Genomic DNA, 144,179 nt, shown 5'->3' with positions numbered 1-144,179 from the left:
GTCAGCTAAATAAGCCTAGATAGCATGTTCCTTAACAATGTAAATGTTACTTTAGAGTTTGGACTTGAGATTCAGATTCTACTGTTAAGGTCATGGTTTCTCTCAAAAGAATTCTTCTCTCACAAGCATTTTCAAAACAGTGCTAATGCTTTGTGTCTGGCAGGAGATGTAGTGAACAGCCAGCTAGGCTGTATTTGAAATTTTCTCCTCCAAATGTGAACAAAACAAAGGAAATACAGTCAAACGGAAATGAATTTTTAAAAACTTTTTTCTAGTTCTGTTAGTGCAATCTCAAAGTCTGAGAGAATACAAACATGTTTCATCTCCAGCTTCAATCTGTTTTCACTTTTTGACAATTCAGTACGGGTGTATTTGAGAACTTAACGTCAGTTCTTTCTTTTTTAACTTTCCTTTTCTTTCCAACTGTGCTCACTTATTTTATATATATGTCATTTCACACTTGTATTTTTCATCGACTCCACTGGGAAAAGGAGGCTGGTAAGATGATGTTCACTTTCTGAAACTAGGTTTTTATTTTCAGTTCCGTTTCCCTAAGGGTGCTTAAAAGAAGGGAAATGTAAAATGCTGAGTGGTAAAATTTAGAATTTTTACTGCTATTACATAACAAAATGCTTGGAAGGGATGGAGGAAATCCAGGTTCCATTTTCCTGAAAAAAGCAAGCTGTCACCAAATCTCTGTTTTGGAAAAGAAAAAATCAATTGTTGTTCTTAGAAGAGAATGATTAATGATACAACCTGTTTGTCTCCATGATGTCAGTGTGTAAAAAGTGGATGGATTTGTGATTCTTTTAGTGTGACAAATCAGCTCTTAAAACTCAATTTATACCTCTGCATTGAAACTACGTCGTTATGATTCTCTACTGCAACCTTTGAGGTAAAATGGGCTGCAGCTCCTAGTTTATATTGAATTAATCCTCACACTGTTAGTCTCATTGTTTGCTCTGAAAAGGAAGATCCAAACGAATTCTTGGAGCTCGGAGGCTGAGCAGGTGTTTCCATGAGTTGTGTGCTCAATGCTGCTGTAGAGGGTTGGCTTTGAGGAAACCCTTGTACAGCAAATTTCAGCCTTTTTGGTTCATTGTTGGGGACGCACAGCAGCCATGAGCGACTCACTGAGCTGTCCCCCAGGGACAAACACTCCTCTGCAGCAGCACCTGATCCAGTGCCCGTGCTGGCACCAAGACAAGGCACAAGATGCCATTTCAGGGGTCCAAGGTCACAGTTTGGATGGTGGGGGAGCAGCAAAGCACCGTGCCCTGCCTCCCTCCTTGGCCAGCTCACCATCTCCCACCTTCTCTCTGACATCTATTAATGCCAGCATGGGACCATTTCCATGCCATTTCCCTGCCCTTTGGCTTATTCCCTCTAAGCAGCTTGCTCCCCCAACACACTGAATTTCCCTAGACAATGTGTTACCTCCTCGAGGCTGCCTTACTTTCTGTCTGGTTGCACTTCTCCTGCACACAGGTGTTGCTGCTCCTCAGCACCCACAGCACATTGTCACCAGAGATACCCTGCACAATTCAAACTGCAACCTTCAAGGCTCCACGCTTGCTCTTGTAAATATTGGGATGGAAAGAGTGATTATATTTCAGATCAGGGCTTCAACAAGAATATTAGTTTAAGACTTTTGATTAAGAGAAGTGAAAGTATGTGCTCAGCAGTGTGCATGCAGAAGAGTACAGGATGAATTTCCATCTGAAATTCAAAACTTTTGCCTGTTAGCATAAAGTGCTACAGAAAGGTACTTTATTTTCATATTAGAGATCTCTCAAGGCTTGATCCTAAGTCACTTGCAATGAAGAGAAGAGTTTCTATTGATTTTAATTTGCTTTTGAAAATAGATATTTTATCGTTTTTAATGAATAGCTTCAAATTGTGTATTGCACACTTTGTAAAGTGCTCATGAGTTCAAATGTAAAATATTATTATTATTATATTCCATTCTAGTCCTAAGCAGCATCACATCAGCTACTTTGAAAGTACTCAACTGGAGAAATGTTTGAACTGGTTTTTTGAAGGGAGGAAAGAAATCCCATACTTATTATGACAATATTTTTGATTTAATGTTGTCCTTAACCTCATTAGGGAAGTTTTTTTATAACCATTTTTTTAAAAAAGCAGAATTTCTGTCTTTGTATATGGCTATTAAAATCATTATACATTTTTAGGAGTAAATAAATTTAGGAGAACAGAAATGCATAATGCAGCACCCTTTTATCAAGGGCATGTACCACGCACCAGATGGAAAACAAACTGTGTTTACAACATTACCACTATCGCCACTGACACCACGAGATCTACAATATGTTACAGCAGCAGCTCCATTAACCTTGCTAGTTCTGTTAGAGTTGTCTGGTACTTTGCCCAAGCTGTGTTTGTTGTCAGCAAATGGATCAAATTAGGAGATTTTCATTCTGTTTATTGACCTTTTTCCTCCTTTCTCAATTTAGGCCATAGTTCATTAAAAATTGTTCTACTATTGCTCTGTAAAATACTGCAAATAGATGGCTCTGGATCTGTCAGCTGCTCCACATGTAAATTATACCATCTTACCTCAGAGGTGAAACTTCAGAGCAGCCATTGATAGCAAATGTGCTGTGAAAACACCAATCCTACCTGGTGGTGTGGCCTTTAGGAGCAGCATCAGGACACGCTGATGTCCTTCAGTGCAGCCTTGCCCACAGGACCTTTCCCTTTTCAAATCAGAGCAATCCTCACCACTCCAATTTATGTTTTTAATGTAGTCATACTTACTTGTTTGACGACTTGGGAAGCGGGTGGGAATGTTTTATGTTGTTAAAATGAGTAGTGGTGTAGTAGAGAATTGCTTGCAGAGTGATTCTGTTGCCCTTGCCTCAATGCCTTCGCTCCAGCCCACTGAAAGGATGCTCAGTTTCCAACCTGTGCCTGTCTCAGGAGAGTACCTCACACCATTCCATTATCAGCTCAGTTCAGCAGCATCCACTGCAGGCCATATGTTCCCACCCTGTGTTTGTGCTACAGAAATTCACACGCAGCCACATGACAACCCAAGTCTGTGAACTGATCCAGCCCAAACAGAACTGCTTGCTGCTGCTGGGATTTTTGGCTGGATGCATTTCCTACCTCACTGTGTGACTACAAGAGCACTTCCACCTCAAGGGAGAGCAGAACCATGTGGCTTTGTGTGAGGAGAAGAGCAGTCACTCCCCTCCCTAATGATGCTTACCAGATTAACCTGATTGTGAACTAAGATGTGTTAGCTAGAAAATCAGGATGCCCCAGGATGTTCAATTAGACTCTTCTTTGGAATAAGGTGATGTCCTCCATACACCTACTAAGCCTTCCTTAGCATTCTTTATTTCTTTCTTCCCTTGGCAGTTCAGTTCATTAAAACCATAAAGGAAACAAAGCTGTAGGGGTAGGAAAATTATTTCAAAGACTGAGGCAGAAGTAACCTGATGCTGGCTTTGTGCAACCTCCCTTCCACTTCTTCCTGTTGTGTGAGCAGTGCTGAGCAGGCAGTTGTGATTTAGATCAACCTGCCACAGCAGGCTGAATAACCTCCTGACCTTCAGTTCTATTGTGATACACAGGGTTCGTTTTCTCTCAGCTAAAAGCAACTTCTACTGAGGGAAAATAAGGCCTGCTTCTCACTTTGGACAAGATTTAAGGCATTGCATCAACAGTCAGGCTGATGGTAGGGGTTTTTCTACTGCATAAAATGTGGCAAATTTAAAAGTTGGGGGACCCTTATATTGATCTACATCTTACATGGAGGAAAAAAAATCTTGTTATATGAGAAATAATGAAGGAAAGAAAAAAAAATTAAGTTTTCTGCGTTCATCTTTGCTGCATCCCCACTCTGCTTAAAGCCTGTGTCAACAAAGCATGGTCTGTGTGTGGACAGCCAGAGCAACACTTCTGATTCTGAACATTTACACCCAATTCCTTCAAATTTAAATAATATATAAAACAGTTTTAGAATCCATCAGTGACTACAGCAATGATAGGCAGGAGTTATTTTCTGTCCCTGAGTGCTACATTTCCACCCTAATGCAAAGCTTATCTTGCATTGGATCTGGAGTGTTGTTGCCTAGGCTGAAGCCATTTGGTGAAAGCCTTTTCAGCTTCAGACTGGTTTATGTTAGTCTGAGTGTGCTTGGCAAAGCAGCCTGATGCTTTCAGATAAGGGGTGATCTAATCAGGTGGGAAAAAAACCTCCATTATTATCAGCACTGTTGGTAGGAGCAGGATGAAAATATATTGATTTACAAACTCCAGAATTTATCATTGCAATTGCAGTTATTTAGGTTATCAGGATTGGTACTGCCATGGCACAAGTTGAGTCTGTGTGCTTCCCTGGTTTTAGCAAGAGAGAGCATTTTGGGATGCAGCTTATTCCAGCAGGAACAGAGGCACAGTTTGTGGGCATATATAAACTTGGCTAGAGTGATAGGGTGTCCTCTTCTGTGGGGCACAGAAAACAGCCCCCTAAACTGACTTGTATGCATCCTTTGTAGAGCCTGCAGGCCACACTTGGCTTCTGTACAATATCTGCCTACACAAGAAAGCAAAAGCATCCTCTGTTTCTAGTCAGGTTTAGTTCATAGGTGTACTACTAGTAGTGTAATGTAGGTGCACCAATAAACAGGTAGTAAGAACAGCTTATGCAAATAAAGAACAATAATGCAGTAAGAACAGCTTATGCAAATTCTCTTTGAGGTTAAACTTGGGGTCAGAAATAAAATCATTGCAATTTTGCATTTTTTTTGGCATTTGCTGGAAAGACTTCTAAAGAATGCACCATGTTGGGAGAAAAGTTATCTTTCCATATCTGCACTAAATTCATCACTAAACTGTGCATTCCTAATGAAGGAAGGTGTATACTATTCCAAGGGAAGGTGGCTGCCTCACTTTGATCTGCTCTTGAAGACAAAGGGCTGAGCAGGGCTTTTATTCAAGACTGCCTTAAATAAAATATGTAATAACAACAACAGAGTATGCACCTTCCTTCTTCATGGTTATTATAAAAATATTTACAATAATTTATTTACCATAGCAAGTAGCATTCATTTTCCTGTATTAGGCACATTGTCTCCCATGTTTGCTTTCAAGATGAGAAGTAATATTTCTGCCCATTATTGTTCCTTCTGAATTTATCACAACTCTTTTCAAAAATATTTTTCTACCTGAAAATATTATGCATAGGCACAGCACATCCTCTGTCTGAGATTTCTTTTGTGGTTACTGCTGGAGTTGGCTTCTCTGTCAGAGCACATGAAGCCAGTCATGGAGCAGTTCTGGAAGCCTCCATGTGATCTGTCATGCTTACCTTTAACAGACTGCAGCATGAGACTGAAACACTGTCCTGGCAGAGTAGAAATAGGGCTTTTCTGTGTGCCTGATAATAGGAGAGGTCACTTTTTAGAACACTTACCTTGCAGTAAAGGGTTCAGGAGAAGCACTGGTGAGCCATCGTTCATCTGAGCCTGCTATAGACAGCTCCTTGTCTGTCACAAGAGAAGAGGGAAGCCCAAATTGATAACTGAGTTGTACCCATATCACCTGTGCCTTCATTCCTTCGTGTGCTTTGCCTGCAGTGTTTCTGAAAGATAAAATAGTGCTTAGGCTGATGAGAAGGAGCGGATAGGAAGAACTGTTTGGACATAATGAGAAATAAGATATCTTAAAGTAGAATCTATTTGTTTCTCTTTTTCACTAACACTCCTGACATGATATTCTTTTAGAAGCTTTGTTATGAGCATGGTTTTATCTATAATGCATGTGGGCAGATATGTAAAGGAGCAAGGGAAGGGAAGGAATAAAAAAGGAGAAGGAAACTAACAGCCTCGGAGCAGATACCAGGCTTCTGTGAAAGCATCAGTCAAGATAGGAAATTATAATCTTTTGTAACAAAGAGTACAGTCTGAGCACAAATGCCCATAGACAAATAAAGAGTGACCCTGGTTGCTCCAGCACAGTTTGGTGTTGTGTCTTTGTGTGGCTCCTGCTCTTTGGTTGTTCATTAGAGCAGAGAGTTTCTGTGCAGAGTGTTTGGTTTTACTCAGATGTTACTGCAGTTATGTTTGTGGGCACAGATCCAGAATCATGCAAAAAGGGCAGCAGTGTATGGACTTCATTGTTGTCCTTTCCTGGACTGCAGCATGGTAGAAGTTGGAATATCAAATAAGCAGGGAAATGGATTGTGTATTGTCACCTAATACCTGCAGCCATTTTTCTTTACCATGCCCTTTTTGCTTTTATAACATCTTCATTCCACTGTTGGAATCCTCTCTTTGTAGACATGCAACTTCAGTCTATTCACTGCTTAGTAGCTTAAAGAGTAAGTTCAAGCTGTTCTTCCAAAGATTTTTGGTTCCCAGAGTGTTAGGTAGGCAGTACTGCTTCACAGTTCAGGTGATTTGGGCCTCAGGTGACACTAATTTCTGCCAGATTTGTTACAACTTCTTATTCAATATCTTAACCAATCTTCTGAGTGTTCCAATGCTAATCAAGGTTGTAGCTGGCAGGGGTGAACAGCAACAGGGATGAATAAAGACATGGACACGGGGCTGCAGTGTGATTTAACTCATCCAAATGTTCATCTCTCTCACTGAAGTCTGTAATAATCAGGAATCCTCCTAAACCATAGAGCAAATGTATTTTAAAGGGTAAATTCTGTAGGGCTGTCTCATTTTTATTAGATTTTGCTGGTTTGGAGCTGAAAGTCTATAGAAGTTCTTGCCAGGCATTAACTGACTGAAACACAGAGTCTCACACACATGCAGAGGAATGTAACCTGTTGCTAGTGTTTCTAGGCACTTCCTCAAAAGAAATAATATTAATGAGAAAAAAAAAATCTGTACTGCTTCTTCTGATTGTTTTGGTTTTAACAGTTCAATCTTAAAATTTATCTATTTAGTCTCACTGAAATACAGCTGGGGAGGTGCAGCAGTACTTACAGGACCTGCCTAATGACAGCAGTGGCTTTCCATGACATCTGTTTGGTAGGCTTCAGCATGACCTTGTCAAAGTTAAAAGCTCATAACATTCATATTTTTTTATAGCATTATGATTCTGCATAACAGTGCTAAAAACAAAACCACAGTATAATTATCCTGTCAATCAAGCTGCCAGAAAAGGCATTTTCCACTAGCTTTGCACCCACTAAACTGTAAATAATTTATAAAATTAGAAGTCAAGACTAAGTGGAAGCATTTTGGGTCTAGTTAAGTACTTGTCAGAGCTCTGTGGTTTAAGTGACCTCACACACTGAGCTCTGGGTGCTTACTTCTATCCTGTGAGTGTGAAAATGGTCATTTGTCCTTGTATTGCTGTGCATGCACCTAATAAAAATATCAAGCTGTTAATAGAGCTGTGAACAGGTGTACAGTGGATGTTGTAATGATGTTTTATTCATTTGAATTTCCAGCCCATTTAGTCTCATCCAATGAACAACAAAAAATATTTTCTTCATTATCTCCAATTAATGTAAATGTCAAATATTTGAATATATTATCACTCTGATAATTCAGTACACTGGTTGATTTGTGGAGTATTTGCATTAAAGTGACAATTAAAACAAGGGGAAAAGTAATCCAGAGTGCATCTTCTTATCTCTTGTCATGTTCTTCCAGAGATGTTGGACTTGCTTTCTGAGATCTTTTGACTGTGGTGACCAAGTTGCTTAAAGCCTTTGGGCTTAGCATTGTTTGTGTCTGGTTGTTTAAAAAATGACAGTATTGATCTGTAATTATTTCAAAACAAGGTTTGTTGGCTATTGCTTGTGCTGTTCAGCCTGGGTAGGGTTAATTTCCTTGCTGGTAGCTGGGGCAGTGCTCTGTATTGTGCAGTGCTGAGCTCTGTCTGTGAGAATCACTGATAACCCAGGGCTGTTGGAGCTGCTGCTGGGCACTGGCAGGGACTCCTCTGCCTCTCCTGCTGCCCAGGGGGCTGGGAGGGGACACAGCTGGGACAGCTGGCCTCAGGGATGCTCCAGACATCTTCCACAGTGTCCTGCTGAGCAGCAAAACCGGGGAGAGCTGGCCTGGGGTGGTGACCCACTGATCAGGGCATGCTCAGAGGGTGCTGAGCAATTCCACTGTGCATCATTTGGTTTGGGTTTCCTTCTGTCACTATTACTGCTTTCCCTTCCTCTTCTGTCTATTCAACTGTCTTTATCTTGACCCCCAAGTTTTGCCTTTTTTTCTGGTTCTCTCTCCCTTCTCCCTGCAGGGAGGGAGTGAATGGCTCTGTGGTGCTCTGTCTGCCTGCCAGCTTAAGCCACAGCCCTCTTTAAAATTTAGTTGACAGATACAAATCTCTCACAACAGAGCTGTTCTGAGGGCAGAAGCCTGCTTTATGGGTATATAAAACCAAATGTGTTCTGACAGGATGGAGGCAGTAAAATAATTATCACATGTTTATCTTTTGATAGCTCTCCCTCCTTTAACTTCTCTTGTGCTGGTTTGTGACTCGGTCTGTGCCTGCCCCCTGGGCTCTGGTGGGGCAGTGCATGTCCCACTGCAGCCCTGGGCACCTGCAACTGCCTGCAGGGGTGGGGCACTGCTGCTTTCAGGAGAGCACTGCTGGAATGTTCTACAGGCACCCAGAGGGCACACCTGGGACGTGAGAAACAATAAATAATTATTGCCCTCTCATGGGTAATTACTGAGCACCCCTAACTCTTCTGTTACTTGGTTTGATTAGTAGATTGCTTATTGAGATCCCTGCCTGTTGTCTTAGATAGCAAAGGTTCTGTCATCATCACAGCACAAGGATTTCATATTATCAGAGCTTCATACCTTCTTGATACAGGCAGCTCCTCTACACACTGACTGTTCCAGGTCCTGGCAGCAATCTGACTCTCCTCACTCCTCTTTCCTTACTCTTATCTAGCACTAGTTCTTATTGATTGCAGGTGTGGCCTGTTAAGATCAGGCCCACCTCCAATCTTCAGCAACTGACCCAGCTGCAACTCATTGGGGGACAAGATCACCCTCTACACCTACCAATAAACCTAATTTTACCAACAGACCATAACTGGGGCCTAATTTCTTTCTACTTTTAATTTTTTTTTCCTGTTGTAAGAGCTAAATTTTATATGAACTCCTCCATACATGCAGATAGTAATTTCAAAGAGCCCTTTCTCACATGGAGAAAATGAAGCAAAAATAACCCAGGAATCCACACAAACCACAGCTCATCATCACACACTTTACATGGAAGGAGTCCTGTGGTCATAACATATTTTCCTCCAAGTTTTGCATATGATCAAAATCTGCTCTGCTGAGAATATTGGACATACTTAGTCTATTATTACTAACACATGTGCAAGTTGCTGGGATAAGTTTTTAATTGTTGAAGAACCACAGAAACACTCAATAGCATTTCCTATCCCTCCTTCCTTCCCTCCACTTATAAGAAATAAATATTTGTGGTGTTTCACCAAAAAAGAAGTTGGTGCCATTTGTTGGTGCTCATTTGTGTTTTTAGTAGCAAGTGTGAAGTGCAGCCTACCAAGACTGTGGTGTGCAATCCCATCCACTTCTGTTTCTTGTCTAAGGATTTAATTAGGGGAGTAGGAGGCAGATGATTGTGGAGCAGGAGGCTGGCTGTACAAAAAGCAGGACTTTGCTGTTTTGTAGTCTTACATTTATGCCCACACCACATGCTGACATTCTGCACCTTTTCAGACTGGTGAGGCTGAAAGAGCTGCAGGTAGGATATGCTGCTTGTATTTTTTTTTTCTCTTACAAACCAGAATTAGATATTATTTTACAGTAAGTGGAGTTCCAGGTTTTTGCCAAAAAATGTCTTTTTTTTTTTTTTTTTCTCTAATGCTGGGCTGTATCCTCTGAGAAAATTATTCTAGAGTTTGAGAAGCAACAAAATTTTACCTTCCTTCAGCAAAATAATTAGGGAAGATGGGAGAGTTCCAAGAGAACTGGATGTCTGGAGCACAGTGGGAGTTGCAAGAGAATTGAGACCATATTTAGTTTAGCTTGTAATAAATGAAATGAGAAGGTATGCTCTACATTCTAGGTCTGGAATTCAGAAGATGGAAAAGTGGCTTAGTGCCTCTTATTTGAAAGATAAAATAAAACTGAAATGCTAGGTACGGAGAAATAGTGATAGAAATGTAGAAGAGAAAATATTTAGACTTTTTTCTTTACTTTTTGTATGAGTTGAGTGGTGTGAGAAATAATTAAAGGTTAATGTTCCTCTTTTTCTAAAGAAACTGCTCCTCACTGTGATTTGAATTTAAAGCTGCTTTTGTTATGCTTACAGTGGTTCCAATCCAATTCTGAATTTTTAGGGTTGCTTTGATTTTTCTTCTGTTACCTTTGCAACTTCATCAACATTCAGAGAACCAAATAATGATCCAGCAAGGCGTAAAGTAGTTGGCATTATTAATAAAACTGAAAGAGAAGGGACCTGAAAGGGAACAGAGAGAGGATTCTTGGGAAGAGCCTGCTGAAAGTTATTCCATTTCTGTAGCTGAGGTCGCAGGGGACTGTCTTGTGTGGTAAAGCTTTCATGCCTGATGATCACACAGAAAATTTAATCCCACTCTGGTTAAAAATGCCAGCTTCATGCCACTGCAGAGGGAAACATGCAGCTTATGAATTTGCAGAATAAATACAAGAAGGAAATATTGCAAAATGTGTTCAAGGAGTTTAACAGGTTTTTATTGTAAGTTCATAGTAAAAATATTGATAACAGCTGAGATTTACTGCGTAAAACTATGCAAATAAAGAAATGGGTAAAAACTGTGAGAAGATCAAGTCATCTGCTGTGTTGTTTATGGACCAGTTCTCATCCAAAGAGCTTTATAGAGCCCTACCCATGGGTGTAATGTATGGAATACCATACTCTAGTAGAATAGAAAAGAAATTTAGATGCAGTAGACAAAATAAGAGGTAGCACAAACTGGAAATAATAAAGGAATCTCTACAGGTGAACAAAGCTTTCTGGGACAATGTATTTTAAGTTGAAGTGAAGCTTTCTCTAACAGCTTCCTTACAGTTTGTATAATGGTAAATGCAAAGTGTAATGAACATTAGTTTTGTATCTGCAGACTACCCCGAATAACAGAGCAGGGAAGGAAGGCAGGAAAAACCTCAACACTTTAATTCTACAGGAACCTGATGAGGGAGGTCCAGGCTGTTTTTTTTTTTTTTAACCTGGAAGTTCCCCTTAATTGCTTTCACTTTGGTTTTGCTGAAGTGTTGGCATTGATAACTGCCCAAGTTGTAGCTGCTGTGTGGGGCAGTGGCACTGCCTGTGCTTCTCCTCACTGCTGGGGAGCTGGGGGCACAAATCCATGTCAGCTGCTGCCCTGCTTCCCTTCCCTGTCACCATCTCCTCAGGTGCTCTATGAAATAAGAGTTATTTTATGACAGTAAAAGCAAAAATGCTTCCATTCCATGGTTGTTTTGAGTCAGTCTTTTCATGTTCAATCCCTTTTATCCACGCAGTTCTGTGTCACTGTCTTGGCAGTTGTTCAGCTTTGGGTCAGGCAAGTGTCTCGAGAGACTGCAGTTCAAGTGTGCCCAAAAAAGGAAAGAAAGTGGGTTTTATAATAGGAGTGAAAACCTTATTTTCTTTTTTTTTTTTTTTTTTTTTGCCTGAATTAATGTCCTGGATTCAAAGTTTATATTACATGATTCAATTTCAAATTTCTGTGGGATGTTAGTTTTTTTTTTTCCCTCAAAACAAATTAATTGACCTATCCCTAGCTGAAAGTTGTTATTCCCAGACTCTGTATTGGTTCTAATGGCCAAATTATTTTTTCAGATTTCTTGGCAGTTAGAGATTTGTGTAAATAATTGGTAATAAAATGCAAAGATTGAAGTGGGTAAAGGGAATTAAATATCTTCCCATTTCATTCAGAGAATATATCATAAAGAAGATACTTAACCAGAGTTTTTAGAGTACACTTATACACATCCAACAAGTTAATCTCATTTCCCTGCAGTCATTATAACCAACTTCTGTCAATGAATTCAGTGATTAGTGACTGCATCATAGCTGACAAGCCTTCCCATGCACAATAATGTAAATTTTTGGAATTCATGGCTCAGAATTCACCTGGTGCAATTCAACTATGATGCGTGTCAGAACTTCAACACATAGTCCATAATTACAAAAATTACTATCATTTAAATGCTATTTTTACATCTAAAATATGAATAAGCTTGGTTATTTCTGATCATTTGTAGTGCAACACAGAGATACAGATAAAGGAAAAGCCAATAATGTGTTTGAAAATAATCTAAAAAAATGTCAGTGTTCAAATTGTAATTTACCAAAGAGTATCCAAAAAAACCCCAAACCCTGAACAAGAGCAGGAAAAAGCAAAGATGCTTTACAAATATCTTTCCCTTTGTAGTTTCCCTGGAAGAAGTAGCAAGGACTGTTCAACTCCAATGTATTTTAAGTAATTGATGAAGAACAATTTTCCTGGCAATTACTTTTAATGTCTGTATCTCAGAGGATAATAATATTTGAGCCTCAGGCCGTGCAATTGTATCTTCTGCTGTCTGCATTAGAAATAATGCTTAGATTCACGTGCTTAATTCTCCAGTCCTTGCTCTCTTTGTAGCATTCTGCATCATAGCAAAAATATATTTGAATAAGTATTTTCTCTTTTTTCTGAAGTTATTTTAGAGTAACTATGCTGTAGTATGTGTAGAGAGATAAACTAATCATAACATTGTGTGTGGTGCTAAAGGGCAACAGAAGTGTGCCTGAGTGGAGACAGATAAGCTTGTGCAGCTTGGAGAATTTTTAAAGCCACCATGTTTTGGACTTTTTTTGAAAAATAGTTAGAAAATTATTTCTGGCTTGCCCCTGAAAATGCTGCATTAAGGAGATCACATGCAGCAGGAAGCTCAGATCCGAGCTGAGAAGCAAAAAGATTGTATGATTTGCTCAAAATTCTTTAACATCTTTTTTGTGTTAATGATTGAATGACTTGTGAGAGAAGGGAGCCTCAGTGGTGAATTTCTGCAGCTCTGTGCTCAATAGCAAGGCCAGCTCAGAGTCTATTCAGTGATCCTTGCAAATTAGGGCTGCTTCAGGGATGGGACGTGTCCCCGAGGGCTCCCCAGCAGATGAGAGCAGTTGGGAAGTAATAAGGCTCAGCCATTCAGGATCAGTGATTTGTGACCCTAGAATAATGCAAGGAGTAACTGGAATAAGCCCTGCTAGATGCCATAATAACAACACAGTGCTTAATAGCAGTAGGTGTGCTCCTGGTTTGTGCCACAGCTTCCAGGAGATGCAAGGCCAGGTTTACAGATGGACAATCAGAAGCTCCTTGGGTTCTGAGGGGTTTTTCTGAAGGAGAATTTCCTTTTTCAGTTTGCACAATGAGGCAGCTGCAGGCACACGTGGCATGGATGATATCAAAGGGTGGGCATCCTCTGCTTGTTAAAAACTGGCAGCCAGGGCTCTGGTTACAAAACTGACAAAACACTGTGGGGTGAAAAGGTGCACAAAGAACTTGGAACCATAATCTGTTAGAGGAGCTTCCCCTATTGCACTGAGTGCATGCTCCCATCAGAACAAAAATCCAAGTTTTAACAGAACCAGCAGGGTTGATGTTCTTCAGGGAGTTTTTGTGCTTTGGGAAGACTATAAATGAAGAGTTAATTGAACAACAACAAAATAAGTATCAAGACAATCTCACAACCTATTTTTCAATAATTGTTTCTTCTCTTAAGAGAACATTACCTCTCTCACAGATGGTCAGAGTGATGCATTTGGGGAAATCAGCCAAACTTGGCTTTTTTCCTGGTTGCTCTGCTTAGTAACTGCAGCATTTAACCCCAGAAGTATTATTTAACTTTGCTCCAGATACCATTTTAATCAAAAGTACTCGACCTCACAGTTGGAAAACTCTCCTGAAGGTCTCTGAACATTTTTTTTTTCTTTATTTTTTCTTTCTTCTTTTTTTTTTTTTCCTTTGGTGTTTTGGACTTATGGAAACAAACTTTGCCAAAGAAATGTTTACTTCCTTTGAAATCACTTGAAAAGGCATTCTTGAAATTTACTGGTAAAAAGGTTTGATAAATCAGGTTTTTGTCATATTAGTAGTAACTGATTTTCCAACAATCAAATAGGTGGTCTGGGGAAAAAAAAAATTATTTCTACCTCACACATTGACATGCATAGGAAGATTAAATATTTGGGACACTCAGGTGAAGCTGGGTGGTTTGGCTGTTAGATGAGTACATTCACTGAGACTAAGATCCAGGGCTCAGCCTCTCTTTTCTCTGGTACCTTATGCTTATAACATCATTTTCCAGTGATTTTGGTGTAAACTGGAGCGTGCAGAGGGTGAGGCAGCCACGTGGTGGGACCAGGTGAGGCCAGGTGTCCCTGGGGGTGCCTGGGCAGGCAGAGGCTGTTCCTGACCCTGGGGTTGCTCCTCTCTGCTCTCAGGCTCTGGGATCCCCTCAGCCAGGATGGCAGCAGGGGAGCAGGAGGCACAGATCCATCTCCTGAGTCAGGCTGGAGAGAGCAGCAGGTCTCTGCTGTGCTTTTCCCTCTCTCGTTTGGGAAGGCTCAGAGCTCCCACAAAGGTTCTACAAACACCATTTTTAGATGTGGAACTGCAACTGAAACGCTGATGCTTGGCTGTGACAGCTCATTCAGGGCAAGCTGAGCTCCTGTGAGAAGCATGGAAAATCATCCTGTCATTGTTCTTGGGAAGAGCTCCTATGATATTCCAGATGACCTGCAGTTTGGGTTTCTTACCCCGTTCCTGTTCTGTACCTTGAAGGCAGAGTTTCATCACAGGAGTTTGATCTTGTGCCAGTCCCTGCATTTGTGGAGATTATTCCCTTTCTCACTGCTCCTAGGTGAGCTGGGCTCCATGCTGCAGGATGTTTTGGGTTTGGCTCCACGCCCAGGATCTCAGCACATTCCTCTTAATGGACTTATTTTTTTTTTTTTAAATCTTTCTCTACTTTTCTCTTTGCTGTCTTTTAGTCCAAGCAAAATTTTATTTGTGTGATAAGCATGAGTGGGCCAGCCCACCTCTTGCACAGCTCGAAATTTCATTTATTTCCAACTCTGCTTTGCTTCCCCTCCATGGAGCTGAGATTAAGCTGGTTCCCACACTGTCACTGTGCAGCACAGGCAGGGATGGGGAGTCTAGAAAGGCAGAAAATACTTGAGCAATAATTAAGCCAGAAAGTATTTTTAAGAAATACTTTGTTCAGCTAAAACTACATTCACTTTTTAAAACAAGTATGTAAAAATTATTGGTTTTAAAATGCTAAAAACATCTGTTTAAGAAATCCCTTGCCAAGAAAAGGAATTTTAAAAAGAAAAAAAAACTCACATTAACTAACTCCTCATAGCCATCTACCAGGTGCAGTTAGGGCTGCTTGTATTAACTCTTCAAGTACCTTTGTACACATCCATCATTCTTGCAGAAAGTGAAAAATTTCCTCAGAGAACTGTGTTCCATTCTGAGCATTTCACACTGAGGACAGGTCTCCTTCACCAGGCAAGGCTGAAGCAGCCTTTCCCACATGGCACATGTTATCACTCCCTGACAGTTGACAGCAGAGCTTTTCATGTTTGCTCTCCCTAATCTATTTGAGTACAAAGATCTGGTTTAGTGCAAGTGATCTCTTTTTAAACTGCTTAGAATACCCTGTGTGTTACAGATTAAGAGGTTATGGAACACAGAGATGAGCAGCTCTCTGGCAAATGCAAAGGAGTGTTACTCTGATTTGGAGTGGCAAGGCAAGTGTCTGTCCCACTGGAAAAGCCACTTGCATGGCTGCTCATCTGTTAACACCTCTGCTGGCAAAGATCCAGGACTTGCTGGGGGAAGAGATTGGTTTTTTGTTTATTTAGTGTGGTGAAAAAGGATCTTATAGCTGTCCAGCAGCTGAAGAAATTAAATCTATTTAGATATGCTAGAGAGGAAGTTTCTGCAGAATGCAAGTGTAAATATTGCTGAGGTGTACAAAGGAATGGATGGAATAAAATAGGAAAAGGAAATAGCCTGGTTTAATGGATTAAAAAGAAATGATTCATTGTAGAGGTGTTTCTTAATGTTAAGTAGCTTGGTTTGTTTCAGAGTAGCTGTAATATATTAATGCATGATAGTTTGTGATTTGTTCATAATGAACAATTGTGTTAACTTCTAATTTTCATATCTCTAAAAAAAGAACACAGAAACAAATCAATTCTATTAATTGCTTCTATTCAGTTCCAATTATAATAATAGTGTTTAATGCCAGCTTGCTAAAGGCCAGCATGAGTTACTCATTACCTGCTTAGAGGGTTCAGCTTTCTATTTATTGTTTGATGTTAAGCACAAGCGGTGTCTGTTTGAAGAGGAAAGATTTCTTCTGTTCCTTTGCATGTCGACACCGTTCCACAGATGTCTCTAATCCCAAGGAAATGTTTGGAGTGGAGTCAGTGATGTGCTGGAGAGTGAGTGCTGGAAGTAGTCAAACAGTGAGCAAATGGCAGGGTGAGTACCCTGCCCTGAAGTGACATCGGTGTGTCCCCATGGCCTGGCAGGGGCTGGCCAGGGTCTACAGACCAGGGAGGGAGTTGTGGGTAGGGATGGGTGGTGTGTTCTGAGGGAATGGTTGAGTTTCTGGGGAGTTCTTGCAGGAAAGGGGATCATGGAAATGCTGAGTGGCAGCTGGAGGCACCAACAGCATCCCCAAACTTGGAACCAAGGTGTGTGTCCAGGTGGTGCTTGTAGAAGGTGATCTTGTCCCCCAGTGAGTTGCAGCTGGGTCAGTTGCTGAAGATTGGAGGTGGGCCTGATCTCAACAGGCCACACCTGCAATCAATAAGAACTAGTGCTAGATAAGAGTAAGGAAAGAGGAGTGAGGAGAGTCAGATTGCTGCCAGGACCTGGAACAGTCAGTGTGTAGAGGAGCTGCCTGTATCAAGAAGGTTTGAAGCTCTGATAAAATGAAATCCTTGTGCTATGATGATGATAGAACCTTTGCTATCTAAGACAACATGTGCTGGCACCGTGCGTGGTTTGGGGACTCTTTGGTGACTGCTGGGTGCTTGCTGTGGCAAACAGCAAGGAGCAGCAGACTGAGCCAGCCTTGTTATCCAGGCATGGAAACAGAGACCCTTTCCCAGTGTTCTTGTGGGATTTGTGGTGCTGGCTCTCCTCCCTCTCCCATTTTGCCTCTCTACCACTCCAGCTCCCTGAGGTCCTTCCTCTGCCTCGGGCATCTTTCAGGCTCCTGCCACAAGCCACAGTTCCTTCTGCTTCCAGTCTCCAGTGCTTTTAAAAGTCAAGAAGAGCCTTGTCTGGGGTAAGCTGGAAAAACCAGGACTTCCATAATCACAAAAAATTTTGTTTGGTTAAAGGTTTTAACAGAAAACTCAAGGGGCTTAACAAATCCACAGAGAGGCAGCCCTGTAAGAATTCTTTTGTTTATTGTGGGTTTTTTTCTCTTAGTGAAATGGCTTAAATAGCTTCACCACATCAGACTGGCTTGTTGCTTCAAGAAACTTTTAGAAGCTTTTTCATGCCCTCTGATAGCTTTATTGTGGAAAACACACCTTGTTTTGTCCAAGAAAAAAGCCCCTGAACTAATGAAGTAAAAACTACTTATCAATAATGTGTATTCAGCTTCTTTTCAATTAGGGATGTTCGTTTTCAAATAAAGATCAGTTGAGGTCTCTTAAGATTCAAGTCAACATTTTTCAAAGCAACCAAGGCAGTTCTTGTATTGTCTCAATGTTGAACAACCTTGGAGAAGAAAAAACATGAAATGTGAAATTCTCTTACCTTCTTTAAACGTTTTTCTTTTCTACAAAAATAATAGAAAATTCATAAAGAAATTTAAATCTCTGCAAGCTGCATAGCAAAGAAATTTGGCTAGAATATAAAAACAAAAGTGTGGAAAAATACATTTTTTTTTTCTAAACACAGATTTTAATTAGGAAGAAGGTCTGAGCCAGACTGTTATTTTCAGGTCTGCACCAAACCAAGAGTTTTAATTAGTCCAGAAAGAATCAAGAACTTGACATGCTCTATCAGGATTAAGGAGGGACGAGGGAAAGGCAGGGGGAATAGTCAGACACATAGAAAGCCATTTTTTGTCAGCTAGGGGAATACCATTAATCCATTTGTCAGATAGTATACATATACTGCTCTCCAGGGCAGTAACTAATTGTTCCTACATTAAAAATATTTTCTTGTGTAAATGCAATAAAAGAAACTTATTTTATTCTCCTTTGGGTGCCTTTTTAATTTTTTTACTCTCACAGTTTATTCAGTTGTGTTTTTACATGTGTATTTAGCAGGTCACTTGGACTCCAGATGATCTTCAGAGGTCCCTTGCAACCCCAACTGTTCTGTGATCTACTTAGTCAGCTATTTCTGCCAGATTTTGGCAGATTGCCTTCACTAATAACATTAATTTACTATGTTGTCTAACATACTTTGTTTACTATTTCATATCTTAGGAAAAAAATTGTCATGCAGCTCTATTTTCTTCAGTAGCTGTCAGAAAATAGTGACTGAAATGAGTTTGTAATCAGTGCTCATTGGGAGGCTGAGCTGAATACTGGAGTGGTCCATATGTCTTGGAGGTTTAGGGTGCAGTTTTCTTAATTAATTGCTGCTCAGCTTTTAGAGCATGCTTCTCTAATATAGAATAAAAATTAGTGTGGTGCTATACCTTGTGGGTTGGTTTCAGGTTTTTTAAGTCTGTTTTTAAACATGGTAGATTGCCATTTTAAACCAGTGTGGGCACGGAGTGTTTTGCCATGCTTAATTTAGCAAGTGGGAGTTGCCTGCTCATTCCTTAAGAAGAGAATGGAAACCTTTGTTTGCAAACATAACAATTTTTCCTACATCTGCCCAGTGTATTAATTCCCAGCAGCATAATGAGAGCTCCCCTGTAACCCACCTGAGGGCTGCACTGATGGAGGTGCTCCCCAGCCCCTGGCTGTGCAGGTCAGCCCAGGCAGCTGCAGCAGCTTCCTCACCTTTTGGAGCTCAAGTCTGTTGTTGGACGGATGGAGAGCTGTTGCACTCCCCTCTTTGGTTCTGCTGGGTAGCAGCTCTCATGATGGGCAGGAGGGAGACAGCAAGGACAATGTTTGCTGCCACATCCTCAGCCCCTGCTGACCCTGGAAACAGAATGTTTCCTTCCCGTGCTCCAGCTTAGCCAGTGGTGCTTGTGTTGAATGGATGATGTCTGTGTCCTGACACCAACAAAGAGCACCAACTATTGGAGACAAGAAATGTGCCAAATGCAGACCCAATGTCATCTACATCCTCTCATAACCATTGAAAATATCTAAGTTCAAAATGTGATTTTATTCTTTTCCCCAGGTAGGAAATTCCCATGTTCTGTAGGATTTTAAAATTTTATCCTATACCCTCTTACTTTAAAAGGAGCAGACTTTATGTAAAGTGAGAGAATTAACTAACATTGTTGTGACTTTCAGTCAGAGATCAAATAATTTCTTAGCAAATATGAGTAATATTAATTACAGGGTTCAAAGATTCACCCAGTTTAGAGTAGAATGCAGGGTGAAGTATTGAAAATTAACAAAAGTTCTTTGGTTATTGAATGTGTAATGAGAAATGGTAGGAACCATCCTTATAATTTGTATATGCAGGGAGTGGTGAAAAAATATTTGTATGGCTGTGTGTTTGCAGCATGGTAGTTTAGAAATACATCCAGAATGGCAGGTAAATATTTATATGGGCAGATTCAGGGTAAAAGAGGAAGTTTTGTCTCCAGAAAAGGGTGTTTAAATTTATCCCCTTTTGTTTCTTGGAAGGGCCATTAATTGCATATCTGTTGTCTTAGGAATATGTATTTACAACTGCAATCTGAAATACTGCAGCTTTTAAGAATAAAAAAGGTAAAGAAGCAAACTGCACTTTTTTTTTTTCTATAAATAAGCAGGAAAAAAGTTGTCCTGTAAACCACATATCTTACACTGGTTTTTATAGGAATCTTCTATAAATGTCTTATGTGAGAACATTCAAGGGACAGCTCCTCAGTAAAGCCACATAATTTTGCATTTGACCCTGGAAAGGTAGTGAATTATGGCAATAAGATGTAGCATATTTTTGTCCTATGGACTGATGCAGGGAAGATGATTTCAACATGTCACATGAAACTAGCATTTCTCCTTAGTTCTTGCTGTTAAATGGAGTTAGAGCTGTGGGGCAGGCTGGATAATTGGTTTCCAGAAAGGGAGGAAAACTCTCTGTGGTAACAGCAGCACTTTGACCTTCCTTCTTGCTGATCCAAACCTGTGATACCTGAGAACATAGAACTGGTCAGAGGCAGCTTTGTGCCATCTCCCAGCTCAGCTGCAGAGTGCAGCACCTGGAGTGACAGTGCTGAATGTCCTGCTGTACCCAGGGGCGTTCAGGAGTGGAGCAGAAGATGTGCTTACCTTTGCATCCTGCTCCAGGTGCTACAGCCAAGCAAATTCAGCAATTGTATTCTTACTGGGAGCCACTTGATGAATTGTAGTACTCTGCTTGTCTTGTCTCAATTCCTCTGGCAGTGTTTTCCTCTCTACACATCTATCTAGTTGTGTTTAAGAACTAGCTTCTCCTTTATCTCCATTTGGTCCAGGATGACAAACTATTAATTCACTGGGTAAGCTGCTGTTTGGTGCAGAGGAATTGCTGCTAGTTCCTCGTGCACTCTGCACAGGATTCCTGCTCTCTGGAAGGGATCAGAGTTTCCTGTGTGCAGGTACTCTGGGATTGCCAACCATTCCTCCATTGTGCCCAAAATTATTTGAAGAGATTGCCCAGCTCTTCTGTGTCTGAGCAGCTGATTGAGGAAGGCTGTGCTGCTGTGGAAAGGAGCTGCAGCTCCCTGATGGAAGCTGTTGATTTCCTGCTGTCCTGCAGGGAAGTGAGTTTGGATTTGGAGCAAGGCAGCTCTCAGAGGTGACAGAAGCTTTTGGGATGATGATGCCTGGTGTTTTTACTGGTGGTGGACTTCAAATGTGTCTGACCCAGCCAGAATGAGGCCACTGCTGACTGAAATTTATGGAGCCAGTGGGACAGAACCTCTGTAGGCAGATTTTAATGTTGACATTTTGCTGTTAGCCCATCTTGAATTACACCTGTGCAAGGTGTGCATAGAGACAAGAAATTGTGTCATCTTTAGTGCCATAACCAAACCAAGCACAATACAGATGTAGGAGCTGCCTGTAAATACTGTCAGGTACAATTAACTTTCTTTGAAAGGAGCTAACCTAGCTGTTAGTGAGGTTGAAAAGCTCCTCAAAAAGACCCCTGCAGTGGGGAAAGGAAAGACAAGTATTTTCAACAAAAATATCAGTTGGCAGTTCCCTGTGGGAATGTTTTTCCTTCTAAAGATGAAGTATCAGTTTCTTCATCGAGCCAAGTGCCCCTGCCTCATACCAGAGAGGCAGAGTTTGACTTGAGACGTCTCTAATTTGAAGACCCTCTATCCTAAAAGACGAAAACATCCTTAATATCATGTTGCTTCCCAGTTTTCCTAAGAGCTTGTAAAACTCATGCAGCCCAGGCCTTGCTACTTAGAAGTACCTAAACAATTCTCTAGGGTATTTCATAACAAAAAGTCTGTTTGCAAACTCCTCCTATGGCTGTGTTGATATTTTCAACTTGCTTTAATTTTTTTTTTTCTTGTTTTTCCCACTGCTCTTTAAGTGATGTCCCTCTCTGCACCTTCAGATTTAAGTCCGTAAGGTAAAGCAGCCTGGAGTTTACCTGTCCTGCTTCCTGAGTGTACTCTGTTCTGAAGGAGGAGCTCAAGAGATGATGCCAACTGTCTTGGCAGGCCTTGCTCAGCCAGGTGTGATTACAGGGGGATGTACATTTCCTGTCTGGAAGAATGTATCTGCCCAGTATTAAACTGGGCTAGGAGATAAATCATATGGAACATTTCAGCCACTTCTATTATGATACAATCACGTGCAAGAAAAAAATAAAATAACTTTTGAAAGAAACAATAACTACTCTGATTTCAAATTCTGTTACCTTTCCAAATGTATGTAAAATAGAATATACCTATGGGAAACAAAGCTGAAACTAGTATGCTTGATTATCATACCACCAACACCTCCTGGGCCTTTTTATACCTGGCTCCCAAAGCGTAATATTTTGATTTTTAAAAGAGCTAACCAGATAAACTTCTCTGTAAATGATCATATCATATAAATCCTTATCCCATCTGCTGTCCCTACAGCTGCCCTTTGTTTCAGGCTATTCCTGTCATGAACTCCTGGAGAACCTCACCATTCACAGAGTCCCTGCTCATCTAAGCAATCCACTTGAAGACTTAGATATATTTTTGAAGGATTTAGCTTTTTAATATTTACTGCTGGGAAGAACAACTTTTGGGGGTTTGCTTTTTGGCTTTTTGGTTTGGGTTCTTTTGGGATTTTTTTTGGCTTTTTAAAAATTTTTGCCTAATGAGAACACTATTAATAATATTAAGGGCAGTGCATAAAGGGTTGCTCTGCATAATACTTTTTTATTTCAAGCACATTTTCTTTGTGGTGTCTCACATAAGTTATAAGGATTTCCTTTGCTTCTTCTCTTTATATAGCACATGGTGAGATTAAGGACTCAGTACAAATAAAGAGGCTGTGGCATGTTTTAGAATTTATTGCATTTATTAAAGTATTCCAAACTCCAACTTTTAAATATAGTGATATCAATTTCAGATATTTAAGGGGATAAGTACCTATTGAGGATTTAGGGTAAGGTTGATTGAGGAAGTAAATCTACTTTCCAAATGTCTACAAAGAAAAATCAAACGAGAAATTCAGTATCAAAAACATCAAAGACAATAATGCAGTTGCTTTCATCTCCTGTGTGTGCTTGCACTTCAAAGAAAAGCAAAATGCTCACCCTTCCGCCAGTAGCCCCGGAGGAGGATGAGCCTATAGCTGGAGATAAGTCTCCATCACTTCTTTGAGAGAACAGGGGAAATAGAAGCAAAATTCTGCACAGAAAAATAACAGCTTCATAGCATTTCTTTCCCTGCAATGGTTGCATCCTAAGAATTTTCTCATACTCAAGAATCCTCTTGTTTCATTAAGGTATGCAAGTAGTGCTGAATCCTTAAACCCCTGCTCTTCACTGAGAAACTTTCTTTTCTTGATCTCACAAATGTAAGGATAAGGTGGGGTTCTCTGAGGTAATGTTCTTCATCCTAATTATCATTTCTGCAAAATGTGCTGATTTTAGTGAACGTGAATATTTGCTCAATCACATCCTCCCATACTTTTTATCTTGGAATTGATGATGCTAGATTTAATTCTGTCAAGTCACTTTGTATTAACTATTGTGTCAGGCACATGTTCAGTAATTCTGGCAATGTGAGAAGAAGAGAGAGAAGTGAATCAAGCTGCAATGCCTGTCTAAACAGTTTGCTGTGAAACCAGCAAATTTTAGGGCTGGCTATGTTATAGAAAATCATGCATGTAATGATTCCCCAAATTCAGATATGTGATTCAGCACTCTTGATTGTCAGTGAAAATGTGGTCCCAAAACAATCCCCAGAAATTAAAAGGGAAAAAAATCAGGACGTTTTCCTTCTGTACTCACTTTGGAGATTTTTATTTTTCAGGCAGAGGTTATTGCTAAAGACATGCAGTAAACTGAAAGCATGAAAATATCATAACTTTTATTTCTTTGAGTGAGAACAGGTTTAAAATGGTTGTTGAAATGAGACTAAATCCAGTTTTGGCTTTTTCTCCATGCTGCTTTAGCTCAGTTTCAAAGCTATCACTGATCAGGAAGCTTGACAGGCACAGTGTTTGCAAATCCTCACCAATGAGCAGTAACAAGATTTAAAAGTGAAAACTCTGAAGAGGCATTTTGCTCAGTCAGCTTTATAAATTCAGTTACTTAACCATCTGCAAGCTACACTTACTTTATTTTTGTCTATCAGATATAAATCCTACCCAAATAGGAGTGTCAGAGCCTAGTGAATATCATCACGGAAAATAATTGTCCACACATTCACAGTTGTTCCATAACATACCAATCAGCTGAAAAGGAATTCATAGCACAGTAAACTGAACAGGTTTGTTTTTAACTGAGGATCCATAAAAGCAGAAAAATTTGGAAGTCCCTTTAATAGGGAAATGTGGTTTTGACCTTTTCTCCTTGGATTTCTGTGGCAGTGAATGGAAGTTTAGTCACTGGGCACAGCCTTGCAGAATGTTCATGGCCTGAACTGAAACCTTGTGGTCTGGCTGCCAGACCACCGAGTCCAGTGAGCTACAAAAAAGGTGGCAATTTTCAGGACCTAATGACAGCAATAAACAGCCCTTTAAGCACAGTAGGGCTCCTGTGTTGTGCTTAAGTCCCTGGTAGATTTTAGTGTTTTGGCAATGAATTAGGTATTTAATGTTTTTCCCCAGAGAACATTCCTCAGTTAGGGATCCAGGCAATTTCCTAACAGCTCCAAGTATCATCCCCCTAACTGTGGTGCCACTTCTGAGTAAAGGGAGAGTGGAATGCAGGTGAGAATTGATGCAAACTCCTGTGATGGTGCTGCTGTGTTTTGCTGGGCACTCTTGCTGTTGTGTGAATGCATGGATATGTACATGTATTTAATAATAATCAGTATTTCTCACAAGATTAATCATAATGACCAACTGTCATGGTGGCATCATTTCAAGCAGCAGCTTGAAATGTTATTTCTGTGACTGTTTGGACCTGCTCATTTTCCAAGAGAGAAGGAATGAATCTGTTGTTTTCTTTTCCACAAACTTGCTGCTTATGGGCATTTATTCTGTGAATTTTTCTAGTCTCCAGTGCACAGGTGAGATGATGGAATGTCTCAGTTTGAATATTGTAGCTTTATATAATTACAATTAACAATATATTCTAGCTGGGGTAATAAGGGGCTGTGCAGCACCAGTCCATATGGTAAACATGTAATTAGCTGGAGAATTACCATAAGAGTGAGGGATTTGGTAAAAGCAAAGAGGTCATCCAGAATGGCATTGAATGATGAACACTAATCAAAATTTAATGTCACTTGTTAAACTGTTGTAACCAGTTCAAATGTGAACATTTACCAATAGATTTTTTTTCTGCAGCTGTGATACAGATCTGTTAGATTATTTGCCTGGAATTTTCTGGTGTAGAGTTATGGATTTCTGAACGTGTCAAAAGCAAGAGGGAGAATGCAATTTATGTCCTTACATGATGGTCCAAATTTTTTTTCACCTCCTATGATCTAGTAATTATGCATTGCATTATGTTGTTAAGAATCTTGAATTTCTGGGCTTTGAAAATGACCTTTTAAATCAAGATTTGATCTCATTGCTATTCGGGTATTTGTACATGTGTTCATTTTTCTGTGTATTTGTATGAAATATGTATATTAGAGTGCATATCTCCAGGTATTCCATTCATGTGTAATGAAACACCTGATAGTGATATAAAGATATTTTATTTTAGAACAAGTGTGCCTGTGTTGGTTACAGTTTGAGCCTGCTGTGAGGGAGGCAAATAATGAGTTTTTCCTCGTTTCTTCCTCTGTTGCATGAATGCACTTTTTTGGATATGCTTTCAGAAACATAATGACATAGTTATGGCATTCCTCCTTCACGTCTGGAGCAAATTGATGACAGTCTGTCAAGTCTATCCTCAGCACTTTAAACTTCCAAAAACTGAAGGTTTGGGGTTTTTTTTTTTGGTATTTTGTTCTTTGTGACAGGAATACAAAATCGCTCTCATCCATCAGACAGGTTTTATTTTTCAAGAGCAGTCATGATCTGCTGGTTTTCTGTTTGGAAGATGAGTCATTTTGATCCTTGCAGTCGTGTGTGCTCAGTGAATGCACAGGTGTGTTTGAAAACATGTGAGCACCATGCAAAGCTCTGCTCTTTCCTAGAAAGTATCAGATCACTGCTGCATCCTGTCCAGGAGGAAGGACCTGTCAGCCAGTGCTCAAGAGAAAATGAAGGTTCTGTTGGGAAAGGCAGCAGTGGTGGGTGCCCAGTGCCCTCAGAAGTGCCAGGTCCCTGGGCAGGCTGTTCCCAGCCCCTGGCCCTTGCAGAGAGCAGCTCAGCCCTCTGAATATCTAGAAAGAGAAGGAAGCAGATAAACAAACCTCAGTGTCGAGAAACCCTGGCTCCCTTGGAGAAGTGATGAAAGAGATGAAACATAATTCTGTTTTCTGAAAACAGAAAATGTATATCTTGGCTAATTAAAATAAAGCTGTCTCTGTACCAGCCAGGAGACATTTATCTTTCTTTAATATCTGAACAAAATTTAGAAAACATGATAGTAGAGGTAATATTAAAGACATTAGATTTCCCATTTTTATTTGTTGTTAAAGTACTTTAGAGCAACATAATGTTTTGTAGCTTATCAATGTGCAAAAGAAACTACCACAGTCAAATATAAATTTATTGCTTTTCCCTGAGCAGTTTGTGCATGCAGTGAGTTAAAAGAAAAGTCTGGTAGATACTTCAAAGAATGCACAAATCTTGCCATTGTAGTTTCAAAAGCAAATGTGGAATTTAAGTCAGTGTCACAACATCACATTATTTAAACATTTTATTTTTGTCTGTGAATATTGAGTTGCTCTGGCATTTTAGTAGTGCAAAACAGATGAAACCCTTTAAGGAGTTGCTGGCTGACACAAAAGCTTTTATTGTTTAAAAAAAAAGTTAATCTCTTCAAAATGTTATTTTACTGACAAAGTTGCTTGCAATAATTAAGAAATTTAAATGAGTCACTCCCAGGGCTGTAACAATTGGGTATTACAGTTTCAAAATAAATAAGTGTTTCAGATATTAAATGTTCATATTGTGCCATGAAAAAAAGCTTTGAGTCTTAAGAGTAGCTTATCTTGCAGTGGAATTAGCTGAGAACAATGTGCAGTGCCTCTGCTGCCTGGTCCTCACTGCTCTGGGGAGGTGGAAGTGGCTGAGCCAGAGCCTGTGCCAGATCTCTGGGACAATCAGGCCCTGCCTCTGATGAGCTGTTTCTTTCAGCTCTGTGGCAAATTGAGTCTCCAGACTATTTCAGAGACATTGGAGACTTTTCTTTGAAATATTGCGCACTAAGAGCCAAGTCCACGTCTAAACCAAATAAAGATAAAAATGCCTGTTGGTTCCACCTATGCTGGGTCATTCTGCTGCTTCCATTTTAGGGATTTTTCTGTTGCTCTCACAGAGACCAGTGCTAATCCCTTAGCAATGTTGCCCTATGACCAAGTCAAAAGGTTTAAACTATTACAACTTCATTATATGTTTTTTACACAGCTGTTTTTGATTGCTTGAAATAGGAGGGTAAATTCAGAGTAAAACTACAGACTAAAACTCACCTTATTTGGTTTTTTGTTTCTTTTTTAGTAAAGTCCAATTTCATTGAGTAATCTATTTTTTATCTCCTGCATTTGTTGCATGCAACACCTGTTGTATGAGCCATGGTGTCTGCTGCAATAAATGGGCATATAGAGCATGAGATTAAAATAAATTCTTCTTGTGACTATGATTGTTGTGACCAATTTTGTGACTATGATTTTTGAGACCAATTGCAAAGGTCACAATTTTCCTTTGTCAGGGAGCCCCAGCTGAGAATATCTTTGTTCTGAGCCCTCTGAAATGCCCCATACACATCCCTAATTAATACTTTATTAATGTTACCCCAAGCAATGTATTGCCACACAGCAGACAGGCACTGCATGGGAAAATAGCTTGTCATTTGGACTGAAAAGATTGAAAATTAGTTACAAGGAAAGTTTGAGTTTTTAATATTGGCATAAGTTGATCAGGGGTTAAGAAAATACATTAAGGCCCAATATAAGCAGGTTCAGCATTTTATTTTTAATTTTGTACACTTGTATCTCAAAAGAGCAAGTATTTTCTAACTCGTGTCCTACGAGCTAAGGAGGCAAACTAAACAAATGTAATTTAAAATTAACTGTATTAGATTTTCTACAGGAGTTTTAAAGGTGCTCTGCTATGGGCAGATTAAATTTGCAATGTTAAATTGAAAATTATTCACCTTTTGAATATACATATACTATAGCTATAAAAATCTAGTGTGAAAACATATTGCATATGTAACCTTGATTAAGTCAGATTGTCCTCTGCAGGGGCACAGCAAATATTTTTTTGTCTTTAAAACAGTATTCCTTCCTGTTTAAATAATCCCCTGTCTCTGCAGGAATGCCTGCATGTTAATGCTTAAATGTGTTTAAATGTCAGTTATCTGGCATTAGAAAAAACATCATTAATGCCAGATATTAAGCAATTATCATGGCAGGGGGACTAAGGTTTACAAACACATTTCTGCATTCATGTATGATTTACTTGTGATCTCGATTTTGTGCATATTTTATATAAAGCATGAATTGAAATTGTTGACAAATTCTCAGCATCAGTTTGTTAGAGGAGAGAGAAAAGAGACTTATTTTAAAACCACTTATCACTTATTTAAAAAACATGCAATTGCAGTGCCTGACATGGCTGTTGGGGAGCTGTGAGACTGGTCCTGCTCTAGAGCAGCCCTGTCCTGTTGGACCTGGGCTCTGTCTGTGCCCTGCAGCTCCATCGATGTCCTGCTGTCCCCCTGAGACCCAGCCAGCAGAGCTAATGGCTCTGAAGGCATGCACAGAGCTAAGGGGTGGTGCCAGAGCCAAGAGGGGTCCCTGCTGCACACACACCCTGGGACAGGCTCACCCTGGTGCCTCTTCTCCTGAGCTGTGTGCCACTGTTGCTGCTCATGTTTCAGCCTTTTGGAGGATGAACACTCCTTTTGGAGTGAAACATTTCACTGCTTTGGGAACGGTGAAATAGAGAGTGATGTGAATAAACGTGGCCTTAGGAGAATGTAAAATCAATTTATGGTTTGTTTTGTTTTTTTTTACATTAGCCAGAACTTTTTGTTCATATTTGTTCAGTTTGTTGTCATATTGGAAGACAGCAAACCAGGTCTTGGATAAAAGGCAGTGGTGGTGATAACTTCCCTTTCACTTTCAGTTATTCAGCTTTTAGCGTGCCCAGCAAGGTTTCTTCATCTGCTGCTCTATCCCAGGGAGTTCAGCTCCCCCTGAAATGATTTGTTTTGGTGCCTGAGTGAGAACTAAGGGCTTGTGGAAATTGGAACCCGAGCTTTGTGCAGCAAGCAGCTGCACTGTGGCCGTGTCCTGGCGTGGGCAGGCAGAGGCAGAGCTGTGCTTTGATCCTGGAACATCCACCTGGATCCCTCCAAGGAGGGGTCGTGTCCCCATCCCGAGGGAAAAGCAGGACCTCTCATTGTGCAGGCAGCTGAGCAGCCTCCCAGCCCTGCTCCCGGTGCCAGGGCAGCAGCAGGAGCAGGGAATTGCTCTTTTGATATGGGGGTGAAGTGAGTTGGCAGGGCATAAACAGCACTGGGGGCTGAGGGAGGGAAAAGCTGAACTATGAGCACAGAGTTTAACAGCAGGAAAATGTCCAGAGCTTTCCTAACAATGTTAAATTATCTAAAATATCTGGTAGCTATTTTGAGGTTAAAGACTGCACACCCATACAACAGCTAAATATTGTAGTTATTTATTGTCTGGGATTATTTTCATAAGCAAGAATCTTATATAAAAATAATGTATTTCTTTGCAGTTTGTGCCTATCAAAGGAGCTAAAGGCTTGGTAATGTTTGATCATTCTTTATACAGAGGCACTAGAAACAAGTCATACAGGAAAAACTGCTAAGCACAAAAGGCCTCTAATTCTGGCATTCCCAGATACTTTTAGTGAGTTTCCCTTAGCTGAGGTTTTAATTTACCATTAACAAAGGACTTTGTGATGTTTTATATGCTGTAATCTAATATTCAACCTGTGATTTCATTGAGAACTACCATACATTTAAATCTCAGTTTGGAAAGTAGATACCACAGGAGAATAGTCTTGGAAAAATCTAAATTATCAGTTAGGAGCTGATCTAAAACTTACAGTATTGAAACATCTTTTGAAATATGCATTAGAGAATCTTTAAAGAGATCATACAAAATTCATCAAAACCCACTTTCAGAAGCAGCTACTTTTTCATCAGGGTTCTACATGTCACTAGTTGTAGTTCCAAATTTTTTCAGGCATTTACATATAAACAAAATTCTGTATATGCACACACACAGAGCTCATCTCTCACTAAGTTTTATGTTGGAAGGAGAAAGCAGCTGTGCTGCTCTTGAGCTCTGCAGGGCTTGGTAACAGATCTAAACTCCTGGTGCTTGGAGTTTAGGGAATGTGCAGGAACCTCTTTCTGCAATACCTCATCAGTGTTTCAGCAGCAGATGGGGCAAATACAGCAAAGAATTTTGCTAATGGCCATCCATACTTGAGAGGTACAAATGTACTTTTCTACCGTCCATATTGTTAATATTTTTAACTCTTCCCTTGCTGGGACTCCTGTACAAGAGCAGGCTGCTCCTTAAGTCAAACCCTTGGGTAAGTGACAGCATCTGACCTTAGCCCTGGTGTCCACAAGTTTGGGGCACTTGTGCATCTGTTTTGCTCATTTTTGTATTTACTGTGCTGCCTCCATGTTCCCCTAGGTTTCACCAGTCTCTGCCCTGCTGAGCAATTCACATCTGCAGAGACCCTGTTACTCCTGTGCATTGGGCCTGAGTAAAATAAATCCAACATCTGCTTTAAAAGGACCAGAGAGGGAAGTATGGTGCAAAAATAATTTTCTCTTTGCAAATTATGTGCCAGTTATGCATTTTTAGCTAACATAAAATCCAAAAGTTTAACTGCATGGAACTTGACATTTAGGCAATTGTCCAGGAGACAGAGTGCCCAGATAGAAATTAACTGAAACATTTATCAGAACTTAAATATCCTCTGCTAATTCATTATCTCAAAACAACCTGTGCTGCAGCCACACCAAACAGACCTACCTTGCAGCATGCCTTGAAGGTAAACAGGAAAGGAAAATTATCACCAACCTCTTTTTTCCAAATCATTATGTAACTATTTTGATTCCTCTTTTTCCTCCCTAAGGCATTTAAATAACTATCTAGTTGGTAATTACTTGATTTCATGTAATAAATCCCTTTTCCACATGTAGATTTGTGTTTCCTTGCACAGCATATGATTTCTAGGTGAATCTCATTTTGAGAGCACCATGTCTAGCTTGGAACTAAAGGAAGAGTTTCATCTTGGGCCAGTTCTGAACAGAATCAAGCACAGACAGCTGATATTTATAACTAACAACCAGGGAGGTGCCCAAAAGCTCCTGTCTCTTGGTTTGATAAAATCTCAGTGGATTCATTTGTGTTGGCCTTTTCCTGAGGCAATAAAGAGAGAGGGTATTTTCAGACAGGGTCTTATTAGCACAAACATTCCCTGGATGCTGGAGGGAGTTGATTGCCCCTTCCTGACTCGCCTTAGGAAGGATAAGAGATTATTTTAGCACTGGCATCATTCTGAAGGACTGCAACATATTTTACTTTGTTAACCTTTCTTATTCCATTGGATTATTTGGTCAGAGTCAAGAGACTTGAGATGATGGTTGTTACCTCTATGAGTTGCCAACCCTTACAACTGGTGTGGTGCCAGGTTCACTCTGAGCTGTCACTGGGCAAGTGTGTTCCAGCTACATCCACCTGTTTGTGCTCTGCCTGCCAGGAGAGTGATTGCTTGTCAATTTGGCATCTTTGCCAGCACTAAATCCTGGTTCTTTCCTTGTTTTTTCTTTTTTTTTTTTTTTTTTTTTTTTTTTTTTTTTTTTTTAAGGGGAGGAAGATAATTAGTGTTGGTAGCTTCAGAATTGTGCTTTATGGATTTTTACCAATATCAGGGCAGGCAGACTTTATACAATAGCTTGTTGAATTATGTTTTTCTGTGTGTTTTAGTGAACACGTGGATGTTTCAGGTGGTACTTGTAACTGTAAATCAGCACTGAAGGCACTCTGTCTTTTGTTAACTGGCTAAAGCTGTTAAAGGTAATCAATTCCTGCCTTCAGTTTGTCCTAATCTATGCTATTGTTTATCTCACACAATAACCTTTGATCACATGTAGAGGTCTTTTGTTGGTTTGTTTTCCCCAAACAATAATGTTAACAGAAAAAAATAAAATCAGTAGCCAATCAAGACAGGTTTACCTGTCACCTGTGTCATTAATGAATGCATATGAAGAGGGTTTGCTGGATTGTGTGAACCTGACAGGGAATAAACTCAAAGAAATAAAAAAACTTCATCTAAGACATATCAGCCTCCCACTGCCCCTCCTTTAGCACTGTGGTTTGCTGTGTGCCTCAGTACTAGTTTCGTTTGGATTTTCTATTCTAGAAAACTTGATGGCCCTGTCAAGATTGTTGTGGATTATGTCTGTGCCCAGTTTCTGGGGAGTTTTGCTTGTCACAAGTACACTTAGCGCTGGCAAGAAAGGAATTGCACTTTCTGCAGCCTTGCTAATGGGTAGAGCATGAATTTCCCTGGCTCAGTACACCTCTGTGAGCTCCTTCATCGCAGGTGAAGGCAGGCAGCAGACAGGGCAGGGGCCTTTTCTTCTGCCTTGATATTATTAGTGCTGGGAGAGGGAGGAAGAGATGGCACCAAAATGAAGCAATCATCTTAAAGTGAATTTTCAGTGTGTGCAGGTTCTTCAGATGGACAGTTCTTTAACATACAGGTCAGTAGGTCAGAGTTAGCTGACATGGACAGGTGATTTTTTTGTTCTAATTAATATTCTGAAGAGGTTTTCCCTCTGTTTCCTCTCCTTTCTCCCAAGCTTCCCACTGTAGTCCCTTTCTAAGCAAGAGGTTCAGCAAGGAGCCTTGGGACTGAGCAGTGGATGTGTCCCATTCTCAGAGGACACATTTCCCCAGTGAGCAGGAAAATATGTGAGTTACTTGCCAAGCTCTAAACTTTAGCAAGCTTTGTAAGTTGAGACTCTTCTGATTCAAAAAAATTTCCAATTCAGTCTTTAAAATCTTTTTCATGGTGACTGGTACTCTCCAGGTTTGACGCACAGTAAGGAATTCCATCCAATTTTAATCTTTCAAATCCTATTTGTTTTTTTTCATCTAGTAGATAAAACTCTACAAAGTTGCACATTTTTCATAATTGAGTAAAAAAGAGGGCAGAGTTTAGGGCTGTAGTGTTCTACCTAAGAATGGGGCAAATCAATATATTATGGCAACTGGGACCAGTGGCTGCCCCTCCTAGCACCCAATTCTGAATAATTCTCTCCCAGGAAACTTGAGGATTTTACTCTCAAATTCCCTATGAGAAAGGAGGACTTCTAGGACTTCTAGAAGTTGTTCCTCTCAATACCTGACATCTTTTTTAACAGTGAAATAAGACATAATTTGAGTCCCTTCCATCCATCCATTAGCCAATTTCAAGGAATTAGTTCTCTCAGCCTGCCCTGGAGCTGGCTGGGTAATTTGTATTGGGCCAAAGAAAGAATTAGGGAAAGGAATTTCCTGGGATGTTTTTCCACCAAGCTCTCTCTATGTTCATGGTCCCCTCCTGCTTCCCTTACATGGAGCTCATCCCTCACTCAGCTGCCAGGGCTGGGTGGGTCTGTGCCCTGTGCACAGTCCTGGACACAGCAGCCTCCTCCTCCCTCCCAAAAAACAGGGGCAAGGCAAGCCTGGAAAAGGGAAATCACTGCTGCAGTGCATCCATGGAGAGCCTGTGGTGTGAAACCCAGCCCTGTGCTGCTCTGTAGGACACCCAGGGGGAAATGTGCCCCTGGCACCTGAAGCCCCAGTCAGTGTCCTGAGGTGTTTGGCTTGTCTGCTTTCAAGTGCAGGCAATATTAAATTTTCATTGCCATGATGCTGTTTCCAGCTTTCTGAGCACATCAAAAAAGGACAGCCTGCCATGATTCCTGGCCAGAATTGGTAGCTGGGATAGAGAAGGGAGGGCTAGAAATCTTATATCTGCTAAGAACAACGGCATCCACCTTCTTATCTGTCTAAAATAAATACCATGTTCAAGTTGTAATTATTACTACCAAGAATACCAGCTAGTGAGCAAGGGGATAAGTGCCAGAAAGAAGCAGTGCCCTGCCAATGTGACCTTAGAGCACAAGAGGGAGGTACCTGAGTGTGTGCACGTTTGTTCTAGAGAGACACAAAGCCCAGTGAGAACTGGGGGGAACAGCACATGCTACAGATGTGCCCAAATGAGTATCAGGATGCATTAACTTGGTGCACCATTAATTTATTATATTTTGAAATAATAGTATAAAATAAACATAATTTCATCTTGCACATGAACTCTGAATTATGTTGTGTGGGTCATTCCAAAGGACAGGAGTGATCTTAGCCTGAACTACCACCATTAAACATCATAAATATGCCTAATGTCTGCTATAATTACCACACTGCTATTTCTGTCCTGTGCTGAAATCAGATTTGCCCTTCAGCTTTTGCACTGCCAATTATCAAAATAAAATAAGAAGTTGAATAACCTAACAGTGGAATATTGCAAATAAAATAATAGTAAGGATCCAGTCCATGTGGGGTCAATGCATGTACAGTGAACAGTGCAGCATGATCTTGCAGCATAAGCACTGTTATATTGCTTCCTCAAATATTTGGAATTCATGGTGACAACACTTGAAATTAGGAAGGTTAATTACTAAATTGATTAGCAGCAGAGAAGACATTTGCAAATAAGTGAGTTCCAGTCATTGCTATAGAGTAAAACCTCTGAAAAACATTTTAAATCATCACAGACCTCTTTCCTGAAAAAGTATCTTGATTGATCATAACAGGAAGCTCTGTCAGGATTTTTTACCTTATGGAGCCTTTGGAAGTGGATCCAGATGGATGCCCATGAAGGATGTTGATTTGGTCACTCTACACCTGGTAGAGCCACATTTGAGCAAAACTGAAATGTGATTTTGAGTGAGCTCTGGTAGTGCAATTCAAGTCAGATTTGGCTTCCATCTTTGAAAGCTGAATGACCTGCTGCTTTATTTACTTACTCTTGGACACAAAAATGTGAAGTCAAAGTCTGATCCATTAACCTCATGCAAACTACATCCTGGCAGCTGTTCCTTATGAGCAGGGCATGTGGAAACAGAGACAAACTCTGAGGCTGGACTCAACAGGCCTTTTGGAGATGTGAAATATAGTAATTTTTTAGAGAAATATAAACTTCCTGAGGGAAGTTTACCACTGCCCAGAGGGCAGGGATCCTTATCCCTTGTTAGGGATTGTAGCATAAATATATTGCTTTTCCATCTGGATGCATTGGCCTGCTGCAGTTTTTAATTTATTCTTATGTACAAAGCCTGGTAACAATCGTAAGCACTACCAGTGAAAGGAGGAAAAAAGAAAACTCTCCAGAGCTGTCAGCCTTTGAAACATAAAGGAATGAAATTTAAAGGAGTGCAGTCTCGTTATTGCATCTAAAGTTTCTGAATGCCTCCATCTATCCCTTTCTGAGCCAGGATTCTTGTGTGTCTCATGCCTAATGACATTCAGCATTAGTGGCAATATTTTCTGCTTCAGCCCTTGCATTAGCTGTGAGTTTGCTGTTTGTCTCAGGAGGGGCTGCCAGGCTGCTGGGCAGTGTCAGAGCCCTGCAGGAAGCCAGCCAGCACTCACAGCTACCCCACCTGCAAACTTGGATATTTGACTTGGTCCTGCTCACTACTGACCATTTAGTTCAGATACCTCCTGTAAAATCATACCTAGAAGCTGACTGGAAACTTCAGAGGGTATTTCCAAGATCAGTTCCCTCTCTGCATATTTGTCTTTATAATCCATGGAAATAAGGCCAGAGGAGAACTGCAGCACAGCTGCACTGTGTAATGATGGAGTGTGCAGGCTACAATGCAGATGAAGTTGGAATTGGCATCTTCTCTGTCATGTTGGAAAGCAGCTGAGGGAGGATTTGCTTTTGGAGGTTTCTTGTAAAGAAATGGAACTCTCTTTTGAGCCAGTATGTTTTATATCTTCTCTATTTTCTTATGTGGGATCACTGTCACAGGTCTCAAACCCTTTATGTTAATTTATCCTTTGGCATATTAAAAATGCATTCATCCACATGATTTAGTTAGTTCAAAAAGAAAAGGAAAAAAATGTACCTGGATGGAGATATAGAGTAACACTTAAATTGATTCTAGCCTATCAAAGCTCATTGGCTCATCAAGGGTGAAGAAAGTATTTACTACTAAACTACTGCTCCTTCTCCCAGTCCTGATTTATGTTTATAAGCATGAGTACAGATGAATAGAATTAGGAGCAACACTCTTTTCAAAGGATTTTAAATTATTTTCAAGTTGAGACTTCAAGCTTAAATTTACAAAAAAGGTCTTTGGAGCAGCAGTGGTTTGGCTGATACTACAGCAAATATTTTCTTCAGTTTTTTTAAAATCACTTAGCCATTTAGAGACAATGTATTGAAAACTTATTTTTAAAAGGTAATTTCAAAAATGTCCTTTAGAGAATTGTAGTTTCATATAGTTATATTTAATGCTATAAGTTAACTTCTGTGATGCATCTGGAGTTACTTTAGTGCAGTTCAATGTGGAACCAGTAGTTAAAAGAGCAGCCCATTTCACAGCCAGGTGATGAACCCCTGCTCTGTTCTGCTCCCTCACTGCTCTCCTGTCTCCCTGCACCTGTGCTGAGGCTGTCCCCCAATGCCTGCACCTCCTCTGCCAGCTTCTCTTTTATTGATAAACCCACATATATTTCCTGCCTATTTTTAGCTGCTTTTTACTTGGCAGAGAACTTGGATAGAAGTTGTCTTCCTCTTCATCAGTGTTAGTTCAGAGCAGCAGCAGGTTTTGCCCTGACTGCTCTCATTTGTGCCACCTTGACCCCCTCACTGCTCCACATCCAGAAGGTGTTTAGAAGTTTAAAGTAGGGCTTTTTTCAAAGGAAACAAATTATGAAAATTCTTTCTGCAGGGGCACAAAATGCATCCCAGCCCATAAAAAAGTCCAAACAAATATCTGGCCCCTTATGTACTTCTCAGATGTTTATTTAGGGGTGGTGGCAGAGTACATGGCTGGATGCCTCCCAGAATAAGACATGGGAAGGACACAGAGAGCACATGTAGGAGCCTCTGCTGCTGCAGCCATTGATTGCACCAAATGACTTGTTAATAGAGATTAAAGCCTTAGTTGCTCCCCATGGTGGATATTTAAAAATCCATCATCCCAAATGACATTGATGGCTAAGGACCATTTGCCTTGCAGGCCTGGTTAAGGAGGTTAGCACCCAGTTACAGCCCTGGAGAAGGTAGAGCCTGGCTGGCTCTGATGGCTTTTCACTGCTCTGCTGTAGAACAGCTCATGGCTTCCTCAAACAAAATATTCCATACCTGCAATAATTCTAAACTGAAAGCCATAGATATCACTTTTATTATTTATACCATTTTACAATATAGAGGCTTTTGCTCATCCTTGGTCAGTCTGTTGCACAAATACATCAGAGGGTGGCAGTTTTCCTCCCCCAGGGATTAAAGAGCCTGTTCCCCTTTTTTTGATTCCTTGTTCCATCCTTGTATCCTTGGGACAGCTGGACAGAGTACATTGTTTGGATTTTCACTAGAGTGAGGCTGGAGATGGGCTGGACAGCAATGAAGCTTTGCCAGCATCTAAGCTCATTAGCATAAATTCTAGAAAAGAGCTCAGTTCATAGTCTGAGCCTGAGGAAATTGGTGTGCATGAATCCAAGTACTATTTTCACACAGAAATACAAATTTTGAATATGTATGTTTGAGATGTTACTTATTCCAGAAATTTGGCTAAGACATTATTCCCACCAGGACATATGATCATTGAAAGGAAATGGAAAAGCATGGAAGCACCAGCTGTTTGTGAATGAATCAGATTTGGCCTGGTTAACATCTGAGATGAATCAAATATGGTTTTGTTAGAATGATAAAGGCTGATGAATTGAGGAAGGTTTAGAAACCCTCTAAGGATTTCTCTGAAGACAGTGTCTGGCTAGTAAAAGTACCTCTGCAGTTAAATAAATATGGAATCATTATTGGGCTATTTACTTGTTCACCTTCAAGTTAAAGACTCCTTATCAGTTTCCTGCTGGCATCACCCTAACCAAATCAAATACCCTGAGCCTCCCTGCTAGAGACAGGAGGTCTGCAGTCTGTGTGTGAGTGTGATGAGACCATGTGCAATGCCTGTGTGTAGTGCAGGCTGTGTTTACCAAAGTAAATTCTCTGCTGCTTTGCTCAACTTGGTTTGCAAGAGGAACTTGAATATCTTTAGTATGTGTTATATAAACTCAGAAAACATTTTGTGTAGGAGAAGGTTGCTTGACTGACATTACAGCTACTGTGTGAATTGTGTGCAAGCTGATTTGGTTGGATTTTCAAAGTAAATGTTTATTTTGTTTTATTTTGTTTTACAGTGGGGGAAAAGGTCCAGTTTTTAACTACAGTGCCTCTCTAAAATGCTTGTTTGAGCACTGGATATACTGTATGATGCTGGTGAGAGAAATAGGTGGAATATTCTGTGTTTGTACTGTCACCTCCAGCAGGTTCAAGTGAAGAAGGAAGATCCTGTAATGTGGCTTCAAGTTTACAATTAGATGAAAAAAAACCTCTGTTTTGTAAACTGAAATTTTGTCAACCATGAAATGAATGGTTTAGAGTATACTGAGGGCAGATTTTTAGTTTACATGGGTGCATATTAGCATGCAAAGGCAAATATCTGTGTGTAGATTTAGAATATCATGGGAATATGATATATGATATATGTGATGTGCTTTGTAGTACCACTGACACTTGGCATTTGCTGTTTCCAGCAGAAGTATTTCTAGTGTTCCAAACATTTGGAAGAGTCCTGGCAGTGGGGAAATGCTGTCATTCCCAGTGATCTTTATGTCATACATTCAAAAAAGAATAACCCAGAAGCTGAAAAGTAGAGGCTTACAGCTAGCAAAAACCAACCTAATGTGAAACTTCTGAAAGCCTTTCTGAGGGCATCCATTCCACAATATACTTCTGCCTCAAAGTAAAATTGCACTTGGGTTGACTTTCTGCAAATCAAAGATGCCTTCTATTTAATTTCATTCAAATGTTTAGCTATGCTTCATTGTTACCACATTAGACAGCAAACACAAATCCAATAAAATGTAAACCTTGCTTTCATTAAGTTGAAAGCAACTTGCTTGTTCAAAGTCTTTGAGATTGACTCTTTTGGAAAATAGTTTATTCTCAAAGGTAAGCAACCTTGGTCAGCCTGAAGCTCTACTTGATCCCATAGGAGTGATTGATTTGTTTTTGCTTAGTCCACTGTCATGCAAATCATGAATTTAGTAGATTTCAAGTTTATTTACATAGACTAAAAATAAAAGGTTGCTGGTAGCAGTTCTCTGTTTTCAAGGAAAAAGCCCCATCACTATAGCACCTAACATATAAATGCTGTTTTTCTTATGTTAATTGATGCTTTTAAATAGCAGTAACTGATAGACTCTGTTCTTCCCAGTGATACTCACTCTGAGAGCTGCCATTGTCATTTGAGAGGTAAGGTGGTGCAGATGATTGAGGTTACAACATCTAACACCAGTATGTTTAGGTCAACTTGGATTATTTCAAAATAAAAGGGCAAGGTTGAGCAGGACATTAAGTCTAATACAGGCCTGGAAGAGTTGTTTGATCATTACCAGAACTCTTTCCAGTGACAAATTACTGTGATTTATTTAATGAAGGAAGCTGTTAGAAAACTGGGGCTTTGCACCTCTCTGTGCTGCTCTACATCCTCTAGACCTGAGGCTCTCCAAGGTCTGTTGGAGATACAATAAAGCACCCAAGGGATGCTTCTGGACTTGGCTGGCTGTTAATGACTGAGCAGGTCATTAACAGACCTTACCCTGCTGTGAGAGCTGAGGGGGCCAAAGTGTGCCAGGTGTGAGTGTGGGTAAGCCCAGGGTGGTGACTGCAGCCATCAGCTTCCCTGGAACCTTCAATCCTCCCTTGCACAGGTTTGGGCAGTCAGGGATTCTGAGTGTCCTGTCTGTTGAGTCTGTGGGCTGTGTTTAGCATCTAGCTTCATTATCCTTCAGTGGTGACAGGTACAGTAACCTGTCCCTCCTCACTGTGGAATTGTCTGTTCAAAGTCTGGTCACAATGGCAGACCTTTTATTGTCCCCCACTAGTACAGTGGGCTGTATTTTAAAGTCTATTTTACTGATAGCCATGAGAGTTTTGTTTCCATGTTCCTTCAATATTTACACACTTAGCTTTCTTTATACAAAGAAAGTTCAATAGTTTTATTTGCATTTAATAGAAAAAATGAAGCAAGAACATAAAATTCTCTGCTCTGTTGGCCTGGGGGAGTCTTGTGAGCCAAAAGGGAATTTACAGGAGGTGATTGAGGAAGGCAAGCTATTTACATCTCTAACCTCACTCCCTCTTCTCTGAGCCTGTACCTGTGCTGGAAACTTCTTGTTTCCATAAAATGGAAAGATTAATTGATCCAGGCCAAGAATTGCCTATCTCTTACAGGCTGCAGGTGCACAAACCATACCAGAATTCATCAAGAGTCAAGTCTTGGTGGTATTTCCTGTGCTTGTGTTTTGTGTTTGGAGGGAATAAGGAAAAGCTGAATATATTTTATATAATATATATATATAAAAACAAAATGGGTAAAATGTTTTAGTCAGGTGGGCTCTCTCTGATATTTTTAGAATTACATTGTGAAGATGGCCAAGCTTTGCTTTGGCCTCTGAAGAAAGATGGTTTTGCCTTCAGGCTTTTCAGCTGTCCCCACCAAAGGGGCACTTCTTCTGAGGGTCAGAAATAATAGAAAAAATTAGGAACTAAAATCTTTTACTGTCAGGTTAATAATGCCTTTTGACTGTAACATGAAAAACAAGCTTTTTGTTCTACCAGTCATTCATAATGGTCTTTTATTGGGTTTACTAGAAGAGTTCTATCATTTTTTTTCTGAAAAATGGGCAGCCACTCTGACATAAATCAAAATCTTTTTGCTACTGCTTTCCAAATGGATTATTTCAAATGGTTTGCTATAATATGAAGCATTTCAGAAAATGTGACTCATGTTATTTACAATGATAAGCACAAGAAAATAAAAGGGGAATATCATCTGGTGGGGTTTGTATTACTAATTTTTTTGTTATTAATGGAAACTAGGATTACTGATTAATGTTATATAATTAATGCTTACTTAAGTTATTTTCATGAAAGAATACATAGTTCTTTGATTGCTGTATGGAAAAAACACATAGTAATTATTGAATTGAAAGAGGTTTTGATTTTTGTTTGGTCTTTTTTCAAGTGAAAGCCCTGAAAGAATATAATTTTTAGGTTGGCTGAAGTGTTTTAACTGGTATGAACTGGCTTGAGCTGTCCCAAACAATAATAAATGACATTGCCAGAAGGCAACCATGGTAAATTGTTTGCTGCACTGCTATGCAGGTTACTGTTCCTTTTCCCCCCACGATCTCAATACTAATGACAGTAAGTGAATAAATGAAACAATTTCTCCAAAGTATGTCTAATTATGTTGGATTTTATGTCCAGGAAAATTAAGATATAATAGCACTTCAGCAGAACTGAACCTGATACCACAAAGACAGTTTTGTTAGTATTGATCTCAGACTTGTTTGCTGTGGATTGGGGTGAAGGGAGAAATTGAATGAGTAAGTCCAGATTAGCACTGCTTAGCACTTTGTACTTATTAGAGTGGTAAACCACTGGAGTTGTAATTACTGGTCTGCATTACAAATTGCATCATTTTTACTCCTTGGGACTCACAGGTTTCAGTGAGAAGTCTGGGAAATTATTTTTTAATGTGCTTGTTAGCACAGCTGTCTGAATGCTTGGCTGGCATTAGCAGTGACATCAGAGACTGCTCTTACCCAGGAGAGCTGGGCAGGGCAGTTACAAGAGGTAAATTCCCTGCTCTGGGGGACTCCCTGGATGCCTTTGAGAACACAAATGTACTTTTGTATCTGCCTCCCTTGCTTCCTGAATTTTGAGAAAGTTCCAAATATACTCTTAGCCAGCCTTGTACTTCCAGGTAACTAGAAGTCAGTGGGATTCACTGTCCTTCATGCACTGATGACTCCTATTTTAAAAGCATTTATGTAAAACTGGTAGGGATACATTTGAAAACCCAGAACCCAGAGTGCTGCATCAAAAAAGAGGGTGATAACTGACAGCTTTAGAAACTTTCTAAATTTAGGCATCTGAAAATTGTGACATAATACTTTCTTTTCCACGTCTGACAACCCAGTATTAAAGTGCTTACACCTGCAGCCCCATCTACCAGTGAGTTCTCACCTCCAGCAGGCTTCCTGCAAACAGGCTCCTCTAACACAGAGTTTTCAACAACACTGCTTTCCGTTTCTTTTTTCTTAAAACAAATTACTTACTGGTTGTTTTTAAGAGAAGCACTGCCTAGTTTCTTCATGCATTTCTGTGTTTTTTCATCTTTTTATTCTCAATGCTCCTGCTGAAGAATAACTTTTTTCACAGAGGATTTGTTCTTAGCAAAAAAAAAAAAAAAAAAAAAAGTTCTTGAAACAGCAATCTTCTTTCTGTGTATTTCACTTCAGTCTGGGACAGGGTCATACAGTTACATTCTGTGGCTCTGAAGAACAGAAGATTCTCTCTAAAAGAGCACTCTTGTGATGAAGCAGCAGAAATTGTGACTTCAGCACAACAGCTGTATTTCTTTAGCTATTATTTAGAGACAAGAATAGCACAGTCTGCCTGCAGACATGCACACCTCACCAGCAGTCATGGGTTTGATTCCTTTCATTTGAAGCTGAAACCCTGCTCTGTTTTCACCTTATAATGTAGGATGGGTGTTAGTTTCCTGCAGTGTGAGAGCAGTTGACTTCCTTATGTTGGGCTTGTAAGATCTTTGGAACCATATTTTATAAGGTGTGTAGGCATGACAATAAAGTGGTTTTTAGGGTTTTTTTTCTTATAATGAACAGAGCTCAAATGGGGAGAGAAGGGAATAGTGTGTTTCTGTGTACTGTTCCCTTAATTAGGGCTCCAACCACAAGTGGGAGTCAGCAGAGGTCATTCCATTATTTTTACTTTCCCAAGTTTTTTTCCTACAATTAGATGGGTGAAGAATTATTTCTTAAGGAAGAATGAAATCCAAGATGCTCCAAACTAAGGGGTGGGTTCTGACAACAATCAGACAAGCCACTCCATCCATATCTGGTTTTAAGCCTTGCCTCCTTCAGTGTTCAGGACATTTCAAAATATCTGTAGAAACTTTCACATGGCCTGTGTCATGTCAGCTGCTTCTTCATCAGGACAAAGTGACTGCAGGTTTTATAAGTGAAGAAGCAAACCAAAAGCTCTTCATGTTTTGTTTTTCTGAGGTGTGGAGAAGTTCAGTTGTTTCCAGTTACACAGAGCTGACAGAACCATGGATTCCCCCAGGCTGCAAAGTCCTCAGGGGCCTCGAGTCCCATGTTCTGCTCAAAGCAAAGGCAGAGCTGAGTTCAGACCAGGCTGCCTGGGACTCCATCAAGCTGGCAATCCCTTCAGGGACAGGGATTCCACAGCCTTGCCATCAGACCTGCTCCAGGGCTTTCTTACCCTCACATGAGCACTGCTGTTGTGTCCTGCTGCAATCTGCCCTGACTCATCTTCTGGTTTTGTCTCATGCTGCAGCTCTGTTCAGAGCCTGGCTCAGGCTCCCCTGTGCCCTCCCCATGGGGCTGGCAGATGGCTCTTCAGTGCTCCCAAAGCCTTCCCTTTTCCTGGCTATACCAGCCCTCTTCCCTCAGCCTCTTAGTCTAGGTCATGTATTCCTACTCTCTCAAAAAAGTTGAAAGATTATTTTTAGTCTTATTATTGTTTTAGTTTCTAAATTGCAAAAATTCCCATCAGCTCTTTTTGCCAGAAGGCTCCTAATCAGTGCAGTTCAGAAAGAAACTACACAAAATAAAGATGATCTTTTCCTTGTAAGTCACTTGAAATCTCCCAGCTGGGTCACCCTGCCAGAGTGTGATATGAGTTATTAAAATAGCAGAAGTGGAGCAGAAAGCTCAGGCAGTGGTACAGCTGCCTCTCCACTGCTCTGTGTCCCTGCAAGTGCACTGCCAGCTATCTGGGCCTGATGGAAGACCCTGATGGAGTTTTAAAAACCATTTTCCTTTTGCCATTCAGATAAGAGAATGAAAAAAAAAAAAAAAAGAAACAGAGTTCTGGAGTTGGCAACAGAAAAAAGGTTTGAACAGGCAGAGCCAGGTGCTTGCCCTGCTCATCCTGGGCTGTGGAGGTTTGGGTCAGGCCCTGAGCTTGGCCTCTGCACACTCCTGAGTGTCTGGGTCTTTCTTGCTGCACAGAATCAAGACTTCATTTCCATCTGTCTAGGCTAGGAAAGGCATAAGTACAGGACAGAAAAAATATTTAAGAATATTGAAATTTAAAAAAAACCAAAACAAACAACTCTTGGGGGGGAAAAGTATATTTTTAACATTTTAGACATTTGTTTCTATAAAAGAGCATTGTGCCCTTTCAATTTTACTTTATAACAAAATAGTTGAATAATGGTGGAATCAAAAATTGAAAATATGAACCTTCATATTTTTTAAGGTATTAGAAGATTGTTTAGCATTTTTCAAGCCTTTTATGATGAATTGAAATGATCTCACAATATGTCTTTATTTTGATGCAGCCAGATTTTTCAGTGAAAGTTTGTGGTCGTTTTCTGACAGGCTTGATTGAGGAGAACAATTAAAATACAAGTCTATTGTTTTCATTGTATTTCATACAGAATTTCTAATAGTTCCATAATATATTGCAAAATTATTACCATGTAATCTCTGCAGGAATCAGGCAAGCAATATTCCTCCAGGTACAGCAGTTTATAGGCAGGTTGTCAAACGCTGAGAAATAACAAGTTGACAACAGTTTGGAAAAGAATACCAAGCTAATGGAGCAGTGGCAAAAAACTGGAGTTGTTAAAAGCATGATATATGAGAGAGGGAAAGAATGGGCAGAACAGTGTAACATGAAAAATGAATGGGCATTTCATTATAGAAGACTTCCCTCTTGTTTTCAAACAGGTTGCTGCTTGCAGAGCCCTGTGTGAATAGTGGAAGTGGTTTGTTGGCAGCAGCCAGCCGTGTCAGATGCTTACACCTTCTCTTAGCAAGACATTTGTATCGATGTGTCTTCTGTAAATTTTCAAATTGCAGAGCCACGGTAAATAAAATGTCATTTCCTGAATAAATTAGGGGTTTTTTTGCTATCATCTGAATCACTGATGTCATCCTGTGTAATAAAATGTTTCTGCCTCTCCTGAGGCAACCTCTTCAATTTTGCTTACACCTGTGGCTCAGTATAGAACAGAAGGTCTTCCCAAGACCAGTGCTCCCAGTGGAACTCTGCTGATTTTCAAGAAAAGGCTTGAAAATTATTTTAGTGTTTCTAGGTAAACCTCCAGGTCCTCTAGTTTTTAATTTGAACAGGCCTGAACACATTTTGATGTGCAGGTATCAGCTCCCCCTGGGAGCAGCTTTTGTTTTATAGCTCATACTCTTCACCTTGTAACCTCACAGAAGACAACTAAAATTGGTTTAATTTTCTTTGTGCAGCTTGCATGGCTGCTCCAGTGTCCACAAGTGCTTTGAGGCAGAGTTATCTACCCCCTCTCTTACTGGAATGAGATAAGTTCCAAATCACATAGAGATCAATGGAATATTGGAACATTACAATGGATGATTTGGTCAAATAGTTGCAAGAGTTTTTTAAGGGTTGAAGATGTATTGTTCTTTTGATGTATTTCATCTCACCACAGTTAGTATGTTTATATGGAGCTTGTTCAGAACTATTCAGAATTTCTTCTTGAGGCCATATTGATATTTTCTTCTGAACACCATTTCTTTATCCAAACTCTCTATTTATGTCAAAAAAGATATGAAATGCACCAAACAATTGGTGTGCAAAACAGTTTAAGCAAATGAGTAATATTGGTCCTTTATTTACTTTAACACAGTGCAGTCCTATTTTAAAGCAGTAAAAACTGACCAGTGTGACAGAAGCACATTGGATGTGTGCTCAAGAACTTCAGCTTTTCACAGAAACATTCATCTCAGTAAGTTATCAAATACACTAAATAACACAGAGCAATCATGCAGCAGATCAAAGCTTTGCCTTTCATGGAATGAATTTAAAAGTAGATTTTTTTTTGAGAAAAGTAGTAAAAGTAAGATCCCGAGGAATTCTTTGTTAATGTAAAAAAAATTTATTGAAACTGAATTATTTCTTTCAAGGGGTGGGCTACTTGCCCAGAAGGTAAAGTTTTGAGTTTTCCATGACTATAAAAGTTAGGTTTCATATACTGTGTTGCTTTTTTTCCTGGAAATATGAAACACAAGTCTCTCTGCAAAATGAAGCATTTTCTAGATTAAAACTTGCAGGTTTTAATTTCCCCTTTTATCTCCTCCTTAAATTATAAATTTAACCTTTTAAAGAAGGAAAGCCTTAACAACAAAAGCATTTTTATCTGGAATTAAAGTAGCAACTTCTTACCAAGGCAAAATACTTTCATGACAATTTTGCTGAGCAGAAATGTGGGGTAAATAATTTTGGTCTTATCCATGATAAAACACCAACCAAATTAAAAAAAAAAAAAAGAACAACCAACTTTCCTATTACAGAACCCTGAAAAAGTCGTGTTTGCACAGCTCTCAGGGTGATCAGGAGCCTCAGCATTTTGGAGGAACTCAGTGTAATGCAGTGCAGCTGGGCAGGCAATCACTCTGAGAACAGGTTGGATTTTAAAGCTCACAGAGTTAATGCCTACAGCCCAGGGTAAATCCTGTTCATCCTCTCAGGTGACGAGGTAGATCAGACAGATTGTATACAAAGATCTTTCCTGAGTCCTGCATTTAACTGGGTGGCAAAAATTGCCTTCTTGGAAAGACTCCTGGTAATTGTAGGAGTTCTGAAACAAAGCAAAGTGAAGTGATGAGAAAAACACTTCAGAATAAGATGATGATTGAAATTAAGTTCAGTCACACAAATATTCCCAGTAAGATAGCTGTGTGTGTTATTATGTAATCAAATATATTTAAATTAATGTTTTCTGTTACAGCTGACTTCTGTTGGTAGAGTTGTGTCAGTATTACTGGTTGGTTTTTTGTTGTTTTTTTTTTTTTTAGTGGAAATATTGACCTGCCCAGGAACTCCTAAAGAAATGCTGTTGTTTTCAGTGGGTGTATGAAGGAATGAGCTTCATAAACTCATGTACTCCAAGAAATCCATGTACTGCTTTAAGCACATGGAGAATGCTGGCAGTTTTATTGATGGTCAGCATTGTACCCACGATAAACAATGCCATTGGGCTCCTTGCTGTGCCCAGCTCTGGCCCCTCAGGTTGGGAAGGACCTTGGGACACTGAGCACATCCAGAGGGGGTAACGAGGCTGGAGAGGGGCTGGGAACACAAACCTGTGAGGAACCACTGAGGGAGCTGGGGGTGTTCAGCCTGGAGAAAAGGAGACTCAGGCATGGCCTTATCACTCTCTACAACTCCCTGAGAGGTGGCTGTAGTGAGGTGGGGTTGGGATCTTTCTCGAGGCAGCACTGACACAACCAAAGGTCACAGTGTCAAGCTGTACCAAAGGAAACACAGGTTGGGTATTAGGGAAAAGTTATTTATGGAACGAGTGATAAATACTGGAATGACTGGCCCGGGGAGGTGGTGGAGTCACCATCCCTGAATGTGTTTTAAAGACTGGATATGACACTCAGTGCCATGGCTTAGTTGAGGTGTCAGGGCAGGGGTTGGACTCAATGATCTTGAAGGTCTCTTCCAACCTAGTCACCTTGTGAATTCTGTGAATTCTTGCATGTCAGCCTTTGCTGGGAATGCTGTTGGGTGAATCCAGCTGCAGTTCAAGGGTTGGTTGATATCATTGGGCCAAGGCTCTGTACTGGATGAGATACAGGTGAACCTTCAGATCTCTTTGATTTGGTTCCTAACTTTGTTATTTGGGCACCCCCTTCTCCTGGGCTTCCATGTCCTAAGATAGGAATGCTGGAAAATGCTGCCCAGGAGGAAGGTATTCAAAGACAGACAGACTTGATGTGTAGTTTTGGTCTTCACTGCAGAGTTGGACATGGATGGTGGCATCAGAGAAATGAAGGCAAAGTAAAAATATTTGTACCAACATTCTGCTTAGCATAATGTTGCACTGAGGATTTTAGCTGATTTCCAAATTTACAGTGTGTTTATTTCTAAAGGGTTTTGAAAAAATGAGATGTTTATTTCCTTGCATCTTTTTTTACCCACATCTTGATCCAACTCAAATATCAAGAACAAAAAAGCATAAAAATATTGCATGCTGATGCTTCCAGTCACATAATTTTAGGATTTTAAAAAATTTACTAGAAAAAACAGTTTAAAATTTAAAAATGATACCAGTGTGTGTAAACATTTCCTTACTTTTTTTTTAAAAAGCCCTGAAAACTTAGATGTGCAAATGACTTAATTCCTTTGATAAAATAGTCAATAGGAGAAAGGATCCCTCCTTGCAGCTGTCCTAAGTCACAAGGAGCTACTTTGTCCATCAAAGTGTAGATTATGTATGAAAGCCATAGCAAAGCAGTCTGTATCATCTCTCTGAGCCTTTGCCCACTCTTTTTGCTTTTACCTGAAGATTTTCTGTTTCTGTTGATTCTTCATGTTCAGTTTCTTCAAGCATTAAAAAAAAAAAAAAGTGAGATGTCACCACACTTTTTTATAAAAGCTGTTAAAAAGCTTTTTACAGAGTTTCATCTCTTGGAGAGTTTTGATTGAGCATCTTTGAACCTTTACTCTTGCAAAATAGACCTTGAAATCTTGCTGGGATTTTGAGTCATTTGATGGAATTGTTCCACTGGGTTGAAAATATCACTGTTGTTAGGCTCTTGGTCCAAGAGAAAAAAAGCTTTCTCATGATCATCAAAATGAAGACTTCCTTGTAAACTCCACTCAGGGAGTAGTTTCATTACATTTTTGTTGTTTGCTTTTTACAAGAACTGGACTCTTTTCTCCCTTTGATTGGTCTCGGTAGCTGCTGTATTAAAAAAGACTTTCACTTAAATATTAACAAAAACTACTCATTTCACATTTGCAATGTAACTTACATCCATTTTTTATCCCTAAAAATTGTTAGAAGTCATCATAAGGCTCTCAATTTCTCAATCAGTAATGTCCAATTCCATATATTTTGTTTTCTTTCACAGTTCTTTTATTTTTAGCAGCACAACCCTGAGGACTTTTGATTATAAGATCTTCTGACTACAACTTATGAGCTTAATAGCCATCATGCTATATTTATGACCCTATATCACACTTCAGGGAAAGCTTCTGTGGCTTGATTGCTGGCTTTGTTTGCAGTAGTCAAAGCCCCAGAGCTGTCAGCATTTAGCTGTGCTCTGAAATTGCTGAAGTGTGTTGTTCCACCAGACTGGGTGGCCTACACAGCAGCTCTAATAACAAATGGCTCTGGGTTTTTGCTGGGCAAGGAACAGCACGGGCATTGTGCTAAGGTTGCCTCCTGACTATTAGACAGCAATTTCTGAGGGAAAGAGCCTGCTGTTCTCTCACTTCTGAAATGAAACATGAGTGTAACCTGGAATGAACCCGTGTTTTATGTTTTTATTCATTGTTTGTTGACCCTGTGGTCAACCCCCTGTCACTATGATTAATCATTCAGACTCCAGTTGTCCAAATTCCAGCCTTTTCTGCAAGAGAGAATGGGGAGTGGAAGGAAATAAAACAAAGTATTAATGAAAGAAAATGGGTTAATCTTTGACATGATAATTTATACTTGGGCTAGCAAACCAACAGGAGTGCTCTTGTATGTGAGTGATTAATAGCTGCAATGGTCGCATGTGTGACAAGTGATTAATAAAGTTTGTGATTAAAAAAAGTACTTCCTTTTCTTTTCCTTAAGTGTACAAATCTTGGAACTCCACTTCTGTCTGCACAGTGGTTCAATTACAATGCAGACCTGCTTGTAATTCAGATGTCACTCTCCATTACTCATGCAAAAGTCTTCAAAATAGAGTTCACTTGATCAGTTAAGTGCTGAGGAACTGGGAAATCGAGCATGTCCCCAGAAGACTTTCTAGTCTGTGGGGAAAAATGTTTGAGATGCAGCAGTTGCTTCGTGTAACCTATCAATATGGGATTTATTACATATAAACCAGGATCCTCTTACTGTACAAACTAGTTACTAGATGCAAGTTGAAGGTCTTGAATTGAATCTGTATTTCAGAGTTAGAGCAATATCTTGCATTAAATCTCAAATCTATCCAGATACAGCTGTGGTTTTATTTTTTTCTTTCCCAGAAGTTAGATCATGCTATGAAGAGGTTCATAATCTGAATGGAAATAATTCACAGAGCTGTAAAACATGACAGCTTCAGCCAAGTGCTGCTTATTAAATCCACACTTTCCCTTCTCCAAAAGTTAACAGTATTAGATGAAAATTTGCAAAAAATTGTTTATAACACCCCCTGCTAAATGAGGACTTTCAGAGCTCATTGGCAAATACATCACATCCCAGGCCCTAGACTGTTCAAACAGTCCCAGAATAATTAAATGGGTGTGCTGAGATGTAATTATATAGGAAGGTAAGAACGGCAGCAGTGATTCAGACTAAAGGTTCAGGGTGCTCTGTAGCCACTCTCCCAGCAGTGGGTGGATGGGAGCAGATGCCTGGGGAAACAAGATTGAGGAGGAATTGATGCTTTCTGTGTTATACTTCCCTGGTTTCTGGTAATCTGCTGCTTCCAGAGCTGGAATTTGAGTTTACACCATCAAGTTTGATAGCTGTCAATATATCATGAAGTCACATAGGCACTTTTTAAACCCACTTTTATTTTGTCCCCCATGACATTCTGTGGCAGTTCCCTTTACAATTTCAAATATGAATTGCATGTTTTACCATTTTAAGCTTGCTGTGTGAGCATTTCTTTGCTGTTCTCCTAGTTCCTATTTCATGAGGAATGGTGAATAACCTTTTTTTTATGTTCTGTTTACTGTGCATGATTTTGTAGACCTGTTTCATATTTCCCTTAGGTCATCTATTTCAAGATGAAAACTTAGTCACTTCATCTTTTCTCCCATGAAATCTGTGGCACACTTTCTAAATATCTTATTTAAGATGGGGATTGGTATCTGAGCTAGATCCATCATGGATTTACACTGCAGTGTAATGATGCTTTTAGGGTTCATTCCAAATTTGTTCCTTAATAATTCCAGACGTTCTTTTTGGCTGCCCCTGAGCCTAGAACTGGCATTTTCAAAGCATCACGTACAACAACTGCAAATTACTTTCTTTAGCAGTAATAGCTATTAAACAAAATTTGAGAGGATTGCCTTATTGGGTTTTGTGTTTGTTTTTTAATGGTTTATACTTATTTGATAATTTTCAGCATTTTCATCTTCTAGTATTTTACACAAATGTCAGTAAAATGGGGGTTAATAATTTTAGGCATCCTCATTTATGGGTAGCATACTTATTTTCCTTCCCTACAGATATATATACTTTTTATCAGGAAAAAGAAAATTTAATCTAAGGCTCCTCACAGTGCCCCCTTTGGTTTGTGTAATCTGAAGTTTAGAGCTGCAGATTTACAGGCTTTACACTTTTCTAGAAGTCTAATGAGGTTGGACTGATAGATTGGCACAAAAGCAATAAGAAAAGCCCTTCTCTGGAAATGCCACCTCAGCTTATTATAATTTGCTGCAGCGACATGAAGTGAGATTTGTCTTTCATGCTCTTACAGACTAAAGTGCACAGAAAAAACGACACTTGCTCTAAAGTGACAAAGTAAGTGTTGTTGAAAAATTTGTATGAAAGCTACCAAATTTTATTCCTTTATAGGCAATGATGTAATATGGGAGAAAAAAACATTGTGTCCCTGAATGATGGTAATGTAATTGCTAGCTTTAGGTAATGGTTTTGCAACAATATTTGTTTTATCTGTTCACAGCTAGGTTTTGGTTGCCCTGAAACATTTCTTCAAATTATTTTCAACCAGCAAAAATTACCTGTAGTAGGATGATACATTTAGGTTGACAGGAAGACACAACCTTATGTTTAATTTTTTTATAATTTCAGAAGTGTGAAATTATTAACTTGAGGAAGTGAACCCTAGGAGGAGGAGGCTGGCCTTGTTCTCAGTGTTCAGGTCATTGTCTCTCTGGGGAAGTGAATGGCAATCTTTAACTGGAAACATCTATCAGAAAAAAGAGAAGGACATAAGTTTGAGTCAGTATTCCAGTGTGTAGTTTTTAAACTAAATATGAGCTTCAGCAGGAACATTTGAGAGAAGCACATGCTATAACATTTGAGAGTAGTGTGTGCTCACTTGATATTTCATCAATAAATTTCTAATATTTGGCTGTGGGATTTTTTTCTTCTTCAAACAAGTTTCTTTCCTAAACCATGATTCCCAAAACACAGCCTTCGTACTTTGCAGAATGAAGTAGAAGTTTTTGATGCTTTGACCATCAAAATATTTTTTTGATATTTCTTGTTCAATGTCCTATTAAGGCTGGGAGAAAAAGGTCAGTACTCAGAGAATGCAGACTCAAGAGGGCTTTGGCTCGTGAGTTGAAAACTCCACAAAAGTTGATACCATCGTGTCTCTAGATTCAGATTTCTCTTCTGCCAGGAGCAGCCTGGCTCATTATTTTTTCAGAAAGGTATCTCCAAACAAGCTGTGAAATGGTGTTAAACCTGTATGGGTCTGTAAGTCCGTGTGCTCTTTGAGATGTGCAACCACTGACAGTGATTGCTGCAGAAACAGAGAGAGGGGTCTCTTCCTTTCTCTGCAGCAGCATTTTGATTTACAACATTTCTTTAAAACAGCAAATTGCTGGGACTGTTTCTTTCTAAATAAGTAAACCTGTCTCAGTGTACTCGCAGAAACCATAGTGTTTACATTTAGCTGTTGATATTTTAATTAACAATTTAAGCATGTTGTTTGCCCTGCAAGTTCAGTGGGAAAAACTCTACAAATAAACAGCAGCTCCCTCTTGGACAATCACTCTGTAAATTAGCTTGCTTTGTCAATAAAGCACATGCCTATCAGCCCCTCCATGGCAGCAGGGGGCAAGGATGTTCATTTACTTAAGCAGTAGGTTATACTATTAGTGTGTGTGATTGCTGTTAATTAGAATATGTGTAGATGTCTCAGTGCTGCACCGTTGGTAATATAAAACCTTTAAGCGTTCAGGCTATTAATGAAGTCAATAAACTGTTCTATTAGGAGACTTTTTTTTGTTGTTTTGTTTTTATTACTTCCTCTCTGTTTTGCTGTTATTTATTATAATAATAGTGTGGTAGTCAAAATATAGCTAAGGGTTATACAGAAATGGTAAAGCAGGGTTTTTACCTTGGGGATGGGAGTGTATGTACCAATGTTTATGCTGTAAGTCTGAAACAGGAATGCACGGATAGTCCAGCTATGAATTCTGACTTCCATCACTTCCATTTGATATTCAATTCAGTGTTAAAATATGCTTTTCATATCCCTTTGATTTGAAATAATTTAAGCCTTTGCTTATTTTTCTAAATCCATCATAAATGTTCTCACACTTCCTCGTAAACAAGGTTACATTTATATATATATATTTTTTTTTTTTTTTTGAAAGATCAGACTGTATGAATATGCATTTATAATTTTAATTTTAAAACCAAATATCTGTATCAAATCCTGAATTAATATCTTGGCTGTGCTGTGCTGTTAGCTACATATAACCTCTCTCTGACATCAGCAGCAGGGTCAATTCAAACTCTTGTCACTGTGAACAGGTCTTTCAAATGGATCATCTAAAGGCAAGTTTCAGTTGATTGGAAATACTGTTCCACAAAGATAAATAATAGATTTTTATATTAAAATCCATACATTATCTGAGAGCCAAGTCCTAGCATCAGAAGTCTTGCACGATAATCATGACACCATAATGTCAGTAAGCATTTTGTCTGTCTAATGCCCACACAGGAGGAGAGCCAGGCAGTGCAGTTGGTACTGGACCAGCAAAAGGGAGACCTTTTCCTACCCTCATGGTGGTTCTGAATTTCTAAATGAGCTTTGGGTTACCTGCCCACCCTCTGCCTGACTGTGCCTGGAGGGAGAATGGGACATGGCCCAGCTTCCTGAGGCTGCTCTCAGTGCCCTTGCCTATGTCATGGATGAGGACATTAAAGAGCCCTGGTCCCCATACAGACCCCTGAGGGTCACCACTTGTCACTGATCCCCACTGGACACTGAGCCACTGACCAATGGCTCCAGCTGTGCCTTGCCTTTCCTCACCCCATCCCTACACAACCAAACACATCCCTCTACTCTTTGCAGGACACCTCTCCCTGCTTCCACTGCCTGCAAATTTCCTTCTTGCACTTTGGTTTCTTGCTCTCCTCCTACAATTTCTTGTGCTCTCTGGAAAGTATCATTAAAGCTCAGTTCTGCTCCTTCTCCCTGCAGGCAGTCTCCCAAAGCCTCCTCTTGACTTCACTCATCCAAGAGGAGGAATTTTGCTTCCCTGAAATTCAGGGTCCTGGCCTAACTCTTGCTCTGTCCTGTGTCCCTCAGGATTGCAGACTCCAGCAGTGGGGATTGCTGCAGCCCACGATGCCTGGAGTGGATTTTAATGGTCAGCTTGGCAGGGCTGGGTTAAAGGCTGGACACAATGATCTTTTCCAATCTAAATGATGCTGTGGATCTATGAAATGTCTCCTAGAAGCTGCTTTTACCAGAGTCCTTTTGGAATTTTCAGCCAGCGCTGGGCTCAGCACAGATGTGTTTGCAGAGGAAGTTCTCCAGCCACCAGAAGATTTGATGAGCTTGTACTTTGGCTGAGCTGCTGCAAAAAATGCTGGGCAGGGCTTCAAAGCCATATTGTGGAATTTGTAAGATAAACAGGAGCTCAGGAAAGACAGCTAAATTTAAGAAGATGATCATTAAGGATTCCTACAGCTAGAGTTGAAGGTCCCTCCTTCAGATTTTGTTTTGAGACACAGGGCTCAGAAGTTGAAAAACATGACCAATGTGAGAGAAAACAAACAAACAAAAAAGATTAAATACTGTAAGTCCTGGAATGACTTTTTAACTTTTTTATAATCTGTACTCATGGCCATTTTTCATTTCAACAAAAACAAAAAAATGTGTTTCAAGACCTGTATTCTGAAACACTGTACACTGTGATAGACTCTTTTCAAGCATAAAGGTAATTTAGTTACAAACGTCTCATCAAATTGAACTGAGTTGTTGGTGAGATGCAGAATGGCAAAATTTAGGTAGTTTCTGAAAATACTTTTCATTATATATATTTTCCTTGTAACTTTTCAGTCAATAAGATTGAAAAGTCTTTAGATTATGCTTTGTAGCTAGTGCAGCTATACCTGCACATGTCATTATAGAATTGATCATGATCTCTTAAAAAGAGATGGGTTTATACTTTCTAGGATGAGTGGAGAAATGATTTTTGCATGGATCAGTGCAGATCTCAATAAGTGCCATAAGGCTTTTTCTGCTTTATGCAGCAGATGCAGGGACTGTTCTGACAAAAGAAAAAAACTGATTATTTGAAACTCTTCTAGCAAATCTTCTAAGAACAAATTTCTTGTTGGACTTTCTTTGTCAAAAAACCTGAGCACACAGGAGATGACACAGAGACTGCAGAAGTTTGGCACAAGTCTGCTGTACCTGTTAGAGCAAGTGCAGATTCCTTGATTGCCACAGGAAGTGAAATACTGTTTTGTGGGCTTCAGGGTATTATTGATAGCTAAAAATCATAGGAATTTGCACAATAATTTAATTTTGCAGTATGTTTGAGAGGAGTATGATATTCTGTTTGAAAAGAAATTTTTTCTGGTTTCTCTGTGGGCATCCGTGCTCCATGAGCAGTGGTTCCATGGAAACAGTGATGTGCATGGAGAAACCACCAAAACAAAACCAAAAAATGAGAGTGCCCAGGCTGTGAAATACCCCTCCCAATACTTGCACAGCATTAGTAAATGGATGAGAAATGGTCCATTGTCTACTTAATTATTTTCAGCCCAGCAATGTAACTCTATTAGAAATGTTTGTACTAAACACAGATTGCTTGAACTTTGACAGTGTACTAGCAGCTTATAATTTTATCTTTGAAAAACTGCCATCTGTATGCAAATATCAGGAAAATGTGGAAGCTTGCTCCTATTCAGTTTTGCAACTCAGTTCAGGCATTTTCTGAGGAGGTATGCTATACATGAGAGAGCTTTCAAGACCAAATGAGATGTAGCCAAGTTTTCACTCACTTCCTGGTAGGATAATTTAAAAAATACAGAAGACACTTGATTTTATCAATCCTGAATATGTAGGAATGTAGAAGCAAGTTCTCATGGGATGTATATATGTGTATTCTTCAGCTGAAATGCTTGGAATATGTTTTCCTAATGCAGGAAAGGATGTTTCTGACAACTGACCTCTTGCATATTTATTACTTTTTCATGTGAAGCTTTTCTATGTTCCTCTTTATTTATCGTTTTCTTTTTGACTTCCCATCTTTGGAGTAATGTGTAGCACTGCTTTTGCTTCTTGCAAATCAGAGGAAATGTAGAGCTTGAACTGATATCAGCCTGGGACAATAAGACTGACCTGAAGGTTGTGGGAGTTGACTTTGCTGCTATAGACCAGTAGACAGACAGGGATGTCTACTGTTGAATATGCAGTTGAATATTCTTGCAGAACTTCAAGGGCAAAATTTGTCTTTCATTAAACACCAGAAAGTTAAGTAAAAAATCATTCAGAAAAGGCATAAGGGGGTTCTGAATAATTACACAGATGAAAACACAGAACTGTGCTGTTTTCTTATGCAGGATCAGCCTCTCAGATTCCAGAAACTTGGAATCTGTTGTGAGCTCCTAAAGGAGTCTACTTTGTGATTTCATATCCAACAACCTGAGATACAGAAGCAAACTCTGCTCTTGGAAGCTGGTCAGACCCACACCAACTTCACTGACAATAACAACAGAAGAAGTTTTTTTAGGGTTCTGCTGTATTATTCAGACCCTACTTCATACCCTCAAGCCTGTGTGACTCTTATCAACACTTACAATTTTATAACAGTTGTGGCTGCCCCACCCCTGGAGGTGGTCAGGGCCAGGCTGGATGTGGCTCTGATCAGCCTGGCCTAGTGGAAGGTGTCCCTCCCCATGGCAAAGGAGTTGGTGTTAAGATGATCTCTAAGGTCCCTCCCAAGCCATTCTGTGGTGTTAAAATATTTCAGTTTCTTCCAAAGACATCCATGACTTTGGTTTTCAGAGTAATTTTTCCTTTATCATTGCATGCTGTCAAAGCAGAGGAAGTTAACTTTGCATCATCTAAAACATGATTTGTCAAAACAGATCAAGCTAGGAAACCCATTAACTTTATCTGTTTCTCCTTAAATGCACTAGTGGCTGATGATTCAGGTGAATATGACCTATCTGTGATGCTTGGTTTAGCCTCAGGTCAGCAAGTTACCTTTGGTCAGCCTCCAACCTTAGAAGTCTGAGAATTCTGTGCTATACATGACCCTAGCTAGCTGTTCATTTTAATATTTTCTCTAAGATTGAGTCATGCTTTAAAACAATTTTGATTTTCTCTTTCATAATTTGTACCATTGACATGTTTAACCAGAAGGTTAAGCAAAAAGTAATTAAAAAGGTGGAGAAATAAGTGAACTAATGCTACATTAAAAAAATGTATAATGTACAATGATAAAGATATTTTACAGATCTGTTGTTACTGCAAAGGATTGCCATATAGCAGCAGATGTTTGAAATCAGTCAGTACATGGAAATGCTTTACAGAGACTTCTGAAATAGGAGCAGCACCTGCTAATCTTCCAGTGGAAAAAAATCCCATTTTTCATGTCTTCTCTAACATTCATGGTATGGAATTACTGACTTCCCTTTCTGACCTTACATAGGACGTCCTGACACATGGTCCACTTGTGACAGTGATTAATTAGCATTAATGTCCTTGCTTGGTGTCCTGTCAAGAGCAACAGGGTATGGGCTGGTGAACTTGTGATATCCCCACTTCACACAGACCAGTGCTCAGAGGGCAGAGAGGGTCACAGGGAAAAAGATCTGTAGGTTTATTTTGCTGCACCTTAAATGAGCAGCTGGGAAAGGGGTGGCAATTCTTTTAGTTCTATTGGAATTTTGGGTCAGGTCTTCACAGACTATTAATTATATATATATATACACAATATACATTTTATATATATATATATATATATATATATAAAATATATATATATAAAATGTATATGGTTAGTTCTGCTTTGTCAGTACAGTCACCACATTGTAGGAGTTGAAGATCATTCCATAATAATCAGTAAAAGTAAAACGGAATAATATTTATTTGTTGCTTTTTATAGCAACTTTCTTTCAAAGTTAAGATTGCTGATTTTTCACTCTTCTTTCTCCCTGTCTATTTTTGGGGGCTGGGGGTTCCATTGGTAGCAGTATTGAAGGTCATCAGAGGAACAGGATTTGAGGATGTATAGTTTGGTTTTTTTTTGTAAACCTGTTGCAGGGCTTTGCACCAAATATTTTTAACCTTTAGTAAAGAAATGCTGGTGACAAAGAGCTCACAGCCCCAGATATTATCATTTTTTTTTACATTCCATTTTATCTAAATTAGCTGAGTGGGCCTGTCCATGCTATGCCTGTGCATTTCTGTATTTAGGCACTAAGTAGGTTGTTATTATCCTGAGGCACGTAAACGACAATATGGATTTCGTTTCAAGATCATTTGTAAACAAACGTGTGCAAAGTACATAAAAGTCCTTGGAATATAATGTTTCACAAAGTCAACAAAAGAGTTTATAATAGTTTTAATCAGTGTAGTGTATGGCAGCAATACAATGCAATGTTGTGTAGTATTGAAGCATTCTTTTCCCTCTGGTGATTTTGTTACCAAACCCCACTTGTGATGAGTATCAGCTCTCTCTATGGTGGTTGTTGTGCAATGTTAAGTTAACTGCAGGTGGATAAAATCAGTTCTGGAAAACCCATTTTCAGATGAAGCCATTAAGTTGTGCTGATAGTGATCACCGGGCTCTTCTCTAATGTAAAATCTCTCTGGTCTTGCAATGGTAAAAGCATTCTTTGCCTTAAAGGAGCTCAGTGGTGGGGAGGGAGGAGGAAACCTCCTCATTGCATTCCACCAAGTATCAAACCCCAGAGACAGTGAAATTGCAGCAAGGTTGTAGACTGCATAAAGTTTGCATGTGTCACAGTCAGGAGAGGCTGGAGACTTGGGCTTGGCAATTGGAACAGTATGAGGAATTTTCATGAAGTGCTGAATGCTTTTTCTCTCTATGCTTGTTTGAGTTAGTTCAGGATTGGCACACAAAACCTAAAGCAATGTCACTGCTGAAATTCCTGCCCATAACACATGAAAATAGCAGTGCTCAGAAGGACACAACAACCTTGAGGGATAAATTCATTTGTCATTCTCACTAGTACTAAGTTTTAGTGAGTGGATTAGTCACGGATAAACTTCCACCTGTCTGTAGGCCTCTGACTTTGAAGCTTACTGCTGTTTCTTTTGTGATAGCCACAGGAAATTCTAGAGCAGATATCCCTGTACCTTGTAAGCCACTGCTTTTGGGGTGCAACAAACCCAGTCATACTACTCACAATTGCTGCAGTACAATACCAGGCCCTGTTGTTTGTTCCTAATGCACCCTGCAGACCTAAACCCCCCTATTTCAATGCTCCTAAAAGCATCACCCAATCAGAAAAGGCTTAAATACAGTACAGCATGTAATTCTTGGTTGGTTTTGATATGTTTTTTTACATAGAGGAGGAAACAGATACTTCAGAATTGTCAGGCCCATCAGACTAGGGAGAAATTAATTCTGGGGAAAAGGTTTCTTAAAAGCATGGAGCAACTTAGCCATGGGGATTGATTTGTAGAGCTTGCAGGCCTGCTTTACTTCAGCTCCATTGAACTATCTCCAGGTATGACATTTTACTGTTCTTGACAGAGAAAGGAGGGCTGATGGGAATGTAAATATCTTGGAAGAAATAGGAGTTATAACAATTAGCTCGACAGAGTAGACTTGAGAGGTGGAAGTTCCTTCTGTCAGAAAACCCTACTGCAAATGTGGAGCACCCCAGGATTGTTGTTTTCCTGGTGCCTCTCATTTTACTAAGACATATAAATGGAAATGATTAGGCAAGACTTACTGTCAGCATCTCAAATTTAGTTATGAGTAACCACCTCATAATGAAAAATGTCTATTTAGATTTCAGAGCTGGTCTTTATGCTGTTTAATGTCTTTTCACACTGCATGTAATGTGTCATTCAGGTTTTTAGTGTTATGATTTCAGCTAAGGGTAGAGACAGAGTACAGCCACAAAGATTAGGGACTTTGCCATCCCCTAGTAAGAATTATGCTTAATGTGGTCTTGCTCTAAGTGTCTATGTACCACTAAATTCTGACAGGAATAAAATTCTTAAGAGTAACTGAATTCTTCTTGTGGACTACTAATGACAAGAGAAAAAAAAATGATTTGTCATTGGAAATGTCAAGTGGAGAAACTGGGTCGTTTATTGAGCTAGATCTAGTAACCAGACCCAGACTGGTTTTTCAGATGGTATAGAAGATGATTGTGTATCAAAAGAAAAATCATGAAAAAGAGGCAGTGATGGCAGGGGTGCCTGTTACAAAAGTTATCACCTTCTGACTTAGAAGGTTGATTTTATTTTTACATTATTGTTCAGTCTTGTCTATCCGGTCTGTAACATCAGTAGAGAAGTGTGTCTCTTGTTCCTCATTGATCATCCCTGATACATGGTTGAACACCTTATTCCTGTAAATCCTTCTGAAGTGTTCCACACTGGCTTCACCCCATTGTCATAAAGCTGGCGTGGTGCCTTTGAGTTGGGATCTAAAACTGATCAAGAATGTGCTCCCCTCGGATTCTTTAATGTACTTTGTGAGGGGCCCTTTTTCTGGTATCTAATGAGCTGTCCCACAAATGGGCTCAATGCTGTCATCAATCCCTTCAAGGTGCTCCATATTCACTTTCCCTCTAAGAAACAGTTAAATGAGAATATTTGAGTCCAGCCAGAGCAGTGCTCGCTGTGTAAGCAGCCTTTGTCAAAGCTGTGAGGAGGACACCAGTCAGCAGATCCTGCTCATACAAAGCATAGTCTGGGTGGTCACCTTCCCCTTACTGACTGGGAAAGTGTCAGACAGGCACTCCAGCACTGAGACACGGAGCACAGGATTTCATTTCTTGTGTCCCCTGATGTTGTATCTGTGCTATAACCTGTCACAAGCATACAGGAATTTCACAGAAGTCACGGTCTGTAGGAGGTTGTAGCCAACAAATGGTTTTTATTCTTGCAGTTCTGCAAAAGACTTGACATGTTAAATACATCAATAAATAAAACAGAAAAACTCAGAAGTGGACTGCAGCAATACTGTAACAATCCCATGTTCCTCCCAAAATTAAAGACAAGAAAGTATCCACAGTTAATGCAGAGAGAGTTAAAAGTTTCAGTCTTAACTCAGATTTTATTGTTTGAAGTAAAAAATGTCATTTATTCAACTCTAGGATTTTTTCTTTAAAAGGAGGACAATACTTTTTCCTGTAGGGGATTAAATGAACTTCCATAAAGTTTTAAGCTGTTGTACCAAGGGCAGTAGAGGGAATTGCAGGTACCAGCTCTGCACGTAGTTTCTTCTACCTTTTGACTAGAGGAGTCAAAAAAATGGTGCTCAATACTCAGATTATGGTAAAGTTTCTAAATTTTTACAATTCTGTGTTTGAATGAATCCCTGCTTTGCAAACTGGGTACTGACCAGCCATCCAACAAAGAGACCTAAGAGAACAAAACCAACCAACACAGGGGACTGAAATGGCACTGTCCTTTCTGTGCAGGAGCTGTTGGCTTTACTGATGATCTGGGAAATACTGACATATCTTAGGCATTGAATGAAGAAAGGTTTGTCCTACAACAAATCCCTGGGGCTTGCAACTGACATCATTTTAAGCCTTAGCAAATAATTTCAAATTTGGAGTAGAAGAACAGAGTTTTACTGTTCCTGCATTCCTCCAGCCTACCACTGCTGGAGGTCTTCTTTCAGAAAAAGGGCTGCAATTCTCAAATTTAACAGGGGCTGTTGCAACTGCTAAATATTTGTTATGCCCATATACTACCACATATTTGTCCACACATCGGTGATACTACATTTGCATTCAAGCATGGGTTAAATTTGTTAGATTTAAATTGCTGAAAGGACCACACTTCTTCTAACAGCAAAGTAGAACTATGAGTATCTCCCTGATGTAGATTGCTGCAAGGCAGTTTTTATTATTTTGCCTTAGGAGTGGTAACAGCTGAATTGAAGTCAGTGAGTTCAGATGTGAAAATACACCGTTATGAATGTAATTTCTTTCTAAGTGCTGGATACATAAAGGGATTAGCTCACAAAGATGATTAAGTGTGGTTTGGGATGCCAGTCTACATATTGTGATATGCAGCTCAGTCAAAAAAAAAAAAAAGAGATAAAAAAGAGAGGCTTTAGCCCCCTAGGCAAAGCTAATGTTGATGCTAATTAATTCAATGGACCTTGGATGAGGCCTGCTTTCCTCAGGGAGGTATTTGTCCTCATTCTTCACTCCTGGAGTTTGTATTCAAACTACTGTATCCTTCTGTCACTGTGAACAAAGTTACCTTTAAAAAGTCATCTATGAATATCATCATGGTGACTGACTTTTATCTTAACCCTGTAGGTCAACAGTATAAAAAATAGGAGCATTCAGATTCGGGCCTCTTTGACCTTTTCAGACTCCATGAATCTGCTTAATTTTTTTTTTTTTTCAGCAGAAAATCATTTTTTCTGAAGAAGAAAAAATCCAATTATTACAGAATAGGTTTATTAATATAATGTGTTTGTTGAAAACGGGAATATCACCCTTTAATTACCATTGTGAATAGAAGATTATTTAACTACATTGCATTATCTACACATGGGGGTTTTTTCCCCACAATATTATCGACAACTTTGTTATTTGTTAACAAAATACTACAGGGAAACTAACCTGCCAGGAGTTATTCTGGGGGATTAGTGTGTTGCCTGCTGCTGTTGGTTCTGACTGCCTGCACACCCCTGCAGCAGATTCTCAGCTGATGCTGTTTTTCCTGCCTTCACTGTGGCACCTGGAATTGTGCTGTAGCTCAAAGCTGTTTCCTGTTCATTTGAATTTCCATTAGATGATACAATTAGCTGGTTGGTGCACCCTTGTTAGCCAGACAGATTATTTCCATTTGGATTCAATGATTCTGCTGAAAGCTCATGAAAATGCAGATTGAGGAGCTTAGCAGCTGAAATAAATAAATGGCAGTAAAGCCCTGTAGCAGATCCATCACACACCTCAGCCTGGCCCCCCAGCTTCTCCAGACGCTGCTGTCCCAGAGAAGGTTCTCAGTCAGCTGCAGGCACATCTTGTCACAGACACAGCCTGTCCTTGGGCACTCCAGCTCTGCCCTGTGCCTCAGTCAGACGAGAAGCCCTGCAGTACCACAGGGAGCTGGGTGCGTGGTTAGCAGCTGATTTAGTGTCTCTGAATTCTAAAGCTGCTGCACAACACTGTAATTACCTAGCCAGGTATATTTGATAGTATAATCTAATGTTTTCTTAAGGCTCTCACGAAGGATTTTGTTCTGTTAGCTAATTGACTGTGCACATTCAAACCGTGATTATCACAGAAGTAGCTGGTACACATCTCCCACGTTGCATTAGGTTCCAGTAAGCATTGGGGGAGGCTCATTCCTCTTCTGAAAAGAGCTTCACAATATAAATGTCTAAAACTATTTTAATAAGGAACTGTGTGTCCCAAGTGTGCTCACTCCTTCTGCTGCCCCGTGGTTACTCTGCACATTCAGCATCAAATACAGATGATTAATAAAATCATATTCATTAAGAATTAGAATTAAGAAGCTGTGAGTAAGCAAATACTGTAGGATTTGCTTGATTCTGTTTGTTGTTCCCCAACTTCAGCCTGTGGGAGCAAGAGCAGAGTGGGGAAGGTTGCACTACAGCATCCATTTCCCACTGTCAGGGTGCTCCTGTGGCTCTGGGGGATGGTGAGAGCCTGCAGTGAAAGCTGCTCAGCTTGTCATTGTCACCAGCCCCAACCTGCATGCTCAGGGTGTCTCCTCTGGCAGGATTAACTCCTGGCGTGGCTGCTCACAGGGGAGGCAACAGAAGGCTAAGAGCAGCACCAGAGCTGAGGTGCAATGTAGGCATTTCTGTTTTATTCTTATTTCTCTGTGTTTTTGCACAACCCGAGGCCGTTCTGGGGGGGCTCTGCCGTGCCTGTGTCCCAGCACAGAGGTGCCAAAACTTTCACAGCCTCTTCCTCACGTGGGGCCAGGGGCCACCAGGTATAAAAGCTGTTAAAAATCCCTACGTGTGCAGATTCGTGCTCTGACTAATCCAGTCCTTTAGATTTGGTCTCTGAAGCTATTCTAGGAATTGAAACTCCAGTCATCAACACATAGTGCTGATAACACAGTGACTAAATTAATTTGTGAATTTATGTTATGTAAACAAATAAATAGAACAGTAATCCTTTCCAAAGGGAAAAAAACTAATAAAAGCAAAGTCTCCCAATGTATGGGGACTCCTGGCTCAGCCACTTTTCTTCATCATGGTTTTCTCAGGTGTGAAGGAGAGGATCATCCAACTGATTAGATTAATAATAAATTTCCACAATATGTTAATGGAAGGAGAAGGTACATGCTAGGAGCAGACAGAAAAATTTCATTAAGAGTCATTAATACCTCCAAAGATCAGTTTTGAGATAGGATGCTAAATAGTTGTTTTGTACCTAAGGATATGATCATATTTCTTTATGCATTTTAGCAAAATTCTGAATACACAATTCCATGTTTGCTTTGAGCATGTATTACTGATATTGGGGCAGGGAATTTCATTGTATTAGTCTGACTAATTGAGGAAGGCAAAGCTTTTTGGTAATGAAAGATTTTTTTTTTCTTTCAACCACCTTTATCAGAACTTCCAACAAAAGCAGTATTACACTTATAATCCTTGTAGACATTATTTATCTTAAAACCAAACAAAGGAAAAAGAAACTGCACTCAATTTCTGAGACATTTTATGTGTTAAAAGAAAAAATAAAAAAGTCTTCTAGCCATGAAGTGTGACTTAGAGGGTCAGGAGTGAAAGGAGCAGGAGTGACTCTGCAGCCTCTCACCTGCAGAGTCGGGAGGGATGAGGAGAGTCATGAACTGGTTCCAAGGTGTGGGGGTGGCTCTGTGTCTCACTGGCTCTCTCAGCCACACCTGCACCTTGGTGGGCCCCTACTGGTGTGCTCTCCTCACACCTGCCAGTTCCAGAAAGAAAAAAGCCAGAAAGGATTGGTTTTGGTGGCTCCTTCCATGGCTGCACTTTTAGAGGAGAGCCTGTCACGGAGGGGAATTGCAAAGATACTTTCACTCTTATTACATGTGTTTTTACTGAACTTAGAAAGCTGCCAAACCAGCTACTCCACTGAGCCCTGAAACTGTGTGTGAGCATGTGTGCACACAGCTTTTCCCCTTACAGATGCCATTTCCTTATGCCAGAAAGACTGTACAGCTGCTGCGTTGTCACTTTTTTATCACTTCATTCTATACTTTGATTGAATCTTTTTCAAGTGTCTCCTTCCTTCTAAGCACAGGGGGAAAAAAGGCATTTCTAAATATATTCAGTTAAGGATTTATATTTGAATCTAATAGCTATTTATATGTATTCCCAAAAGATGCTATTGTGTGTAAGGCAAAATACCAGAAGTGATGAAGACAGCTATTGATTATCACCCCCAAAAAGGCTGGAAGGAAACAGCAGAAGCTGTCCAGCTGAAATCTTATCAGCTCCTACAGGGCATTCTCATTTTCATCACTGCTGCTGCTCTTTCCTTCACTTTTTTTTCCCTTAAATTTGTGTTTGGCACAGAATAGAATAATGATGCTTGGGAATTAATCTCTGATACATTTTGCAAGCTGTAGAAGGTAGCCCTTCCTGGCTGTAGTATAATTCTAGTCTGAAGATAGAGGTAGAACTGGAAGAGGTGGTTCTGAGATCTTCATCACTCTCATTTTGCTCTTATATTATAATGTCTTTTAAAAAATATTTATAATGATTGCTATGATTTTTTATTATGTTATACTTGGCACAGACTCCAAGGCTTGGTAATGCCACTTCCATGCTCATTGCCTTATCAGCTGAATGTGTTCTGTTCTCTGTCTTTGGGACAAAGGGATTACTTTTGTAGTGTGATTGTTTCCCCTTCTCATGTTAGAGCTGCTGAACATAGAAGACATAGAACAAATCAACCAACAATAAAGGTAGAACTTAAAATTTCATAGTTGTGTAGTTAGAAAAAAAATTGAATATGAGAAATAATTCTGCAGCTGGCTAAAAGAGAGCAGAAAACCAGAGAGTTATGGTCTGTGTGAACTGTTGTAACAAAGGTCCAGAATAGGCTGAGGCTCTTGGGGGAGCCTGGATTTCTCTTTCCCAGTCTGTTTCCTGCTCTTGCCTTTTGCAGTTCATACCAACAGTCTGTGTGCTCCCAAAAATGCAGATATGCACAAACACACACACAAACACATGCTTGGATACACAGATCAGCACAGAGCATTCATTGCCTTTGTTGCCACCTGCAGCACTTACAGGAACACAGAAAAAACACATCCCAGGCCTGCTCCTTGTCTCCAAACTCTCTCTGTCTTGATGCACAGCCTCTCTTGTAGGTGCCAAGCCCTCAAACCTTGCCTATAAATCCACATAGAATGTTGCCCTGATTATTGGCCTCCCTATCTCCAGCCTGGGTTGGTTTTTTTCCCAGTTTCTGGTTTATTCCAGCTTCCCAGTACTGCAGCTTGATTGAAGTTCTCATTTCTCATGCATCTTAAGCCCTGCACTGAACCTTAAGTCCTCACAGAATCCAAACCCAGAACCTAAGCCCTGTTTATCCTGTCTGCAGTCTCACATCTTTCCAGGACTTACTGCTGAGTGAAACCTCGAGTTTGCTTGTGAATCACACATAAGCAGAGAGCAAAGTCACACAGAAAAGAGATGGATGGAGTTTCATGACACTTGAGTTATTAGGGACAGGGTTTTCTAGAGACCTCTCCTGAGCAGCAGCTTGTTTGCTGGCAATCAGCCTTTCTTTTTCTTTTTTCTTTTTATATTAACCCTCCTCTCCTCATCTCGTGCTTGTTTCTCCCCAGTCCACTTGATCCCTCCTCACATTCTCAAGAGCTGCTTAACACACCCCATAAATTGTGCAGGGTCCCACAGCCACCCCTGCACTGAAATCAGCCATTGCTATGACACAGAAATTCAGCCCTTCCTATGGGTTCTTCAGGACCTGGAACGGTTCCTTCAATCTCCCATCGCTCAGGAACCTGAGAGTTCTGTCTTTGGTATTGTCTCCACTATCTCCTCTTTGTGAGAGTTTGTGTTTCTGACTGTGATTTGTTGCTTTTTCTGTCTCTTGTCCTTGCTTTTATGCTGAATAGCCTTTAACCAGTCAAGCCCAGTGTCCTTACTTGCTGGGTTTTCTCACTGTTGCAGCAGCAATTTAGTACAAATTCACCTGTTCTTTAAAAGCCAAAAAAAAACCCAAGGGGAAATCATAAATCTGGGTGTATGATGAGCCCTGGCCAAGGTGACAGAAATGTGTATGCCTGCTTCTGATATGTTATCTTTGTGTAATAATACAGACTCAGTATTAATCTCACCAAGGCACCTTATGTCCCCCTTGCAGGTCATGTGAGCCTGACGTGTACATCTGGTAAGGAAGGAATGATGCAGGATAAATAGTGAAATGCTCAGATTTCAGACAGGTTTGTGTGTATGCCTGGACTGAGGTCAGGAGGAGCATCAGGCAGGAGTGTGGGTTCCTGCTGCTCAGAGCCCAGGGCTGGGAGCTGTCTGTGGGATGGAGAGCTCTCTTCCTTGGATTGTACAGCACAGAATATGGTGCCATGAATAACCCAGTATTCAACTGTAGCTTTTGTATTTTCTGCAGTCCTTGTGGCTCCCTTGCCACAAGGACCAAAATGCAGGATCACAGAGTGATTAAGCTGAAGAGGAAAGGAAATGAGTTTCAGTGCAAGGAGAGTGGCAGGATGGAACAAGTGGCACAAGTGGCTGAGGTGCAGTGGGAAGCTTTTCAGTTCAAGGTCAGAAATATGAATCTTTCCCAAGCTGGCAGTGACCAAAAGCCCAAACTGTCTGAAAGCAGCATCACCCAGTAATGACAGAGATTGGAAGCAAGAGAATAGAAAGGCATGAAAAGCTTTTGAAAGTGCCCTTGTGGGCTAATACTGTTACACCAGTGAATAAGTCTCTTGAAGGCTGTGAGTCTGTGGCCATTTATCTGGTAGGCTTGCTATTCATCTCCTTTGAGTGTAGTGTAAATGCACTGCATTAGGGTCATGATGAGAGCAAACCTAAAACGTTTAAATATTAGAAACAGGTTAGCCAGCTATCCAGCAGGAAGGTACAGACTATTGCAAGCCAAACACAAAGAAAGCAGGGAAACAAAAGATAACATTTGGCAAGAGGTGCCTGCACCGAGACTTGTGATCTTTTGACCAAGTCTGCTAAGGAGGAGGGATTGTTCCATGCCATGTGAGACAGCAAAATGAGGATAGAATATTCAGTACTCTTTTAGAAAATCTTCTCTCTGCTTGCAAAATATTTTATGGACAAAAAAAGCGAGAATGTTCAGAAACAAAATCATGTCTAGATTACTCAAAAGTTTAAAATGTTGATAATAGGGATTTTTCGTAGAAGTAACAAAGGATAATTTGTGCTGCTTCTATTTCTGAAGTCTGAAGAAGTAAATATTGAGAGAACAGAAAGCAGGGGAAAAAAAGAGTTGGAATATAAGACTCAGAGTATATTTTAGTATTGAGCTAGATAAAATTATCAAAATTATCTTGCAATAATATCTCAAAAGAAAAAATGAGATTACGTTGAGGAACTTGCAAGAACTGGCCAATCCCAGATGTTTGTTTATAGTTAACCATTGTAAAAACATCTCTCATTTCTGCCTGTGTCGAGGGTCTGAAATCTGTGTCCAAAGCCAGGCAGCAGTTTGATTTTCAGCATTTGTTTCTTTAGCAGAAACTGGAGGGTCAAGTCTACACCCATCATTTGGAAGTATGAAATCCATGTATAAAAAAGGAGATAGGCCTCCCTGCCCTCCTTCCTGCCTTCTTGCCTTCCACCAGAAAAGGAAAAAAACACCACATTTAATAAAAAGTAAAACCCCCTAATTCACAGCCAGTGTTGAACAGGAACATTTTTGTAATCTTGAAAAGGATGGGAGAATTTCTCAGATGTGAAGTTGTAATCATAAAGGATTGGTAAAGCTTAGCTGTAATCCAGCAGTATATAGCTTGGTTAAAACCCATTTAAATAAGCAAGGTATCACTGCTGATGGGAAAAAGGATGAGAGATTCTCCTCCCAATTGTGTGTTTCAGTATCTTTCAAAAACTTCAAAACAATTTTCAGAATTTTGTTATGTGGATTCCTTGCTGTATTCCTCGGGGTACATCTTCTTTGGAGATGCACAAACCTGTATTTGCTATTCCGTTTTCTGGACAGCAGCTTTACAGAGCTTTGAAAAGAGGATGTTAGCATTTTTTAAAGCCTTTTTTCTCCTTTTTATTATATGAATCAGTGTTCTTGAAGGAGTCAAAGTTCAATCCTCCTGCTGCATTACAATGCCTTTCAGTCTAATATTAGAGAGCGAGTCCCATTTTACTTTGTAATACGGAGCTTCACTTCGGCATTAATTTCATTCGGAAAGCAGCTGCACTTATAATAGATTCCTTTAAAGCAAAATGGAAAATATACATTTATCAAATGACTTTCTTCCAGTAATGCTGCAGCAGTCTTTATTGCATCAGAGTTGTCAGCCATCAGCCCATCTTTCTGAATAAAGATGTGCCAAATCATCGAAGCGGGCTTTCTATTGAATAAGCAATGCATGAATTCTGTGGTAGGAGGACAGACAGACAGGTGCTGTCCCAGCCTGTGCAATATGATGTGGTTATTTATTTATGTCCACATCACACAGCAAATTAGCAAATTTGGGGAATATTTCCTACGTGTACACAGAAAGTGACGTTACATATTTAAAAATGATGCTTTTGAAATTGTTTAGCCTAAGAGACAAATAACATCTTATTACAAATGAAAGACTCTTAAAATCAGCCTTAGCAGCTGTATCTTGCTCTCCTGAGACTGTCTTTTTGTCTTCCAAAGTGCTATTTAATGACTTCCATTTTCATCAGCTTCACAGTCCAGTTCAACACAGTTTTTGCTGTTTGTCTCTGTAATCAAACATTTTAAATGAATTTTTCTTGTAGGCACTTTTTTGTGGGGAAAATGCTAGCTTCAATTGAAATGTTAATTCAATTATAATTTTTTAAGTTTAATTGTAACTATTCTGTGAATCAGAATATCCATTTGTAAGACAAGAACCTACTGATATTATGCAGAGACACTAGAGTTTGTCACCTGAGTCTTCTCTTTTGACATGAAATAAAGGATACTTCAGCATTTATCAGGGTTGGTTCTGTGGTTTTAATCTAATAAACATATTAAATATAAAGGACATGGACTTGCTGGAGTGAGTCCAGAAGAGGCCATGAAGATGCTCAGAGCCCCTCTGCTCTGGGCACAGGCTGAGATTGTGCAGTTTGGAGAAGAGAAGGCTCTGGAGAGACCTCAGAGCCTCTTCCAGAGCTGAAAGGGGATCCAAGAAAGCTGGATAGGGACTTTGTGCAAGGAGTAGTGACAGGAAAATGGGGCTTTAATCTGAAACCAAGGAGGTTTGGGGAAAAAAATCCTTCCCTGTGAGAGTGCTGAGGTCCTGGCACAGGGTGCCCAGAGCAGCTGGGGCTGCCCCTGGATCCCTGGGAGTGTCCAAGGCCAGGCTGGATGGGGCTTGGAACACCCTGGGACAGTGGGAGGTGTCCCTGCCATGGCAGGGGTGGAACTGGATGAGCTTTAAGGTTCCTTCCAATCCAAACAGTTCTAGGATTACAGGAACTTCAGGGACACCTATTCCTGCAGAAATTGTGATGTAGGATTAGCCAGTGGAGATGAAAAGGAGGGAAGATGATTTTAGTTATTTCAGATATTAAGGTTTTAAGGTTTCTAGCCCTGCCTATTGCACAAACACAGATGATCAGACCATTATATGTTTATGGCAAAATCAGATTTGAAGTGTCAAAGTAAATTTGAAATTTGGACAGTATATCACATCTCTGGCATGATTTTTATCCCATTTACTTAAAATAACAATATTACTTTCTTTTATGACATAAAATGATCCCAGGGAAATTGCACACAATAAATAGAAACACATTTGAAAGGGAGAGGGGAGATCTCTGCTCTTCCACACTTTATCTTCCTGCCTTCTTGTCAACCAAGATCAAATCTGAGCTGGAAAATAATTCATATATTAGTGAATATCTTATCCTATGATAAATTAAATGAATCAAAGTAGCTACAAACCTGTTGTAATCATCTGGTTTCAAATTCCAGTGTTCTGAGTAATTCTCTCCTGTGCTCACAGTAGGTATAGATAGCTGTAGGGACAGATACCCCCAGTAAGACAGCACTAAAATCAATGGAATTACACTGCTTGGAAATCTCAACAACTCTATTGCCCTAGGTCTCTTTCATCTCTGTAGAGCTGAGAATCCTGATATCTTCAGTTTAATGTGTGCTGGCTAAGCCTTGCAGCAAAACACTCAGGATTTGCAGCAGCAATCAGAAACCCCACAATTAGGGTAAAGCTCTGTTGCCAGCTGTCTTCTAGGTTGCCACAGACTACAGATGCAGCAAATGCCATACACTGGTTTTTTACTGGGTGGTGTAAATGAGCAGATAGTAAGGAAGGACAGAATTCATTGAAGCTATGGTTATTCTGTTCCCAAACTCACACTTTCCCAAAATTTTTATGCAAAGCTTCAGCTATAGCTTCTTCCTCAGTGAGCTCCAAAACCTTGAAATTAAAAAGGAGAAGAAATATCTCCCCAACCAAAAAAAAAAACCCCGGGTCCTTTGGTCATAGTTGTGTGAGACTGACTGATCTAAATGATCTACCTTCCCTGGGGAAGTATCTCTTTCCTTAACTAAGAGCACAGCCACTTGCCTGATATACTGGTGCCTAGGAATTCTCTTGATGGACATGTCCATCAGCAGGATTAGGGAGACAGTGTGTCTGTATAATTCATTTGGGGTTTGCAAAGAGGAGCAATCACTTCTTAGATAATGCATAAAAAACCCCATATGAATTTCTCTAGAAGCAGCTAAGCAAGGATGCAATCATGACTATTATATAGAATATATAGCACATGTTCTATATTACATATAGAACATGTAATAGAATATAATAAATAATAAAACATATATAGAACACATATGTTTATGTACATACATATATATAGAAAATACACATCTGTATAGAAAGTAGTAGATAGAATCACAAAATATCCTGAGTTGGAAGGGAGCCACAAGGTGGATGTAGGTGTATATATATATATGTGTGTGTGTGCATTTGTATATTTATATGAATGTGTGTGAAATCTTGGGCATTTGCTTTCACCATCAAATTGCTTCAAGCATTCTGCAGGGTTCAGGGAAGCGAGAGTGGCCTGCCAGTTTGTTTCACAGAGAACAGCTGTGTGATGTTGAAATGCCATGGGTGGAGCAGGCTCCAGTCAGGAACAGCCAGGCCAAGTTACCCTGGAGTCAAGGAGTGCAGTTCCCACTGATCCATGTTCATGTCACTGGAGCAGTCAAACAAAGTAGATGCATCCTGGCTCCCTGCATGATATCTGTAAATACATTGAGAGATTCAGGCTGGTTGTTAGCTAGATGCTTGGAGACAGAGAAATGGAAATTAATAATGTAATTAATTTGAACATCTTCAAAATGCAGGTGAATTAAGAACTGATTGCCTCTTGCTTGAAAAATGTGGATCTTCCTCTGTTAAAGCTCCCTAAGGCATGACTATATTAACCTCAGATTTCAGATTTCTAAAAAGCACTCCACAGCAATGATGAGAACAGCTGAAATTTATAACTCCTACTCTTGCAAACCTTGGTCAAGAAAAACCCATGATAACCTTAGACAAGGAATGAGTGATATTTGAGGTGTCTTGTTGCTTTTGTCTGTCTTGCCCATTTCCCCAGCCCCACCCTCTTACCTCACTGAGAGCCAGGCTCAGAGGGATTTTCCTATGTGATGAAGATTGGAGCATCACTTGCAGATCAAATTCCCACCCTTTTTGGATAATGCAGGTGGATTCCCTTCATCCTCCATGGGCAGAAAGATTCCTTAGCCAAGTCTAACACCTTCCCAGCTCCATCTCTGCAGGGCTCACAGACTCCCTGTGCCTGCTCTCTGACAGCAAATCCATGCCAGTAATTTACCTGGAGACAAATGCCATGACACAGCCCTTCCACTCCTCTCTTGTTTGCACAGCTTTTGTGGCTGGACACAGACAGGAAGGATGAGCTGTCCCTGGGGTCAGCTTGGGACAGATGTCCCTGCTGTCCCCTCCCAGCTCCTCCTGCTCACTCTGTGACTGTGTCACTGCAAAAGCTGAAGCCTCCCCGTGTCACCAGCACTGTGTCACCCAGGGGTCCCAAACACAGCCCCACACGAGCTGCCAGGACAAAAGTTAACTCCAGTCCACGATCCCTGGTACTGCATTCTGTGTGAAGAGCAACTCAGATCAAAGGAATATTTCAGCCTGGCTTTATTCTGTACCATAACTCCAACTCCTCACTCTTCAGAGTTAGAGCAGCTTACAAATTCCTGCTTTCTTCTCCAGTGCTGTTAGCAGAAAAGCATAATATCCTACCAAGATTTCTAGTCACGGCAGGTTTTGTGTTCTCTGGTTTAAGGAAGAACTCTGAGGCTTGTTTTACATTCCTGAGAAGTACAAGTAGCTTTTACGTGATGAAATAAAAGTAAGCAAATCAAAGAATGACAGAAACTTTGAGTGCAGCCTTTGCAGAGCCTGTGTTTTACATAACTAATTTTTAGGTGTAATTTTTTGGCGATTCTCTGCAAGTTTTGAGCTTTGTGTGGAATTGGGGGCACATTGCTTTTAGCTGCCAGATCTGTAGGTTGCTAGATGCAGCTGAATACTATTAATTGTTCTAGAATTGGGCACAGCAAAATTGTGCCTATTAAGTTAGAAACTGAAAAGAAAAAATCAGGCACTAACTGTGCCAGCTGATTATTGTGTTAGAAGTACAATCTATGCTTATTAAGTGATTATTCCATAAGATGATGATAATTGAAAAAAAAATATGGGTAATTTTATTTATCTCTTTATTTGACTCTCTTGGCAAAAATTATACAAGTGCAGAGGTTGAAGATTTTGAGTCAAATTTCTAATAAGCCATAACTGCTAGTCACAGTGACATTTTTTTCCTCCACTGGGAATCATGTTATGCATGTTTCCTTTTTTGAAGAAAAAAAGTAGAAGGTTACAACAACTCCTTATGATTTTCTGCTAGTTACTATGCATCTATTATGATTGTGACACTGAAGTCTATACTCTTTTTTGACATGAGAGGAAAAAATGTAAGTAAAATGTTGCTTTCATAAGTTTTAAAACCAGAATTCCCACAGCATTGCACAGTTAGGTCTTACATTAAGCATTTATGGCAGCTACAAATTCACAGCAGGGTTTTTGAGGCAGCAAAAACCCAGAATGAGTCCAATTGACATTTTACAGTCAGAACAAAGGCTGGGAAATGTACAGCTATATACAGCTACTTATGCATTACATATTAGCCCTTTCAAATAGAACTAAACTCAGTATTGCCCCTTCATGCAGTTAATTATTGGTAAATGAAGTCCTTCAATCATTCTGAACAATGAAGAACATTCAGTTATACAGTGCTTGCTAAATGATGGCCAAAATCTGCCTTAATTTACACTCTGGAGTCAGTGATGTTCCAGAGGTTGTGGGCAGAGTAAGAGGGCAGAGTCTGGCCCTCTTAATAATTGATAAAGTAGAACAAAAGTGAAGAGCTCATTTGGAATGTCAGTGTGGATCTGCAAAGCTGTGTGATCCAGGAGTTGCACCTCGGGGAGCTCAGTGCTGAGCAGCCCTGTGACAGAGAGGGGAGCAAAACTCCCTCCACTTCAGGGCCTTTCTTGAATAAAAATGATTTGTATGGATGTTCTGCAGTTTTGCTGTGAGCCTTGGGGAATGCCTTTGATGCACTTGATTAGGGAACAAGATCTCAACCTTGTAGACTCAGTAAGATCTTCACATGTTTAAATACAGATAATTAGTCTCAGTTCTCTCCCTTTTTTTCTATTTTTTTAATCAACTTTCATCCTCATGCTTTTGGTTTGAGTGGGTATTTTTTTCCCTTTCTTACCCTATTCATTGATTATTAATGTTTGTTTAAATGCCAGCACTGTGCCCTGTTCCTAATTTCTGCAATACAAATGACCATGTCTAATTTTTATTTTGGAATATAAGTTGAAGCATATTTTTAGAAGGATTTTAATGGGGAGTAGAAAATTCCTTCCCATCTCTCTATGCAGTGCAGAGGAGTGAGGTGCAGAGATGCCTGGTGGAGCACCAAGCATGCTGACATGGTAGCATCCTGCTGAGATTGTAGCTCAGGAGCAAGGACACGGTGGGAAGAGCTGTGTGCTCACACATCCTGCCCAGAGGAGGGGATTCTGCTGGGCTCCAGGTTGGCTGCATGTTCAGCAGGGTGGATTTGCTGTGCTCAGTTCCAGGGGGGGTGCTCTGAGCAAAGTGGGGAGGAGATCAGGCTGAGCAGTCACCCTGGGCAGGGCCAACAGGCTGGATACCATTATTTCAAATGTCTGAAATGGTGTGATGAGCCCTGGGCCCCAGGATCTGATTATCCAGCATCATGGATAGTTGGCCTATTTTGGAGTTATTTTAGTTTATGATTCTTTGCTGTCTTAAAAGATGGCATATTCTGCTAGATCAGCACATGAGTTTAGCTATGGATAAATATGGGTAAATGTGTGCAGCTGAGCTTTTTTTTTCCTATTATCATGGATGAAAGCTTGATTTTTAGCCTTACTGAACATAGTTTTGCTCTGATTATGCAGCTCTAAAGAGGCATTGGTCCAAGGTAAATGTTGGTCCAAGTGTATTCCACCATATCTGGAAGATATTCTGGTAGTTTTCATTCTCTCTCTGTTGGCAGCATTATTATTGGCTGGTTTAAATTATTTACCCATTTTCCATATCTGTAAATAAATTCCCTTTCTCAGACAGGTGTTGCAAAGACAATTCACTCACTCATCTCATGGGCTTCAAACCTGATGTGGTAGAAGCAGGATATTTCAGTCTGCTGGTTTTCAGAGTGTGCCCATTTTGTGTGAGGAAGGAAGAGGATCACAGGCAGATTCAGAAGTCTGGCACGCTGCTGTTTGAGAAACTTCTCATGAAGCCATTTGAAAATGATTTTGTAGGCATTGTGCACTCTGTTAATTCTATGTCAGATCATCACACAAGGAATGTAACAGGAGTGCACTGCGTGCATTTGTCCAAATTGCTCGTGCTGCTCTAGTGTTGAGGTGCCAAATGCACAGATCAGTGTCTTACCTTTAATCACTCTACTGTGGCACAGGATAAAAGGAAACACACCCTTCCTCCCCCCAAAATCCAAGGAGAGCTGCTGCTGGTGTTCTGCTCTGCTGCACCAGTTCAAAATGGCTTTCTGACTCACTCCACTGGTTTCTTGGAGGTGGGGGTTGATCTGAGAATCTCTTGCATGATATGTTTGAAATATTTATCTGAGCCTGAACTGTCAGGTGGTGTCCAAGTCACTCATTACCAGGCAGCAGGGGGAGGCTGTGCTGTCAGGGAGTTACCATTTTCATACCACACAGCTCTGTGTATTTATGTGCAGCGTGGTCTGTGCTTTAATGAACCTGGCAATGGCAAGAGATCATTGCAAGGTGTTTGATTTAAATGCTGAAATTGCAGTCTGAAGGTAACAGTAGTGATATCCAAACATTATCTATAATATTCAGGGTCGGTGCTTTCTTATTTCTAGATGCACAATTATTCTTGGATTTTTTTTTTCCTTTTTCTTTTCTTTTCTTTTCCTCTTTTTCTCCTGCCTGAAGATTTTTAGTCTCTAAATATGTCAGTGAGTGGCTTGCAACCCAGTATAATTGGTACCTGGTAAATGACCTGTGTTTTGTTTCTTGCTCTGAATCCTGCCTGATCTACCTGAGCTGAGTGAAACATGCCTTCAGGGTGCTACACAGTTTGCCATGATCAAAGGACTGAGGGCTTTTCTCATGGTGCACCCAGGCACCAATAAACACTCGTCTTACCTCCTACAAATTGTAAGTTCAGCTTTGCTGCAGATTATTAGTATGAAATGAACCATTGGGTGAAATCAGACATGTCATTTTTCCTGTGGTGTTCCTTCTCTCGTGCCAACATTATGCCATCATGCAATGCTACAGGGCTATGTACAGCCAGGAATGAAAGGTTTCATTATATTTTAGATTCCAGAAGAGTGACAGACATTTTTACATTATACAAACCACCTAAAATTGTAGTTCTTAAACGTTTTCATTGTCTGAAAGGCACATCTTGTAACTGTGGGATAGGAGTGTTATCTTTAGGTCAAATTACTGTGTGCTGAAGCATGACCCAATTTTCAGTTTAATGTGAATCCTATTTTTGGTTGTGCAAAAAATATATAAGAAATACCCATTGACTGTGAGGTGCTTATTTCAGTTTTATTAAAGAGTTGCTGATTGCAAGTTATGGGATGCTATAAAATTGAAACTGCCTTATTTAAAAGCATTCTCTCTTGTGCAATGGGATAAAGGTTGATTTTGTGGCTGTGTAGATATAGTGTGAGGTTATTTAGATAGTAGTTCTTCATCTGCAGATATTTTCTGTTCTTTCCCTTAAATAAAAGTCCTGACACTTTTACATTTCGACAGTTAATCTTTAATTCTTCACCATACCAATTAACTGCAAACTATTAGAGAAACAATAAGCCATGAATCATCAGCTACAAGTAGGCAGAGTTTAACAGTCAAGAAATTGAACATTTCTTAATCTTATGTACCCTCAACATCAAAGTGAATAAATCTGAGGTTAAAAAGAAAGGCTATCTGATTCCCCACTGCTTTAGGAAACAACTTATTTCTTTCTCTCTTGTTCATCTGCCAATACAACACCAAAAAAGGAAGGACCTGATTCTGTGATCTTTGATTTGTACAAGAAGCTTTTATTTTTATATCAGCCACACTAAGCAGAATATAATATTAATGGACATTATCCACAATACACAAAATTCATGAGAACAAACACCCTACTTCTGTAAACTTCAAGTTCTTTGGAGAGTCCTCTCGAAGAGGAATACTCCCTTTTCAAGGGTACTATGTGAGGCAGTGTAGCCATTCAATTAAGAGCCTTTGAATCCTTTAAAAGCTTGTATTCTGCCTAACCAGGAGCATATAAATATCTTCAGCTTTCACAGACTTACTCTCCTGTCAGAAGTTAAGCTGGGGTTCATGCATGCTGCTGGCTCAGAGCCAGACCCTCCTGCATCTTGCAGAACAAAGTTGTGAGATCAAAAGGCTGAAGATGTGTCTGTGGTCAGAGCTGCACGGGCACTGGGCTGCTTCATCTGAAACCTTGGGAAAATGATTGGTGAGTGCAGGGCTTCTAAATCCTGTTAGCAACTGCAGAAGGGTCTGTAGAGAGAACAGTTCAGGTCATATTCAGAATTAAAACAGTTGTCACCTTCTAAACACAACTGGAGGCTGGACATTTATAGAAAGCCAACTGTTTCCAGAGCAGGAGGCTGCACTTGACATGGGGCAAATGCACCTGGGAGAGTTTCACTGATGGGGTGTCTGTGAGTCAGGGTTTCACCCTAACAGGGCTCCTGCAATGGAGCTGAATTTCAGAGCACTGGGAATGCTCTGCCTGCTTGGAGCTTCCTTAAAATTCAGAGCGAAGCAGGCTGAGATTTGGATTTCTGCACCTGCTCACGAGGTTGGTAAGCAGAGGTAGGCAAGGATATTCTGGAGAATACTTTTCTGTGGAAAAATACTTCCTCATCAAAAGTGACAGTCTGAAGGAGAAAGGAGTAAATGAAAAGGACTGTCTCAAACCTAAACTTGGAAATATTGTCAGTTGCTAGAAGATATTGCACAAATGGTTTGAAGAAGCCTCACATCTGTCAAAATGATCCATTAGTTTAGTCTTAGAATATTTCATGGGAGGTGGCTTAATTCAGAGTAATTTCTTGTTTCATAATCCATTCTTAATTTGCCTAATTGGCATATTTTACAGATGTCTCTGCAAACACTAACAAAATATTCAGTCCAACGTTGAAGTACAAGATTGAATTCAGTAGCTGGCATAGCCAACGAATATCAAGTAACATTCATCTAGATACTTCATGAAGAAATGGTAAAACTTCTAATTTTATGGGGTTTAAATATTTTTAGTTTTGATAGTAAGAGTTTCAGACAATTGTAGTGTTACTGAACCCGAGGCCAGTGCTGGTTCCTAACCATTACCTTTCCTTTCTCTTTTTTTAGCATAATTCTAGGAAATTCTGTTTCCTTGTTCAGGTATTCCAGAAAAAAAACCCACATTTAATCCAAAACCCAAAGGAATCAATAAAATTCTGCTATCATTCTTTTTTTCCATGCAGTTTTGAGCCAGTAGAATTTCCTCTATACCACCAAAGCTTCTAACATGTTTAAATAAATTAAACAGAAGATTTAATCAAATTCTATTCTGTATCAGTAGGATTAATGAATAGCTAAAACTCCCACTCTGTTGGAAATGCAGAGCTGTTTAATTCAAATTTCAGTATCAACAATGCTGATATAAGGGAAAGAAATAAAAACTGTTAAAGGGCAAGCAAACATGTAACAAGTAAACAACAAGTAAAACTGTTAAGAATCATCATGTGATATAGTTGTACAAAGATAAAAGTAAATGTTGAGATACAATTTTATCTGCATTAAATTATTTATTTGCTATCACATTAGACATGAACCAGAATGAAAACATTTTCTTCTGATCAGAGTGATTGCAATCAGTGCACAGGCCTGGAAGGGACCTGAAAAATTCTGCTGGACCATCCACGATCTGAGGGCAGCATGTCCAGCCTGATATTTCCTTTCCGTGAAATTTCCTCATAATTGATATGTTTTCAACAAGTCTATCAATTTGAAAGAACAAAGGCTTTCTTAATCAAGAAACCTCAATGATCTATTTCTTCAGCTTTCTGTGAGAATATCTGTAATCACTTCTACTTCAAAACCAGTCGGCAGATACTGGGAGGGACTTTCTGTGTGTTTGAAAGCTTTGAAAGGAGTTGAAAAGAGGAGTGACAAGGTGGTGTGAAGGGTTTGAAGCAATCTGTATTTACAGGAATTCTTCCTTTGCAATGCAAATCCAGGTTGTTACTTTCATGTTTAGGGTAGAGATTTTCCCAGGCCAGAGGTTTCTATAACCAGGGATTGAGGCAGCTCCTATTGCCCTGATCTCTACTGCAGCTTCTCCAGTTCAGCATCCTGAGAACCTTGAACATGCTCAAGCCCCCTCTGTTCCACGATGAGCAGTCCCACCTATCAGCAACACAAAATTACAGCAGGGCACTATTCCTTTCCTTTTCCTGTCTGAACAGAAAATATAGGCTGTGGTTGGTATCAGGAGACAAAGGAAAAGAGGCAAGAAAAAATCATATAAAGTGGCTGTCAGTGTACTTCTAAATTCTGTAAGGATGATTTCCATAAAACTGGTGGAAAGGGAGGAGGAGTTGGAGAAATGAGTCCTACAGGAAATTGTGCAGTGAGGACATGCTGCTGGAGCACTTAAATCCATTTGGGAACACGTTGAGAACTGAGCTGGAAACTTCCTGCCTTAGGTAAGGGATGCTCCAGCCTCAGGTAAGGGATGCTCCAGCCTCAGGTAAGGGATGCTCCAGCCTCAGGTAAGGGATGCTCCAGCCTTAGGTAAGGGATGCTCCAGCCTTAGGTAAGGGATGCTCCAGCCTCAGGTAAGGGATGCTCCGTTTTGTATCAAAACAGAAAAAACCCCTCCCCTTCTCCATCTCACTTTAGAGGGAGCTGTCATCTAAACTACAAGTGATGGTGCCAGCAGTCTTTTAATGGGGATTTATAGAATAAATGGAAGGGCACATAAAAGAATACTACAGACTAATTTGGAGGTACCAGCAGTTTTTAAAATGTTTATTTGCTCATTTCAGTCCATTGCCTTTCTGAGCAAAGGGCTTTATTCTCTGTTGAACTGTGAAACTGAACTGTTTTTTTAATTTCCAAACTGATATTTTATTTATCTGTGGTTGTACTTTTGTATGGGAAAGTCATAAAACAAACTTGAGTGAAATACTTTCCCCTCCTTACAATGCATAATTATCAGAACTTTGTATTTCATTTCTCCTGGAGGTTGAATGGCAATAACACTCCTCTAAAAACATTTACATTTGAAAGAACAGTCTTGAAATTTTGATGCTCATTTCATATACCTTTACATCTCAAAGAACACTGAATTTTAACTTAAAAGTCAATTTTAATCAGAATATCTTCCACTGTTATTGTTATTTTTCTTTTTATATATTTGAGGACAGTTATATATGTACATACAGTTCTTTCCTGCATGTATAAAACAATTGAAACCTAGATATATTCTTTGGTTTTGCTTTATTTTTTCTGAGTTACAGTTGCATTTCTAAAACTTTTTACCAGATTTTTCAGCTCTCCACTGCTCAAAACAATCTGAAAAATATCTTCAAACTTCTCAAGGGGCAGAAACAGTATCTATCTAGAGCATTACTCTGTGGCTTGGCAGTGGGGAATTGGTTTTTTGGTTTTTTTGTTTGTGGGGTTTTGTTTGTTTCTTTGTTTCTGATTATTTCTTCTTGTTTACTATTTATGAAAAAGTTTTTAAAGTTGCATAGATTTTTTTTTGGTTACTGATTTTTTGCATGGAAAGTCCAGCACTTTATTTAGGGAGAATAATTCCCTAACTCATCTTGTAGCTTGGACCTTAAACTGGACCCTTTTTGTGTGGTGAGGAACATCATTTTAACTCCCTAATTATTGTCATATTTGCACTGGTTTTATAAAGTGGCGACTGCCTTGTATTGACAGAAAATTCTGATTTACTAAATTGGTGACTCTGGGGTCTTACTTTGGTACAGAAGAATTTCTGTTCTTCAGTTGTGGGATTCAACATCTTCTAGTTATGCAGTGAGAAATTACATTTTTAAAATCAAAAGCAATTATATTTTTCATCAAGGCTGATATTACCACTTTTAGGACTTTCTGAGGAGTGGTGTAGGTAGTTGGCCTGAGATGTAGAGCTATTCAAGGAATAAAGACAAAAAGCTTTAGCCCATGTGTTTAGGAAATACACTTTTCTGGTTCAGTTAAAAGCTGTCATTATTATGTAGTAATAATAATGATTCAAAAAAAATTATGTCACCTTCCCTTCTCCTGGAGTTACACAAAGTGGAATTGTGCTTGTCACTAAATAAACCTTTACATATTCCCTACCTTCCAGACTGCCAGGAAATTCAAGTCATGTCATAGTAAGTACAGAAGAGTAATGCAAGGAAGCAAACTGGAAATTGGTCTCATGGGATGTTCTCCTGATCCAGTCTGACCATTCCAAGCTTTCAGCACCTGAAATCCTATTTATGGATAAAACACCAGATGTTTATAGAAAAAAAACCCCAAAAAACAATTAAACCCAACAAAAAATTTTAAAAATCTCACCAAGCAGATGTAAGGAACACAGCTGTATTTTTCATGGCAGTTAGTGCAGCAGTGCATGATTTAGTAAGTCCTATAGAATTAGGATTTAGCAGTATGGCTTGGCAAATACAGTATAATGCCATTTAAATCTCTCCCTTGTCTCCCCAGAATCATTTTGTTATAAAGTATCACCACGAGTGGCATTACAAGGTAAATATCACCACATTCCATCATCAGCTCCCCAAGCCCAAACGCCAATAGATGAACAAAGCTGAAAATGAGGAACTGGTTCTCAGCTCTGTTTAAAAAGCTGTGCTGGTTTTGGCTGGGGTACTTTGTTGCCAGCTGGGGTTAAACCACAACAAAAACAAACAAAATTAAAAAAAAAAACAAACAGGAAGGAATGTAAACGTGCAGTCAGAAGGGATTTTGTTGTTGTCATCCCTGGAACCAGCTGACTCCCACTGTGCCCCAGCATAAATAAATCTTTCTTGTTGCTGTCTTTCATTAAGCACAGTTCAGAACCTTTATTTTTCCTTCTGCCTTCTTCAGTGTTTTCTGTGTTTATTTCTGTTATGCTGTTTCTAAAACAGCCCCTCAGATAGCTGAAGATGAGCAAATTGGCCTAGTTGTGAGAAAAAAGTTGTTGAAAAACATGGGGGTGGAAATTTTTTCTGGTGACTTTCCCAAAAGAAATGTCATATTACTGTTCCCAGAGTGTGTCATTACATCATTGTCATGTGAATTAGCACCTACTGTTCTCAGTGGGGATTTCACATCTTCTGACTCAGGTGGCTTCTTTACAGACAGGCATTGGTTGCACAGGTAACTTTTGACTATTTTGGTTATTTTCTGAGCAGTCATAATGTTTGTAAATTACCTATGCAGCTTCTTCAAAGTGAAGCTGAGATTGAAAGGCAGAGCATTATCCCAAATTATTGCTCTTGCCATATTGGTGAAGGAACATTTCTCAGTCTTTGGGAAATGGTGCTGAGAGAGGAGGGCACCCAATCTGGTGAATGCTCTTAGGATTTCCTAGTCTTTGTTGCTGTCTAACATTTGAAATAGCAAAAGTAATCAGGGAACAAAATAATTTATATATGTGCATAATTCAGGCCTTCCAGAGGGGATCTGGAATTTAAAATGCTCATACTCTGGGGTATGAGAACTCAAGGGCAAAGCCTACCCTTCAGTTTATACAGCTGAAAACTCCAAAATCCATTCCAAACTGCTGAAATGTTTTGTACTCTGCTATCAAAGCCTGAAAACACAACGAAGCACTTGAATTTTGGTCCTTGGGGAATACAGTGATGTCTTCAGCGTGAAACTATTTGCAAGTAGGGACTGGGAGTGGAGAGGAGGGAGGGACTGTGGGTGTGAGCACACAGACAAGAGCACACTGACACAGGAGGTGACAGACTGCTATTTCAGCCCCAGGCCTTGGCTCAGACATTTGGTGGACATGGCTCTTTCCAGCCCCAAAAACTAAATAATTATTTCCAAAGATGAATCCTACAGTCAAGAGCAGGAACTTCCATGTTGCTTTACTTGCATCACACACTAACTGTGAGTCGTGGTCCAGGTGGTCAGGAGTGGAAATCAGTGTAGATCTACCCAGTTCAGCAGAGGGCTTGGATTCCCCTCAGCTCAGCTGTGTGTCATTGAACTGGACAGGCATTTCTAGACTGGCAGCCTTTCTGAAGCAATAGAGTTTGCTCCAGAAAGCAAAAATGGAACCAACACAGAAGTCATATTAAGATTTAATCCTGTGCTCCTCCTTCTTTTCACAAGTGGTTCACTCAGTCTCCTAATCACAGAGTCTTCTGTTGCTGCTTTACAATCACACTCCAAATGCAAATCACTTCTCTGGTTTCTTAGTGACAGCAAGCCCTGACAGCAGTAGGTACTTGGAATATGCCAGGAAGATTTTAACAGCTTTGCAATGGTTGCAAGGGACATTGTTTTGGGAGATTACAATCAGGGCATTCCATCAGAATGCTTTATTTCCACCACCAGCCCATATGCAATGAGCTAATAAGTGATTACTGTCTTTGTATCTTTTTATTTGAGGACTAGGTAGAACATTTCATTCAGTGAACAATGATTGTGTCTTCTCAAGGCATATGTGGCTTATTAATATTAATGAAGCTTGCACGTATTCATCTAAAAAGGACTTATATTCTACATAGTCACTATTTATCTAGGCCAATTTAGCTTCATCATTTTCTATTTACTAAAAATAAGCCTTGTGCAGTTGATTTATAGCATCTTCCTGGTTTGTGTTGGGAATAGTTATCATTGTCTCCATGCCTGAGAGTGTGCAACCTCCTTGTGCTCACCTAAGGGAAGGAAGTTAATGTGAGCTCAGGAAAAGGATGTCCATTTGGCAGCTGTCCATCTGTGGATGAGGAAGGTGAAAACTTGAGATAAACACAGAAGTTCAACAGGTTTCATTATTGTTTTCCTCTGAGTCTCCTTCTGTGTTGAAGGTGTGGTGTAAAATGCCAGGCATGGATTGCTTGGCAGGGATCAGGAGGGAGCAAACACTAATCAGAGCACTTTGCACACAAGGGCTTCTGACAAACCCTTCCTTTCAATCCAGCTGAACTGCTGGCCCAACAAGCTTCCTCTTTAATCACTTAGAAATTATATTTGTAAAGAAGAAGTGAGAAAGGGAACTCTGCCTTTACAACACTGAAATGTGTTCACTGACATCACAATAATTTTTCTAAGTTGTTTTCACCAGTTCCATTAAAAAGTCATGCACTTAAAATATTAACTTTTGGAAATGAAGATGAATATCAGCAAACTTTGAGAGATAACTGTAGTAGAAAATGAAATAGTGATAGAAATTTCTGAAATTTGGTGAGATGGCCATATCTGCAGTTCATGGCCCATGCAGTGTAAGCCATTTCTAAAGGTGAGTATATTTGTAGCAACAGTCCAACATTTTGGAATGGCAGTGTATAATTAGGAGAATCTCAGCTGCCATGCAGTCCTGGGAAAAAGGATACATGTAATTCTTGGGGTGTACACAAAAATTAAGTTCCAGAGGGATAAGATGTTGGCTCTGTATCTTATTTTTCTAACTCTGAATTGATTTCTTCATCATTTAATGCTTCTGCAGCCAACATGTAAAAGGGATATAATATATTGAAATTAACCTACCCTGTTTCTTGAAGTTCTGGAGTTTCTGAGAGTATAGCTCTGGGATATTCTGCTCTTTCTTAGTATATCCTTTTTAAGCAGGTGGCAAAGCTAGTGTAGTCCCTGAGCATGAGAGGCTGCAAACAGAATTTCTCTTTCAAATTTAAAAGAAGACCTCTGATCATCTGCTATTATTTTACTCTTCAAACAAACTTCTTTTATTCCTCACTTATATAATCCTTTGTTACTCTGTGAATAGAGTCTGACAAAAACGTGCACTCTCTTGGATGAGTTGCTTTGCCTCTGGCTTAGTCAGCTTCCAAGACTACCAGGTTTCCCTATCATGGGCTAATTTGCACCATTCCTGATTATCCCAACCTGAGGCCATTCTTTCAGGGACAAAGGCTTTCCCAGCAGCTCAAATAGCACAGTTTTAAATGCCTTCTAGCCTTTTGGAGTATTCTGCTTGTTATAGGCCTCTTGATTGAATTCCAGATATCTTTTAAGTCCAGCTAAACTAGTTTTAGCTGTCTTTCACACAGAGACATTTCTAAGTTCATACAATTTTACCTTTTATTTAGGTGATAGCCCTTTACTATGCCCATCTTTGCTAATCACCAGGTTTTTTTTCTGTGAGTTTATGCCCTTCTAGTTCTGTAAACCAATGTCCCCTTGCACAGGTGTTCTTTTAGATAAACCATTCATTATGCTATGTGCATAAGGACCAAAAATCAACCCTTACATGCTCCCAAATGCCCTTGATATTCAAGTGTTCCCTGCAGTTCTCTCCAGCTTAAGAGCTGGAGACAATTCCCTTGGTCCTGATCTTTGTCTTGGACTGTTCTTTGGGATGCTTCTATAGATTTTATTGTCTGCTTCTCCATTAGCCATCTTTAAAAGCCCTTTTTGGTACTCTGAGAACCAGGCTTGGAACCCCAGAACCTGGTGTTGGGCAGTCCTGGTACTCAGTTTGTACATCTGTACCACCTGGTGTTGGGAACTCCTCATTCTTCCCCCACACTTTTGGAATCACCCTTGGCTTGAGGTAGCTTCAAGTCAAGTTCAAAGAAAACAAGTTTCTCACAGTATCCAAAAGCCCCCAAATGTTTGTGACACGTGCCAAAGTTAAAAAAAAATAAAATAAGCAAAGCAATTGGTTCTTTCACCTAAAACCTGTCCTTTCACAATTTCCTTACCCTAATATTCCACTGGAAAGTTTTACCTGTGTTTATCCAAGGGTTTTCTTCACACTGGTATGGCAGGGACAGAGCAAAAGACAAAACTAACTGTTCTTGTGAGTGACACCTGCCATTGCATTTCAAGCAATATGAAGAGGAGAAGTCTAACCCCCCTTTTGGAGGAGGGTGTTTCCTAGTGAGATAAGGCTTCCTGTCTTTGGTGCTCATTTCACTGTTGTGAAAAGAGAGCTCTCTGCTGAACCACTCCAGCAGAAAATCTCATGTTTTCCCTCAATGGCTCAAACTTGGTTATGGATTTCTTTCTACATTGTTCCCAGCAATCACAGACATTGTCTTTCTCAGATATTTATCCTGTTTGTGCATATTGAACTGGTGTGGACTATGATGATTTTCTCTTGGCTAAACCTCCCTGTACTGTTTCTTTCTTAAATAAATGTTAAAAGAACTGTATCAAGGATGATTTTTAATTACAAAAGTTCTTTGAAAAGATTTTTTTTTCTCACCTGTATAATTAGAAGACACTTTAAAAGAAAATTTTCCAGTCAATTAGTCCCTAGTGAAGCTCAATTTGTTTTACAAATTAACCTTTTCTTAAAATAACAGGATGGTTTAATGCAAGAGTTATTCTGCTTCTTTCAGTCTGTACTAGGAGTTCTCTCTTCCATGGATGTACATCCCTCTGAAGTCAATAGGAGACACAATTTAAGTTAATAGGGTTTTGTTCCCTAAAGCTTAGCTTAAGCTTCTGTTGACTATGCAACACTGGAATACTAAAGCTGTTTCTAGAACTTTGTGTTGAGCTCTGGCTCAAAAAAAAAGAGTGTTTAATCTTTTTACTGATGACTGCCCATGCATATTGGTGGCTGTAACAACTTAGAGGCCACATTTCTCTCTTGGAAGTGAACATGGGATGCTCCTTCTGCATCCCACTGTGCTTGTGTGCTGGTATGCAGGGGGGAAATGGGGAAGGCCAGTGGTGTCCCACCTCTGCTCTGCCAAGGTGGCTGTGTGGCTCACTTCAGCTGGTTTTAGTGCTGGAATACTGCTGGGAAAATCCTGGGGAAAAACCGATTTAGTTGTATATTGTGAAAATATGGCACTATGAAAAGATCCTGGGACTCTGACTGGTTTGCACATCTCTCCTGTCTTTAGGAAAGACTGTAGCTGGACAAACACATTTTTCCTAAAGGCTTGTTATTCTATGCTATGAGCAGAGGTGATGGTTGCAGGCAGCCTGAATTCAGCTGGAGTTCTGCTGCCTGCAGGGAAATTCTGACTGTGCTGGATATTGAAAGCACCTGAGGAGGCTGGGGTAAGAAAACCACTCGGTGTTAACTCCCAAGATATTCTGAAGACAAAACCACACCTGAGGGTTTTGCTTTAAATTATCCCTTTCTGCAGTCAGCAATAATTTTGAAGTGGCTTAGAAGAGGAACTGGCCTTTTATTCTCTTTTTTTTTTTTAATTTGTAATGTTAAGTTGGGCTTAGGCATAGCTATGAGCAAGCTCTATTGAAGTGGGAAGTCTGGGGTGAGTGGGTAGTTAAGTGGACTTAGATGTAGAGAGTTCTGGACAAAATCACTGATTGGAGCATTTTTTTTTCCCTTGATCCAGTCTCCTACTGGCATTAGCTCTTGCCATGAAAGGAAGAAAATGCTGGTTAACAAGATTTTTAAGAGGTGGTTAAACATGGAACCAGCAGAAGTATTGCAAGGCAGCCTGATCACAATTTAAAGTAGGGACCTGCTGCACACAGGGATGCCTGTTGTCTTGGAGCTGTGCACTGCCTCTGCCCTGGGTTCCCCACCATTTCCATCCCAGCTGAGATTTCACCTGGCACAAAAGCCTGATCATGCAGTGCAGCCTGCACATACTGTGCCTGCCTGGTTTAGGATGCAGGGTTTAGAGCTCCCTGGCTTCCCCCAGCCGTGTCACACCAGCAGTGCAGAGTGTGTGTGTGTGCACTGCCCTGCTCTCAGCTGTGAGCATGGATCACACCTGGACACACCTGGCACAGCCTGGGCTCAGGCACCAGCATCACCCCGAGGAGAGGTGCTGGCAGCACTTCAGGGGAGACGGAATAGCTGAGAGTGTGTGTGATACATCTCTTTAATGATCTTATCTCTCCTGGGGCATCTTTTCCAATACCTTTAAAAAGGTTAGACCATTCCCATTCAAGGGGGAAAACAGGAACAAATACAGAGCATCCTCTGTTAAGTGCTCAGACTTCCCCAGCTCAGTTTCTCTCAGAAGCTCCAGGTCTTTCAGCACTGTGTCCATTTGGAATAAGTGCACTTTGAGATTTTCTGCTCAGGGCCAAATAAGCTCTTCTGAGTAAGAGCTGCAGTGAGTGGTACTCCCCTGTTTCCACCCTTGTGGACTGAAGTGACTTCATCTGCTGCACGTGGGCTGCTGTAGCTGGGTCAGTGCAAGGTTAGCTATCTCTCCATGATTACCAACAGTGATCTTCCAAAAAATGAATTCGCCACGGCAGTCAAAAATAAAATAGCATGCAATATTGCAATTTGTCTCTCCAAAGCATGCAGTTCAAATGGGCAAGAAATATGTCATTAATGAAGGATAGTTGATTTAGGTGACACTGGCAAAAATTTGAGAAAACTTTTATTATGTTCTAATTTTTCTACGTTCATTCTTCAGTGCAAGTACTATACTTGGAACTAATTTTCATTTATTACACATTTCATAATACTATTAGTCTGATTAATTAATGCATAATACATCCTGGAGACTAATTTGTTTACTCCTAGAGGGCTCATTAGGAGTTGCTATATGAATGTGAGATTAGATTTTAAAGTGAGCCACCTTCTAAAGATTGAATCATATGTCTGCTTTGCAGTAAACTGGCAAATGAAAAGCTGGTAATCTATATCCCTCATTGAGATGCAGAAGAGTGTTAAAAGTTTACTGAAGCTAGACACGTAGCTGGGCATTTCTCACAGCTAAAAAATACCTATTTCCTTATCACAGGTACAGCTTTACATATTTTGAATCGAAATACTGATTTATTAGGACAATTTGTCACTCCTGTGAATCTGAATGGAGTAGTACATGCATTTTTATTTTGCATTTAAATGCATGCAGTATTCTCATAGGGTTTCAACTTTGTTATTTTACTTTTTAATGGTGTTGTCTAACCAAAATGAATGGGCAACTCTGCGCTGAAGTTCAGCTTTCACCAAATACAGCAAAATTTGGTCCAGTTCCCTTGAGTGCTGTGAGTCAGTCTAGATTTTACTGCCCACTGCTGAATACAAATGGCATATTATTATAAGGTTTTGCCCAAATGACTTAATAGGAACTTTCATTTTTAAACCTTATTTTTTTTGTCTGGTATGAATTGTGAATTTTTTGTAATACTGGAGCAAGCAGTGTGAGGATTGGGTATCATTACAGAGAGAGTCAGTGGTGACTCCTCTGGGAGTGCACATACTTATGTAATTATATATAAGTTCCATCTAAATATGTCTGGGTTTATTTATATTGTGTGCATATATTCATAAAAATGCCTTATTCATTGGTACCCACCTAGTTCTGAACCAGTCATTAAAGCTGTTTTCTCTTCTCTCTGTTTTCTGTTACCCTTTCAAGTAGAACAGATCAATGCTTTTCCAAAAGCTTTGTTTTGAGCCGTGTTCTCCACAGACACTTGATTTACAAATATTCTGCAGTCATTTATGGTCAAAGTTCTGAAAATAAAACTATTATGTCTTTTATTTCCAAAACTTGGATTGGAAAACTTACCAGTCAAGATTGTGTAATGACAGCTCCTGTTTTCTGTTAACTATGCCTTCTTATTGTGAAAAACCTCCCCTTTTCACAATATTGGGAACCTCATGTTTGAGCTCTGCCTTGATTAGGAAAATGTGAATCCACAACATGAAGAGAGTGAGTTACCTGAGCTTTTCTTTCATCCCCCTGCACAAAGAGTTCAAGCTAAAATAGCAATAACCTGCAAGGTCTGAGTTGTGATTTAACTCCCTTTATTCTTCTTTCAGGAAGAATATTTGCATTCCTCTTTATGCTGCTGTGAAATCACAGATGGCCTTAAAGTTTTTAGGTGGTGTCCCATTCTTTCTTTTAATCTTTTTTCTTCTCCTCTCAAAACCTTTGATCTCACTGAATAGAGATGATTTTCAAGTCAGTCTTTAGACTGAAACCTTAGCCCTGCTGAAGGAATTAGGAGATATTTAAATTGATTTTGGAGTCTAGATTCTGAGCGTTAGCCTTCTGTGGGTTATAAAATGTTCCATGGATGATTTTGTGCATGCTTACCAGAAGCATCTATTGTTTATGGCAGTCCATTTTCTGATTCATCCCAGACAGACCAGCACACTGCTTTGTTCTATGCTTCAGTAAATATGATGTTTGGATTTGAATGAGTTTTACCTTGCACACACAAAACAGGACTCCACCTTTGCTAGCTGCTTGCTGTGTTAGTTGCATACACTGTGTAAATCCTTGGCACCAGGGCTTTGTCCTTGCACTTGAAACAAAACAGGTCATGGGGGGGAAAAAATGAAGTGTTTCTTGAATTATGGAAAATGGAATTGCTCACTAATAGTTCTCAGTCTTATTGAGGTGAAGATGAAATACAGTTTCCCATCACAAGGATGAGAGCATGAATGCTTTTTGCTTGCAGGGTTTCTCTTTCTGAGTTCTGAAATAGAAAAGGGTTGAAAAACTAACTGTATCTCTCTAAATTATCACCATCCTCCTAAACCTCATTGTGAGGTAGATTTTCTTCTCCAGCAGAGGTTCTGCAGTCAAGAAACAATCCCTTCTGAATTGAGATGGTCATTATAATATACATAACCTGTGCATACAATCTTGGCAACATTATCTTATTTCAGTAGTTATATCTAAAGTCAGTTATATGTTGATGAAAATACTTGTGTACTTTATTTAAAACCCCTATTTTAAAGTGTATTCACTATTTAAAACTCCCTGAATTACATACTACTTAGAGGCATATATCACTGAAAATTGGGTAGACAATAATCAATGTTTCTGGAATGTCACCGCACTCAAATTGATGGTCAGTTTAAATGGAAAAGACTTCTGGAGAATTGTTCTATGTTTATTCCTCTGAGCCTTCTGGGTCATTCTAGGGGCATTCCAAGAGACACCTGCACTGGAAATAGGAGTATTGTGGCAAGGAGATGTAAAGAATAAGCTCATTGCCTATAATTACTTAATTTGGTTCAAAACCTTCTGCTCACAAAATTCCCTTATTTCTTACCATCTGTAAACTCCAGCTTCACTGACAGGGAAATACAGAGCCACCTCCACTCTGAGGTTTGAATCTCCACTTTGCTGCTGTTGTTGTATTCAAATGATCTTTTTTTATGCTGCAAATGAAGTTTGAGACCAAGTGCATGCCCCTGTGATGCCTTGGCAGCTGCCCAGCCAGTACCTGGAGAGGAGCTTTGGCTCTTGGGGTGTCAGGGTAGGTGTAGTGGAGAGCAGCATTTCCTGGATGCATCTCCTTGACAACACTGTCAGATACACTTAAGAGTTAAACCTTGATCCCTGGAATGCAGCAGAGTTTTGTTTTTTACTTCAGTGGGAAGAGAATGTGCCCCTGAAAGCAGTTAGTGGAGTGCCCAGGACAAGCTCATTTGTTTTGCTAACACAGTTCAGCTATGTTAGAAAACACTTTTCAAAAAGAATTAAACTTTCCTCTGGTATGGACAGGATTAATGAAACTTCCTTCAGAGCCCATCAGCACCACTCATTTATAATCAAGCAGAGCCATTGCTGTCTAGTGACAGGAGACACTGTCCTGTCCTTATGGAAGCCAGGGGGATCTGCTGGGCCCGTGGGTAAGCAAAGCTGACAAGTTGAGATGTCCTGAGAGCTCTTTAGCAGCAGCAGGTATTTCATGTGATTCAAAACAGGGAAGGCAAAGCTTCTCTTGATGAGCTTTCAGCATCTGTCCTTATCTGTTACTCCACAGGGCTGAGTAAAGTGTTTTACCTCAGCAATACTGCTGCCTGGAAGTTCAAGTAGTAAGACTCTGGCAATCTCTCTTGCATGGCAGTTTAAAAGAAATTAATTCTTTATTACTAAGCACTTGTTTCCCAACTGCCTGAAACTATGTACAGGATAAGCAAAGCATCTACCTGTCCTTCAGCTGTGTTGATTAAAGCTGAGATTGTTTCAGCTGGTTAGAACAATTTGTTTTGCCATTGGTATTCCCATGACAGAGACTAGAGCTCATGTGCAGAACTCAACTCCAGCATCATCCAGAAGGTTTTGTGTTCAGCACTCAGCACTCTGTGCTGGGCCCCCTGCAAACCATCAGGAAAGAAGAGGGGAATCAGAAGTTTTCCTTCTATTATTTTACCACTTTACAGTGTTTTCAAAAATTGCATTGTCAGTAATTATCAATCAAGGAATGTCCTGCTGTGGTTTTGGGCAGCAGATATTTGTGGGTCACCTGCCCAGGTTTTGGCAAGCTGCAGGTTTTACAGAGCTGTTTGCCTCTCTTGCCAGGCTGTGGGGAGGGGCAGCCAGCCCCACTGGAGCAAGGAGTGCAGGCAGGAATGTGCCTGTGTGGTCCCTGAGCAATGTGCACCACTTAGCAAAAGAGCAATTTACAGCAGCCTGGGGATCTCTGACCTGCAGAGCTGAAGGATCCAGAAGCAAGGAAGTATTCTGGGATATAAGACATTTCTGGCAATTCCTGACCCATTGTATTGCTCAGAATCATATTTCTACAGATTTTATGTTGCTTAGGTTTGCCATGGAGACATATAGTGAGAATAAGAACAAATTATCTGCTTTTGTTTCACTTTTTAACTCCAATTCACATTCAAACCCTCACCACATATTCCCAGTTTTTCCCAACATCACAGCTAAGAAAAAAGCTTGAGATGTAAATAGAGGCCAGCATTGCAGGATTTTTTTTTCCTTATTAATATTGCTGATGGAAATTTTCCTCCCCAGCTAACTCCTTAGAAGCTTGTCCAGTATTATTTGCAGAGTAGCACAAGCTGGGAAGTTGTATTCATCATTTGAGATGAATAGTGATTAAGTGGAATAAGGAAGGGTTTGAATAATTTTTAATGAAGCATATTTAACAAATTTGGAATTTGGGTTTGATATGATGGCAATGCATGGTATTACATGGTGCTGAAAAGCATCCTTCCCTTATGGGATGAGGTTCAGGAGCATTTATCAGTGAGAAGGGAGTGTGCAGCTACAGCAGTGACCCATGGGATTAACTTAAAGGCACTGGAGTTCTAAATTATACAACTGACTTGGAAAACCACAGTCACTAATCTGCCAGCAATTCCTTTCTACTGAAGGATTCACCACCTGTGCAGCTGATGCAATGTGTTTCCAAAGGAAAAGGAATCCTTTTGTGTTTTAGATACAGGGCACACACTAAGTTGTAATGAGCTTGTGCACAGTAAACATTTAATTTAATTAAGCTTCCATAAACATAATACAGGATGAATTCAAAGATAGCCAGCATTACCTCTGCTGATTTCAGATATGTTGCACCAGAATAAAAAGACTTGATGTTTTCAATAGCAAGGTAACTTGGGTCACATTTTCAGCATTGCTGTGGAAAAGAACCTGTCTGTCCTCTCCATTCATTTCAGCCTCTTGCTCTCTGCCACTGCAAGTGTCTGTGCAGCTGTGCCATGAAAGGGATAAGGGAGTTAATCTAGATAAAAAAAATAATCTAGTATCATCTAATTTCAGAAAGCTTTCTTTTATTCATTTATCCTTTGTAATAGTAGCAAGTCCTTAAAAAAACATTGTCAAATGCAACAATGTTCTTCTCATAAGTGTAGACATAAATGCTCTCAGAGAAAAGGCATTGGATTTTGGCTCTTTATGCACACAAAGCAGATTCCTTTCTGTGTTCTAGGGCACTTGTATGACATTATATTAGAAAACCTATTGTTTAAATCATCACATCTCATCCTGGTTCACTTCACATCATGTTGGTTTGTCAGCAGCTGGCTTTTACCTCCACGATGGTTTCTGAAAGTCTGAACACATCCACCCTGCAAAGTGCTCCAGGGGAGGTTTTGCGCAGCACAGCTCAGGCCCCTCCCTGCAGGGTGGCACTGCCCGTGCTGGGTGCCCAGCCAGGGGCAGGGACTGCCTTCACAGCAGCTGGGCTCTCCTTTACCGTTTGCCTCAAATCTGATAATCCCATGAGATTTCCTATGGAATTATTCTGGGTTTAATTCATAGAATATTCTCAATTCACTCATCTCAATTCACCCAGAACAAGGCAGTGGGATGCCTCTCTGTCCAGTGTCAGAGCCACAGGGGTGAGTGGGCAGTTTCCAAAAGGATGCTGTAAATTTGGGAGGTTTTGTCTGAGCTCCAGGGAGGTCAGACCCAGCAGGCTCAGCCCTGCTGCCCTGCAGGGCACTGCTCTCTCTGCTGGGCACTCCCTGGGCACTGTCACCGTGCCCTGTCCCTGGGGTGGGCACTGCAGACAGGCAGCATCCCTGGGGTGGGCACTGCAGGCAGGCAGCATCCCTGGGGGGGGGCACTGCAGGCAGGCAGCATCCCTGGGGGGGGCACTGCAGGCAGGCAGCATCCCTGGGGTGGGCACTGCAGGCAGGCAGCATCCCTGGGGTGGGCACTGCAGACAGGCAGCATCCCCGGGGTGGGCACTGCAGACAGGCAGCATCCCTGGGGTGGGCACTGCAGAGGGCAGGCAGCATCCCCGGGGTGGGCACTGCAGAAGGCAGGCAGCATCCCTGGGGGGGGCACTGCAGAAGGCAGGCAGCATCCCCGGGGTGGGCACTGCAGAGGGCAGGCAGCATCACTGGGGTGGGCACTGCAGAGGGCAGGCAGCATCCCGGGGGTGGGCACTGCAGGCAGGCAGCGTCCCCGGGGTGGGCACTGCAGAAGGCAGGCAGCATCACTGGGGTGGGCACTGCAGACAGGCAGCATCCCCGGGGTGGGCACTGCAGAAAGCAGGCAGCATCCCTGGGGGGGGGCACTGCAGGCAGGCAGCATCCCTGGGGTGGGCACTGCAGAGGGCAGGCAGCATCCCCGGGGTGGGCACTGCAGAAGGCAGGCAGCATCCCTGGGGTGGGCACTACAGAAGGCAGGCAGCATCCCCGGGGTGGGCACTGCAGAGGGCAGGCAGCATCCCCGGGGTGGGCACTGCAGAGGGCAGGCAGCATCCCCGGGGTGGGCACTGCAGAAGGCAGGCAGCATCCCTGAGCTCCGGGGAGCTGAGTGGGTGTTTCAGTGTCTGCCTGCCTCCCCTCGAAGTGCAGAGCCTCCAACAGGTGAATTGCTATGGCAATGAAGGGAAAATGTGTCTGATGTTATGTAAATCACTGACATGAGGAGTAACCCTGACTGACTAAAGCCACAGAAACAGGGCCATTTCCACCAATAAGGACAAAATCTTGTCTCTAATCTTGCAGTCTATGTACTAAATTAAGATGAACTCTAAGCGGTGTACTAATGAGAAACATGACTTACATGTTTCTTTTAATTTAAAAGCAAAATAATTGGATGGATCTGAGTTATTGCTTGATTTGCATCCTTTAATGTGCATTATAAAATAAAACCATTTTTTAAAATATATTGAAGTTTTTTTCACTCTCTGTACTTAATACTTTCACCCCTCTCCCAGGCTGCCTTCTCTTTGTCATTGTGAGCACAGAACAAGGAGAGCTTCAGACAAGAAATATTCCCAGCTTTAAACAAGACTCTGCTTAAAAGTCCTCTTTGGGGAAAAAACATACATAGAGCATGATCCTTCATAATCACATTAGCAAGAGACTGCAGTCACTTCTCTTCCACCTTGGCAAATTAGAATTTCATTATCACTCTTTTAATTTCTTCCAAAGCTTGTCTAATGAATACTCCAATCTCAGTAGGAGAAAATGGTAGAAATGTTGTCAGAAGATGTTGATTACACTCAGCAGTAAGCATGCATTTGACAACAATATTTTGTTTTAACACAGGTGATGTGTAGATGGTGAGGTACAAGGAAAAGAAAAGAGTAAAAAAAATGCAGTTCTGTAGAGAATGATCTTCCTAAAGATTTTTGCATTTAAGAAATGTGAAGGTAGGCTGTAATTTTGCTTATCAACTGGGTCAATAATCCATTCATGAAATGATTTCCAATTTCTTTTACTTTGATGTTGATTTAGAGGGAAGATGACAGGAGAAAAAGAAGGACAGGGAACAGAAAAAAAGCCATTTTTTCATCACTACAGAACAGTAAAATAGTAATTTTTTCTGCCTGTTAATAGACTAACAATCCTTTAATATTCAATAAAATTTCAAAAATGGAAACATAACAGACAATCTTCACACTTTAATTTTTCTGAAGCAGATGATTTATATAAAACTGTCAAGATTTTTTTTCATGGCAAAATACAAGGCTTGTTCTAATAAAAGAAAACAGAGAGGAAACACATTCACTTAAGAGGGAGCAAAACTAGGTTTGCAATTTTGCAGGCATAACACTTTTTAAAGAGAATTTCCCTCCTTTTTTCCATGTTTCATGTGTGTGCCAGGAAGGCCCCAGTAGGATATGAGAACTTAGCTGAGATTTTCAGAACTAATAATTTTGTTTTCTTCATTTGCCAGACATTGAAAATCACATGCAAAAACACCTTGATGCCCCAAACGCTAATTTTTTAGGTTCTTTTTTCTTCTCCTTCCTCCAGTATGAAAGTTTCTCAGAAAGCTGCCTGTCAGTGTGCACAGCCAGATCTGGTTTCTGAAACGAGGTAAGAGGATTTATCAGCTGACAGCTTTAATTGGTGTAATTCTCCAGAGCAATAACTTTCTCCATGTTCATGTGGATCCAAGTTGGCTGCACTGGCCCTTAACACCACAGAGATATTTTCCAGCTGCCTGAAGTGCAGTGAAAGGGGTGAAAATGGAACATGTGCTGGACATCACCAGGCTCCTCACAAACCTGCTGTGGGTTAAGCCCTGTTCCTAATAACTTCCAGAGTCTGGGGTGATAATTTAGCAGTGATTTTCAGAAAGTGCCTCTTCCCAAATCCCCAGTGTTGCTCCCTGCACTGCAGCTTGTGGAGCTAAATGGGGAGAGCATCCCATTGCTCTGGGAATGCTTTGGGAAAGCTGAGTGTCCTCGGATGCTCTGTAGAAGTGTTTGGGTATCCAGTGCTCAAGGGCTGCTGCTCACATAGCTGTAGAATGTCCCATTTTCTGTTGTTTTGCTTCTCCTGCTCAATCACCCTTCCTACAGACTGAGGTAAAGTTACTCTTCATAAATTGGAAACTAAATCATTGAAAGATCTGCTAGCCAGGACTTGCAGGACATGCAGTTGAACTATGTTTATTCAAAAATGGAATTTAAGAGGCCTCTCTGTCTTTATTGAGTTTGGACCTTAGAAACAAACCCATCCCCCCTCTGGTGAGGCTTTGTCACAGAACACACACACACCTTACACCCCTGGGTGTGTTCAGAGGAGAAAGTCACACCTCAGCCTCGCTGTGCTAACTTCTCATCCTCTGCATTTCTTACATGCCTCTGTTACATTCCACTCTGCTGATAAATCTTTTCTCCTTTCTCCCATTTTTTAATCCTTCAAAGAGTTTCAGAATCTGTATTTCAGCCAAAGAGGTTTGTTCCTTTTCTGTCTGTTTGCCCCCTCCTGGGAGGGCCCAAAGCCCAGGAGCAGGTTCAGTTGCAATATTGCATCTGTAGGCAGATGTGGAACAGGATCAGAGATTAATTGCTGATGGGCTAATGGCTCTGCAGTGGCTTAGCCAGCTGTGCAGCACAGTGCCCTTTACACAGGGATGGGGAGTGCTGAACTGACTCCCTTTATTTGTAATTTCTTTGCTGTGTTTTAGATATTAACATTTGGAATTAGTAGTAAGTTCAGATCTGCTCATAAACATGCCCTGTAGATGCAGAGATACAGACATTTAGCTGCTGTGATATTCTGGAATGAGAGCTGGGAGGGATGTTAGACTGTTAAGAGCTTGTTTGGACACTGCAGCTGGTAAAAACACTTAGTTTTTCACAAAGGGAAAATAAAAATCAGAAGTGCTTTCTTTCTATGAGTGCTTCATTTGCAGCTTACCTCAGAGAAATGTGGAAAGTCAAAATAGAAACACTGCAAAAATAAAAATAAAAACGAATTAAATTTAAATCAGATACTTTTCAAAAACCCTCCCTTTCCAAAAGGGGAGCTTTGCTGAAAACCCAGCCACGAGGTGAAGGACAGACTGAAGCATGCAGCCTGCTGATCCAATGCTTCAGTGAGAACAGATGGTATTCTGAGCAGTCCATTTGTGATCATTCCATAATAAAGATTAAAGTTGCATATTCCCCAGCAGAGGTGCTTTTGGCAGCCTGCCAACTCACGAGCAAGTTCTTGGCCCTCCTCTTCCAGCATTTGACTCCTTTTTGTTTTTTTCCTTTTATCTCAATCATTGGATTTTCCAGTGATAAATCTCTCTATAAAAAGTCAAGCTAATGAAAAGGTTTTATATCCCCATTATTTTCCCATTGTAATAGTCTATTAAGTGCAGGAGGAACTAGTTTAATTGTTGGAGCCCACAATCTCATGGTGGTGTTTGAGTCCTACAGGTGTTGAGCTTTCTGTGTTTCCAAGGTGTGTGAGGTTGATAATTGCACCGTGAATGCAGGCCATTCTCTCACTGAACGTGTCCTTGGGAGCTCAGAAGTGTGGGGCTGTGAGAACAAGGCAGCAGCTGGAACTGACGTCCTAATCACAGCTGGGAGTCAGAGAGAATTTTTTATTTTTTTTTAAGTTGGCTGCAAAATGTTATTTTACTGGTTACAGTGGAGCTGTACCCTGCCAGGCTGTGGAGTAGCAAACAACCATCTGATAACCTGGGATAGCCACACTGAAAAAAATTTACACTGCTCATAACCACCAAGGTATTGCATCACACCTCTTAGCTTGGTGTGGTGGGAATTTTGATCCATTTCTTGTAAAATTGATAAGTACATTTTTAGGGGTCCATCCTTTTTTTATTTTTAAAAAATTTTGTTTATTTTGTTATTTTTCATGTTATTATGCCATGTCAGCTTTAAAACACTGTCCATATATCATCTTAATGGTATTACATTTCAAATATATAGGTGTGCAAAAAGAAAGTTTCAAAAGCAGGGCCAGACCTTTGAATGGCCATCCCAGTGTTTTACAATCCTGCAGGAGCACATGGATATTCAGGCCCTGACTCACTCAGAGTGCCTGCAAAGCACTGAGTTTTTACTGTATTTTGATCAAAGCAGATGCTCATTAAAATTGTGACAAATGCTTTGCTCTCACCCTTCCTCTGCTGCTTGTTGGTCAGTTACCATTCAGATGAGGAAGTTTTCTCTGCACTCTGTAGTTCCTAGAGCATTTGCTGGAATTGTGCCAGTTTGCAGTCTGTGGGATGCAGAATCCTGATCCACACAGCAAGGATGCAGCTGAGGTTACCAGGGATGGATGTGCTTCCTTCTCCCCACAAATCCTGGTTTCCTTTCATGTTACACACTAAATGTTAATGCCTTCATGCTGCAACTGCCATATTTTATCTCTGATGGGATCCTCTGCCTTCCACTACTGTTTTAGAAACCATTAGAGGAACCTTTTTAACATTTAATCCTTGGTTGCACTGCTGTGTCACTCACAGAAATGTTCCCTCTCTGTGAGCCTGGTGGCTGTGACACCCTGTAGGGAATGTAGGGCTTTTGTACATAGACTGAACACTTCTTGGGAACATGGACCAGCAGGAAACCAATACCAAATAAATACATTTGGAGTAATTAGCCAGTAAATAAGAGTTCTGGGCACTGTCTCTACTTGTCCTCGTGTCTTAAAAGAGATAAAAGGGAACTAAAAAGCACTTGGATGCTTCCACAGCTTCTTCACCAGCTGGCTTAAATGCTATTTGGTTACAGTATATGATATTTGCTTATAGTACATGGGTGTGCAGGGCCCATGCAATATTGTATGAGGTTATTGATGACAATTTTGTAGCTTGAATATACCCTGGCATGTTCACATCATCTCTGGGCAGGCAAAGAAGTAATTCCAAGTAGGCCATAGCCTTAGAAAAGCAAGATCACTAAATAAGATTAAAAGATCTCTCAAGACTAGGCTTGGCTGGAATTGTAATATTTTGTTCTGATGAAGTAAAATCTGTTCAGTGCTAATCAGAGAATTGTAACCACGTTAATAAAAATAGGATAGGATAATTTATTAGGTTTCTCTCTGTATGCTGTCATTTTATCATCTAGGAGAAATAGACATTACTTCACTTAAAATGTTTGAAACTGTTCACAACAGGTACCATTCTTTCTTCTTTGTCTGTCACAGTCTGGAGATCCTTTCCAGATCATTCTAGAACTGGTTCTCAACTGATCTTAGGAGGTGAAGAGGTGCAAAGTGTGTCTTTTGAGACCAGGGTCATATAAACTGTGGTGTTAAGCAAACAAGACTTTTATTCCTGATATCAACCTCCTTGCTGTAAGTGGAGCATCCATTACTAGTACTCCCTTTTTATTTTCCAAGAACTGAGGATCCCCACTAAAGTTGCAAGAGGCCACATCAAAAAAGGATTTGATAGGTTTTTCCCAGCAATTACAATTTTCTTCTTTCCCAGTGGTTCCTTGCAGACCTCCTTCCTAAAAACCCTCTGCCACATGAGCCCTGTCATGTATCCTGAAATACATCATGATCACCAGCAGGAATACTCTGGTCTACAGACTTAAACATTTAAATTCCTCGTGGTTATAACCTAGGAGGAACTGGGAAAGTTCCTGACAGCTCTGTTGAGTTGTACTTCTGGAGCAGTCAGAAAAAGTGTCACACCAAGTTTTATAAAGCACATGAGCAGAATTAAAGAAACAGTAGGTATACCTATACTGCAAAATGTAACTGGGCACATCCTTTTTTATTGCACGAAACTAGAATTTATTGCATGAAGCTAGAGTTTTTCTTTTCCAGTGTAAACTTTGGCCTCTTTATGCTTCCTTTCTGCTCTTCTTTCTTGTATTTTTAAACCACTGTTGAATTATAGAAAGGCAGAAGGTATTGTACTGCAGGATCTTCAGTGTTCTGCTAGCAGATAGCAGCATTCCCACTTACTGGGCTTGGCATTCTTCTTTTCTCTCTGTTTCCCTGTCTGAAAACATTTGCTTTTGGACATAAACGTAGTCATGTTGGTATCACATGAAATTTTAAGTATGGCAATGTGGTTTGTGTAATTCCCAGAGGTGTGTGCTATGCCCAAAGCCAGCAGTGATCCAAACAACTGAAACCCGGATAGGAGCGTGCCTTTGGAAATGACAGGTAAAGATAAATCGTTTGACACCAGCTCTTTGGTGAATTTAGAATCAGTTAAAGGGCAGTGGCAGATGTCTAGTAAAGGAGGTCTGAAATGGTTTAGATCTTCTGAGATTTTTTAGTCTTACATGTTTGATTTAGAGAGAAGGGGAGAGAGGGAGTCACTGGTGGCAGCAGCAAATTGACTGAGTGTCCACACCTTCACCTGCTGTTTCCCAGGGGGAAGGTGATGCTGTGACATCTTCCATGCCTCTGTTCTGAAATTCATCCAGGCTTGCTCAGAAGAGAGACTACTTGAGTATCTGTGTTTCACTCTGGGGAGTGGACAGTGGTCCTGTTGTGGGTGGGAGGAAAGAGAACTTCCACTGTCAGAAATAATGGTCTCATAGCCATGCAAAGCAATTTCTTCTGTTCTCAAGCTCAGGGGAAGGCTGTAAGACCATCAGAATACACAAAGTGTCAAGACTAAGGGGCAAGAAAAACATTACATAAATTCTTAAAGTATGCTTGTTTTATTAATTTAATCTTTTTTCCCACTCCCTTATTCAGTACTTCAGTTCTATCTCTCCTTTTTTGGCCGATTCATAATTTATACCCTGGTTTACAACACATTTTGATTTTTTTCTTGCTGTAAACCTTTCAGTTGCTGAGCAGAAGCAGATGCAAAACTGCTACAAAAACCAGAAAAGCTGCTGCTCCTCCCTGGATTTAGCAATCAGTTAGGCAAACGTTTACATAAAGAGTACCTGGATTTCTTCTGAGGTTTGGATCTCTACATAAAATCAAGACTGGAATTTCCCTGTGCCTTGAAGCAGACACTGTTCAGCTCCATTAAACAAAGTGTTTGCTGGGAGCCTGGTGTGTAGCTTTCCCCTGGGTGCTTCTGTTCTTCCTGCAGCAGGGATGTGAGGAGCTTGAAAGCAAAGGGATTGGCCAGGGAGGGGCAGAGCCCAGCTGGCAGTGGGAGCTGTCCTTTGGGCAGCCACTCAGAGCTCTGAGCAGCAGCTACAAACACAAGGGTTTTGTTGCCTTCCTGTTCTACACTCTGAGTGTTAGTTACTGCAAGACAAGTGCCAGTAGGGGCAAGACATTCCCCATTGCCTCTTTCTTGTGAGAGCTATTAAACAGCTTTTCAATGTGCCTGCACCACCCCTGGTTTGTTTTCCTTTACCTTGGGCTTGTTTCTCTCATCCTTGTGATTTCATGACTACTGTGAGATTACTCTGTGCAAAGACTGATTTAATAAATGGAGGAAGGTCTTCAGCTGGTGTAAATCAGCCTTAAATGTTCTGGGGTTTTGGCTGATTCAGTGTTTAACTCCAGGCTTAAAATTTTAAAAGCAAAGAATTCAAGTTAAACCATTTCACACTGGTTTACATAAATATTTTCAATCAGCAGTCTCCTTGGATCCTAATTTTGCAGTAAAGTTTTCAGTTACACCCAGGCCAATGACCACGGTGTTATTGATCATTTGCTTTTCCAGACAGTTTTTAATTGATGAAGTTGCTTTTAACCAGAAGCACTTTCAAGAAACACAGTGTTTGCTGCTTCGTGCCTTTGGCCACTGCAGCTAATTACCAAAATGTGCATTTAAAAAAACATTTCTGTGCTCATCATCCCTTCCTGTCTGTGATTCATTCCAGGTTACCACAATCAAGCATTTGTAGCATCACAGTTGATGCTACAAATATGCATAAGTGGATTTGATATCACAGAATCATTGTTTCCTTCCTGGGCCTGTGGCTGAGAAGGAACAGACTGTGATTAGGAGGGGAGTTGCTTCTATGATGCACAGGCACACGTGAGAACTCAGAAATCAAAAGTGAATAAAGAAGAGAATAGACAAAAAGAAATAATTTTAAATAGAATTGTTCAAAGAGGCAACTTAAAGTAGATGACTGAAAAAAATTATTCAGATGTGGTGTTATATGAAAGATAAAAGGCAGTTTGTGCACCTAGGATATATTTGTCCTAAAGAGATGAAGTAGGATTTGGAGTATTTACACCCAACTTGGATTAGCTGACAGCTTCACTACAGAATGTTTTGTTGACTTATAGATATATTCAAAGAGATTGAATTTCAGAGCTGAGGAAGTGCAAACACAAATCCAAGAGTTAACATGTAAGAAATCATAGCACAAGGCTTAAAATCACATGGTGTTTCCAGAGGTCCCTCCCTGCTAATCCTTGTTGAGTTGCATCGTAACCACTCCATTCCCAGCTATAACATGAATGCAAATACTGTTTTTTCAGAACCCTATGAGAATTATATTATTCTTTTCAGTACTAGATGTCCAGATATTAACTTTGAAAATGTCAGGAGATACATATGGTGACTATGATTTAATGATACTGAGAAGCCATAGCATATTTTGAAGGTTAAAACTTTAAGTTTGTTTCCATTAATGCCAGCTCTTGTTGAATATGCTCTATTTTTTTTAGCAGCATTCCCTGCAATTTTACCAGAATTGTTGCCAAAATGACAGTGTATTTTAATTTTAGATAGTTTCTTTTTACATTCATTATTTTACTTTTCCTTTCAAAAAAGTTGATTTCCATGGAAAACAAAACACAAAACCCCGAGCCAAACCAAAGAGATGGAATCGTACTAAGCCTTTTTTTTTTTTTTTTGGACAGCTTTTAGGGCCATTGGTACCACTAATAAAGAACAGGAGGAAGTTCCCCAGTATTTTGCACAGCAGCTGGAAGTTCATCAAGCTGTTTTCTTTTGATTCCACAACACTAAGGAGATATGTACTGAATCTCACAACCAGTTAATTGGGCTCATGATACCATGTTGAAGCCTTGTCAGCACTCTAAGAACCATCTCTCCAAATGGAATCAGGCCAGATTCCAGACCTGATGTTCCTGTGAAGGTCATCAGATGATTTCCATGGTGCCACAGGCTGGGGCTCACCAGCAGCAAGGCTGTGACTCAGTGGGCCCCTCTGTAGTTCATGTTCCTGCTGTGACTCCTTCATTCCTTGTTTTGATTTCCAGCCCCAGCTCCTGTGACAGGGATGATGAGCTGGTAGTTGTTTGTTCAGGGTAACATCTGTTATGTCCAGAATTACATGGTGAAACCTCAACAAGTAAGAAATGAGAAAATCTCCACGTTCATTTTGTGTGCTACTGTATTATAATATACAAAATAACAAAAAAAAAACCACCACCAATTAGAATGATAATTAGTTTCCCCAGCTGTGCAGGGGGATTGGGCATTTGTTAAGGCATTAGAAAGCAGGGGAACATAGACACAGTCAGTCAAAATCTGCTGTTGATCAGTGTCCCTAGGATGTGCATTTTTATTACTGGATCCAGTCCCAGAATTCTTTGGCTCTGTTTTGCACAACGTAGAGAACTTTTTCCTCTGGTCCTGGCTGCCTTAGAGCATCCCAGCTGCAGCTGGGCTCCCCTGCAGGAGCAGCCAGGGCACAGCCAGGCTCTGTGGCTGGGGCAGAGCTGCTGCAGGGCTCAGAGGTGCTGCCTGCAGCCCTCAGATCTGTTTGTGCCTCTGCTTTATCAGGTGCAGGAGATGATGGAGGCACAGCCAAGTGTGGGGCCTGGCAGCTCCCTGGGGTTTTTCCAGGAGGTTCTAATTTGTAGTGGGTTGTAAGGTGGGAGCCTGCAGAGGGGGAGAGGGAGGGTACAGCAGGTATTGAACAGCAACACAAACTGGCAGGAATACAAATCAGCTCCAAGTTGGACCTGGGTAGAATCTTGAAAGTGGTAGAGATGAACTCTATAAAAATTCACTTTATGTTTCAGTAAGGTTCTTTGAAACTTATTCTTGTGTAGAGGATATATTGTTAACTCTTCAGAGTGAGAGCAAAAGCAGAAATACATAGACTTTCAAATAATTCTTCTGAGGTCAAATTAAAAGGTTTCTCAAGCTCCTCAACTAATCACACACTCATTTATTAAAAATCTGTTTAAAACATTCCATTGTTCTCTATAAATATTAATGTTTATTTTAATAAGTGCTTTACAGGTTTATTTCAATTGTATCTAAAACCCTCCAGTGGCTTGAAAACTTTGTATTCAAGTCCAGGTGTACAGGCAAATCCAGAATGTATTTCTAAGGTCTGGTAGCCCACTTATTAATACTATTATTAATGACAGCAATTTTTGTTGTCATTTTTGATTGCCACAAGAGAACACAGAAGCTTTCAGCTGGGATTCTTTGAAGCAACATTCCATTCCTCAGGGAGCCATTATTTCTATAAAAAACAATGAAATCAGTTAGCATAGGTAATAAAATAATTATACTAATTTATTTTGGCTATTAAGTGTTGAATCCCCTTAGCTAATCATCCACTTGAAGCTGTTACTCAAACTGCCCTGGTTGCTTTTGCCTTAAGGTTAAACATCATAAATTCTTATTCACTGATAAATCTATTTTTAATGAATTCCTGCAGTGCTTTTCTTCTAGTGTTAATTTGAGCATTATCAATAAACTGAGGTATTGCTACCCAACATTAGTCAAGGATTTTTCACACTGTCCCATCCAAGACAACAGTTATTTCTTGACTTGTTTTTACCTGGTTACAAATGTACTTGAGGCTGACCTGCTTTGGTTACTCACAGTGGTGGGACAGACTTTGCCCATGGGGTGTTGGGGAAACCCTCTGTGAGCTGGGCCAACATCCCTCCTTCCACACAAGGGCCCATCTTCCAGCTCAAGGGGAGCCCAACACTTGCTGTATAACCAATATAAATTGTTCTCTTTGATCAGTTTAAACTTTGATTTTGTGTGGTTGTGGTTCCCAATAAGCCCTTCCAATGACCAACTCAAAACAAAGGCCAATTTCTCTCTTAACCCAGAAAATGTTGTTAGTCGTGCTTAAGAGAAGAACTCTAGGTCTGTCTTTATTTTATAAGACAAGAGTTCAGGGAATCTGTAAAACTCTGACTCCAGCTCTGCTTTACACAATGCCTAATAATTGAGAGATAGCAGGATTTGATCCTGCAGAATGGTATTGCTAAAGTAGCATTGAATAAATTGATCATTTTATAAACAGACAGCATTCAAACTTGGTCATCCCTAGAGATCACACATTTTTTTGTGATTTAACCCCCTTTCCCTTGAACTGACTCCACTTTTCCTCAGCAGACACTGATTCTCTTTGGGCTGGATCCTTTCTGTGACATAGGTAAAGAGGTGTATAGAAATGAGATACCATCAACATGCCTATGATCTAAAATAATTTGAAATCAGTCAAAACTCTTCCAAAGACTTCATGAAACGTGGAAGCCCATGTCCAGCAGGAAGCATAAACATGACCAAATCCCAGAGTGGGAATGGTTCCAGCAAAGTTTGCCCTCATGCAAAGCAATCTCCTTCCTTTTCTCTAAGTCAGAGCCCCACAAGCATCTGAAAAAATGAAACATTTCTATCTGTAGCAGCAATCTATATTGAAGCTGGGGCTGCAGTTGTAATTTTAGCTGCTTTACCACTGTGTTTTATCAGCCAGGCCACAAAAAGCAACGGTTTCTGAAGTAGTAAATCCCCTCAAAGAACAAAGTTGAATTTTTATAGAAGTGGAAGAGAGATCCTAGGATTTGGGCAATCCTGAGTGAGGTTTCTCAGGTGTATGTGCTTCATGGTGATCATGGATTCAGGAAAGGTGTTTGGAATGGCAATTGTTGGGCTTTTCTGTTTGTTCCTGTGTTTGTTTGGATTTCGCCTCATTATGTTTAATAGCAGTGGCTGTTTTCAGGCAGTTTCACTGGTTGGTACTCCTGGGAAGAGCTGGGCAATCTTCCCTTTCAGAGGCCTCTGAATTTAAGAAACCATTGTGCATTTTTAATTAATTAAATGTAAATAAGGAAGAGGTAAGATTTATTAGAAAAATAAAAAAAAAACTCTGGTAGTAATTAGTCTGCTTCAAAAAGTGAATAATTAAGGTCTAACCAGATAAATACAGGTGTGATTAAATTACAGCAATGTTAGTAACTTCACTTCATTGGAATCCATGAAAGGTTAAATATGTGTACAGTTGTTCATTGCTTTAAAGTATAAACAAGTGACTTGAATTGTTTACAAAATGCCTTCCATATTCTATTATTTGTAATTTTGTTGGATAGAAGAGCACAGGTTTTTATTTACTCTGCAGCAGCAGCACAACTGGGAAGAGAAAAGTTAATCACACATTATGGCACTGTTTTCTTAAAGTCTCTGCTGTGGAGATGATTTGGTTATTGAGCATCAAAGCTTTCACATGCATGAAGAAAAAAGCTCGAGAATGAACTCAAAATATTGTATGGGGGAAATAAATGAGATTACAAAAAGGGCTTGTTTGGGGGTTGAGCTTTGTAAAGACAGTTTCATGTTGTCAAACAGCTTGCTAATGCTTTTGACTGCTTTTGTTCATCAGTAGATAATTCAAGGTTTTCTTTAAATCTTAGACCTCCTTTATTTTCTATTTTGACAACTGAAGGCAATAGAAAAGTAAGTAGTACAAAAATAAGAGTTTTCAGGTCAGGGAGTGTGTTCATGTGGTGGCTAATTCAGAAATATCACTGTACAAAATCTTCCATTAAATAAAATTAGAACCAAAGCTCTAAGCTCACAGTCAAACAGTATAGTGCCTACAGACTTGTTCAGTCACCATGAAGCTTTTCCTCTCTTAAAATGCAGCAAAATCCATTCATTTAGAAGCATGAAAAAAATTTCTGTAAGTGATGGATTTAACACACTGGATAACCTTTTCATTAGACAATTATGTGTTTCAGTCCATGGGATATGCAGTGTATATTTTTTGTAGTATGTTTTCAGATGTCAATGACCCTATTTCATGGAATATAAGTCACACTGTGAATTTAAAGATCTGAAGAAAATCAATAGATGAGACATTGAAGACTCTTATAGCAACTGATTTTTTTTTTGCCATTTTTTTCTCTCCCTTTTTAATCTTCTTGCCGAAAGCTCAACCCAAACATCAAAAAATCATTGAAAGACTTGGATAATAATTACTAAAGTCTTGGATTTTACTGTAAAGAGCTTTTGTGTCCTCGAAGTATTTGAAGTCCTAATCCACTAGGTACAATACCTTTGGGTAAGACACCAGTAACGTGAGAGAGAGTTAATCCATGGAGCAATAATAACTACCGCTCTACATCAATATGGAAAATCTTCTCCTACCTCCACAATCAATAAAATCCAAACTGTTCAGACACAATCCCCATTAAACCAGTTAAGACAATGACATTTTTAGTAATGTGTTTGCACTTGGTGTTTAAAATAGGGGAGACATTTTCACAGCCATACCTTTGGTTAGAGCTTTAACCAGAGCAGAGGAAATTGGGCCATCCTCCAGTATCCTTCTCCCCATCATCCCCTTATGTGTGTGCCAAACTGCCACCTTGGCCTGGTTCTCACCTTTCCCACGGACTTGAAAGTCCAGTGTTGGACACCCAAAATTTTAAGAGCCAGCTCCATTCCCCAAAGTGTGTGATTAGGCATCTAAACATTTCTCAGAAAAAAAAGCCCTGGATCACCATATGCACAGATCGTATGTAATCCAACAGGTTTAATCCTGAAAAAAGATGCCATTTATGAACACTTTAGTGATTGTAGGGCTGCAGTTTTATATTCTCTTATTAAAGCTGTTGAGGATTTGCACAGAGTCAGAGCTCTCTGGTTAATTCTCTCCAGTGCATGGATATAAACTATGAAAGTCACTTTGATAGTGGAGCATGAGAGGAAGTGAAGAATACAACAAAGTGGAACAACAGCCCCAATCAAACTATCACAGATTTCAAGGACACTTACCCTGCTACTTAGTCAGAATTAATAATCATTTAACCTTTTTGAATGAACAAAACAACAGAAAAAAAATGGCAATTTTTAATGCAGTATAAATTTAAACAGAAAACTAAAAAATTCAAGAGGTGCAGGTTTGCAAAGTAAATATTTATCAAATATTATTTGTTCAATTTGTTTCCAATCAAGTAGAATCGTGCAGAAAAAATTGTGAGATTTCATCTTCAGGCTATATTCAGTTTAATAATGCACATGAGGGTGATTATGCATCTCCAAAAATGCTGACAAGGCAATTAAAAAGGTATAAGATCTGAAATATCAATCCTAAGTTTCAGACTGACTTGGCAAGCATTTTGACTCTAAAATTTTGCCTGGGCTTTTCTTCTTTTCATTCACTTTGAAGAAACAATGCACATTTAACTTTCAGCTTTAATGCAGTACTGGAATTTGGTTTGGTTTACTAAGTGCTATCCTCCTGTTGTCTTGGATAACTCGAGTTCTATCATCATCATAGCACAAGGATTTCATATTATCAGAGCTTCATACCTTCTTGATACAGGCAGCTCCTCTACTCACTGACTTCTCCAGGTCCTGGCAGCAATCTGACTCTCCTCACTCCTCTTTCCTTACTCTTATCTAGCACTAGTTCTTATTGATTGCAGGTGTGGCCTGTTAAGATCAGGCCCACCTCCAATCTTCAGCAACTGACCCAGCTGCAACTCACTGGGGGACAAGATCACCTTCTACAATTCCCCCTTTTTCTTTTAACCACAAAGTTGCAGCATTTCCAGAAGTACATATTCAAATAAATTAACATTATTACATATTTGTATATTTCATTTAGAATTAAGAGTTATACAAATGTTCAAACCAGCATGTTACAGCACAGACAGATATATATTTCTAAATATTAGTTTAGTTCTACAGCTTTTCCCAATTTACAAAAGCACTTATCTTCAAGGTCTTTTACACTCATATTTAGCAAACACCAATAGCTGTAATTGATATATTTTGCCAATAGTTTAGTGTTCAAGGCCTGTTCCCAAATCCCAGGGGTTATTTGGTCAAATCCAGTTCTCCCAAATCCATGGGGCAATACAGTTTAGTCCCGAATCACATCGGGGTCACCATTTGTTGTCTTAGATTGCAAAGGTTCTATCATAATCATAGCACAAGGATTTCATATTATCAGAGCTTCATACCTTCTTGATACAGGCAGCTCCTCTACACACTGACTTCTCCAGGTCCTGGCAGCAATCTGACTCCCCTCACTCCTCTTTCCTTACTCTTATCTAGCACTAGTTCTTATTGATTGCAGGTGTGGCCTGTTAAGATCAGGCCCACCTCCAATCTTCAGCAACTGACCCAGCTGCAACTCATTGGGGGGACAAGATCACCCTCTACAATTCCCTTCAGTCCTTTGAAGTCTCTTGGAGGTTTTCTGGAAGCCCTTGAGAGGCCCAGGCAGGGACTGATGCTGCCTCAGTGGCAGCATGGATGTCATAAAGCAGTTGTTAAATACACCCAGTTTGGTGCTGTGTATTGCTCCAGCTGAGAATTTATAATGCAGAACCTCATTTTGAGCACCCAGTGGGAGAACAGGATGAAAAGTTGCCCTGTATTTGTGACAAGAAGAACAATGTGAGCATCAGAGAGATGTGGATTACACTGAGAGAGTCTCAGACACGGCTGTGGCTGTGAAATCTGTGAGCAAGGAACATGAAGGAATTTCCTTCAGGCCAGAGCAGGACCTGGCTCTCCCATGCTCCTTCTCCACACTTCACCTCTCACACAACACTTCCTAAATTCTATATGCCCAGGTTACCCACTTTTTGCTTCTTTAGTTGATCTAATAAAATCTGGATACTTTTCAGTATTGATTGGTGCAAGTGTGGCTTAGTGGCAGAATCATTACTTTTTTAATCTTGGAACTGCCAGCCCTTACTATTCTAAACCGAAATTCAGTTTCTTCGATTAAGGCCTGCCATTACTAATTGTTTTTCAATGTTGCTTGGATGGTTCCAGCTCAAAAAGTTTAGTTCTTTGGCAATATCCTATAGTTCTACACTCTTAGTAATTCATTAAACCTCTGTGCTCTGAGGCATGACCAAAGCCAGGAAAGGGAAGGTGGTGGAAAATCCTGGAACACAAGCTGGGTCTTGGAAGGTAACTTCCAGAAAATAGTGGTTTAATGACTTCACGTCATTATGATGCACATGAGCTGCATCTTTATGTCTACTCATTCTTTGCCTTGAAGTGATGCATGTCAGGTGGAGAGCAGGGCTGAGCTTGCCTGCCAACCTCACGTCTGCTCATGCAGTTCTGGAGGAAAGGTCAGATTAGGATAATGTGTCAAAAGGGTGTAATTAAGATTCAGAAAGATTAATACCTGTGGTATTTAGTGAAATTGCCTTCTACTGGAATGCTCATCTATTACTTTGATATTTAACATTTCTGCTGTTAAAATGTTAGTGCTTGTGAAAGTACAAAATTGGCGGCAGACGTTTGGTTTATATACTCTTTATTCCAAAAAGGAACACTGCAGGAGAAGCAATCAGCTTGGTGGTTTTTTTAACCTGGAACTTTTCTGTGGAAGTCTTTCGGTGTTTCCACTACAAATTTGCATTTGCTAAGGTTATTTAAATGATGTCAGTCAGTTGGACAGGTGGTGCCAATTTGGGAGGGCAGAGGAGAACGTACCACTAACAGACTCTGAGATATGTGGAATGGTCCCCAGTGAAATGAAAATGATACATCTGTAGGATGAAGAGGAATAAATGTATTTAATTCAACATTAAGAGAAAGATCTTTTTAACATGATTCAGCACATACCTAATACATAATGGAGAGCAGATGAGCAGCCTCACTGGAGTTTGTGGTACGTAGGAGCTGCAGTTCCTCCAACTACTCCAGCTACTGCACAAACACATACAAGATGGCACACTTCCCAAAAAGTTCAATTAAGGTGAGAAGAGCAGTGGACAATGACAACCCAAAGGAGTTAATGCTAAAATAGTAACTAGATAGGTATGAATATAATAAAGGCATAACTTTTTCTTTTCCCTACTCATTATGAACATCAAAAGTAGGGTTTTTTTTCCTTTTACACATTTCCCTTAAGTCTTAAATATATGCACAGTACACTGCTGAAAATTTTGGAATGGCAATGGGCACTATTTTCCTGAATTCTTCTCCATTGTTTAATCTTCAGTTTCTAAAATAAATTGAAATTTTGCTTTACAGAGTAGGTCCTGCAAGATATTTACATGAATCATCCTTCTGCAGATGAAGCTGATAATTAAGTGAGTCATACACAGAGAACTTCTAGATGTAGTCAGTAAAACTTCTACATGACTTTGCTACAAGTCCAACAAGTCAAGGTTTAGGGTACTGGCAGTACTGAATAGCTGCACTTCTTGTTGTGACACAACATGTCCAGACATTAAACTAAAAAATTCCCATTTGTATAAAAATAGGATTTAAATTGCCTCCAAAGCAATGGAATTCAGAGTTGTCACTGACATCACCACTGGAGCAAGTCATGCAAGGATTTGCAAGATGACAGCCCAAAACTTCTGCAGCTCTGAAAAGAGTATGATTACTGTGTCATAGCACTGCTTCATGCATTTAATTGTGGGGGCATTTTATTTACAAAATTACAAATATGTTTAGTTACATTAATGAGCAGTGTGTGTCTATCTGTCTTGGCCTGGACCTGACTGTATTTCAGCTGAGCACAGAAGGATATTCAGCTGTTTCAGGATATTTCTCTTTTAAAGGAACTTTCCATTGATATATTCCAGAGCTTTGGGAAGGTCTTTGTACTCAACAATCATGTAGGAAAATAATTCATCTATTGGTAGAATTTTAATTCTTTCCTTATGCTAGGAAGAAGTGTTCAGCCTTCTAAAACTGAAATGCAATTATTAAATTCTCTTGTGATTCTGAAAGTTGGATAAAACTATGATAATTACTTCCCATAATCACATTATAAGCCACAACAATACATTTTGTAAGCAGCTAGGATGGATGCGGGTTAGACAAGGTGATGTAAGAACTCAGAAGACAGCATCTCTAGGAGTTTTTAAATTAGAGCATTGGTTGGCTTACTGGAGGTTTCACTGTGGTTGAATAGTATGTGATAAATTATTTTTTTTTCTGGTCATTGAAAAGAGATGTGAAATCAGGAACCAAAACAACTACTTTGATATCTTGTAAGATTCTGACAAAACTAATCACTTTGTATTCATATAAAAGACAAGGTTATCCCTCAGGCTGCTTTGAGAAAAGTCTGCCATTTGTTCACAGTTGTGCTGAAAAGACTCAGGGGCCAGAAGGATGGTGTTCTTTGGGGTTCCATGTTAGTGGTTTGGGGTTTTTTCAATGCTTGAACATACAGACCTCCTGACTCTACTCACATGATTCACAGAACAGTTTGTGGGATCACACTGAAGGACTTGGCTGTGCTGTGCAGGTGCTGTGGATGTTCCATTGCAGGCTGCACTTTATTGCTCCCTGTCTGCAGAGCTCTCTTGCTGTGCAGCCTCCTGCACGTGGTGGCAACTGCAGTGACCCAGGAACTGCACTCCCCAGGGCTGGTGTGTGACTGCACTTTAAAAAGTGCAATATATTTACAGTTGCCTGCAGCTGCTGCTTCCACTCAAGTCTTCCTGAGACCACGATTTTATTAGCTTGGCTCACAAAAAGTTTCCATCACTGTTTAGCATCACTAAGTTGTTTGTAACTAGCAGGCACTGCTTTGTTTAAAATGCATGCAAATTACATATTCATCTTTATGGCTTATTGGAAGAAAGTATCAAAAAATAATGGGAATTAAGGACTAGGAGAAGAGCCAAAGGAAGGAGTAAACAGAAAAGGGAGAGATGAAAGTTTGTTTGGAATAAATCCAGATGGTGCTGTTCAGGATTCTTTCAGCTGGGTGTGATGGAGAGTTGTGACCACGGAGGCTTCGATGGAGGTCGTGGCTGAGTGGGGAGAAAAAGGGGAAAATATCAAGTGTGGAGTGGGATGGGGAATCAGCTCCAGCTGGAAAGGGCCAGGGCACTCATTAGAGCTCAAAGTAAATTTCAGCTGATGGGTGCTGAAGATACAAGGAGGGTTAAAGGATTTAAAGCCCTTCTTGCTGCCATTTGTACTGGTGATTTTGAAACAGAGGGATCATAAAAGGATGGGGCTACAGCCTGGAAGCTGTTCTGGATTCTGCATCACCCCCAGAGTGCAAAAGGCCAGACATGTCTTTACCTTTCTGCTGCTGGCCAGCAAGGAAATGCTGGAGCTGGGCCTTTCTGCTCTAGACACAGCACTCTGCTACTCTGGAGCTGCCAAATACATCTACTAAAGCAAATTATTAAAAACCTTCTTGAATTTTACTTTAATTTGGCAGCATCTGATGGCAAAAGATAACTGTTCAGTGTCATAAGCAACTCATTTTTAATAATAAAATAGACTGGGCAAAACAGTTAAAATACAAAAGTTTAAAATTCATTCAGTCTCTCTCAAGCAGAATATCCATTTAATTGCCAGATATTTGCAGAACAAGGATAAATTCTGTAAGTACACCTGCTGGGATAATGGATTCTTTCCCCCATCCCCTCCTTTTTATGCAGAAACAAGAAGTAGCAATACTAGCCCAGGCATCTTGGCCATTTAGAATCAGAGATGCTTTACCTGCACACACCTAGCTTTTCTATGCATGCAGCAACAACTCTTTGAATTATGTGAGTACTTGCTGGTTTCTCATTACTTCTGTTATCCACTTAATTAACTAGTTGTGTCTCTCAGCTCGTTATAAACTTTTTTATTTTTGTTGTGGGGTGGGGGGGGTGCAACAAAGGCAATTGCATTGAAGACTTAAGAGGCAGGCAGAGGATTTTTTTGTCACTCATGAAGGCATGGTTTGCCTTTGTAAACTGCAGGTATCAAAGCAGTTTTTCTATTCTGTTTGGACACACCGCGTAGTAACAGGGGGATGAGAGGCAGCTGTGCTTCAGACCACATGAGGTAATTTGCAGACACATTTTAATTGCCTTTTAGAGAGCATGAAGGAGTTCCAAATAGTCTAATGAGTTCCAGCAAACACCTGTGAAATGCTTTTAGCCCACCATGTAAAACAGAAATTAAGGGAGAAATAAAGCACAAATCTAGCGTGTGTGTTCTAATGGAGGCTGGGGAGAAAAAATAGATTTTCTTAAGGATTCACCACTTTCTCTAAGACAGAAATAAAGAAGACTACAAACTATTCTTTATATTCATGCCAACAAAAAGCTAAAGAGACAAATTTCAGGAAATGGCCTTTGTAGACCAGTTAATATACGAGCCTTAGGAGCAGAGGCTCGTTTGAGGTTGAATTATAAATGGTTTCAATGCCTAAGTCTGTTTTTAAGGATTATGTTGTAACTCAGCAAAGCAATTATGGTCTGTCTTAAGTCCACTTGTAAAGGACTGTACCCACTTAAATCAGAGGTGTTCTGGAGTGCTTTTGCTCCTTTGGGGATTAAAAATAGCAGTGGAATCTCATTGCAAAGATCCTGCAAATGACTTACCATTAATTATATTTATGCCTATGTAGTGTTGTGTATACAGATATTTTTTGTTGGAATTGTGGGTTGAAAACCTCTGGTGGTAGTGCATTTGTTGTTTGTGTTCTGTATTTTAACAGTTTAGTGGAAATAGTACATGAAATCCTCAATGAAGTTGCTCCTTGAGTTGGAGCCTTGAAGAACACAAGGTATTTACCCCTGTTATGCTTCAGCTGTATGAGATACAACTTATCACCCATCAAGAGTGCCACCAGATTTGGAATGGATAAAGATGAGGGATTTTTCCAAGCTGATTAAAAAAAAAAAAGTTCACACATTTTGAAAATATTCCAAACTCTATAGAGTTGTAAGCCTTATAGGAGGGAGGGATTGTGGACACTGTTGTGTGGTGGCTTGTCTTTTAAAATCTGTACTGGGAGGGTTTGCAGAAGGAAATTGTCTACATTTTTTTTTCTTTGAAATTTAAGAAATGCCTAACAATAATTCCTTTTTGCCCCCAAGAAATACAGGAAGCTAATGGAAATGATATAAGTTCTACATTAAACATGCAGTAGAAGAATATCAATTTGACAAGAAAAAGTGAATGTTTAATACTTGGCATTTGATCATTTGAACTTGCAAGACTGATTTGTGACATACAATAATGCTTTCTTAGGCCTCTGTGCAGATGTTGCAGTTCTCAAATGATGAAAATGCTGAATGTTTGGTTTTGTAGGAAAAGGAAGGAAAGTTTGCTGTTTGAATGACACAAATGAAATGACAGTTCATCCCTAGAATAAGACATTGTGCTCTAAGGCTGCTGTATCATTACTTCTCTAGCGATGGAAAATTCCATTAAAAATAATCTCTATCACACACTTTGTCATAACTTCTTCCTCACTGGCGAGGACAAAGCTCTTTAGGGCACATGAGCTGAAGGAAAAATTTTACATGTGCAGTGCATGCTGTTGGTAGAGATACCAAACTGAGGGAGCAAGTGTGGGATATCCATCCCTCTCTTCTGCTTAATCCTTCAGGATTAATGTCCTCTGTTTTTCAGCTGAAGTTCAGACATGAGTAGGGGATACAGTAATCCATTTTACATTTCTACAATAGAGGCAGACTGGAGGGGAAAAAACTGCCTATCAAGTACAAAGTATACAAAGCCTTCCATCTGGAATTTTGTATGGAATGGCAGAAGTTTTCTCCAGAAGGGGTGCACTGGATGGCAGTGAGGTGGTGTGAGCAGAGCCAGCCTGCTGCAGGACTGGCAGCACAGTCAGCAGCTGCCCCAGGGTGAGCCCAGGCCCCTGGAATGGTGACACAGGGGCTGAGTGAAGGACATTAGCACTGAGCAGAAATTGGCATTAACGTTCCTGCCAAACAGCAGCATCAGGAATAACCCATCATCAAACTGAAGGTGAGCCCCCACACCTCAGGTGTTGATACTTCCAACAAAACTTAGAAAAGCCTCACAGAAAATAGGTCTTTCTTTCAGAAGTAAAATGCTACATCCTCTTTTGCATGTAAAAAGGTTTGTAAATTTATGAATGAGCAAGGCTTCCTATTTTTTGTGGAAAGAGAACAAGATTTGTATTGACCAGTGGAGGTGATTAAAAGTGTAGGAGCACTGTGGTCATACAAAGGAAGTGAAGAATAAGAAGTTTTCCAATTATATTGAACTCAAGGAATCTTTAGGTTAATAAAATTCTTTTACTCAGTATTTTATAATAAGTAATTTTTTGTGGCATTTTGAAATGGAACAATTAATCTGGATAATTTGGATTCTGTTTCATTTCAGTATTCAATATTTTGTACTTTATTTTTTTTATATATTGTGGTTTACTTGTTACTATAATTGTTTATCTCATATGTCCTATTTTAAATTGCTTCCAAGTTATTCCTGCTCAGCATTTAAGTCCTTTGATAAAGTTGATTGCAACCTGATTTTCTATGTTGTTTGCAAAAATACTGCCAATTATTTAATCATAAAATCTGCACTGAGCAGTAAGTCTCAAATAATACAGTAACATGGTAATAAAGATCTGCCCAAGAACATTGCATGTCATTTAAATTAGGGCTTTGCAAGGTCTGTACTTTTAAAACAATAAACTTCACTCGAAATAATAACAGCCAGGATTAATTAACATTTTCAAACTCTTTCTACCCACATCCACCTCAGTTTCATTTTCCTTTCATTTTTATCTACTTAGTGTGTTATTTCCTCTCTTCCCTTCCTTCCCTGTGCTTTGAACAGATTCTTGTGTGTGAAGACTCTCTTGTCTCTGTTCTTGGTTAAAAATTGAGGAACTCTTATGAAAGATTCCTCTCTTTCACCCAAGCATTTATTTTATTTTGTTTACCCCCTCCTCCTCCTCTGGCAGGTCTGAACGTTTCACCACATTTCTCTGGTTTTGTAAAGCATCAGAGCACACTTTGCTCCAGCCACACCTCTTTATATCTCCAAGAATTTTCATCCTCTTGCTCTTATGTACTTTTAAAAGGGCTAAACACATTAAAGATCAGTAAAACCATTATTCAGAATTTCATTAGACAAGAACTTGAGATAGATTTGGGAGGCAGTTAGACTCTGTTTGTTTTTATTACTTAAATAAATATATCTCTTTATTTCCTGGCATCTTTTAGAAATGAGTGTTTTATCTCATTATCATCATAAATAGACTCTGCAGTATTACCAAGCAGAATTCAGAAACATGACCTCCCCTTGATAATGGCATTACCACTTTTGAGGATAGCCTGAGGAGCTCCCTGCAGCTGGAATGTGCTGGAATCCTGAGGAAAGCTTTCCTTTGGCCTGTGTTTGCCAGCAAATCCTCCTGGTATAGGGTGACTTTTGTATTGTTTTCTTTAAGGTGTCCATGCCCAATACTTGGAGAGTCCTAAAGAGATTTAAGGGCTTTTTAAACAAAAACAGGTGATACCTCCTAGTCATGTTTGTGAATAAAAACACAAAGTTTATTTTGAAACTTAAGCTTTCCTTTAACTTCTCTCTGAAATTACAGTAGAAACTCTGTCAAGATTACAGTCCTCTGTACCAGAAAGGTAGTCCTAATTTCAGAAAGAGGTTGTTAATGCTGCCTCTCTGGAGTCTGTGGGCTGTGAAATTCAGTCAGGGAAAAAACTCTGAGCTGATACAGATTTGATGGGTACTGCCCAGGCTGAAGAGTTGCTGTGCTGGGAGCCTGCTTCAGCAATTCTTGCTCTGCTCCTGCCAAGTAGCACAGCTACCTGTTCCACTGCTCAGGACTCAGGGAAAGGGGGGATTGTTTGGGAGGAGGGGACATTTTCTGTTAAAGCAGGAGCTGAAGAAAGAAAAACTCAGCATTCAGAAGCCCAGTAAAACCTTAAGTAATCAAACAGAGAAAACTAATCAAGGACCAAGGAAAAAAAGCTTTGAAATACTTCACACTTCTTTGCCAAAATTCACAGCAGCAAAGGATTTGTAGCATTTGGGTCTTACAATATTTGTGCCTTTGTAGGGTGTAGAAAAATGAACAAATAGATGGGAAAACATAATGAATAGTGGTAGCCTGTTTTTATTCCATGTACTAATGTACAGTTGTTAGTGGTGGGTGCACAAAGGCAGAGGTGGGGAGAGAGGGAGGAGGTGTTAAAGGATCTAATACTGAAGGTTGATCTAAATAATACAGATAGATCTAAACCCAGCAGGCTCTATGTATGCATCTTTAAACAGGATAAAAATATTTGTGTGTAGCACAAATATCCAAATATATACACAAATATATACACATAACTGCAAACAGCTGTAGCACAGTCCAGAACTTTGTGTATCTCCAAAGAGGGTACAGGAAAAAGCATGTTAGAATCAAAATTATATCATTCTCCCTGAAATTTCTGATTGTGGTAAATGCAGAAAAATCTGTTCCTTGTTATGCAAATGCCTTGCTTTTCCATTTGCTTCTTTATTGTGCCCTACCTACTGTGGAGCTGCCCCAAAAGAAATATTAATAGAGTGTAGTAGGGAAGAGGAAAAGAAGGATTTGCCCTGCTTTGTTAAGGCAATCCTTTGGATCTGTGGATTCCCTCTAGCTAGAATGGATTATTCTTTGCAGGGTTAAAGCCTGGCATCAAAGAAGAGCCCGTGTCCATGGCACAGACAGGGGAGCTGAGTGAATTGAGTACAGGATGCCCAGGGTGTCAGCAGATCTGACAGCTTGGCAGAGGCTTAGAGAGGGAGAAAGGCAGAAGATGAACAGGAGCCATCTGCTGCTCCTTGCCATGGAGGAAACAAACTGCTCTAAGTGAGAACCATCCTTGCTGGCCCTTGCCTGCTCATAGCCTGTGTCTCCCTAATTGATATTTATATTTTTGAGTAATGAGTAAATAACATTTTTCCCTGGAGAGTCGTGTCCCTGCAAACCCACCAGAGGCTCCTGGGAGGAAACCCTCACAGCTTCCCTGACTGGAAGCTGCTGTCACAGACACTGTGGGGCAGATCCTATGGATGCCAAAACCCCACCTGAGCCAGTGCCACTGACATGGCTGGAAAGCAGACAGGTGCATTCCTGCCTCAGGGAGGCCTTGGATCAGACACAGTGAAGCCAACTGTCAGAATCACACTAAAGTGGAACCAGGGAGAGAGGGGCAGATGAGAGAAGCTGCTGTTTTCAGCCAGTCATAATTAGGAACAGGACATAAATGTGAATTACTGTTCATCATCTTAAGTAAAGAGTTCAATCATCTGACTTCTAAAAAAGTAATATGCTTTTCTATTAAAATCTATTTCTATTACAAACATGCATAATGTTTATAACAAAAATTTAGTATGTGAATCTTCTGTCTCTACATTTTTTGTTTAAACATGCTGTCACTCAGAACAAAGTAAATATTACTAACTGCTCCTAGTGAGAGCAGAGTAAACACAGGGCAAATATTTAGAGTGGTTTCATGTCCTTATCATGACTGCTTTTTACCTCTGCATGAAATGCTAAAAGTTATAATAAATCTCTAACACAAAGCAAGGTAAGTTGCATTTTAATCAAGGCAGAAAATTTGAGCTTTCTAAATTACAGGGACAATATTGTAAGAAGTTTGTGAAAGTAGGCTGCTGTAGTGTTTGAATTGGAGTCAGCCCTCTGCTGCTGGCCTTCCACCATGGAATGTATCATGTTTGGAATGTATCATTAAGAATTTATGAATAATTAAGCCAAACCAAAATATCATCTTACACTGTCCTCAATACGAGCCTCCTACTTGCATGGTCTTTATTTGTATAAAATTATCTGTCCACATATAGTCCTCTCCCCACCATTGATTACCTAATTACACAATCACTCCATCAGTAAATCAGCACAACATCTGTGACCCTCCATGTCACTGCAGTCCCCCTGTGATTCCCCAGGAGCTTTGCAGAGGCAGTTCTGCTGACATAATATATTCATTATCCATTAGATCTGGCACACGCTCTGCAGTGCTCAATTACAACACAATCGAGCGCGGGGCCCGGTGTCAGCCCATGTAATGACTTTCTGATTATCTGTCTTTAAATGATGAATGAAATGAAAATGTACCATTCAAACCCAATGGAAGATTGCTAAAGATGCTAAATGAAAATTTTACCTACAAGCTTTATGGAAAGAGGGATGAGGTTAGAGGGCAAGGGTTTGCCTCACTTTCGAAAATGAAAGGTAAAAATCTTTTCTTGAGCCACCATAAAACATCTGGTGCAATGGTGCTGCCTTTAAAGGTGTGGTCTTGTGCCCATGGATCTTCTGACCATGTTTTCAGTCTCACAGTAATTCACTGGAAGGATTTAAAAGTCAATAATTTTTTTTTTCAATTTCATATTTTCCTTTTTTGTTAGAAAGATTTAATTGCTAGGGTTAACTCTGTGTGCAAGAAAATTTCTTCAAACTGAAGTTTATTATAATAAAGACTTGTGGAAGGAGTCACTTCCAACTTAATTTTTAATTCTATGAGTTATGGGAAAAAAGGCTCTGCATTGTTGCACTGTAAAATACATTTCTATGTGGAATTCAGAATTTTATAGCTTAATCTTAAAGACAGGAGCAGCAGACCTGGCCTCCATTTTATCTTCAGCTAACAAGATAAGAGATGTTCATCTTTTTTAATGAAACATCTGGATTGCTGTGCCGTGCTGTAAAACCTGAGATAACCAATAGTGTAGATCACTGCCAGATGAGATTTCTTACCTAATTTCCTAAAATCCCAACTTCAAACAGTGTAATCAAGTCTTGAGGACTTGATGACTCTCTGTTATGTCATTAACCCCAGATATCAGTGTGGGAAATAATATTTGAACTCAACAGTACACCTCTAAGTAAGCTAGACCAAAATGAGTGGCACCAGTCCGTGCCAGGGTTATCAACAGAGGGGAGACCTGTGAGCAATCTGCTGTTCAATCAATTATGAAGCAGATGTTTGATGGTACAGTTGTTTCTGCCTCTGTTTACATCTTCACTTACTTTGGTTATGATTGAAAATCCCATAAAGCCACATGTTAGAGTGCTCTTTGCCTCTTGCTTAAATTAGAGCTTCCCATCTCACTCCCTTCAGTTGAATCCTCCACATTTTTGAGTGGTGTGCAGGTCTGATGGGGATGTAGCTCTGTTTTTTCTACCACAATGGGACCAGTGGAAAGGTTCATTTTTTTGTCACAATACCATGGAACTTGTTTAACACTTTCCAAGTGCACCCAGATATGTTTATCAGCACCTTGACATCTCCATTCTAGTTGTACTTTTAATACTAAATTATTTTCACCTGACACACACTGTGGACAAATTAATTTTGTTCCTTGTAAGTCTTGCGTGCACATTCTAGGTATTCACTGAGACAGCAATAAATACAATTGCAATACACAAGTTTATGCTGTGCAAAAGCAAAGAAAGGCAGTGGCAACCCTCTGGAATTGGCAATAATGTCCAGTTCAGTTCTAAAACCTGTGCTGTAGAGCAGCTGAAATAAATTTGGGGTTAGAAATATTGTCCTGTTTGGAGAGCTTGAGGGAAAGAATGAAAAGAAACGGTGTTCAGCTCACTGGTTCTTCATGATTTTTGACAAATCTATGATTAAATTTCAGATGGAAATGAATTTGGGTTGAAAGTGGCACCACTAACTGAAAAACTACCCAAAGATTTCATTGCACTCAGGTGTGCATTTGGGGTTGAGTCAGCCCATTCCAGGAGCAGAAGCATTGAAAATATTTGCAGCCCCTTAAGAACTTGGCACCTTCTATTGTCCCCAGGCCTCAGGGTCTCATTTTGGGTAGATGTTCAATAATAAGCTTTTTGATAAAATACAGAGAAATCTGCCAAGACAACATGAGATAGAGAGATGGTGTCAACAAAAAAAAGAGACTTTCATCCCTTACAAATATTCTAGTTTAATCTAAGCCAAGGGACAGAGTTGCTCTGGGCTGGTCTCAGGAATCCAGATGGATAATACAACCTCATGAGAGGAAATTGTGAAATCTATTAAATAGAAAGAGGAGACCTCCTGGTGAAATAACTCAAACAAATACATTACTATTTTTCATCCTGTTCATCATAGGACCATCCTATGCCTCTCCTCTTTTAGCTTTTAAGCAACCAAGGACTGATTTTTTTAGAAGCCAGTAAATTCTTTCAGTTGAACAATCCTTTGTCAGATGGCAACAGAGTTGTCCACATGCAAATTTTTATTTTGAATGATAAAGATGTTTCCACCAATTTATAGTACAGTCCTGTCCCCCATTAAAAAAAGAAAATAAAAACCAAAATTCCCATGATTTACTATTTTTTACTTGGTTGTAAAACCCAAAAACGTTCGAAAGTATGAAATGTCTGACAGGTAATTCTTGTTTTCTTCATTTAATTTTCTCTGCTCTTTCCTCATTGGATATAATCCCCAGCAGCTCTGGAGATTTGTAGTATCAGGTAACAAAGCTGGGATAATGCAGCAGAGCACAAACCCATGGCTGTTCCTTAAAAAGAGGATAGAGATGACCTCTGGAAGAATAATGCAATTTAGTGCTGCTCCACTGGATTTACTCCTGTTTGTGCTTGTTAGAGTTAGAAGGCAAAAAGCCAGACAGCAAGGAGAAAAAAAACAGTGTGAGAAAAGTCAAATCAAGGTAAATGCTCAGGAAGCTTGCAGGGATTTTAAGACCTTCGTATTAGATTAGAAAATCTGCAAGTTTACAAATTAATTGGCATAAATACACCTACTAAAATAATTATTAATTATAATTATATTGAAGGCTAATTGCATCTCTTTCTTCTGTAAATCAGGTGCTGATCTTACGTAAATAACTCGAGTGAAATCTCATGAACAACATGTATTTATATATTTAGTATTTGTTAATGGTTTAATGTTAGACAATTAGAGCACAGATCACAATTTTGTCATTCCTAGTAATTTTTTTCCTCACTTTTTTCTTCCTTTCTTTCTTCCCACTTCTCCCTGGAGCTTTTCCTCAGGGGCCAAGGGGCTCTCCCAGGATGCCAGCCCCTCTGGCTGCTGGGCCAGTGAGAGGCTGGATAGAGAAATTCCATTGGGTGAACTGAGGAAATTCCACATGTGTGGGAATGTCACTGTCAAGCCCAGGGCTGTGGAGTGATGGGGAGGGAATGGAGTGCAGACTGCAGCAGGACTTCCCTGCCCTCCTGCTCCTGACTCTGCAGCCACAAAAGAGCTCAAGGTGTCCCCATTGCTTTAAAGGAAGGCATCCAGTGCTTGGATTTATCCCAACCTGGGATACAACTCCCCTTGGGCTTGGAATTACCTCAAGTGATTTACAGCTGCTGCTGAAAGGCTCCTTTCTGTTCCCAGGCTTTGTTAGTGGTGTGGGCTGGATGATTTAGGATGGAGGCTATCAGAGGTTATTGTGTTGTCTGGATAAGGTGAGGAGATTTCTGCTTGTGTTTCCCTCTCATGTAGTTTTCTCAACCTTTTATCTGCAGGGCATATAGACTGAGCTTTCAGCAAAGAAAGAAAAGGAAATCCATTGTGGCAACCTGGTGGAAATGAGAGTAATCTTTCAGTGGTCACTTATTTGCCTCTATTTTCTTTAACCAGGCACATGTAGAAATATACCAGAGGTGTGTGTGTGTATAGAGATAAAAATATGTATTTTTATAGGTATGTATATACATTTATTAAATACATATATATATGATCAGCTGAGGACCACCTTCTGCCATCTGGCATGTGATGCTGTGCAGACAGTGGGGCTGAGAAGCACAGCCTTCAAACACACTCTGAAGAGCTTAAGACATCTGCTTTCCATGATATCAACTACAGCTGGTCAAAGATGCTGGGGTCTCAAAAGAGTTTTTAGTCTCCCATGAGTAGCAGGAACATGGTTTTGGTGCATTTCAGTGGTATTGGACATCATCTGCTAGCCCTAACCTTCTGCTTGCTAGTGATAAAAAATATTTCTTCAAGTAAAAACTGCAACTGTAAGGTTTATCTCTGACCTTTGATAGAATAGTGATGTGCCCATTCCTGATCCATGTGTGTGTGCACATTTGAGAAAGCCAGAAAAATGAGCAGGTACTTTCCAAAGGACTTGTAAGCTTCTACTAAAATACACACTGGTTATGGTAGGGAAACAAACAGGCTTTTAATTAGAAAAGTTGGTATGCTACTAACTGGAAATGGAGTTACAAGTCTCTTAGTAAAAATAACTTTCCATCTCCAGCCTCCTACAGTACTGTATTAAACAGTAATTTAAATACTCAACAACTGGAAGGCCAATGTTTTTGCAAGCCATGTGGGGTTTGTGTGAGTGTCTGTTCCTTGTTAATAGTTCTTCTCAGCAATCAGAACATGTCAAAGCCAGGTTTAAAACCTTGGGCAAGTGAGTCCAACCTTTACTCTCATTTTCATATTTGATCACTGTTTCCCTGCAGATAAATGAGAAAGACAAAAAGGCCAAATAAAATGTTCTGGTTTCAGTTATGATCTTTGAAAACGACGCCTTATAATCTGATAAAAGCACAAAGCACAACAGGCCTCAGGAGCTTAAGAAATAAAGCTGGGTTTCTACTTTCAAAGCAGCAGAGATTCCAGCCTCTCTCACTTGGTTGTCAGGTTTTGATTGACAATGATTTTCCTACAGTTATCCCCTGCTCCAAAATACCATGGGAAGGATATTATGCATTCCCAGCCTGTCAGCTTTGGCTGCCTTACAGAGTGTTCAATTATGCTCTAATCGAATAGCTGCCCAGTGTAGGCCACATAATGACTTCCTGATTATCTGACTTTAAATGATAAATGAAATGAATATGTAACATTCTTTTCAAACACAGGATAGTCACTGAGCCAAATGAAAACTGATTTTGTGCCCTTTTGTCTGAAAAAAAAAAGAATTCTATTGTATTGTAATTCCATTCAACAAGTTGTTCTGCTGCTTGTTTTGCCTTCATTAAGATAAACAGGGGATGAGTTTTCTAGGAAAATGCTGGTCTTTTTGGTTTCAAACAGATGCTGAAGGTGCTAAACACTGTTTAGATTGTTCTCCTTCCTCTCTTTACATTGCCTTGTTATAAAGAGCAAGGTCAGATTGATATGATCAGTTCCTATTGGGAATATTTCAATACTTGCTGGCACTGCAACAAGTCTGTTTCAAATAATGTTGTATAGACAGCATTAAGGTCTGCATAAATTATTTAGTGTAGTAGTGCTAGATGTTTTTCATTTCCAGTCTATGGTATTAGTACTACGAAACCAACACAGCATTTGAAATCAAATAACCTCATTGGGATAGCACACATTTATTTTGCTGAAGTCAAAGGCTTTTTGAAGAGGTTCTTCAGCCTCTTTAGCCAACAGCCCATGGTGGGCAGCTTTCTGAAGCACTTCAGCTTAGATTTAGGCATGATTGATTGTGTCAAAGTCATTTGTGAAAAGTTGCCTGATACAAAGACTTAGTATGAAGCAGCCTCTGAATTTTGTGCACAGTCTGATGTTTGGTGCTTCTATACCACTAGGAGTAGCATGTGATTAAATAGATAAAAAGCATATTTGTGTGAAGTGGAGCTAATTTTGAACTTTGTTAATTAAATAAAACTGGCAGCCCAGGCCTAGCTCTTCAATGAAAAATGCATTTTGACCCCATTCTGAGCAATCCATCCCTAAGATGAATTTGCATTCTTTCTGATTTTCAGCCTAATGTGAAGATGCAACAGCCATGTAAAATTTTCCAACTTAGTTGCAGCAGAACTATCTTTTCAGTACAATAATTTTACCATTATTGTTCTTATTAGGAAGATCATGTCTGGGAGTAGGATCTCAAGGGCCACTTAATTCTTGAAAATGCTCAAGTGATTGAAATATTTGAGAGAAACAACCCCTCTTCAGAGGGCAGCATTTTGGGAATGACCCTTTCCCTCAGAGCTCATCCCTGCTGTGTGCTGGAGAGGCTGAGGATGGGCCAGCCATGGCTGTGTGTTGGGACTCATTGTGTGCCTCTGTGGCAGAGCAGGTGACACAGGAGGCTGCACACCCCCTCACCTGCTGTGCTTTCAGTCCCAGGTGCCAGGCATGACCAGTCAGGCTGGCCTGAGCAGGAGGACATTGCTGCAAACCAGCAGAAATGCTTCTGAAATATCTGCTGCATGTTTATCCTGCCACCCCAAAAACTGGGGTGGCAATATTTATATATTATATATATTTATATATAATATTTATATTGCCACAGTTTGCATTTCAGTAGGTGACATTCACATACTGAGTGTTTTAAAATCTTACAAGATAGCTCTTGCACTAGTGCATCTTTATGTCATGGGAGGAGCAGTGGCTCGAGGAAGGATGTGTTCTGGGAGGGAACCAGAACGTGGTGTGAGAGCCTCTAAGAGCAGAGTGAGGCAGAAGGGTCTGCTCAGGCAGAGTCTGTGGGTGTTGGCAATAACTTCATCAAGTCAGCAGCCTGCCGATGGGAGATGACAGTCCAGCTCAGCTTAACTTGATGTAGCTAAACTGCCTTGCTGTGCAATACAGCCCTGTTAGAGAGTGCAAAGTTAATTGAGCTTTAGACTCAGCTGAATTCCTCTAATTTTTACCCTGTTACTTTGCATATTCTGTTTCTAGGGGCTGGTAATATGTTTTAGCAAATATGAGAATTGAATTACCCAAAGAAAATTATTTAAGGTTTGAAAACAAAGCTTGTGGCTTAGTAGTTTGTAATTCAGGAGATCAGAACACTTGTAATATTTTTTCCTGTGACTTGAAAGGGACTAAGGTGATTTTATATTAGGTATAAAATAACATCTATTTTGAAATAAAATAAGTATTCCTGGATCCTGGAAATGCATGGGGTTTCTAATTAAACTTCTTGGGGATATATTGTAACACTCCTAGCTACTACCTCACAGCTGGAACACACAACACAGGTGACACAAAGGGGTACCTGAGCTCTTGCACAGTTAAAGTACTTTCAGCTGCCCAAGTTCACTTGATTTTGTGCTGCTGTGCTTGTGATTCTTTAAATTAGCTACAGCTGAGCTGGCTGCAGTAATGAATTGCTGCTGTGAGCGTTGTTATTTCTTTAGTAGATCCGAAGCACAATGGAGGATATTTCTGGGTTTTGATCAGGTAAGGCAGTATTTATACATACAACAAACAAATTTTAATCAACTAAAGTGTCTCTTTATTTTCTTCTAATTTATCTTTTGTGGTCTGTCTGCACTAATTGTTATTATGCCAAACTAAGGTAATTATAGTGTGTGTCTATACTGCTGCAGTGACAATTCTTAGTTTGGATGCAGGCAGACTAGTTCACTTCTCCTAACCCCTGCACTCTGCACCTCAGTATGACCAACTATCTGAGTGTCTGCCCTCGTAATTTGGGTTTTCCTTGTTGTTATTTTCTGTCCTTTCCTATACTTTTGTGTAGCTGCTGTGTTTATTTTAGCAGTGCTTGAGCTGCTTGCTCAGAAGTGATGTCTGTATGTCACACTAATACAGGCACACTTTGAGTCTCTGGAATTCAGTAAAGAAGAAAGAAATGTATGTAATTTAAAAGCTATTTTAAAAAACTAAATAATGTGAAATTAAGAAGAGAGGAAGTTAATTCACTTGTTTCTTCGTTCAGCTCTTGTGAACAGAGTAAGAAAAACCATTAATACAATTCTGAAAATTGTGTTTTCTTAAACAGATGAGGAGGATAGGAAAAAAAATCAAAAGTGCATTCTGTTCTCTTCAAAAGTTGGTGTGGGAAGAATGTGCCAACATATTTTGCCATGCTTTATGAACTGTACTGTTATCTCTCTTTGCTTTCATTCCTCCCCATATAGCCATGTAGTCTCGTGCACAGGTATTGCTGGTTAATTCTTACAGAGGCAAATCCAGCTAAATTAAACTTTTCTGTTCTGAACTCAGGCAATAAAATATGAGTTCTTTTATAAGATGTCCTATTTTGGAGCTAAAGTAGAATATAAAATAGAAAGAAGGATAAAAGGTGGCAGCAGAAATATCCCTAACAGTCTCTCTTCCCCAGTTCTGCAGTATGAAATTCTCAGCTAGATCACCATGGTCTTTTTATCCTTCCTAGCTGTGTAACATTTTATTGGGCCCTAGAAAGGCTAAGTGAAGATGCATGCAAACAGGTCATCAAGAGCAGTATGAACACAAAAACAGGAAAGTTTTTCTGAACCTGCAAGAGATTAGTGTGTGCTCTGATGGTGTTCATCAGGTAGGCAGCCTGAGATAAATATTTGATTTTTGAAGTGTGATTGCACAAGAAGCAGAATGGAAACATCAGTAAAGGGAAAGACGACCTGTTGTTAATTCCCCAGAACAGGAGTGTGCTGCTCCTTGATTATCAACAGTGAGAGATCAGAGATGATGGCTCTTTTAAGAGGCTAGTTGCCCTTTTATTGACTCTCTGAATTCAGATGAATTAAACTAAATATCTGACTTAGAGCTGTGTCTGTGTAGGACTCAAGGATATTGCTGGGGTACCTGGCATAATGACTGATAGGGCTGTGGTGGCAAGTTGTGCATTTCTAATTGTATCAGGATTGTTTCCTGTCAGGTTCAATTACTCCATGGACAATTCAGGCACGAGCAGGAGTCCTGTGAGCTCACAGCAGCACTCCTTGAGGCTCTGGACTGCCCTGCAGCAGTTTTCCCAGCAATTAGCAGCTGTTGAATTTTTTATGTTTGTTTGTTTGGGGTTTTTTTCCTTAGTATTGGTTACTCTGTAGCAACATGAAATTATTGACTGTTGTTTGTGTGGTTGGTCCACCAAGTCCTTTGCATTCAGAAGCAGGTTTTGGGTACTCGTTGGAAATTGTGTGTTGGTAAGCAGGAGGCAGAGGAGGCAGTGCAGCACATGGGATGGTGAGAAGGTTTTGAGGGATTTATTCTTGTGAAAGGAAAAAAATTACTGGGGATGTCCCTGAGTCTTGATGCATACAGGATATACAAGTTTGGTTGTTTTCAAAAGGAAACCCAACATGTCTTGTTTTCCTCTGGCATGTGGGGAGTCTCTGCACCCACAGCATCTCCTCCTGTGCTCCCTGGAAAGAACACACCAGCATGGGGAGGTTTGCTGCTGTTCTCATCCTGGGGTACAGAATGAGGGCAGCAGCAACAAACATGAAATCTCAGTCCAGCAATGTGAACGTGGGGTATTTCCTTGAGGATCATGAGACTGCACTGTGAGTTTGAAGCTGGTCAGCTGGACAGAGCCTGGGGCAGGGGGGCTGCTCCCCCCCACAGCAACCTGCCCTGGATGTGCAGCTGGCAGAGGGTTTGCTGTACACAGGGAAGGGTCAGAGTGACCTTGCACTGGAGGAGTGTTTAAAATCTGCTCTTTCATGTTAAATAAATGGGGAGGGGGGGACCGTGGGGGAAGGATGGGTCAGATGCTGTACAATGACAATTAGGATAATGGGTAACCTGTCATGCAAATGAGTCTAAAAGGCCTTTAATCATTGGGCCCGCAGGAGAAAGGATCTGAATTTATAACTACTTGTTATAAATGCATTAAGAATAAATACTGGGAAAGGGAAAAGGGCTGTTTAACCTGGAGGAAAATGTGAATAAAAAACTCTGGAAGGAACCATCTGGCCATGATCAAAGTGGATCTGTCCAGCTTACCAGGCAATGAGATTTGCCTTTGAAAACTTCCATGGGGTCAGCAGCACTGACTTATTTCAAGGCAGAGTGATGGCAGTTGGCAAAAACTGTAAGAATGGGAGTGATTGCAATAGCAAAGCACTGTCCAGTTACCCAGAATCTTTTCCATGCTGTTTCATCTTTTTTCCTTATGAAAGGATGCATCTAAGTCAAGCCATTCTGCCCCCTTTCACAAACCAGAAGTGTAGCCTTGCAGAATTAAGTGTGGTGGGAGAGTAGTGGGTGCACCTTTGGGAGCAGAGAGGGGCTATAAATAACCATTACTGCCTTGTGGAGCTCAAAGGGCTTGAGAAAGAAGAGTGAGCTGAAATATTTACTTTTTTTCCTTCAGCCCTGTCAGTGTTGACATTTGACATAAGGTAGGGGAAGGGCTGTGAGCAGAACACAATGATTATAACCAGCAGCAAAATATATTTCATGGCACAACAAGGCTGACTGTGGATTGTTTCATCATGTGTTAATGCTACCTTAACTACTAAGAATAGGTAGAAGAGCCACTAGACAGTGTTTTCTAAAGAGGAACATGCAGCTTAATGAAGTTTTGTATTTGATTATTGTAGAAATTTTATCTGAAGCCAGTGCCAGTCAGCATTGCATTTAGTTTGCAATAAACACAGTTCTACACCTTGCCCCCTTTGCACACTAACACATCACTTATCTGTACTCTTCTGGTTGTGTTCTCTGTAGACAGCATCTGTCAGATCCAATCAAATTCGTTTTCTCTTTTCTGATGGTCATTTGAAAAATGTGTGTTCAAGAATACATTTTTGATCACAAAATAGTTCTGCTTGGAAGCCATTCATCCAGGAAGACACACGAGCTCTGAAGCAGGCTCACCAGCAGCTGACATTCTTTTAATGTGCTTCAAGTCATCCATGAAAAATGCTCTACTTAAAAATCAAAGAGAAGATATGGTTATCCTTATGTGGGATAGAAAAGTATCTGAAAAACATAATTAACACTGATTTTTTTTTTTTTAAGTCTGAAATTTTCAACCACGTATGCTTCTGTATGCGTCTGACTTTGCTAATTTGGAGGGCTCTGGCTGTTTGATTGCAAACTTCTATTTTGATTATTGGGAATGAAAATCAGTTAAGGCAGGAGCTGCAGCTGGGCTATAGACATTGAAGACTTTCTAGGCAACCAAAAGTAAATCTTCCAAAGCTAAATATTTATCATTTACCTTAAAGATATTTTTTCAGAGAATGGGATGGCATCTTGCAGTCCTTTATAGTATGCTTACTGAAAAAAAAAAGCCAGGATATTCAAATACACAGAAAAAACCCTAAAAGTCGCTGTAGTTTCTGAATTTCAAATTAGGAAGAAGGGAAGAGTTAAGTCAACAAAGCCATTTGGTGTTTGCTTTCTAAAGAAAATGGTAGCAATGTGCAGGTAGATTGTATAAAGTCTGGGCTTTGTGCTGTTTGTCTGCAGATTTCAGAGCAGGATGGATGATTTAACACTGAAATATTTTCATACCTGTTCCTTCCAACCCTCCAGCCCCCACCCCCTCCCCTTTTCTGGATGTAGGTGATAAATGACAGATTCTCCCCGATGATATTCCTGGGGTACTCCAAAATAATTCTGCAGACATGCTAAAAGCTTTTAGAGACTGTAAAACTGATTATCTCTTCTGTAGCTCTTTTCATCTTCAAAGCACTTACCAACATTAACTAATTAATCCTCACAGCATCCCTCTGAATTAGATATCATTGCCATTATACAGATGGAGGAATTGAAGCAAACACTTCCTGAGTGGCTGAGATGGAATTAGAGTGAGTTGAGGTGGAATTAGAATGCCCAGACCTGTGTGTCCAGGTTCTTTGGCCGAACTGCCCCACCCCATCCCTCTCTTGGGAAATGCACCTACAGGTGTTGGTTATACAGGTTCTGTTAATGGAACCTTGTTAGGAATGGCTTTGATGGGAAATTTATTTATAGTCAGACAGACTATTGTCTTTTCAAATCCCTCTTCTGCTGGTTTTCTGACTGGTCCAGGTTTGTTGTAAGATAAATCTCTCCTGTAGGATCACTGCTGACTGCAAACTTCAAATTTAAAGAGCAAGCAATTTTGGTGTTTAGGCAGGAAGCAGAAAATGGAAAACAAGCCTCATCCCTCTAGTCTGAACTTAGTGGCTTGCTTATCAAAGTACTTAGTATCATACAAATGAACTTAAAAACATGCAAATTTACACTGCTGCTTTAATGAAATAATCTACATGCTAGGAGTCTTAAGTTTTCAAGTTTCAGGTGTGGTTGAGAACTCTCCCATCTCCTTTAGGGATGGGTTTTTAATCATCTCAGAGGCTGATGAGCTCTAGGCTGCATTTCTTTGATGGCTGTGGCAGCCCTTGCTATTTGAGGGACTGTTTGCCAGACCAGATCCTCAGGTGTAGGGCAAGCCCAGGGGCTGGTGAGCAGAAATTGGGATTGCTGGTGCCAGGCTTCAGCTGTCCCTGGGCTCCACTGCTGGGCTGTGGCTGCTCCCAGCAGGGTGAGGGGATCCTGGGCTCCTGTGGGAGCACAGAGAGCTGCTCTGAGCAGCCCAGGGTGGGGCTCAGGTGCTGTCAGTAAATACTGCTCAAAGTTCAGCAGACGTGCTCCTAAATTAATATTTAACCAGATTACTACATTTTGTCTGCTTCATTAATTTTTTATTAATTTATGAAAATGCTGTTGATGGAAGTAATATTGACAGGGTGTGTTTTCTGTTTTGGATGCTGGGGTTTTTTAATATCTTCTGGTAAATGGGAACTTATCTTCCTTAGGAACACAAACCATCTAACAAGCCATATGGGGCAAATGCTCTAAAAAGACAACAATTATTGGGGCATGATGCATTAATGTTTTATGTTGTTCATAACTCAGCTTTAAGAGATTAATAATGGAGATGTGAGGGGAATGCTGTCTTAAGTGTTTATGATTATGTTAATATTAAGACAGTCTAGGAGAGGAAATTGCTTTCAGGTAGTTACTTTTATTGTTTGTAGAGAGAGTATTGTGAAGGAAATGTTCTTTCTGTCTTCTTCCAATAATTCTTAGGCAGTTCTGCTGAACTGAAGTTACGGGAGCAGCTCTTCATTGCTACAAATCTATGAGAACCTCTTATAACTTAACTTTCTTAAAAAATAATTTTAAAGTTACCAGAGCTTAAACTCTTTATCCCCAAATTACTGGGGAGTGAGATTACCAGAACTTCAATTAATTTCTGAAAATTTCACAGTTTTTCCTTCTATGTTTGAAACAAATCCTAATGGCTCAGAACTCTGTTATGATCTTACCTGTGCATTGGCTTTTGGTCCATGCACTCAGATTGACACTTATGGATAAGGAGCTGTTCTTTCAAAAAGTAGAAAAGGATGCTTGGAAAACTTGGAGGTAGTGTTTATTCTGCAAGGATAGTTTGAACAAATGTAGTAAGGAGATGGGGGGAAAAAAAGAGATGAGTGGCATTTTGTAAAGCTGTTTAGTTGTATGCATAAAAAAATATTCTGAAGGCAGTTATTTCTTCTCAGCTTTTTTAAAAATCTTCAGCATTCTTCTTCAAAAATTCACTGAACAAAAGTGCCTTTTGTGGGAGAAGAGAATTCTTTGCTATGTATTGGAAACCAGCACATTTTAAAGTGGTGCTGTGTCATGTTGTTGCTGTAGGTAGAATGAAGATGTGGTATTCACACCTTTATGGAGCAAGTCTGTCTGGCCCTCTGTCACAGAGAGAATGGAGCTGTGTGCTCTTCACTTGGCTCCATTCTTCTGCGTGCTCTCTGCCCTTCTCTTCGAGTCTTTATCCTATTTTCTGATCAGAACCTGAACCTGTAGCAGCTGAGTCGAGCCTCTAAGATGCTGAAGTGAGACAGAAGTTGTGCAGTACGAGCTCACTGATGCAGAATTGCTGCTGCTCCCAGCACACCACGGAGTTGTTTGTGTCTCCCTGCTGCTCTGGAGTGCCTGCACGGGGCTGTCACTGCCTCCCCCAAGGTGTGGAACACACCTCTGTTTATCGCAGCCCAGCAGGCAGGGTGCTGATCTTTGCAAACAGCACCACCGCACCCTTATCTCAATAGCACCAATGTTATCCCCTGCCAGAGCAGACACGATGTATTGGAGTATCTGTAACCATTACAGGATCTCTGCATATTCTGAATTTAGCCTGCAGCAAGTCTGTCATCCACGGCGATCCTGATGTTGCAAGAAGCAGCTTAAAAACATCATCAGGGCATTGCTGCTGACTGAAAAGCAGTGTAGGCACCACTGACCTGTGAATTGAGACATGTCCATTAAAATAGGCTGCCTGCTTTTCCTCCCTCCCTCCTGCTCCTTTACCTGCTGGTAGTAGTTCCCTGTCCTGGTTGCAACCCTCTGTCAGATGGAGGTGGAGTTCAGACAAAACAGCCAGAATCATGGGTTAGGTTATCTAATTTTTAAACTGTTTACAATAATTAAGAAAATATATTCAATCCAGCAAATTCTGTTTAAGTTTGGAGGAAACTTTCTTTATTTTTGCTGATGGATTAAACCTAACACCATAGTTTAGGAGAAAGGACTAGTCCAATACTGCAAACCTTTTTATGTTTTATTATCTACAATATTTGTGTACAGCAGTGCTCAATTACACCACAACAGTGCAGAGATCCAATCTCCCCAATGTAATGACTTCCTGATGATCTGTCTTTAAATGAGAAATGAAAAGAATATGCTGCCTTCTAGCTGCATCTACAACAAAGTTTATTGCCACCCAAAATTGCTTTTTATTCCTTGAGTGGGTGGGGAGGTGCAGAAGGAAGGTTGAAACCAGACTTTTTCCTAACCTGTTCTCAGGTTCTATTATTGGGATGTATTTCCAGTGTTGTTCAGTCTCCCTGAAATTCAAAGGGGAAAAGTGGCTGTATGGGGTTAATCTTGGGATTTTACAAAAGAGTTCAGATCAAATCAAAACCCTCAGCTATTGGTGAACCACAGGTTCTCCTTGATCATGTAAGTCCTTCCATCACCCACTCCAGCACGGCACTTCTGAAATGCAGAAATCTGTCACTTCTGAGATAAAGCCACTAATCCACCTCTCTCCTTGACACTTTCTCTGTTCAGTGGGCAGATTTCTTATATGGATATTTTCTGTCACTTTTGCCAGTACTGCCTCTGTGTCATAAGCTGATGGCTTTAACCAGTGATTTTCTGTTTTTCAGACTCGACGTGGAAATCCAAACACCTCTCTCTGAAGTGTTTTCAGAGTTCATCCCCTGCTGAAAGTCTCCTCAAGGTAATGCTTGTGAATGACAGCAGGAGTATTGTAAGCTAAATTTTTCAAAAATGTTTCTTGCTCATCCAAAGAGCTTGTGAGTTCTATGGTCTGTGCTATTCCTCTCAGTGTCAGCATCAGTCTTGCTGCTTAAATATCTATAATTGTCCTTGTTCTGATTATTTTGGATTCATTTTTAATCAAAATTTCACTTTCCATGCTGTTGTGCAAATTTTGCAGTTTCATATTTTCGTGCTATCTTTTCATCTTTTGCAGTCACCTTATTTCTATATGCTACTTGATTTTTTTTCTCTCTGAGAAGTTTACTTGATTATTGCCTTTAACTGCAGTTAATTTTTACCACATCTGCTCAAGCATTCAGTCTATTTCTCCCTTAAAAAAATACATTTGGTGTTCATTGTCATGAGCTTGTGCACTTTATTTCTGAAATAGGTCTCAATCTAGTTCCAGTGTGTTTTTTATATAAACTCATTGCGTGGGTTTCCAAAGGATTTCCAGTGTAATGCTTCCTTTCATATGTTTATATAAAGGTTTATATATTCAGATCTTTAAGATTGTGTCTGTGAACATGTGAATGCATCTGAATACCCACTTCTGTGTGTATATATAAAATATAAGTGTATGTATACATGCCTGTGTATATAAACACCTGCAGCTCCCACTGCTGCAGTGAAAACTGACCATGCAGATATGCTCTATCAGTGAGTGAGGGTCTCTTTTGAGCAGAGAGGACATTGTGATGGCTGTGAGGTTCCTTCTAATCTACTGATCTGCTTCCTGAGCTCTGGTGATAGGTTTGTGCTCTGCAGAATGAACAATATCCGTTGTATTGCAGGCTGCACTCGTGGGGGTTTGAGATCCTACTGACACTTGCAGCACTCTGCTTGCCTTCTCCTGGGCTGCTCTTGGCAGGAAGTCCTATTATTTGGAAAATAAACATGGATATGTTATTCCCAGTGCTTATTCCCTGGTGAAAGTTCAAGATGGGATGTAATCAGGAGTCTTTTCAAGGGCTTGCATTGGTTGCTGTTACTGCCTTGCTCAGGTCTGGGTGCCCAAGGTGCTCCTTTGCTCTCCCTGCCTCTCAGGTTTGCAGTCTGCTGTTGTAAGGAAAGGTTGAGGAGGGATTTCTCTCTTCCTGTGGCTGCCCCAGCACTTCTTAATTACTTATTTCTCTGGGTGTTTAGAGGCCTGTTTTACAATATGGTTCTTTGTCTCGGCAGAAAGAGCTTGTCAGCAGAAGAATATGGCACGTATAAACTGGTGACATGAGGGGTTGTGTCTGTCTGCAGCTTCCCTTTGCCCTTGCAAGTCAGGGATGTACTGAAAGAGCTGTTTCTGACTTTGGAGAGTCAGCACAGCAACACTCAAGGCTGCTATTTCCATGATTTCCCTGTTTGGATAGTTCATGATCACAGGGTGGCTCGTACATGCAGGTTACACAGACCTGCCAGATGAAAAATCTGCAGCACATGCATGGCACAGCCAGGTGAGATGGTGTGTTAGAAGACTGAGAAATTTAGACTGATTATTCTGGGAAAGTAGTCAAAATAGAGAAAAATAACCCAGTTGGTGGGGGGGGGAAGATGTGGTCAGAAATTTAGAGAACCATAAGAGTTACACACACTGGAAATGGAAATTCTAATCCTTTCACTTGGCACATTTCACCTGGGGATTGTAAATTGTCCTGTTGCCTTATCCCCAGGACTGCCAGCCTCTGCTCCCCAAGGCTCTGGCATTTGTGATGCTCATGCACCACAACCTGTAAGTGAGTTGTTGGATCTGATCTCTCACTCTCCTACCTGAAAGGTCATCAGTTTCTAAGCAGGTCTCAAATATTCAAGTGCACTTTTCAGCTACCAACTCAGGGTTTGTGCATGTATTAATTATTCAGCACTGATAAGAAGGGGAGAAAAACAACTTGGGAAATTGATGTTTGTATCAGAGGTCATCCCTTCAGCTCTATTAATTATATTTATTCCTTCAGATTCCTAAAATGAGTTGGTCAGATTGTTCAAGAGGACTGAAATATGGAATAAAGAGTTCCACTAGTAGTTTTTTAATGACAAATGTATTAAAAGGAAGTGAGTGCAATCCAGATGTACCCCAAACAACTGGATCAGGATATACAGTAGCAATTCACAGGGGATATTTTTATACCCTGTGGATCAATGGGATGTATTAATGCAGTTTCTCATGAGATGGCAATTACACCTAATGAAAATTTAACATAAATTTCAGCAATTCAAAGCCACATTCTCTGTGGGTTTTTTTGTTGAGATTCAGTTAATAGGAGAGCTCCTGATTTGTTCAAAAATATTACTTCGCACTTTTCTTCTGCTTGGGAATTCTTTCTCTGCACCTTAAGTATCATTAAATGTGATCAGTTCTGTTTGGAACTGACACTTTAGTGTCAATCCCAAAGTTATTTGTGTTGTTTAGGTGCACAAACAACCTTGGACGTCACCTGAGGAAGGGATATTTGGTAGCAAGTTTCTTTTCTCTCTAAAAGTGCTTCTGTCTTGCTTTGCTGCCTCATATAATGCAAAGAAGAACACTTCTGAAAGTGCATATTTGTGGAACAGCTTTAGAAACTTAAAGTACATTGTTTCAGAAACTGTGGTAAAATAGCAGGAAATAATTTAAATACAACTGCAAATATTGAGGTTGGTACCTAGAGGGATTATAAACTAGGATTTTGCCAATCATGAATTAAAACCAAAGCTCCTGTAATTGCTGGTGTCCTGTGAAAACATTGGATGAAAAGAATAAAGAATTACCCAAGTAATTTGGGCTTCTCAGTAGTAATTGGAATTTACTCGATAGTGGTGTTGGGACTGATTTTTTTTGTTTTGTGGTGGGGTCTGGTTTTTTGGTTTTGGTTTTTTTTTCAGATGCATCAAATAGACTGTTTTATAATGACCTTCATCTAACAGTGCTTAGTGCTTTTGCTTCTGTGATAAAGTATTTGTAGGGTTTTTTCCTCCTCAGAGCTCTTTTTCTGTCTATAAGTCTTTCAGAAAATATCTTATTTCAGTTTAGTTCCTGCAAGAGTAGTACCATTGTAGCACTTTCAAGAAATTTTGACGAGAATACTTCACAGCCAGCTACAACTATTTATAAACTTGAGATTGTCTTTGATCCTAAATCAGCTTTCAATTACCATTTTAGTTATGCTGGGGAAAAAAAAAAAGATTTAATCATATCCAGGATACAGCAAACTTGGGAGGATGGAGTTATTTTAAGGCTGGTGGTACTAATTATAGCTAACTCATTACCATACATTGTTGCTGGCATTCTACAATAGTTGTTTGTATAGAACTAGTCTGGCCATTTATCATGATCTACTGTTGGTTCTTTCTTTAGTAATACATGAATTGCTTGATTGCTTGAGTTGTGCTTTTTAATAATTGCTAAGATTTGGCTATTGACTACTGTCAGATTTTCCTTTTTGTAAATGTTAATTGGAGAGGGTAAGGCAGTAATAGTTTTGGATTTTTTTTTTTATTTAGCTGCCTGGTGTTCTTCTTGCTCCCTGAGTAAACAACAAAAAAATCCAACTTGATATTTTAACTTCCCCTATTTTAACCTTTTCATCAGTGCAGGGAAATTAATTGGAATAGTTGTTCTTCTCTCCAGCAGTACATCCTGTATTTTAATGCCAAATACATCCTTGTGCCAGTGTCTTCAGCAAAACAGAAAAGGGGGCTGTCCTTGTAGCAGAATATTGAGCACTGATATTATTTTTTGCCATTAAGCCAACGGGCATCTTAAAGATGTTGTTGAGGAACAGAATCTCTGTGACTCCTGTAGCAAAGCCTGCAGTGATTATCACAGCAATTGTCCATTAAGAGACAAAGTTCTCACATTAAAGTGAAGTCTCCAACCTGTTCACTTCTCCTCCTGTAGTTTTCTTATGAGCTATCTTTTTCATGTCAGCAAAGATAGGGTTGCATTCACTTAATGCTGGTCTCTGTTTCAAGTATAAAGAGACCTGAAGTAGAATATGAAAGTCCTGTGATGGTACTGAAATCCTCAAGGTGCTAATCAGAAAGTGCCAGCAGAAATCTTGAAAGAGCAAAATGCAAATAAAGAAACAAGGAGAGAGTTGAGTAAAATTACCAGAGGGTTGTGGGATATTTTGTGTTCCTACTTTAAGTTCAGGGTGGATTTTTGGGAAGAGGTCTTAGAGCAATATTGCTTTGCCTGTTATGTTGGATCAGCAGCTGTACATCTGCATTGAGACCCAAGTTCCTGAGCACACTCATTCTTCACCTGCTGGTCTAGCAAATATCTGTGGTAGTAAGACTGAGGGCTAGGCAAAAGCATGAATAGAATGATGGCTTAGTTGCACAGCAACCTCACTGTGAGTGTTCTTGCACCCAGTGTGCATCTGTGATCGTGAGGTGCAGATGTAGAGAAGGGTGAGGTGATGTGTCCTAAATCCAGCCAGCAACTTCCATGTGCTTACAAAGGACATGTGTTCAATAAGAAGGAAAAATATCATACACTTAATGTAATTTTTAAGTTTATCTACATTTTAGTTCTTTTTAGAAAGCTGCAAGTTTTCTCTAGCAGAATTTATGTATTTGGATATAAATGTCTTAATACATAAAATCCTCCTCACTTTCCAGAAGCTGAAGAGTAAACTCTGTTATAATTATTTGCTCAAAAATCTTCCATGTATAGCTTGGCTGCAAGGCTGGTCATAACCAGGGTTCTTTAGAGAATGTTTACATCAAGGGTTTGCTTGCATATCTATTTATAAATATGATTTGTGCAAGTGCTGAAATAAATATTTGTTTTCCTTTACAGTATTTCTATTTCTATTTGAATTAGTAGAAGAATAATTAATGTATAAATATCCTTCAGCTAATACTGCATAACTTTATACCTTCAAGTTTTAGTTTCAAGTGCATAACCCTCAGTCTGTACAGTTCCTTTAAATGTGTAGAAGCTATAGATTGTTGTTTTTGTATGTCACACCTTGGCCAAAAATGAATGGAGAAGTGACACATGACTGATGCTCCCATATGCAGTTATGTTCTTGCCAGTGAAAGAAACCAAAGGAAACAAGCAAATAATGGACCCCAGAGCTGTAGGGAAGACTTTGTTTTTTGGGTGAGGATCCTGTGATTTATCCAGCAGATGTTGCACTGCAGCCCAGTGGGGCTTTGAGAGACAGCTCATCATAATCTCTGGGGCCACGACCTGAGAGATTCAACAGAGCGATGGGTTTGTACTGCCAGAGCAATTCTGTCTAGAGGACAAAACATTTTATTTGGAGGGTAGATTGATGGGATTAAAGCTTTGCATTTATTTCCTTTACACACTCAAATTTACTGTAAGTTGTTTTTTATTAAACCAGACACTGGATTGCTAAAGGAATTATTTTAGGACAGATGATTTCATTTAAATGAATATTGAAGGATTTATTAGTACACTCAGTCCCTGCCATTCCTTTACACAAAAGCAGCTTAATCTTTTCTTATTTCATATTTGTTTTAACTTGCAGACTATTTCAAAGAATTGGAGGCATGCAATTCAGTCTCTTCATTCCTTTTCAGCACTAAATAAACTTGGAATGCTGCAAGGTATTGGAATAATCAGAAATTAAAATAATTCTGAAGTCTGTTTTCTCTAAATGCTTTTAAAAAATGGCACAAATAAATAATAGTATATATTATTTGTCATTCCTTCACATAGCCACACAGCTCTGCAGAATAAACATGTGAATACACATGAAAGAACATGGTCTTTTCACAAATTTAATTCCTCACTGAAAGAAAATTACCTAAATGTTTAAATAACCACTTCACACAGAGAGCCTTTTCATTGTCTTTCCCTTTCCCTGTAGTTCTCAGCAGGTGTTTAAATGTTTTATTTTTTTCATTTCAGACTATCCATGTAAAGGAATACCAAAAATGTGTTAGTTTTAGATAATGCAAAATTCCCTTTGCTCAGCTTCTTAGTTCATAGTTATCTGTGTGAATTAGAAATCTATTACTGAGTGTTCATTTTTCACCCAAATCTATTCACCAAGCATCAAAACTCATCAGTGAGATGGAGTAATGCCATTTAATTAGTCTTTGATATACAGTTAAATTAGGTCTTAATAAGGGGTAGTGCATCCTAAAATCAATTATCTCGCTCCTCTTAATAAGAGCAACTAATTAGTAGGTAAATCGCCACAGTTCCCCTTTTATCCTACAGTTTTTACAATCTTGTGGAGGAGATTAGGCTGAGGAAATTACTCCCTGGTAGCTCTGAGAAATTTTAGGGCATACCTTTAGAAAATGTTTTTCTAAATGAACTGCAGTACAGAAAAGAAACAAAAAAGAAATGGGGAAAAAAAAAAAAAAAAACAACTACTTAATTTCTTGATAATTTTGCCCAAATCACTTGTGTGAGGAACAAAGCAAACAGGAACCAGGTTTTGCCCTGCCTGATGCACCCTGTTAATGTACAGTGAGTTTCTGCCCTGGCATTTCTTTCAATGCAGTTATCAGCCACCCAAAAGATCTATTTTCTTCATGGAAATTTGTCCAGCTGCAAAAAAGGGGATACTTCATGGGCCTTACACAGTCCTGACAAAATATGGTTTTATGTGGAGAATGGCTTTCTTTTAGGTGAAAAATCAGAACTCCAAAGCTGAAAATTATTGCCACACCATACAAATGTGGCACAATGTTCATGGAAAAAGCCAGGTTTTATCCATAGGTACCAAAACTTCTATGTGTTTCAAGCAAAACAATGCTGATTTTGAGATTCCAGGCTTTTAATTAAGACTTCCAGCTTCCTCAAATGAAAATTTTTTTCAATTTGTAAATTTCTATTCCCAGTTACAACAAGCTAACTGCCGAATAAAGAAGAGCATTTTGAGGATGCTCAGGTTTTCTCCACTAGATCCATCTGTCTCAAATTGCTGCTGGACTTAGTTACTGGCTTTGACAGCCCCTAATTTCACCCAGTCATGTAGGGCAGTACACAGTATATTGCTA

This window comes from Serinus canaria, chromosome 13 (genome assembly GCF_022539315.1).
Source record: "Serinus canaria isolate serCan28SL12 chromosome 13, serCan2020, whole genome shotgun sequence".
Classification (NCBI taxonomy): Eukaryota; Metazoa; Chordata; class Aves; order Passeriformes; family Fringillidae; genus Serinus; species Serinus canaria.
This window is presented reverse-complemented; position numbering follows the sequence as displayed.